This window comes from Brachionichthys hirsutus, chromosome 1, assembly GCF_040956055.1.
Source record: "Brachionichthys hirsutus isolate HB-005 chromosome 1, CSIRO-AGI_Bhir_v1, whole genome shotgun sequence".
Taxonomy (NCBI): Eukaryota; Metazoa; Chordata; class Actinopteri; order Lophiiformes; family Brachionichthyidae; genus Brachionichthys; species Brachionichthys hirsutus.
Window position 1 is genome coordinate 10,195,959 of NC_090897.1, and position 144,179 is coordinate 10,340,137.

The 144,179-nt window shown below is 42.1% G+C and overlaps 1 protein-coding gene across 1 annotated transcript; it reads right to left on the bottom strand.

The window, feature by feature from the left end:
• Nucleotides 1–37,545: 37,545 nt before the first annotated feature.
• zfhx3b (zinc finger homeobox 3b) lies at nucleotides 37,546–114,899 on the bottom strand. The gene is made up of 10 exons (XM_068760350.1): nucleotides 112,422–114,899; nucleotides 111,666–112,245; nucleotides 110,024–110,520; nucleotides 86,908–87,139; nucleotides 57,254–57,361; nucleotides 49,185–49,318; nucleotides 48,459–48,659; nucleotides 45,552–45,675; nucleotides 39,806–45,277; nucleotides 37,546–39,281 (listed from the first exon to the last, which is right to left on the bottom strand). The coding sequence occupies exons 1-10, from the start codon at nucleotides 114,897–114,899 to the stop codon at nucleotides 37,546–37,548; spliced, it is 11,562 nt and encodes a 3,853-aa protein (XP_068616451.1).
• Nucleotides 114,900–144,179: the final 29,280 nt, after the last annotated feature.

The window sequence follows — 144,179 nt, forward strand, 5'->3', positions numbered from 1 at the left end:
CCACCAACTCTTGCTTCTGAAGACGTCTGCCTTTCCTGGTTCTGGATCTTAAAATACTGGAGCGAGAAGAATCCTTCCTGGAATCTAATTTCTCTCAAATCGGATATTGTTTATGTTATTTAAATGACGAGTGCATTAAAATAATTAATCTTTATCAGACTGGCGTTGGCATCTGGCTGAAGCGGAATGCAGAGGAGACAACAGACACTATGGCGGGCATTGGCTAATGTCCTTTGTGCTTAATCATCCTACAGCAGAATGGTTTTATGCATATTTCATTTGCATATCATTAAATCGCTGTGGCATATGGGCAAATGGTTGCAGCGAGCAAGGGACTGGAAAAAGAAAAGCATAAAATATAGAGGAAAAAAGCGACTCATTATGCAATGACAATTTTCAAAGCTGTGTGCCTGGTTTCTGGCAATCTGTCAATTATTTTAATTCAACATTAATTAAAAACGTGGGTGCGCTCAACCATTCCGACTTGGATTAATTGAGCACCTTACTGTCTCGGCGAGGTGCCATCCCTGAGAGTAAATATCTGTACATGTTGGATTAATCAATGTTTGTGGAATTGTGAATGGAGTAGAAATTTGATTGTTATAGCAATTTCACACTTACTGTAATATCTGCATGTGACCAGCTGAATCATGACTTACCAAGAAAAGTGTGTTTAAATTAACATATCAGCTTTAATTTTGAAAGACAGATTTTAAAATGTGATGCAAATGTGGGCAGGACATTTTAGGCGACTGCTGGCAGCAGGTGTGAGCCAGGTACAGGTTTAGAAACTTAAACTTCACTTCATTAACTGAAGTACTTATGTTCTAACCCTCCTCCTGTGTTGGCCAATAAAAAGAGCATCAAATTATTCCCCACAAACAAACGGCAAACTGATGCTCGCTTTATAATTAGGCCGAGTATATTTGGATTGATAAATTAGTCCCTGGTAATCACACTATTGTGAGATGTAACAATGTTATGAAAAATATACATGCACAGAAAGTGATAATTATTGAAGAGGTACACTGTGACCTACCATAACACACAGAGCTCCAAAGGGTAGTTTCAGCCTCCTCTCTAATCTTCCAAAACGAATCAGTTTCTGATTTTATTTATTTATTCTTTCAAACAATAGGTTTTAAAATAAAGAATGAAGACAAATGTAAAATGTAATTCTTAATTGTGCAAAATTAGGTCTCACACAAAATAATACCCCAGTGATGTACAACACCAATGGCATGGAAAGCATTCCCCTGGCAGAAATCCTACTCCACTGAGACCCATGTATCTAATTTCGGATCCCTCTTCCAGACAGCCTTGCTTAATTCTTCCCCGATGCAAGGGAAAATCCCCCCCCCCCCCCCCAAGCCAGAATATTCTAATGAAGTGAGCTTCACGCCCCACACAATTAACTATGTTTAGCAATTTGAGAAATGATTGCTGCAGGTGCAAAGAGGAGGGGCAGTGCAGTCGGGAAGCAGGCTGGCAGGGAAAGCCCAGATAAGTGAGTGGGTACAAGCCTGACGCTTTGTAACCATGGCACATGAAGATGTCGCTGTCGTTCTTCAAAAAGCTTTGACCAACTGAGTGAGGGAGGTAACGAGCGACTCGTTTGGCATCACACACCTCCACCATGTGTTCCTAAGGAGGAGCGTTCGTGTACAAGGCTAGCGGAGTGTGGGAAAGAGGGTGGCAGCTATGGCTGGAGGAGTGAGATCGGTGTTAGGGAAGATCTGGCCATGCATGATGAAAAATACAGGTACAAAGATTTCCCATGACGATGCATGGAAAAGGTTCAGCAACACCACTAAGTTGCCTGTATATATCTGAGTGTGACGCAGACTTGAATATGATATTAATATGAACGCTCCTCTTTATAATGCGGCTATAGAGCTAATTTTGCAAAGCAGTTCTGCAATGCTTTGGTTACTGTTATCCTTGACAAAACAAATGGCCGATAATTTTCTCACCCCCCTAAGAAAATATTCAATTACCAACGTCATTTTAAAAAAGAAACAAAGAAGCTCATTTGGCAAGCTCCAACACTGGTAGTGAGAAAACTGATAACACAATACCTATCGCCTCTCATCTAAAGAGTCATCAATCATCAATTGTTTTGTATTAAATGGGAGATGGGGCAATATCTCAAATTTATTTTTATTTTTTATCTGCAAAACTTGGAACTATTACTGATTGTAAATTGTTTGATGAAATTCCCAACATAGTGATGTGTATAAAACTGATTACTCTATATAATAAATTGTTTTCTATTTTTGTACAGCAACCATGAAAAGTAAAAGTGAAGTTGTGCATTTTGTCTTTATCCACAAATGGGGTTTTGAATGTTAAAATTAAATATTTTATGCATTCAGGATAAGATCCAGATGAAATTCGGTGGTGAGAGGGGTTTATAAACATCGGTCAATAATCAAATACCTTCTTCTGTCCTTTGTCTAGCCTCGACTACTTTTTTGCATAACTTTATCTTATGACTCATTAGCTCTATCCCTCTATAGTTTCCACAACTCTGTATGTCTCCCTTCTTCCTGAATAATGGGCACCAACACATTTATCCTCCATTGCTCTGGCATCTTATTCACCTCTAGGATTGTATTAAATAAGCTACCTCTCATATACTTCCATACCTCCACAGGTATGTCATCCGGGACAACTGCCTTCATTCTTCTTCCATCATCCTAGCACACTACTGGCCTCTGTGATGATGATGATGAATATATTTATTAGATAAAATGTTAGAGTACAAGTACAGTCAAAAAGTAGCATGTATTACAGTACAAATACAGTCAAACATCCCTTGCGGTCTTGTTTCCGTTGAAAGTCCTTAGTACATAAATCATCGACATTTAACAATACCAATAAAACTAATATTAAATTACTCAATTGATGCAAAATAACAATAAAATAAAAATTAATTACACCACAGATGCAAAATAACAATAAATTATAAAGACACATAATATGTACAATGTAGGTGGACAAAAAAGGGGGTGGGGGATTGATCCGGAGAGAGTCGTGATGACCATCTCCGTTTCTGTCCCCCTGAAAGGTGAATTTTTAGGGCTGTTTTGAATGAGGCCAACACCTTGCCATCCCTATCCTTAATCACTTAAACATGCTGAACATCCTTTCCATTTCTGTCTCTCTGTCTCAGCCTGCACAGATAATTATCTCCCTCTTTACTATCCAACCTTGAATACAGGTCATCATATGATATCTGTATTGCCTTTGTTACCTCTACCTTTGTCTTGGGTCTCATCTCCCTGTACTCCTGTTTACTCTCTTCTGTCCTCTCAATGTCTCACTTCTTCTTGGCTAACCTCTTTCCCTGTACAAACTTCTACACTTCCTGGTTCCACCACCAGGTCTCCTCATCTCCTCTCCTTCCAGAAGACATATCCAGTACTCTCCGACCTGTCTCACTGAGAAACTATAGGGAACCCAAATAGTTTTCTTTCTATAGAAGTGAAACAGCAAGAGTTCATTGACTATTTAGGAGCATGCTGAGTATGAAGTTGACAATGAACTCTTGAGGATGTCAGAAATATAAAGATGTGCCATCAGAATGTGACAACTCTGTCTAGTCTATTTAGAAGCTTTGCTTCATTTCACTGAAGCTAGATTTCTGTGCCCATGTGAACCCATATCATATAGAATAGAGTAATGCCATCTTTAGGGGTGTAGTACCAGACTAACCCTCACAAGTCCTGCATTTTAAGCTATATTATGCATGTGTGTATGGGATTGTTGTCATATGTGCATTTACTCTATGCAATAGAAAGAGGTGAAAGTTACACAAGGCCAGCCATGCACCCTGTCCAGGTCAGAGCGTAACAAAGGAGAAAGGGAAGTGCAGTGAGAGGGAAGGTTGGCCAGGCAAAGAAGGGTGGCGGGTGAAAGAGAGTCCCTGAGATGAGACAGTGTGAAAGGAATGGTGAGTCTGTTCTGCGTCCCACAGGGCCTGAACAGGGCAGCACACAGGGGAGCCATGACATGTGTACCTCTGACAGCTCACTCTCTCATTATGCCGGCAGACAGTTAACACCACCACTCTCACACCGCAGCTTCATAACACAGACTATATCATCACCCACCATGCACACTTTAATAATTGTTCTATTTATATATTTTAGGTGAAAGGAGCAACGTATTTAGCTACTTTACCTTTTAGCGCTGGAGAAAATTCATACTTGGATCAAAGTTGATGCCTTCACTTTGTCCATTGATGGATGAAATAAAAACTGGTCCCCCTAGTTCCCATTAAAGACTTTAAATAAATGAATGGATGAATGATGTAAAGCACATTTTTTGTAAGCATTTGTGTGACGCACTAAAAATCATGCCAGCCACTTTTGAGCAGAACAGCTGTCTCCTAAATTCATGTTAAGCAGTGAAAAGGCAAAGAAAATGGAGCTGTTGACAGAAGCTGTTGGGAGATAATTCACACCGGCAATAATCTACAGGCAAGCTATTCACATTTACTTTCTCCATCGTCCAACAGACATAATTGCCCGATGTGTAATTGTCTGCTCATGAAGTCTGCCATTCATTATGGATATTTATGAAAGTTGTGATGTTATATATATATATATATATATAAACACACACATTTAGTCCTGTGACCAGTTTTTAAAAATATTTTCCCAAAGGTACAATAAATTACTCCCTATAATTACAATTAACACAAATACATTTTTGAATTGATTGACAGAACTATGTTTAGCCACACAAATGTTTTAGAAATTGAAAACGAGTACTGCTTAGTACTCAGATCTAGATGAAAAGATGTGTGTGGCAGAGCTCGAATGTCAATGGTCTCAGGCCAGATAGTCGAGCCCAGAGTTCAAACGAAATATGGTGAAGCAGCATTTAGCTTTTATGCTGCACACAAATGGAACAATCTTCACAGTGAAGTGAAGCGAGGAACAATGATTCAGACTTTTAAATCTAGGTTAAAAACTTACCTTTTTACACTGAAAATTGTAATATTTCACTGTTATTGTCATGTAAATTATTTGTATTGTATTTATATTTGAATCTGTGTGTAGTAAACCTCTGTTTTATTGTACAGCCCATTGAGCTACTGCCCTGTATGAAATCTGTGACATACATAAAATGCCTTTCCTTGCCATGTAAATTGTACACAGTGATTGAGGGTGAGAGTGAATCCGTCTTCTGTGTGGCCGTGCTATTAACTGGCATTTCATCTGTGGTGTACCCCACCTCTCGCCCGTGGCCAGCTGGATAGGATCCAGCAGACCTCTGGATCAGTACTTTGGATAAGTGGCTGGAAACAGGAGAGTTAATATCATCTGATCTTCAAGAAGATAAATAAATTAAAAATAAAGTGAAAATATTTATGTACTCATTGTGACAATGATCTGTATTGACTTCAGCACCTGAACTGAAATGTGTGATGCTTGAATGTCCTACTTAAATGTTTGAGTTTGTAGCAAATGCAGGGATCAAAAATGTATTCCTAACTCCCAGTATACAGTAAAACAGCATGCGCTACGACATCATAAGTGACCGCAATAAATGTAATATTTATGAATGATCGATTAATAGACAATAATATCAGTACTTACAGTAAATGATTTGAAAAGGGTGTTGTCTTTATACATAAATCTGCCTCTCTTCCACAGGTTATGTTTATTTGCCAAATAGAATGGCTTGCTTTCATTCAGTGGTGTCTATTTCAGACCTTGTTATTATTTGTGCTGGCTCACTAAAATGAGTTATTGGCACATATAAATGTAAATAGGTCATTTTTATGAATGAGATTTGTCCAAAACCAGCCTCATATAGTAATTTATATGCAATAATTATGCTGATGGTGACATCTCATGAACTAATGACCAAACATCCATCGTCTTAATTTGAGCAATGTAGGACAAATTTACAGGATCTAACTTTAAACTTTTATGAGTAACTTGACATTACTGAAGACATAAAAAATTAAAAGCAAATTCTCATTTATAAGAGCCTGCCATAGAAAACCTGTTCATCATTCAAATTGATGAAGAACAGGGACTAAATTGTTGTGTGGTGAGGAAATACCAACTAAAACTTCTTGCAAGATGCATTTATGAGTAGGAGCACAATGATCACGTCCCATTAGAAGATGGTACATCCCCCTCCTCTTGAGCCGGGATATGACGTACTCAAGACTTGAGCACTGCAGTCTGTGTCTTAGGGCATTTCATCCTTACAGCATTCAGAGAAGAACCAGCAGCTACATCTTTTATCATAAATGCACATGTTTAAGACCGCTCCAGTGGCTAATTCAACATGATTCATGTGCTGTTGGAAGGTTGGTCACTGAGAATATTAATACTTACCATTTGTTCACAGGAGTCCTATCAAAGGCCTGCATGGACCTATGCCAGTATGATGGATAGATGTGGCTTCATTACCATTAAAAAGTCATTTACAAGACAAATAAGGACAAGCTCTTTGAATTATGGTTACTGAATAACACAACAGACCTAGGGATAAAATTAAAATAAGCTGTTGGTTTGCAGTTGTGATAGCTACTGATTAGAAAATGTCCTCCAACAATGTGTTCTTTGCATCTTGAGCGGCACAAGTGAGCTGAGCGTGTCTAGTGGACACATAGTAAGAATACAGAAATCAATACAACCATTGCTCCACACCAAATACTGTGTGTGTGTGTCACGTGGCCAGAGGGCCTTTTAGTCTCACAGTCGTGGGGTCTCATTAATATAAAAACTCTCTCAATTCATCTCTTGATCAAAGTCGTTAGTAAAGTTCAGAGGCGAGATGGGGAGACAGCCAGGCAAAATCAGAAGGAAATAACTGCATGTGATCTTTTTTTCTGAGGGTCAAATAAATTAAATCAGACAAAAAAAATAGAGGGAGAATTTAAAAGAGATAAAAAAGAGCTGCGGGTGAGATGAGAGAGGGAGCATGTGCCTGAGATGGGGGTAGAGAGAGAGACAGGAAGGGAAACAGAAGTGCTGCAGGATGGTCTGTGCGCCTAGTTTAGATTGAAGTTTCAATCTCACGTAGTTTTGTTCCTTAAAAGGAAATCAGAGGGCTTAGCTGAGGCATTGCCTTGAAAGTCATGAATAAACATCACACTGCCTTTCTGTGCATACATCATACATCAGAAGATGACACTACCTAATGGAGGAGGATTCCTCACCCGCCAACACATGAAAAGGCAGTGAAATTACCCACCAAACCATGCAGCTCCGCAGCTCTAAAATGGACCACTGTGGGAGTCAAAGGGAGGGGCTATGGGGAGGAAGAGGAGCACGGGAAAAAAGGAATTTGTGTAAAATTGTGAAAACCACATTAAAAGATGTAATAATATTCACAAGAATAACAATTCACTCTGAGATTTTGGCTTTTCCTACTTGTCTCCAGAGACTATTTATCAGCTCCTTCACTCATTTTGCTATAAATAGCATGTTAAATACTGGTTGCCATTTCAGGCAAACTGAGTTTTCATTCAGTGTGTTAGCTCAAATAAGTTGGTTTATCATGAGGAGTGGTGAAGCGACTGCAGAAAGAAATGTCGCCTGACACAGCTAACAGTGTCCTTTGGATATGCAGCTACGATATTGCACCCGATGAAGAGGGTGGAAACACTAGGAGTCATTAACGAGAGAAAGGATATTTCAAAGGGTAAAAGGGAATGATGACACAAGGAGGAACACAAATAGAGCACAATGAAAACCTGAAGTAGAGCAGAGTTGGTATAATGGTATAATTATACTTCTGGATTGTGTTAAAGTTCTAAAAATGTGAATTATCGGACAAATACGAGCCACATTCAGAATGTTACAACGTGTCTGTCATCCGTCAATAAACAAGGAAAACACAGCAGATACTGTTCAGCTTCCAGACTGTTGTCGGGAAAGACAACAGTAGATTCCTCCCCAAGGGAGGACCATGTTTATTTTTCTATCAGTTAGGGAAATAACAAACATGACTTTTCCTGGTTTTGAGAGGCTGAAGCATTTAACTGACACAGTGCAGCCAACACTATACTTTTACTGCCAAATTAGCAATTTAATGATGACCTTTTCCTCTGCTCCGATCTCTGATTCACTCACATAAACATATTATGAGCTGCACTATCAGGGCTACCGGTGGAAGTCCTCCTAACAAACATTACAAGGACTTTTTACTTTCTTTCAAACGTCACTGGCTCATCACCGAAAACCTTACTGTAAAACACAGGACCATCATCTGAAGAATTTTCAGAAAGTAGCAACTTGGCCGTGCCTTTTTTTATTTTGGCACACTGCACAATTTATTTTTGTGATTTGAATATATCTATTTTATAAGGGAAAATGCTCTGATACCAGGGTAGAATGAACCTCAATTCATCAGTGAATGCATGTCAGAAAGCTTTGTAAGAGGACCCTGACTCAGCCACAACTCAACTGCAAATGCTCAACAATTGCGCTAATTAGTAAACTGTATTTTCAAGCAGTCTCCAAAACCTTCCAACATTTGTGTTCATAAAAAACGAGTTCCTCTTGTCATCAATGTGATAAACATGTTGAATAATATTTAAGGAATAAATACATACATATTACAAAAGACCCCTCAAGAAAAATTTGGAGAAAAAAATAATCTGTTGGAAAACATTTGTGTTAAAATGTGTGTGAATAATTTGTGGTTGGATTGTGGAGAACATTTTGAGCTCATGCATCTACTCCATTTCCTATCTGCAAGCGTGGGTGAATCATTTGCAGAGAGCCTAAGGCAACTATACGCAGGACATTTCCACAGAGGATCACTTGGAAAATATCCATCAGAGGCGATACTAATTAGAGTCCATGTATGCATGTGTGCGTGTGCGTGTAGACGCATGCGCTTGTGCGTGTCGAGGCAGAGATGTACACCTAGCCAGGCGTGAGAGCAGTGTTGTGCAGCCGACTGCAGTAATTTCTTTGATCATTTTTAATGGCCATTCTTTCATGTGAGGCTGCAGCTCGCACACAGCTCCCTTCAGGTGCCATCTCATTCCTTCAGTTGTGGGATTAGTATGCGGCAGGCAATAAAAAGCCAGACCATTACAGTGTGTAGCACACATACGTAATCTCAACACAGTGGGATCATTACCCTTTCAAAGGATGATATCTGCTCACTCTCTGCAGAGACACAAAGATGGCAATAGCAGCTGAGCAAGAGAGGGAAACGTACCAAAAGGAGACAGAAATAAAGAGAAAGCCAACTACAGTTGCAGCGTGGGATGGGGGGAGGTTAGAAAAAGCGCCATCAATCAGGACTACAAATAAAGGCAGATAGAAAAGAATGTAATAATGGTTCAGTTCCCTCCGAGGGCTGGTGGAATATGGACATAGTAATACCGTTTTTAGCCAGTTCAGCCTTTACTTCTTCTCTAAGTTGTTATATAGTTGGGGGGGGAAAAATTACATTTGAACAATCGGCATTAGGACAATAAAAGAGTAGAGAAAACCAGTCACTTCAGCGGGTGGGCTGCGAAAGGGGATGGATGGATCACGCAACCCTGACTTACAAAAATGTTGGGGACTGTAAAAAACAACAAAAGTGATTAAAAAATAATACATTCAATCATGCATGAAATTGGTTAAAACTCAAAGGCATAAAGAAATGGTAAACAAGCTTAAAGAATTTGAGCTATTTTTGTGTGACAACAACACACTTATTGGCAGGCATATTTTACTCCAACAGAGATTAATTCTTAGATATTACAATCCGTTTCCCATCTTTACTCCACAGCAAGACTTACCCCCACAGTAATTAGTTGACTCCAGGGAAATGCATGATATAAGTCTTGGGCTTTGCATTCAGACAACGTTGCTGAGCCCTCGTATTCTTAGTAAGCCCATTAATCACCAAGAACCTGATCAATTATTTCAATAAACAAGGAAGTCTAGATCAAGCCCTTCTCTCTCTCTCAATCCCTAAACACAGAAATAGATTTAGCAGCTAATTGGACTAAAATGGAGCTTTGTTAAGTATAATTGAGGATTTCAATATAGTGTGTAGTTCTGTCTGTAAGAGTGGGAGAGGAGTCTAGATCACTGTCCACTGCTATAAGGAAAATGTTTAAAAGTGAAATACTATTGCTTTGAAATATATATAAAACCACAAAACCACAAGGGAATTTTAGTATGTTCTCATTGGAACATATTACCAAATTTTACCACAGCATGGACAAAACCAGGGAGAAAGGACATGTAATGAGGGACAGATAATCACAAAGGAGGGAAACACACAGAGGCAGGAAGTAGAGTATTAAGTCAAGAGTGAGTCCCAAAATAAAAGAGTAACTTTTACAAGCATTCTCATTTCCTGCTGCAACATTAACCAATTTGACTCTAGTCAAGGCATCCCAGCTTCAAACTGTCATAAATAAAACGAGTGTTTGCTGTACATAACTTGCGCACCCATGCCATAACCCAACCGCCACGATGGGGCACTCATTGGGATGTCAGCAAACCCCTCTCCCACACATCGCCATACATTGTGTCTGCAATCTGCAGACACGGTAAACTGGGATTTATCCATGAAGAGAACATTTCTCCAAAAGTCAATCGTGTCAAATGCAACCGAAAGTTAGCCTTTTCCAACTCAAGGCAGTAACGTAGTGCAGCCAGGCCAAGACTGAGGTGACAGAGAAGAGCACACAGACGAGTTGCCCTGTGACAGTTGCTGAAAGTTTATGTAGAAATTCTGATGCAGAAAACATTCCTTCATGTCAAGTTCTACTTCAACAATTGTAGATTTGTTTTCAGTGAGAACAAATTTTCTCTTACATTCTGTAAAAAGTTGCACTGAAGTTTATAATTCAGCTGTAAAACACAACAGAACAAGTCTTAGTATTTTTTGTGAAACATAATTTAATTATTCATCCAATAAATTAATTTAAACCAGATGTTAACCCTATCCCAAGTAAGTTCTTGAGAAATCAATGAAGGTAGTTCTGAAATCTAGTAGTAAGTATTCAAAGTTCCTAAATAGCACTACATACTGGGTAATTCAATGAGAGTGCAGATGCAGTGTTGTCTGTAAGCTTTAAATGTATTTCAAGTAAAGTTCTTACTTCAGAATGGCTGTCAATCCTTGGTCACCCCCACTCTACAACCAGCCCCCCCCCCCCCACACACACACACAGATGCTCAGGCCTGGCCAGTGCTGAGTGATAGACTAATCGATGTGCAGCCTAATCAGCCAGCTTAGCTCTAATACCTTGGACAGGTCCACATCATTATCATATCAGCCTTCACACATTTCAGGGTGACATGGAAGAGGCAAAAGATTAAAGACAATCTTGTAAAGAGGCTGCACAATTTTTAATGTGTTGACCATCCAAACGAGGCCTCTTAAAGCTGGTGGCAGCCAGAGAGAGCTTAAGCCAAAAAAAAAAAGATGACCAAAGCCAAAGTCTTCATGGCTAAGGCCACCACTTCCTCCATTATAAGAGCACGGTGCAAAGGCTGCACATTAAAATTACTGGTGGATCCATTCTCAGGAGGGCTGGTCCCTGCAAGCAGGCCAATGTCACTTCATTAATCCAGGTGTCTATTAAAATGAGGCAGTAAACCTGAAGCACATATTTACGAAAGATCAGAGAACTTGTAGAAATTCAATGAGCCAGTTTACACAAAGTGTTTACAGGCAGTAAATGACGCATAAAAGAAGAAACATGATTCAGGTTGATGCTCGGGGCGAGTCGTAGAGTCTGAACATTTAACGCAATTATCTTAACACACATACGAGCATGAGCTGGTGTTGATTACACGAAACGAGAGCATGACGAGGCATTCGTGCTTCACAAATTCTCCAAATGATAATGCTGACAATTACTATATACACACACAAAGGCAGAGTTAATGTGATCTAAATAATTGTGTTGATACATTAAATATTTAATGCTAATTCTTGTCGCATTGTATGAATATGCCACCAAATTACACTGCGTGTGTATGTGTGTCCAGAAGTCCAGTCGATTCAGCCTTGACGATCAATCCCAGTCACTCCATGGAAGTAGTTGGTCAGTAGTCACACATATCACAATTACATCCACAGCCACCGCAGTATTTACATTTAATTTAGTTTACGACTAAGTTTAACATACGCATCTCTTACCAACTGTGGTAAAAAAGACCATTTTAACTAGTGATGCAAGGATTGGCTCTTAGTTCATGCATATCCACATGAATCAAATAAGTCAATACAGTAAATATTTTAGTGCATCCATCCATTTTCTTGTAAACGAGATGATTGCAATCGTCTTCTCATCGACAGCCACTTATCCGCCTTGCGGGTCACAGGTCTGCTGGAGCCTATCCCAGCTACGGGTATTTGATTTGAATGCATTCAAGTATTCATTCATCTTCTGAACCGCTTTGTCCGTTACCGGGTCGCGGGTCATGCTGGAGCCTATCCCAGCTGACTACGGGGTTTTATCAATGCATTCAAGCAGTAAAACTAAAATATGTTGCTACAAATAGATGGACCGCTTCTAAGAAAACAGAAATAAATGTACATTTTATTAAATAAGTTGTTTTTTGGACACTTGTGTGTGTGTGTGTGTGTTCTTCCATCAGCAGAGATATAATGAATGAGCAGACAAAAAAAGGTTTGGATTTCATTATAGAAAAGGTCAGACATACAATGTTTAAAAGCTCAGTTTGATGAAATATCTCGGTTTAAAATTTTTAACATAATTGACAGGCCAGACAGAGAAATGAGTCATATCAAGATGACCCCCATCCCCTCCCAAAATGACCTCTGCATATATATATGCAGATATGTGCAATTTGAAAGTTGATCATTCTTAACACTCACCATAAAATCATCTTCCCAACAAAAAAAAAACTGCAATGCAAATGAAGTTTTAAAAAGGCAGAGGTCACAAAAAAATGACACCTTTCCATGGACACCTCTCAAACTGAAAATGAAAGGCATTATATTTCACAGTCTGCATCTCTCAGTCTTAATCCCTGTACTTTCTCACCTGCTCTCTCTCCATCTCAGCCGGTTCCCAACTACTTCCTGTTCAGCCTGTCAACTCCTCTCACCTGTTGCCGCAGCTGCCTCTGATCATCATAAATCTTATCAATTCTCATCCCTGGCAACAAATGAGTTAAAAAGCACAAGGCCATGAAAACAAAAAAACAAGCAAACTATTAAGGTTTATTAATGTATGAAGATTGTTGGTATATGTATGTATAAAGTACAACACAAGGCCATACTGAAAGATATGTCGTTGTGTAGAGGTATTAAAATATACATGAAACAAAATGAAAAAAATAGCTTGTTAAATGTACTACAGTTAAAAAAGCAACACACAACTAAAATAATAATTTATGACTCTGTAGGCCATAATAAACTTTATAAATCATTACGTTCTTAGAGTCTACATTCTAATGTCAGGCCTTGGTGATCAAAGAAAGCAGACATTTCAACACAGTCAACATTCAAGCACTACCATCATGAATCAGGAAGGCTGGTAGTTTTTTTTCTGACATTTGCATGTGTTTAATTTCATTTGGAGTGGGACTGGTCTTAAAATTAACATCTGCCTTAGTCACAAGTGCAGCATCATCATTATTGCTCAAGATTGTTAACAACTGTGCTGTCGACAGCTTCCAAGATAATCGACATGTCAATCAATGGCAGGTGTGAGGCTGCTTTTAGCGGGTCCCTGAGGTGGCTGCTTAGCGCACACTCACTTTAGCACAGTTGCAATAGCAGAGTGAAAACAGAGAGGGAAGGCAGACCACATTGATCGGTTGATCAATGCCAATGATCATTTAGCCCACAGCGCCTCTGCATGTGTTGTTCATTTCCTCTTCTGTCATCCTGCTCACAGGCGTCAAGCTGTTGTTGACAGTCATTGACTCCAGTCACCAAAAAGTACAGCCTGCCCACCAGAGGGAGACAGAGAGGACGGCCCCCACCAGCAATAGCTTTGGTGTATCACCCTGGCTAAATTGGCATAGAATGGTACTCTCTCTCTCACACTCACACACACACAAATATATAAAAAAAAATCGCTTCCTTGTGTGACAGTGTTAATAGTTTTAAAGCTTTTATTTCCTTTTGTAGGGCAAAATTGAAATCAGGATAACACAAGTTAATGGCACTTATATTTTTACACAGAAAAAAAGGAAAACAAAATAGAGCAATAATGGATCATATCAATTTACCTTTGTCATCTTGTTCCACTGCCCCAAAGTGGCATGTCAGAAAGTGTGGAATGGAATTAAAATACAACTGGGATGCAATAATCTGGATTAATAGTCAAACTTGCTTCTGTTGCTTCAACATTTTGTCTCTCTGCTTAGATGGGATGTCCAGTCTCTTTTTTTCTAAACTACAGCAGGGCTACATTTGTCTTATCTGATCAGCGGAAGAGTGATGGCAGTCATGTGGATCAATTACATAAACTATAATTGGGGGGGGGGGGGGGGGGGGGCACACAAAGATAGACAACTTCTCACGCACAATTTGGTGTGACCTGTTCACCTATCTTAAATGTTTTTGGAGGAAGTCGGAGAACCTGCACAGAAAGGACTCTAAAGTGGGACCTTCTTGCTGTGAGGCAACAGCGCTACATCTGAATCTGATATGAATTAGATATGTGCATTCGCATCTGTCATCTCAGCACACACACTGGATATTCAATGTCAATGCCATCCAACGCTTTTATTTTGACTCTGCCTTGTGTCCACCACTCTAACCATTGTGCAGGCCGAGGTTCTGGCAGCATTCACTGTGAACGTTGGACCCTACATTAAAACCCAGGACCTTCAAACGTGTCACAATATCTCCAAGTATACAGACAGCGTAAAATCATAGAGCTACGGTCCCTACGGATGACATCATGAAGTAGCCTTGCCATCATCTGATCAAGTAGGTCTTAGTGATAACAAAAACAGGACAACAGCAGCATATTCTCTGTTAAAGCTTTTAAAATGCTCCAATCAAGCAATCGACAGTTTGACTTAACAGAATTCTATCCGAGGTCAAATACTAATCCAATATTACTAACCAATCAACTAGAACCAGGACGGTGTATATCTGTAGCTTCAAACAGTTCGATCAAATCTAAATTCATGATGAATTTTTATTCTGTTCATTTCTAAAGCATCCATTTCAGATGAGACGAAAAAGTAATATTCCAGCAATAAAGCTTGATTTACATCCCCTTCACCGCTCCTCCTCTTCCTTTTTTATTTGATCATTTAGCCAGGATCATATAACTGTATATCAGACACAAATGAAATCAGGTCCCATTCACATTAGGGCCATGTCTTTCTGCGGCTAACACCCCCCCACCCAACCACCCTGCTCCATAGTAAGCCAAGGGCAGAGTACCATTCATTTTCAGGCCCATTTCCTCCTATGATTAGGCAATCAATCAATCCCAGCATTCAATCTCATCAAGCGGACGGGATTATCTGCCCATCTTTTTCTCTGCCGTTTTCAACTCCCTCCCTCCCACACACACACACAGCAGCATATTAACATCAGATCAAGTATCACCCAACACAAGCAGGCAACCACATCCTCTGACAACAAACAGCTTCTCATTGGAGCCATCTCTCACTCATCCATCCCATCTCGTCCAGCTGGCTGTGCTCACAACACACACACACGGGTAACACGCAATTTTACTTACGTCACGCCATCTTGCCCCAAGATAAAAACGACTGAGGAGAGCATCGTTTCAAATTGATTTTGAGACAACACCTTAATTTTGAATGTATCGTTAAGATATGGTAGTATTGATCACCTCTTGGGGTCAGCTGGTAAAAGGTGGTAATTATTCACAATCTGATTAGATTACATTTAATTTCAAGTTTTCACTCTCTTTTGACATTTACTATGGTCAGACCACAGTAATTGGTGCCATGGTTTTCATGTGTATTTGAGGACTGACAATGTTGAATGCCTTTCTGTCCCAATAAAACACTTTTTAAAAATGTCATATTTGGGAAAATGGGAATCATGACAAGTTCACTGATGCTTTTCCAAGGAAGGACGGTGTAAGATGAGAAAAGAGGTCAACAAATACATCAAATCTTAAAGCTGAGAAATGTCATTAGCAGAATGACAGAGGGTAGGAATCTCCTCATCCTTATATTTTTTATCATCCTATACTAGAGGTGATTATGATAAAACATATTTTGAAAGGATTGAACAAAAAAAACTTTTTATTATAATTAATAATACATGTAGGGAGACTAAGTACACAGACGGAAAAGAAATACTTTATATGCCATTACTAGATTCAATATTTGCTGCTTTTTTTCCTAGTAAGCACTTGGTTATAGGGACATTTTCCCTACAGCTAAAATATTTAATGAATTGTCGTCAGTGGCAAAAAGCTTTTTGATGTAGACAGCCTAATTCTTGAAACAACGCTGATGAAACTGTCACGCTTTCAAGGCACTCTACCTTTTAGTAACCATGTAGGTTAATAAGGTTTCATGTCAGGAAGGCAGAATCTCCCTCAATGCTCACACACCCGTGAAGATGGCACAGCCACAATTTGAAAATAATAACTCTGCACCAAAGACAGTGTCGCTAAAAGTCTAAACAGTTTTTTTGTGTGTGTGCACTGTCCTAGACACAGCATCATCTAAATACATTTCTGGAGCTTCATGTGATTTATAAAACAAACATGTTATATTTCACGAGCAGAGGAGGGTCAACACCGTCTCCTTCTGTTGTGTTAGAATTTCCAAGGTACAGCTAAACACTGACGAATGCAAAGGTTACAAAATGTTATTGATCGCATGTAAAGCATTTGGATAGACATGTCAGATTTGGTTTGTGCTAGCGCTTTTATCTTAGAGGCTATAGAGAAGTTTTCATCCTATAAAAAGGGTGTAATTGATGGTTTAAAATTGGTTTGGAGGCTCTAGGCTTCGAGACACTTGTATTACACTGTGCAAATCGTATGGATTCATTTTATGCTTCTCTTTGGCGCTCAACATTAAAACTCACTTATTTTCTTTGAAACAAATCTATAATATGTTGCTTTGGAGCTCCAGAGCTGTTTTGTAGATTGAGAAATTTAACCCAACTTTCTGTCAGCTAGGGGGTATTAACATGAGCAAAAAGGACTCGATGGTGGGTATCCCCATCTGAAAATGTCTGATTTAGTGTGTTTTCTTTTCATCTTAATAAAATGATAACTCGCTGATGAAGCGGTGAGGTATGACGATCCGAGGCTATCCACTGCACTGAGTGTGAGGGAGTAACACGCATCTAATAACTTCATGCAAACAAATCTGAACACATACGCAAACGATGCGACTGAGAAGAAGAATCCTGTAAATAAAGGAAAACGCTATTGTCACACTGAGTTTGGTTATAGTTACAAATCTCTCTGCAGGACTTCCGACTGTCTGCAGAAGCTGATGCCACGACGACAAATGGATTTAACAACATACCTTAATTCTCCTGTGGCTCTGTTCTGCATCGCTCAGTCCAAATTTCTGTATAACCCCTTTTGCAGACAACAATGAATCACAAGTGTGAGGCTATTTCTCTTCAGAAAACATAAAGCAGTGCAGAAAAAAAAAGAAGAAAGAAATTAAAATGTGTTCATGCAGTTCTGGGTTTGGTCATTGATTGTCTACACATGATAAGCAGCAGTCTGATCCGCATGGGTTGATTGGTCAGAGTTCAGATAATGTAATGCATCTCTATAAGTTCACAGAAGGTGCCAAAACTGAGCCCGTTAAAACAAAACTAAATCAGATGCTAAAATATGAGTTTTATTGTTTCCAGAATGAGTGGCTTGTAAATCACAGGGTGGGGTAAAGGGGAGGGGGGGGTCTGTTTGGCGTCATCATATTCTCTTTCAGAACAGCCTTGACTTGGCGGATGATCTTGATAGAACAGCCATCCATTTAATTTATATGGATATACTAACATTCCCCAGCATGCCTTATCTCATTGACAACCAAGTACCATATCTGGGATTGGATTAGCGAGAGAGACACATGAATGTGTGTAGAGCAACAAAATTTAAGATACATGTCAGTTTTTAACCTTCAAATGTCTATAATCGTCACAAAAAAATTGTAAATTCAGCAAACAAACTTTATACAATTCCAATGAAAAAAAACTATATATATATATAAATAAAGCTGCAAAAGAGACTTCATTTCAATAATGATGACTGGATTTAATTTAGACGCTTTAGAAAATGCCTTATTCAGAGCAGAAAACTTGGCTTGTCGTTGCAGAAAAAGCACAAGAGGGTGCTGGAAAGCCCCATTATGTGTGCAAATAAAGCACGAGTCAGCAACACCGAAGCCATTGAGCTCGTAGAATACAAACTATTCATTTCCTCTACCAAGGATTAAATTGTTTTACTGGCCTCAATTTGTTTGTCCATCCATCTCGAAGAATTGCTCAAAGAAATATGATCAGATTCTGATAAATGTAATGAAGAGTGAGGGTATGGCCCAAGTAGCAGTTTTGATTTTGGTGATAATGTAGTTCATTATCCAGATACAGCTTTTTATGTACAGTATATGATAGTTCACAGGACTGAACCTACATATATCCCGACCTTATCTTGCTGTACAGTGATTGGACTAGCATAAGCTCATATGTTTGCTGTAGCAGTCGCTCTATTTTGTTCTTATGCCAATTAATTTGTATTAAGAATTGTAAGTAATTAAAGATTATTTTGACATCAGTGGACTTTGCAGCCTGGATGGGATGCTATTTAAGGTGGAAGAAGATGTGGCTAACTTAATTTTAAAGCACTTTAATGGAATATTTATCTTTAAAAGATGCTTTGAGTATCAAAAATAAATAAATACATTTGTTTGATCAAATATTTTCTTCAGTATAAATATTAATTTTTTTCTGGTTGTTGTTCAATGTGGATGTGTCTTTTTTGTGTTAAAGTATATTAAAAAAAAAAAAGTTTTTTCTGCTAATGTAGTTTCTAATGTATTTTCAAATAGAACTCAAATGGTTTCTGAAGCACAGTTTTGACAATAATTAATATATTTGTAGAAGAAGGCGCGGATAATTCTTATATAATTTAAAAGGGATAATAACAGTCTGATTTCAAATTCCTTCTACTCATGATATTAATTAATACTGATGGGTAAAATGAAATCATCTGTTTAGTCAGAATAGCTTGTGGAAAGGAGAACACTCCTTTAGGCCAGTTTGAATTATCTAGCTAGCAAAAGCAGTTATGCAAGGATCATAATGCAACTATGACCTGGCAACATCTTTATTACAAACTAAGATTATTAAAAAGATGTCTCTTGGCAACTCATTATACCATCAGCTAAGGCCATTTTCTCCTTAAGCCTTTAATTAAATTTGAATGATTACAAAAGGACACAACAGTCAAGCACTGTATGACTTCCAGCTAGAACTACGTAATGCCAGCAGGCAATGAGTTATTTTTGTAATTATGTGTTTTTTCCAACATGCTCTCATCATCTTGGTATGTTTTTTGATTTTCAACATTACTGTCTCTCCCATTTTTCTGATGATTGTCTTTATGTTCATATTGATGATTTAAAACAGGCTCTGTGGTCGAATTTATGTAGAAAAGTATTTTTCTAAAATATAATGGCTTTTGCTAATTTTGTAGATTAATAGAGCTGGGCCATCCTTGCGACACTGATTAACTGACTGGGCTTCTTTCCATCTGTTCATGCTCACTGTATATTATTATGGTGATTTATTAACATGTAAAACCTAACTGTTATTCTAATTTAAAGAGAAATAAGTGTGTCAACTTCAGTGTCCCATTAGGGGAAGGAATGTAGGGAAGGACACAGCTAGAGTTTATGCTATAAATGGATATTTAAAATGAAGGATTCAGTAAATGTGGTATAAATTAGGTGGGCAGCCAAGTACAACAAATCTCAAGGTAAAATACATTTTTGTATCCTTTGTGCCTGGGAGATCCAAACATTTGTAAGATGTACAAACAACATACTACAACAAACCTTACAAACAATCTTGAGAAGAGTTAATACCTTGATTTTTTCCACTTACACGTGTATCTTTATTTCCGTTAATAAAATGTCCATGTCATTCTAAATGCGTCTATATAGACTGTTGCCCTGGCAAGAAGTAGCATTTCACACGGTACGTGTTCTGCTTTGTTTGCACAGCTAACTTGCTGTCAATAGAACTTATAACTAATAACATGAAAAAAATTACAGAAAAAGGACCAATGCAGAATAAATTGGAGCATATTTATGTCATGGGGATCTAACTCTTATTGGGCAGACAATCCTATATTGTTTTTAAAACTAGTCAAATAATACATGACAATGTGTTAGATGTATTAACACTGCATTGAAACCGTTCTTTTTCAAAAAATCATATCTTATATGCATTCAATTCACTCACCAAAAGTCCCAGTCATAATGGGGTCCAATATGCATCTGGATCTGATCCAGAATGAGGTCATGGGGGTTTAATGCTAACATTAAAACCCCATTTGTGAGGGTTGCTGTGTTGACTTTTGCTGCAGGCTGATTTCTGCCCTGCTCAGCTGCAGCGGCATCGCTGAACTCAACGAGACGCACCTGTTACACATCTCACCTAATCAGATCCCGCCTCCTTCGACCCGACTCTCTGGACAGTTCTCTGCCAGAATATCCTCTGTTTCCTCAGTATTTTCAGGCTTTCTAGTTCTATCTTTCATACCTGAAGTTCTGTTTTTGCGGGTTTTTATCAAGATATTGTGTAATTAATAGTGGACAAACAGATTTGTTGTTTGATCTAGATCCAGAAGAAACTGCCGTTACTGAAAGTCTGCTTTTTGTGAATAACATCTAAACTAATAATGTGACTAATAAAAGTTTTTTTTTCATGGTTAAAGAATCTAAAAATATAGATAAAATAAACGTAGGGCCATTATTTTTGGTGTCAAGCACAAATATAGGGAGACTGAGGTGAGTGGCGGAGGTCTGCGCTCTCCGAGTAATTCTTATAGTTATTGTTGGTTTTAGTTTAAACTTGAATTCATAGTCTTCTAAATGGAACAAGAGATAAACACACACAATCAAGTTATAAAAGCATAACATGAATAATAATTATGTGCTGTTACTGCATACATACGTCATTTAGCAAGCGTAGCAAGGCTAAATTAAGGCAAAGCTTTCTGCTGACTATTGCCTCCATCTAACCCCACATTTACACACCATATGACTCCATGTGTGTGTGAAGGATGAGAGGATTATCAATCTGCTTTGTATTTGAGAGTAATTAGAATTCTTCATTTCTCCCCAAAACCCTCCAGGAGGACGTAGTGTGGTGGTGTTTGGGGTGACAGGTTAATTGAGGAATAATACCCTTCCGAATGATGGATTTTGGTGACTTGAGATGTCAGAATCCATTATAGGAAATTTAAATTTGCAATTAAAGTGGGAGGTTGGGTGCAGAATTATTTCATTTTAATTCCCCTTTGCCTCCTTCCCTGTTATTATTAATGTTCTGCATTAAATTGCCAGGCCCTGAGTTCTCTGATTTGGCACTTGCACCCCATCCTACACTTTTTGTTATGAAAATTAGGCTTAATTAATGAGCTGATACATACAATAGGGATGTTGCAAAAACAACAACAACAACAACATCCAACGCTTCCACTTCACACGACCCCACATTTATGATTACTGCTTCATTTATCATCATCATTTTTTATTTTTTATTCCCCAAGGGAAAACATTTTGAAATGTGATATTTAATCTGAGATAAATCATGTTTGGCTTGGGGCCTCTCAGAGTTCACTTCCATGTGAAACATTTGACTGGAAAAAGGTAAAAAATCTGAAATGTGATACAGATAAGAAGTTGACTATTATATCTATGCACAACTTCAAATATGAGGAATTTTGAACACTAATACTTGTGTCAATAAATATTTTGTGTCAAACATTTACCACGTGCCACAGAATAAATAGTGTGCACATGTCCTGTTGTGCATCCGATTGCTCTTCATGTCCAGTTCACATTGTTGGCTTTAGAGTTCCAGGTGTTATTCATTTAGCACAGAATTATTTTAGAGCATGCTAATGAATTAGAAATTGTTAACAGAAAGAGTATCGTGGATTATGAGTATCCACCATTCCACCATTAGTTGAACCAAAAAATCCCACTGTATGTAAATAATTATTTATAATATGCATCTTGAAATACAGATGCATTCCCCCCACACATTATGCATTAACTGAAACAAGAAGTAGTCACCTCATGTTTAAAAAAAACCTGAAAGTACATGGACTGATGCAAAATATTTGGAATCCTTTGTCAAAATCGAGGCGGTGGGTGAATATATTCAGCATCTCTGTTCCCTTATTGAGGACTATCAGCACCGGCCACACATTAATGCCACTATCAGCTACTATATCACCAGTCAAAGTGACAAATGGCAGACAAGCGCCTCTCAAATATTCAGGGAGTGTGGAGCAGTGCAGGGGTGGTAATGGGTGCGCTTGTTTTTCTCCATTTGGAAGGAGGTGTTGGTGTAAAATGTGGGCAGAGAGGGTGGGTGTGAAAAGGCAGCTTTTGAGTCCGTATGTTTGCATACAGACATGACATGCATCTCCACATTTTAGAGTGGAGAACGAATTATTGCCTTACTGTTCTTTCTCTTCACACACACACACACACAATCTCATCTCCACCATCATTCGGACAGCTGGAAACAGAATTCATCCGATTCGTTCTGCTGCTTTTCTCTCTCCCAACTACCCCCCCCCCCCCCCCACCCCCCCCATTCCACAGCCCCCCTCACTGTCGTAATAGGATCTGCAGGAATCATTCAAAGGCTAGATATAATTTACTGCTTGCCGTGCACAATATCCCCTCCCACTCTCACCCCCCCCTTTCTCAATCGCACAAGGTGCCCTGCGGATGAACTAATCATACTTGAAATATTATTTCTGCTTCTTATTCCTCTATTTTATGAACAGCTCCTTTTTATGGTGCAATGAATTTAACCCTTGCATGGTCACACTAACATCAGTCCGTATAGAAGGAAATTGAATGGGCGGTTGCTGTGGGAAGCGAGAAATACAGAAAAAACATGTTTTTATATTTTTTGATGTTTGTTTTTTGATTCATATTTCACCAAAACCTTGATTTCCCAGGTGATACCTGAAGATGAAACACACTGCGCACACACATACACACACCACAGGCTCTATGACTCAAAGTGCCCTTGTTCTCTTACACAATCCACATATTTGGACAAGTAATTCCTCTTCATTGAGAATATATGAGGACGTCACAGTAAATCCTCTCATGCATCAGCTAATATTAGGGTATGTGCTCCACTATAAAGCAAGAAAGGAAAGCATTTAAACTTCTACATGTTCTTTCTTGTGTAAACTACAGTACATACAAAAATGTATTTGTCACTTCGCTCTGAAAAATGTCAGTGACTGTACAATAGTTGATCTAGGTAGATTTCATTTGAGTCATTTATTAATATGATATTGTTGATTACTCAACAGAGGCCAGAAACATTTGATGTACACTGGACATGAAACGGTAGGGACTTGGTCCGTTGATCGCTTGTGTGACTGGCGGCCGAGATTAGGATTACTGACCGCTAAACCCATTGTTCCCCGACATGAAAAAAATGGGTCAGTTTGCATGAGAAAACATAAAACACTATTAAATTTCTTTTTTTTTACAAAAAACAGTGTGACTGGGGAAAAAAACAACAACATGAAAATGATGCTATTAGTTGGATGTTTACCTCCACAAAGGCCAAATGATCCCTTTCAATTAAATCACACCCTAATCCAGACATTGATGCAACCCAACATGTTTTATGAAAATATGTTGTACAGCTGACAAAAATGCTGAAAACAAGCCTCACAATCTCTCAGTGCAAGAATAATTAATGGTTCTGTCCTTTTAGATGGATCCACTCCAAAATCGATTTGTTCGTCCGTCCATCTTCCACCGCTTATCCGGGACTGCGTCACGGTGCTCTGTTCATGGATTTCCACACTTCTCTATCCCCAGCCACCTCCTCCAGCTCTTCCGGGAGGATCCTGGCGTTCCCAGGCCAGCCGAGAATCTCTCCATCGTGTCCTAGGTCTTCCCCGAGGCCTCCTCCCAGCGGGACATGACCGGAAAAACCTCCCCAGGGAGGCGTCCAGGAGGCATCAGAGCGAGATGCCCCAGCCACCTCAGCTGACTCCTCTCAATGTGGGGAAGCAGCTGCTCTCAGAGTTCCAGTCTGAAATAGATGCCCCGAAATAGATCTTTTTCTTTCTGTTATACAGGAAAACTTCTCTACAAAATTTAAAGTCAGCCCTCCATGCGTAACAGACAGAAATAAGGAAGGAAAACATATCTTGCAATGTTAATAAAAATGACAAATTTGACTTGACCATTGGTGTGGCAAAGTGGCTGGCACTGGCGTAATAATTAGTGCCGTCGCCTCACAGCAAGAAGGTACCAGGTTTGAACCCTAGCTGTGGGGAGTTTGTACATTCTCCCCGTGCCTGCGGGGGGGTTTTCTCCAGGTTCTCCGGTTTCCTCCTCTAAAAACATGCTTTTTGGGTGAATTGATCACATTAAATTGTCTTTAGGTAGAGTGAATGTGTGAATGATTGCCTGTCTGTGTGGCCACGCGATGCGCTGGCGACACATCCGAGGTGTACCCAGCCTCTCGCCCAAAGCAAACTGGGATAGGCTCCTGCGACTCCCGTGACCCGCAAAGTGGAAAAGCAGCTGCAGATGAGATGACCGTCTTATTTAAAGAAGATGGATGGACTTGACCTTTTATCTCGATTGACACCAAATGTTTCTATCAGGTTAAACAACAAGACAAACAGAAAACTAAAACCGATGCCAGTGAAAACATATCCTCCTTGAGGGATATGATAATAATAAATAGCCATTAGCGAAACAGATTCACGGGGTTATCAAAATACATAAATTCTCTTGCTCCATTATCTGTGTTTTAATCTGACCTGGATTCCAAGAACAGAGGAAAACACAAAGAAGCCTATATGTTCTTTCTCTCCTTCGTTTAGATGCACAAAGGGGGAAACATATCTCACATTACTTGTTGAATAGATAATGTATGTGTTTGATCAGTGGACAGACAGTGACAGAAGAGACAGAAGGTGAAAAGAAATAAAACTTGAACATCTGTGCTCCAGACCATATACTCCTAGAAAAACTCTGCTTTGATATGCACAGACCATAAATGAGTGTGAACAAACTGACATGAACGTCACAGAACCTCAAAACACACATTTGAAAAGCAAAACCATTTCATTCTGTCCGGCATTTCATGAATTGTGGACAGACCACGCCTCAATGTATATACAGAAAGCGTATCCACAAGAGCCACATTTGGGCATAAAAAGTGGAACTGAAGGGAAACAGAAAGGCAGAGAGGGAGGGAGAGAGAGAGAGAGAGAGGTGGACAGAAAGCAGCTATCAGCTGTTCACTTGTACTTAGGGACCGCATTTGCTTTCCATTGATTTCCAATGCTTTAGTCAATTTCCTGTCACTTTTCATTGGGCATACATGTGATCTCAGTTAAGCTGCTTGCAGGAAGAAAAACGAGAGCGTGAAAAATGGATATTTGAGAGTCTATAAAGACAACTGCTCCAGACGGTGCTTCTTTTCTCCACATTGTAATATTACTCATGGCAGGTGCATATCAAGAGAAATAGGTGTTTAGCGACAAGTCGATGTTGCAGTGGCTTTACTGAAAGACCAGCGTAATAAAAATGTTCACAGGGGAAAAACAGACAGTTCAAGTCGAAACTAATGAAAAAAGTATTTCAAATCATGAACTCGTTGATCTCAGTACTGACCAGTCAACAGACACTAACAGATATAGTGCAGCCATTCCCACGTAACCCTAAACAGACTCTAACTCTAATTTGATTTGACTACTTTTAGCTTTACTTTCATTCCTGTGTTCAAGGATCGATCTATATGGCATTCGTTTCCTTTTAATGCAAACACTAATTTATAGTTTATTACTTTATTTAGACTGAGCTTTTTTTTGTGTGTGTCTTTTTTCCAACATTAACATTGAGTGTGAAAGAGCACAGCTCCAAACAAAGCCCCCCCCCCCCCGGCACATCTGCTTGCGAAGGAGACAGGCCTTAACACCTGGAAGTAATAAAAAAAAATGCCAACACTGAGAGAGAAAATACGTTAGGATTATTGTTCTGTGTGAGGAAAACATTGTGTTCAGAGAAGAGACAGTGAGGCATGCAGCTACACTTTTACTTCAACAGAACGAAAAGTAATGTTGAAACTAAAATGTCGGGAAGAAAGACATCTGAAAATGAAGCACCCTTTCACGTTGAATTAAATGGAAATAAAATAGGTTGCAGTATGTGAGAGATTCCTCTGTACCATTGCTTCGTTACATCACGTTAGGTCAGTTATCTTTACCACAGCTTCAAATGATGGAGGAGAGAACAAATCTTGCCAACTTCCATGAGACTCCTTTATGCTTTGGGCTTTTTTTCCGTGCGTATGTTAACGTTTCTTTCCTCCAACCCAATTAAACTGTAGTTTTATTATAGCTGTACAGAAAGATGAGGAACTGTTGGACGCTGTCTCATTTTCCATCAAATTAGCTTCCATCAGCTGTATATTTACTATAAACACCTTACTAAAAAGGTGAAAAACATGTTTTAGGATGGCGCACCAGATGAGTTTCAACGCCAGAAAATTAATATGTAATTATTTTAGAGCCAAGTCCTGGGACAGGACAAAACAAGTAGGAGGGATGCTTCAGACAGGCAATTATTCTGTGACATCCAGACACCGTTTTGCATTTGCAGGCCAGCATCAAGGCACGAGGGTATGAGAAACATACAAAGACAACAGCAAATGTGCCTCTCTGCAGGTATATAACCTAACAACCCCCCACTGTACGGATTATTTTGACCCTAAACAGAGAGCACAATCTAAATGATCCACACGAAACCTCATTCAAACTGTGGGAAGGGGGAAGAAGTCACAACACAGTCTCTCTTTCTCATCAGTCTCCCTCATGTTGACTGAATGACATCAGATGCTACTGCTTGTTTGTGCTCTAATGACAAGTAAGAGGGGACTGCTATCTCCATGGCAACAGCCAAGGCCCAATTCATCATACCTCGTTACAGTAGTCAAGCGACAACGTTCGGTCAAAAATTAATATGTCAAGGGAGATGGCAAGGGAAGGAGTGCTTTGTGGCAAGATTGCAAAGCATTTTTATTTTATTTAAACTTGATATCAGTATCATTTAAATGGGGACTTTATTAATTTCAGCCCACAGCAGTATTCAAAAATTTGAAATGGATGCTTAGTGACCTTGGCTAATTTCATATCTGTATAAGGAAGACCATGAGAAAGATTGAAAATGCAGACCAGAGGATAGGGTGTGTGTGTGCGTGTGTGTGTGTATGTGTGTGCATTAGTGTGAATGTATGTCTGGGCTGGGACCCAGTTTGAGGCAGTATACTTACATTTTATTCACCAGACTGGGAACTCTGGCACAGTAAAGCTCAAGTCAGACTACTCCACTGTTTGCCACTACGATGGTTGTGATCATAACTGCACGCATCGGAGAATGATGAGAGAAACGACAGACTAAGTGTGTTTCTCATTTGGTTATAATTTTGGAGAATGAGGCTGGTAGGAAAGGTAGAGAATCAAACTAACAGAAGCAAAGATGCACAAATGAGGCCTGATGGATGACTCCCATCCAGAAAAACGTACATACAGTGTGTGTGTGTCCCCGTTTTGAATCTGAAGATATATTTGTAACCCTCTCCCTAAAATGATCTGATTACTTGATTGACTGTTTTGCACAATATGAAAAGCTATGATCCCAAATGTGCAGCCACATTTTTGCCGAAGATGTGTGACAAGCTTTTATTACAACAGAATAAATGAAGGAGTCTCCCTTCTTACGATCTTCATCACATGTTCTTGTGAATGGGCTGCCTTGCGCGTTTATACGAGAGGCTCTGTGATTGTCCCTCATTCATGTCGGAATAATTATGAATTCACTCACTTTCCCTCAATAAGACCCAATTAGATTTCATTATGTGATAATCTCAGGAAGACAATAGCAGATGATGATAAAAGAGTCGTTCCTATTTGTGTGTAATCAATGTTTAACATGTATCACTCAACAAGCTCTTACGGCGACGACTTTAATGAGGAATTATCTTCACTTGAGTCCTTCAAGACTTTCAGTTCCCTCTCCAATTGACATTTGCAGACCTGCTGCAGAAAACAGCCAGGCTTCTGCTTTTCTCCCAAAAGATCTCCTGGAATCTTTGAAATATGTCCTCAAAATGATCTTGCAAAGGGTTAAATTGTTGATACTGAATGGAATGTGGGATTCTTCTCGCTGCCTGCTAATTAGACTGTAATTACAGCAGGGCTTTGTGAGCCTGTCTGTTCCAATTAGAAACACTTTTGCGGGTAGTCTGCCTGACCTTTCTTTTAAATCCGCTCTGCTTCGAATTAATGACTTATACAATAGGTGATTGTTCTGGACGGTCAAATTACCATGTTTATCAATACAGAAAAGTACACATTATCGATTCAACATATTGATTTTCAACCCAAATTCTCATTTTATGGCACACATCCCAATACATTATCTTGTAGGAGAAAGAAAAAAAGGCTGACTATATGAATATATATCACTTTATCTATTTACACACATGTTATACACAAGTGCATTTAAAATGTGGGTGGGACTGTGGGCCAGTGTGCTTTTGGCGGCAGCAGTGTGCCCTTCCTCTCACTGAGAGGAGCTCTCAGACTGACTGAGGAGTGTCTCCGGCATCCACAGCACACCTGGTCTCCATTATCTCTCCATTTCACAGGCTTTCACCCCCCCCAATAAGGCAGCCTGGGAATGGGCCTGACTCTTTCATCTTCCCATCATTATAGCAGCCAGTCCAGGGTCAGGGCCCAGCCTGACAGTCATTCCAACAGCAATGCACGACAACTGATTTTGGTTAAAGTAAAAAAAAAATTAAAAAACTACAGCATAGCCAGTGAAACATTAATAAGAGCATGTCTCAATGCAATTATTGATTTAGGCTTGTTTTCAGAGTTGACATTCACCCCAAAGCTATGTGAAACATTATGCTGCACCTCAAAGCTGCTTCCTCAACAGCATCACCTTCCCCTCGCTCCTGCCTTAAAACCAAACCACTCGAAAAAAATGTACAATATGAAAATAGTGTTTACAAGTGTGTGGTGACATCAGGCTGAGTGTTAGGCTTATTCTGTTAGTTTACCTCTCTTAAATCTTGTCCACAGAGAGACAACTGAAGGCAGATCAAGGAGACGCCAAATTCTTTCCCTTCAACTTTTTAACTATTAAAGGACTCCGTCATGCGATCTGCAAAACATACATTTGGAGGAACGGACACACCGCCCGACATGAAATACCCATTGCCATTTTGCATATGGGAACAAAATGAGGTGCGATAATTGATCTCTCATGTACTTCAGCTCATGCTCTCACGGCACTGCCAGCGCAGCTTTGTTTAAGGGTGAAAGCCCTCTCAGGCAGAACTCACCCAAAGCCTAACTAATGCAGCATCACTTTGAGGTTACAGAAATTACACCATGAGAAGCACTTTGAAGGATCTCTTTTTTTTTGGGGGGGGGGGGGCAGTCAACACTGAGAAAAGGACAAACACACTCTTAAATTCTCTTCATTATAAGTGAGGGAGCAGAGCCGATCATTCAATTACTGACTTGCCATCGTGGGCTAATATTCCAGCCTGTCAGGGCCCATTCTGACTCATTTTTGTTCAGAGTCCTTCTGATGGACCTCGTTTCCTGCTAAACAGAACCAGAAAATGACGACACCTGATCCTGTGTTCAGGAGACGGGAAATGCTTCGGCACGGCCCAGGGCATCCAAGACACCCTCCTCACCTACTCTAACATGAATCCCATGTGGGAGGAAAGACGGCAAGGTGGAATTTGGGCAGCGTTTTACAGGCAGCTGACTGAACCAGTGCAGGTGGGGGGCTGGGGGGGGGTATAAATCCAATGATTCCCGGGTATTCCTTTACGTGTAGACCGGTCAGCCCATTCCGCATCAGGCAGACTTAGGCCATATTTCAAAAGTTCACCCTTTTAATTTTTTCATTCCATTCAATTTATCTTTAATCCTCACTCACCCATCCATCTGACAGATTAGATTGAATTAGTTTGACCTTTTCCTCCAGGCTGAAGTGTAATTTGCCTTTGACATTGATAGGAGAGGAAGACAATGTAGCAAGGTAAAGAGGTATGTGTGGGGGTGGAGGGGGAGAAATAAGCTACCTGATATGAAAAGAGCTGCATTGCTCATAGGCATGGTGGTGGAATCCTGATATTCATGGTCATCTATGTGCAGCCGGAGGGGGATCATGATTGTCAGTGGCTAGCAGGTCATGTACGAAGCAGGCCAGCTTCCTTTCTCCGTTGGATTAGTAATCAAATGTTACCTGCTTTCTTATAGTGGCACAAACCAATTAATCACTTTGAGACAGTACAGACGATTTTGCAGAAATATATAGTGCTAAGATTTCCCAATATCCTTCAACATGTTAAGTATCAGTAAATGTCCCTATTTTTAAACTCTACATACCGTTGTGATTTCTGATCAAAATATTTTGAATAGCAAAAGTTAGAAAAGGGTCCTTTGACAGGCGTGAACTCCATCTCTCACCGACTACGGAAAGAGGACGCTCTGACCATGGTGGAGTGGGAATGGCTGCTTGGATGTGCTAAGCCGTGGTTTTCCTGTCTGTTTTGTGTCTGTGCTGCGTTAAGTGGTGATACCAACCTCGAGTCAATCAGCCACTTCAGAGACAGGTTTTATTATATTTGTTAAACTCCAGACAAGGATCAGGATGACGCAGCACACCCATGGCTTTTGTTACTAAAGAATATAAATACTAAAGAACTCCAGCAAGCCATTATTCCAACAAAGCAAGAGGTTGGCCCTCAGCATGGTAACTCACCCAACTCAGGTCAGAGTGTACAAACAGCCTGTAATATTTTATCCAACAATGCAATGATGCAAGAGAACATCCTCTAGCATTCTATGGCATCAGAGGGCTATGAAGGATTATGTAAAATGTTGACTGGTCTAAGGAGACAAATCAATTTTAGAAGCTGTCACTGAAAATTCATGATTAATAACATGGGGCCAAAGATCTGCAAAGCGGGCCTTGTACCTGAAGATCAGGACAGAATGGGCTTGGGAGCTTACATTGCCCAGGGCCGATAGTAGAGGCAGGAACTAACCCAATTTCACAGTATGTGACTGGACCGGGTCTGCTGCAGCATCTGAGTGCGAGTGCCATCTGGTCCAGGCCTGTGAAGGAAATGGTCCTACATTTCACACTGATCGGATTAGACTGATTTTAATTCATTCGGGATGTACCCACGCGTGTTAATTGGCTCAACATGGCCAATGAATCTTGGCTGTCGTTTGACACGGGAGGCCTCTTCCTTAAACTCTCTTCAGAAATTGGGTGCTTTCTCAGATTTTGGGTTTGTCATATTCTTTAAAAGGGGATTAATGTTAAGAAACAGTACTAAATGTGTTTAACGTATTGCATATGACTTATTAAATAGTTAAAGTTTATGTTGAATTGCATTTTAAGAGTTGAGACACTCAAAGCAATCTGAAAGATAACTCCACATATTACTTAAAATATGCTAATACATTCTAATGTTAACAACACAGGAAATGTAAGACCATAATGAGTAATATTGTTTAGTACAGATTTATGGTGCTTAAAAATGTCGCTGATTAGTGTCAAGGCCTGTCAGTTACATCCCTTTAATGTCTGCTGAACATCATCTTCTGCTCCACACGCAGAGCTGGACTGGCTCTGTTGTTGTTGGGAATGGTCCAAACTCCAAGGCACCCTGAACTACACACAGTCCAGTGTGAACAGTGGATCAGTTTCCCAGAGAGAACAGCGGCACAGCATTCGTGAAGGAACGGAGATTCAGGCTTTGAATTGAAATTGGCATACAAGCAAGCCCCTCTGCAGAGAATGTAAAGCACCGAGGCTAAATGTGTTGGTTCAAAACTTAGTGCAAATGTCTCCACATTGGTTAGGCTGGTAAAAGTATCTTCACTACACAAAGCAATGTGTAGCAATGATACTTTGGAAGTATGTTCAGTACACAATATTATGTTGAACAACCTTGGTCTCAAGTTACAGGTATGGTATTACCTACCTAATGGGTGGCAAGATACAAAATACTGACGTGTTGTTTTTTCTTTAGCAAACTTGAGAATTGAGGAAAGCAGTTTCTTCTGCTGTAGTTAGGGTTAGGTCCTAACCCTGCTACTAATTATTACTACCGTAATTGAGCCTTAAAAAGTTTGTAAATAAAGTTGCAATGGATTAATTATATATGTCTCTTCTTTGGCAAGGTTCATTGGGATATAATTTTGTTCAATTATGTACACCAATAAAAAAAAGAAAACTTTACCGATCAATTCAAATACAAAATCCCCGGTAAAGATTTTAAAACTGGCATGCCTTTTACAATGTGTGTGTGAATTTAATGCACATTATGAAATAACACGTAAAATAATTAAACTAAATGAATTAGAACTCGTAAACACGGGACAGTGAGTAACTGGTGCTCTGCCACGTAACAGTGTGTTAATTGCAAGTACACGACACTCAAAGAGGAATCCCCATGGCGACTTCTGCTCATACTTTTTTTAATGTATCACAATGAGCAAGAAACATACTTGATGAAATATTTTCAAAGGAGTATATTCAATTACCATCTACAATCAACTTAACTAGGACAACAAGGTTTTGTGACAAAAAGTTCTTTAAAAGTCTGAAGTTCCATGTGGTTTTGTATGTCTGTTAGTTTCCAAGTCATTTGGTACAGTTTGGAAATCTTCATCATATAATTACAGTAACAAAAAAGCTAACAAGACTACAGTATAGAAAAGACATCAAGAACAACATTTTTGGTTTAACTTGCTCTTTTTTGTACATTGCAAGGCTGTTTTTTCTACCCTCAGACGGGCTGCCTGGAGCCACAGAGCCATGCTTATGAGGCTCGAAGGAGGAGTCATTCAAGGAAACCAAAACCAAAACTAAAAGCGTTAAAAAAAAAAACATTGTGGCACCAGAAGTCACAAAAGGAACAGAGAGCTCCAAATAACAGTTCATCTTTGAAGTCGGAGCAAAACGGTTGTTTGGTTGTTAGTTTGGTTGTTAATTTTGGTTAATACGCTTTTCTTGTGTAACTGCCTCTTTTTAAAATGGCAGCTTCCAAAGGCCCTCCTCTCTGTGAACCATTTATCTATTGAGATTATGTAATCAACAGAGAAAGAGCTTTACTTGTCAACCAGAGACAAGCACAAGGAAATGAAACGGTCACCAACATGATCTGGGAGAAATGAAGCAAGCATCTCTGTCCATCCTGTCCTGAAATTTGGAAAAATGTCCATCAAAGAGCAGAAGCAGAGGCAGAGCTGGAGGGGGGGTGGGGGGACAAAAGAGACAAAGGAGAAAGAGGCAGCTGGAGCCACTTAAGTTCAGTTTCATCTAAGGATTTTCCTCTCTGTGTCACACATGTCCATTGGTTCCAGAGTCAATTCCTATTACAGAGTTGTCAGTAATCAAATAAGGAGGTGGTTTTAAAGCTGTTTTGAGCCTGTCTTTGGCTCCCATGATCAGTTTCGGTGTGCCCACAGCCTCTCATAGCCTCCTAAGGAAACCGCCCAAACTTCCCACAGTCCTTTTTTTTCTTTTCATTCCTTCTTCATCTCAAAAACAAACACACAAAAAAAAATTGAAGTCTTGTTTTAAATATATCTATATCTGTGTACAGGATCATGTTTGTTTTCACAGTGGGGAAAAAAAAACGACCTCTACAGCAAAACCTTGTCTTTATCACTCTTTGTAAGTGTCCGTTAACATCAAGTATCCCAATGTATGTGGATTTCATTATCCACAATAGCAATTTGTGCCACAATAAAATATACAATTATCCGGGGCACAACTTGTAATTTTCTAAAAAGTTTTGTTTCAACTACATAAAGCTTTGGCCACATTCATTCCTTTTATTCAAACAAAACAAAAACTGCTCAGTGCTTTGATTTCATCATAATCTTTGCTAATCAATATTTTTTTTTGTTATTTTAATTATCAGTTACTCGTAATCCAGTTTTGTGGTTCAGTTGGTTTTGGTGTGAAACATAAAAAATCACAAGGAAAACAAGAAAAGAAATGGATTGATGCCAGCTCTTGTGAAAAACACACTCACATACACACAATCGCACACCCAGGCATATCAAATCAAACAGTTGATGCTGGCTGAGAACTCAATCTTGTCTTCCACAAAAGAGCCCAAAAGATTAAACTTTGGAAATAAGAGCTCAAAGAGTATCAATGGGACAATGAATATCATCACACCATAAAGTGGCCAGGTCATTTCTGTTTTTGTTACAGCAATTCAAATTAAAGCTAGTGTTAATTTATGATTAAAAAGTAATATACAGAAACGAAAATAAAATCAGAAAACAACAACACATTGCCCGAGTATTAAAGTAAAGGGAACATATTTGAGAAAAACTGTACAACTTAAATCATTTTGCTAAATAATAAAGTACATAAGTGTTTTAGAGAGCTGGACTTGGAGAAATAACAAGCTTGCAGACCAAATCAGAAGCACTTTACAAACACTTCCAAGATTGTGCCATGAATTTATTTGGGACTATACATATATAACAATAGTGGCCAAAAAGTTGTCCTAGTTTAAAAACTAAAAGTTTCCGAGCATTCAATCATAAGTGAGCGGGTGGGGGTACCTATACACATCCATTTCCTTTGCAATAAAATTAAGTGGATGACTTCTTTGGGAATGAAAGCATCTTAGCTATCTCAAGGGACATCTTCAAAAACTCCTACTTTTCCAGAAATAATGCTTTGGAATGAAGATGTCCCTTAAATACCTGCAATCTATTCATGGAAGTGGCAACCTGCAGACACAAGGGGCAAGTCACTGGTGGGTATCACAGGAAAGGGGCAACACCACCTCAGCAAAACAAAACAGCCATCATTTCCCTCTGAGACTAGTTGTATGTTGACTGGCATAATGTTACTAACCCTATGAGACACATCAGTACCAGATGTATTATCTACATTTTTGGTAACAACTATTACTTGCTTAACAAGTGAGCAACAACCTTGACTGGATGGAGGGATTTTCAGTAATTTTCCATGCCAGCAAAAAAAAAATATATATGGAGGTCACTTTTTGTTCACCAACCAATGATGCAAAAATTTACACGACAGTTTACAGTCACTTGAAAATAAGAGGAAAATGAAATAGGATCAGTCCTTGCTTAAGAAAAATCCATTGTGATATTTGGAATGCACTGTTCTTCACAAACGTTATAGATCATTGGCTTTAAACATTGGTCTGTTCAAAAAGAAAATTGGCAAAATGTCCTTTGGAACAAATATTCACAGTCTTCAAAGTTCCGTTTTTGCAACAAGAAAAGAAAAAAAAGGTGTTGCAGAGGCAAGAAATTGGTTTATTGTTGTTTTAGTTAAAGCTTTGCCAAAAGCAAAATGAGCATGCATCGAGGAACTTTTTTCTTTCTTTCAAAATTCTACATTAGCAGCAAAACGTATGTCCTTGAAGACCAGACCTTATACATTATCTTTAAAAAAAAATTGACATTTGAATGTGACAAAACAAAACAAAGAAAGTTTAATAACTTCTATCTTACAAACTGCAATGGCTCTGTAACGGTGCTACTCCACAATGCTAGGACAAGGGCCCTTTTTGGTTTTTGGTATTTACGTAAAAAAGCCACCTGTTTGCTTGCAAAGAAGCAAAAAAAAACGGTAACTCTGATGCGTACTCCTTTAACTTTTAAAACTTTGTTTTCTTTCCTCTAAAAACAGCAACAAATCCCCAAGTATAAAGAAGCCTCTTTTCTCATATTTATGCACCAATGGTGAAAGTGTTTAGTCTTTGGATTTTCTTTTTATCTTAAAGCGTGAGAATTATTATTAGTAATCTTTTTGTCATTTTCATACATGACAACATAAATGTTAAAATGAAATAAAGACTGCAGCCACACTACATGAAGACTAAAAGACCTTTCTGTAGCGTCTATATCTACAGAGACAGGAGAGCAGAGAAAAATAAGTGCGAAGGGAGGAACAAGATGAGTGAGAATAGAAGTCAGACAGTGATAAGTGCACAAAGGTAAAACAAAATTAAATAGAATAAAACTTTCAATATTTCACCGAGTTTCTTTTCTGTTTTGGATAGCGAAATGCTAACCAAACCTTAAAATTTAAATAATTCAAAAAGAGCATCCTGCCTTGTCAGGAGGGGCATTTGGGTGAGTGTTTCCCAAGGAGTTAAGAATAAGACAGAAATCAAGTTGACACAAATTATTTGTCCATGATCTAGTCTATCGGAATGACCAAGACAACATCCAATGAAGCGTCTTAAAGTTGGACATACAAAAGCGAAATGTACACAAAGTTTTTCCCAACCTACCATACTGTTTAAATTCATTTCCAATGCAACAATCTACTTAACACCAAAAATGTTCATATCTATCATAAATACAGAGGTTTTTTTTTTTCTTTTTCATCTCTAATACTTTTTACCATCCATTATTATGTCCGCAATGCAATCCTTTTCAGGGTAAAATGGGATTGTGACCCCCCTCCCCAAAAAAAAGAAAACAAAAAAAATTGGTTTCTTGTGTAAAATCAACAAATCATTTACCCTTTCTGAATACCCAGAAACAATGCCTTATTAAAATTTCAATTATGAAATTATTCGTTTTCTTTATTAAATCAAGTTTGAAAAGTTCAACTCCTGGTGGAAATAAAAGGGTTTAAAACATGGATTTCTGTAACAGAAGAACATCTGTGAGCTATTGACCTGAGAATAAAATAGACATTACATTATTCTTTTACTTTTGCAAGCCATTGGTATCTGAATGCTTAAATAGCATGAAAACCGATAGACTATTCTCCCATACATTTTTATGACTGTGCTATTAAGTGGAAATTATTTCAAACAAAGAGACCATTTGTTGACACAATTTTCTTCAAAAGGGTTCTTGGGCCATTTGTGAACGTTGAGACAGTCCATAGCATTCCTCTACCATTGACCAAAACATAACCGCAGCAATTGCCTCTTTTCTCATATATTAGTATGCATTTTTCAGTTGATTTGAACAAAGTATAAAAAACCTAAAACAAATAAAATAAAAATAAAATAAAACCAGCATGTTGATATGGGAAAACAATCCACTAACATTTAAATTTTTGGTTACAAGCTTTGGAATTGCAGTTAGTCTTTACACATCTTGGGTTTTTTTTGAAAATGGTTTGTATACTTTTGATGTATTTTTAACATTGCTGCTTTTTATTTGTTTTTTTGTATTTTTTGTGTGTTTTTTTCAGTTTTAGTCTTTTTTTTAAATATTGTCCATCACTGAAAGCTCTTTTACAATCTGATGGAGTCTGTCCCTACACTAGCAAGATTACTACTACAACTACTACTGTCTTTGACAAAGCCAGGCTGCTGTGACTCCTCTGCCGTCCTGCCCAGCCTGTCTGCTGACTTCTGACTGTTGTCAGAGTCAGACTCATCAGTAAAGACGTCTGTTGGTATCGAGGTCTGAACTCCTGAGGTGCTCAATGAACTTGAGGTAACCGTTGACGGTGATGACATTGTAGGAAAAGAGGAGGAAGAAGAGGAGGGATTGGCATTGGGCTTCCCAGCTAAAGCTCTGGAGAAAGGGGCCTGGGACCGTGGTTTGCCGGCAGCTGTGGTGTTGTGTGGGGTAGTAGAGGAGGAGCACAGGGAAGAGGAGACCGCAGAAGATGGCATGGCAGCTGATGTTGTTGGCGGGGGAGGAGGGCTGCTGATGGGATGAGTGGCAGACTGCGAGGTAGATGTGGTGTTAGGACTGGGGAAGCAGGCTGAAGAGTGAGGTAATAAACTAGTAGCGTGCTCTTTGGCATTTCTGGCTGATCGCTTGATTGTTCTGTGTTTGTGCAATGCCGATTCCAGGTGTTGACTGAGTGCTTTCTCCCCATCCAACGTAGTGTCACAAGCCAGGCAGTCGTAGAGACTTCCAGCCCCTGCACCTACACCACCGGGGACACGCAGCAACATCTCTTGCAGGTTTTCCACAGACTGACCAAAAAAACAGTTCGATTTAAGGTGGGTAATAGCCGCCTTTTCCTTGGAGAAAACCGCTTGACACTTGCGGCATGCCAGTTTATACTGCACCTTCGGGATGATATACTGGTCTTGATGGGGGTCCGCTGCTTTGCCATCCATCTCATTCTGCTCAGAGGATACTTTATTATGAGAGGAGGAGGGAGAGGAGGAGGAAATAGGGGGCTCACCGCGAGGGTTGCCCTTTTGCGCTTGTTTTTTCACTGGATCTTTGGCAGATTCTTTGCGATCCCCCAAGGTTTGTGGGGGAACTGGAGTTTGGCTCGCCTTGGGTTGCTGGATCTGTTGAAGCTGCCGCTGTTGCTGCTGTAGTGCCTCCTGCAAGCTCTGCTGATATTGCTGGTAATGCTGTAGCAAGGAACCTGGAGACAGGCCCATCAGCGCTTGGGACAATGCTGGGTTGTAAGGGAAAAGGCTTTCCATACCATACATTGGTTGCAGGTAGCCACCTTGGAGAGCCCCAGGGATCTGTGGTGTGTAATATGGGGAAAAGCCGGGCATGAAATAGGGCAAGAACTGATTTGTGAGGAGAGCCGTGGGATCTGATGCCAAAGCAGCTTGTAAGGCCTGAAGCTGTGCAGGGTCTACCACATATTCCATGCCAGGTGTCGGCATAGAGGTGGCAGGTACGGCCGTGTCTTGTTTCTCTTTCTTTGCACTGGCAGCAGAAGTGGAAGGGGCAAGGGTTTTTCCAGTTGATGGAGTCAGAGGCTTATCTGACTTGTCCTTCTGTTTCTCCTTCTCTCTCAACCTCTCGGCATCATTTTCTTTTGGGGGTTCAGCTCGGGAGCTGGACTGGGTAGTTGAAGAAGTGGAGGTGGATGTGGAAATGTTGCTTGAGTGAGGAGCAGATGTACTTGTCTGGGCTGGACTCGATGCAGCTACAGACGATGAGGAGGGAGGCTTGTTGGGCAATCCAGATGTGGGGAGGCTTGGTGAGGGAACACTGGCACCAGGCATGTTCAGGAGGTTTGAAGGTTTTGGAGGAGTTAAAGCTGGAAATATTTGAAAAACAGACATGTATTGAGAATTAATACGTGTACTTCTTTGATACACTTGATTTGCAGTTATTTGTTAAAACTTGCTTCAATTCAGTTCAATTCAATGCAGTTTTATTTATATAGCACCAGATCACAACATAAAGTTATCTCAAGGCACAATAACAAAAAAATTTATGTCACTTTAAAGTAGTTTAAAGTAAAGAAAAGCCTAATGAAAAGCTCTATGTAAATTGTAGGCAGTTAAGGCAGATCCTGTACTTACTAACATAAATTTATAAATGGCAAATTACAGTGTTCTACATTCTTTGGAATGTGTGCTAGTGAAAAATAACATATTGTATAAAGTGCACATCTGTAAAAGTGCTTCATTGGAAGAGAAATCATTTTACAAAGAGTTTAAATAATATATTCAAGTGCCATACTACTACTATACCTACATTACATGGACATACAAATATGCGATTACTATAGTTAGATCAGAAGAAACATCAGTGAAAGAATGTCAAACAATAATGTACCTGAATTAGATGAATTAAAGCTGGAAAGAGATGGGCTTCCAACCCCTGGTAAAAGGACAGGTGGGATGCCCTGCAGATTTGGATAGGCTGACTGGAGATTCAGAGCCTGCATTGCAGGATTATCAAACATCCCCTGTTGTTGCAAAGCCCGCTGCTGTGCTAGTCCTAATACTTCATTGGCCTTCTTTATGCGGTCCATCTCTTGCTGGGCCATAAGTTGGCGGACTGTGGCTGGGTCAAAGTATTCTTTTTCCTTATCAATCTGGCTGCCAATGGTATCCTTTACTTTAGCGATGTGTTGCTGGGAAAATATGTGATCACGAACAGAGAGACGAGCACTGTACTTGACACCACACATAGCGCATTCAGTCTTCGGCCCCTCATAGGATGTTTGATTTATTCCGAAGTGCTTGGCCATGTTAAGCTTTGCCTTTTTCTCCTTGGCACGAGCATTTTGAAACCATACCTGAACCACTCTCTTTGGAAGTCCAACATCATTACCAAGTACCTCACATTCCAACATTGTAGGAGTCCTATAATCATGAAAACAGGACTTCAACAATTTCAGTTGGAGGTTAGTCATTTGCGTTCGGAAGCGTTTTTGGCCAGGTCGATCGCCACCATCTATGCTCCTGTTACCCGAAGTTCCAGGGCTTGGTGAGCAAGGGTCAGCAAGGCTTGATGTCTCACTGTGGTCAACAATATGTTCATTTTCATAGTCCTTAGCATAATAGCTTGTTGCAGGGCTTACTAGCCCTGATGACATCTGGTCATCATTTTCGAGGATGGGCACTGAGCTTCCAGACTTCGACAGGTAATCACCACTGTTCTGGCTGTGCTTTGCATCAGCACTGTCATTATCAGCATTGGCCTCATCACCTGTGGTTGTGTCTGTAATGGCCGTATTTACAGAAGAACAATCGTCATTATCCAATTTGTTCTGATCAAAGCTGAGGTTCACTGCGGACATGCTTGTCATGGCGCTCTCAAAATCTTCAATGCCCTCAACCTTAATGGATGAAGGGCTCAATAGAGCCCTGGGAGAAAAATCCATAGCTTTATTCACTGGTGACATGGAGAAGCTTTGTCCGTCGCTATTTGATGGGGCCATTTGTGAGTAACTCGATGTTTCCAACGTGTCAATTTTTATTTGCATGCTGTCCTGTTCAGGTAACATACCAGTGAGAGCTAAACTATACCCAGCGCGTTTAGCTTCATGCCAGTGACGAGAGCGAATGTGTGCCTCAAGAGCAGTTTTTGCTTTAAATAAAGCACGGCAAAAAGGGCACCTACGATGAGCTTGAGCAGGCCCCACTGCTCGAAACTGGCCTTTCCTCTCTCGAGCTCTGGTATTTTGGAACCAGACTTGCACTACTCTCTTTTTTAATCCTACTTCATGAGCAATGTGGTCAAGCATTTTTCGTGTGGGATTTGAATCTAATAAATACTTCTGATAAAGAATTTCGAGCTGCTCAGGTGTGATGGTGGTTCTGAGCCGCTTATCTCTGTGTGGCTCTTCACTATTTGTGCTGTCGTTCTCTCCTGGGCTTGTTCCAGCTTTCTCCTCCAACTTCCTCTTCAGGGAGTTCATGGTGGACGTGGGGGTGGAAGGAGAGGTGGCAGAGCTGCTCGGAATCTGCGGCATTGCCCCAGAAAGTAGCTGACTTGCCAGAAGGGGATTGCTGGGATCAAACAGCATAAAAGACATGTCTAATGGACGATCGAGGAACTGAGGGTGAATGAATTGATTTTGGACAGAGAGGAAGTGCAATTGCTGGTGTTCCTGCCAATGCTCAAAGGAGGGGAAGCCAATCTTACACTGCTCACACTGGTATGGGATCATCTGTTGGGCCAGTGTGGCAGTCGTCAGGTGTGTATTGAGGCTCATGAGAGAGCTTTGTGATGAGGCCTGACTTGTCTGGGAGGCTGAGGGACCACATTGCTGTTGTTGAGTGAAAGAAGGAGACGAATGCTTGGTTGACTTGGAAATAGTTTGAATCTTCTCTTCTGTTTGATTTCTCAGGTGTTCTGTCTCAGATTGATGGACAATTTCCTGCTTAATAGAGGTCTGGTTTTCTCGTGGATCAGCAGATGTCTCTGGTAGCTGCTTGGGCTTCTCGTCATAGAGGTTGGAAGAGGATGCTGGTGATGCCTCCTCTTTTTCAGTAGTTGGAAGATGCGAGAATGCTGAAGTCGATGGTGGAAGTGGGCAGAGACTTGAAGAGGAGGGCATTGGTGTGTGACAAGCAGATCCAGACGGTGTATAACAATCGTTCGAAAGATCCAGATAATCCTCGTTTTGGCTGTCATACTGTCCTTCCTCATCTTCATCTTTGTAACACAGCTTCTTTTGGTGTTTAATTAAATCAAATATACGCTGGAAAACCAGGCTGCATTTCTTGCACTGGTAGTTTAAATTGGACGTGCGTATATAGCGGTCATTAGAAAATTCACGCCTTTCACCCTCTTTCACTCCATCACCCTGGTTTTCATAATTTTTCCTGGCCTTCTGGCGAGCATTTTGGAACCACACAACAATTACACGTGTGGAGAGGCCCAAAAGGTTGGATAGTTGCTCAAATTCGTCATCTTTAGGGTAGGCATTTGCATCAAAAAAGTCTTGCAGTACTCTTAGCTGGTAGTCAGTAAACCTAGTCCTGGAGGATCTCTTACTTCCATAGTATTCCTGTTTTACAGGTTCAGGAGAAGGTGGTTTAGAGTCAACTTTTATTTCTTCTAGCGTCGTTGTTGGCGGATTATTGAAGTTGTAAGGTGAATCTTTGTTGCGCTGCCTCTCTTTAAAAAGCGTGTTCCTGAACCAGTGTTTTATGACTTTTTGTGGCAGACCTGACTTGTCTGCCATCTCTTTAATCTGCTCCTCATTTGGTGAATTGTTGATGTCAAAATATTGTCGCAGAACCCTAAGCTGGTCATCTGTGATGCGCGTCCGTGGCCTCTTGTTCTGTTGCTGTTGTAGCATGGCTGGTGTAAGCTGTTGTTGATACAGCTGGGCCAAATCGGCAGCCAGGCTTGGGTCAACAGAAGTTAAGTGGGGAGGCAATTGCGTGGGCAATGACTGGAGAGACATAGGCTGCATCATGAGTGGCGAGAAGAGGTTCAAATCCATTGGCATAGAAATTTGTGCCATTGAAACTTGTGGCTGTGGGGTAAGTACAGTTGGAGGGGTGAGTGAGGCAGCAGACACAGGAATATTTGGCGTGGAAGCTCTTTGGGGCGGAGGAGGTGGTGGTGGAGGTGGTGGAGGAGGAGGTGGAGCAGATTCTGGTGTAGGGGGTCTTAGTGGATAAAGTTTATCATAATGTTCTCTGTATTCTTTGGCAAATCTCTCAAGGGATCGAAATGGAAAGAAAGCCTGGTGGATATGCTCCTGGTGACTTTTTAGAATGAGTATGTTGGAAAACAACTTGCCACAGGCTTCACATTCCAGTTTCTCCAATCCCTCAATGGGGTCCACCACTCTTGTTATCCCACCTGGACCATTTGATCCTGTAGGTCCAGCTGTCTTTTTCTGAGCTTTCTGTTTATTTTCATTGTACTGAATTACTAACTCAAACCCAAAGTTTTCCAGCAGGGCTTTAGTTGCATTTCCTCGAGCATCTGAAGCAATCCTTGGTGGAAGCAAGCTGGGATCGTGGCTTATGTTTACTGAAATATGCTGAATGTCCTTCTTGTCCTTTGATTTGGTGTCTGCAGAATCCTTAACATATTCTTCACCTATTTCAGTTGTGTCCTTTTCTCTTTGCATTTCTCTGTCTTTATCGTTTTGAGAGGACGGATTTCTCTGCTTTTTTTCAGCATGCTGGAGAAGAGATGCACTTTGCTGCAGCAAAGCCATCTGACCATGAGTTTGTGAGTGAGACTGTTGCTGCTGCTGTTGTTGATGTTGCTGCTGAAGGTGGTGGTGCATTAGCTGCTGCTGTAGGCAACTCTGCTGGGATGAGTTTTTTAGATCTTCCAGCAGTGATGAGGTGGAACATCCTGCTAGGCCAAGTGTGTTGTTGATGTTGATCTCTGGGTTCAGTTGAAATTCTGCTCCAGGGATATAGAAAGGGAATAGCAACTGCTGCTGTTGTAGGGGGAGCAGTGCATCGGCTGTTATTGGGAAGTGCTGTAGAAGAGCTGGGTTGAACAGCTGGGATTGTAGAAGAGCAGCCTGCTGCTGGAGCTCTTGTTGAAGATGGGCTTGAGCTTGGGCTTGAACCTGGGCCAATTGCTGTTGTTGCTGAAGCTGCTGACCCCTTGAAGACAGCATGTCTGCAAATTTTGACTTTTTTACTTCATGGTTCTCAGATGGAGAAGAATGGCAGCTCATTGAAGAACTTCCTAGAATTTCAACACACTGAGCCTGGCTCATATGGTTTCCTCCAAGAATACCCTGAGCTGCTTGAGACCCAGGCGAACTGTGGCTAGTAGAGCTAGTAGCCGGGTTGCTGGCTGGGCTTGGACCAGATGTGGAAATGCTGATCGTGGCATTCCCACTACCTAAACTAGTAGCACTTGCAGAGCTCGTGATCCCTCCTGCTGCTTCAAGTTTGGCTGCCCTTGCTTTGGTCTGGTGTAGAACAGAGCGCATGTGGATCTCCAGAGTAGAACTCTGGCTATATGCCACATTGCAAGTGCTGCACTTGAATGGCTTATTGTCAGGGCTGCTGGTGGGCTCAGGCTGGCCAGTAGTGGACTCCTGAAGAGCCCTCTTCACCTTGTGCAGGTGGGAGACAGAGTTATAGTGAACCAGAAGAATATTCTTCTGTGTAAAAGACTCTTTGCATACAGTGCACTTAAAAGGACGAGACGGATCCAAGAACTTCTCCATTGTAAAGTTGGGGCCCTTCCTGAATGGCAAAGCACGCTTGGGTTCAGATCCAGAATCTTCCTGCAATGAGCCAGAGTCACTGTCCGTTGGGCTTTGCTTTTCTTCCGGGTCACTATCATCTCCTTCTTTTTCATCTTCTCCAAGACTTCCAGGCTCCTCACCGAGGGATGGGTCAGCCATTACCATAATGTCACCATTCATCAATAAGCCTCCATAAAGTTGCTGGATATCAGCTTCACTCAGCTCCAGGTGGCTGGTTTCTAAATGCTTTTTCAAGGCCTGCAGTGTTCTGAAGCTTCTCTGGCAGAGACAGCACATGGTGGCCGCCCTGATCACATGGTATTGTGAGTGGAGCTGTAATTTCTCTACAGTCTTGAATGCCAGGCTGCATTGGTTACAGCGGTACTTGTAGACATGTCTATCTGAAACAGGCAACTGGTGCCTTTTGTTGTGAACTTCGTTGAAGTGCATCTGGAGGGAGTTGGATGACTTGAACACTTGATTACAGCCTTTCTTCCAGCACAGGAATCCAGTGGCATCTTCCCTCTCTGACGGTTGATCCTCTAGTGGTGACTTGTGGGATTCAGGTATTTCTGTAGGGAGTGTTAACCCCTTCTCATGATCAGCATCAGACGCATCTATAAATAAATAGGTCAAAATAAGATACATTTAATTTCCCCACGGTTATGTTGGTGGCAAATAAAGCATTAATTGTGTTCAATGCCTGGGAAAAATGGGCAGTGAGGTTTACAGCTCACTGCCCATGGGCAACCATTGAGATGCTTCCATGCTTTGTACAGCATGCCAATGTCAGTTAGATTTTTAGAAAAATAATCAGCAGGATTTATATGTGAAATAAAGTGACATCCTCCACATTGAATTCCAAATGATTGAACAGATCTGAATACTAACCAGCTTGCTTCTTTGTATCGTCAGAGTTAGAGTTGACTGTAGCGTGATGGGTGCTCTTGGATTCTCTTTCCGGACTTGGTACAGGTATGAACATGCTTGCTGGCAGCACTTCACTTGCTGTTACCTGGAAATTCAAACAATATTGACATATTGTGGGAATAATTTCACTTTTGTATAAAGAATTGAAGAAAAACTGGATATACGAACTGAGTGAGAACTTTAAATTGTACACTGTAACTATTACATTTTTACAGTCAGAATTCTTTAATAAATGTATACATTCTCTGTGATGAATGATGATGAATATATGTATTAGATAGAATGTTAGAGTACAAGTACAGTCACACAGTAGCATGTATTACAGTACAAATACAGTCAAACATCCTGTCTAAGAGGAGCATTTCAAAAAAGCCCTTGCGGTCTTGTTTCTGTTGAAAGTCCTTGGTACATAAATCATCGACATTTAACAATACAAATTTAACAATACAAATAAAAATAAAACCAATATTAAATTGCTCAATTGATGCAAAATAACAATAGAAAAATAAAAATAATTTTACACCACAGATGCAAACTAAAAATGGTAAACGGACTGCACTTTTCCACCGCTTTGCGGTGCTCAAAGCACTTTACATGAGGCCTCACATTCACCCATTCACACACACATTCACACTCCAGTTGGCGACTGCTGCCATGCAAGGTGCTGCCAGACCCACTGGGAGCAATTCGGGGTTCAGTGTCTTGCCCAAGGACACTTCGACATGCAGACAGTCAGAGCTGGGATTCGAACCATTGACTCTCTGATCACTGGACGACCCACTCTATCAACTGAGCCACAGCCGCTATCAAATTAGCTTTAATTAGTTTAGAATAAATTACCCCACAGATGCAAAATGGCAATGAATGACAATAAATTATAATACTAATAAATTACAAAGACACTTAATATGTGCAACGTAGGTGGACAAAAAAGGGGGTGGGGGGGTTATCCGGAGAGTCGTGCTGACTATCTCCATTTCTGTCCCCCTAAAAGGTGTATTTTTAGGGCTGTTTTGAAGGAGGCCAAAGAGGTGCATGTTTTGAGGGCAGGAGTCAAACAGTTCCACCCTTGGGTGGCAGTATTATAAAAAGATGATTTACCCATGTTAGTCCTATAGGAGGGTGTAACCAGGTTGTTGTTTGAGCTCCCTCTAGTGTTGTGGCTGTGGGTGTCACTGTGCAACTGAGATCAATCATAGATCCAATTGTATAAAAGCTATTCCTATAGATGCTACTTAATAAAGTTGTTTATAAAAGCATAAAAAGAATAAACAAGAAAAGAATCATTTTTTCCCTTTTTCTTTTCTAATTGGAACAGTTCAAGGATTTATTCACTGATAAAATACAGAGAAGAACCAAAGTTCTCCTTGCTCTTTAAAGGTTGGTGTCAATCATGTGTAAATGACAGCAACCTCTCTTTACTCCTTCCTCGATGAGATTTCTTCCTATTTCTCCTCTTTTGAACCCTGAAAGGCGATTACTCGTCAGAGCCGCCCATTAACAGTCTCCTACTAAACAATCTCTATTGCAGTAAAGTTGCTTAAATTAAAACACTGTCATATCCACCTTATTTCAATCAAGTTCTACCTGTGGATTTTCAGTTCACATGACCAGACCGTGTCTATGCCGGTTTGTTTTTGTTCTGAAATTTAATCTGAGCTGTATGATACTTCTCACCTTTCACTCTAAACCTTATGATTTAAGAATTTCCACTTTACATACTGCCTAATCGGAAGTTCAAAATGGCTATCATCCAGCCGGACTCATAATTGATGGCAAAAATATTTTTCCTTTTATAGGAGAAGAGAAGAGAAGATAAGAGAAGAGAGTCTTCTCTTCTCTTAGATACAGGAAAGGAGTTCAAAGAAAAAAGAAGTGGATATAGAGAGATGAAAGGTGGGAGACTGAATGCACCATTATGGATGCTTGGCAAGAAATAAAAGTCACCTATCTCAGAATTAATTAGTATCCTCTCTTTTGACATGTAAAAAGGATAATGAATCTTTCCATTTACATTCAGTAGTTATAAAAAGGTGCTGGCTTTAACGCATGCTATATTTCCTCTATTCTATCACAGGTTTCTCGTAGTGGTTTAATACAATACTTCCTCTATGAAGAAATACATTTTGCCATTGACCATACTAATGTACCTGTCATCTACTTTCAGGGGAAGAAGATGGAAAGGTAGCAGAGAGAGAGAGAGAGAGAGAGAGAGAGAGAGATGTTCTATGAATGTCAAACAAGCTATTTAGTGTCTGGACCGAATAAAATAAAGATATGCTCAGTTATTTACAAGAAAACCAGGCAAATAAAATGCTATCCTTTCTCAATGAGCATTTAATAAAGCAAAGCAAGTATTCTCTATGTGGAAAAGGCTAAACCAGCGTAATGAGGCTATCAATCCAACTTCAAGGTAAAGATTACATGATTTAAACTATAAATGCATCTCCAGAAATGGATGTGAAGGAAAATTTAAAGGGTGTAGGCAACAATGTGTGTGTGAATAAAACCAAATCGAAATGACTGTGGCCATAATGAGCCAATAAGCGATACAATGGACTTGGATTGGTGTCATGTATTTGATAAATACTTTTCTATTTTTATTTAATCCATATTGATTTTCCACTACTGCACTCCCTGACATATAGAAACTTTGGATAATGCATTACATAAAGTTATTTATGCATTCCATTTACTATAGTGTTGGATGACCAGAATAAAGAATGTGTATTTGGTAGGACAAGCAAGTCCTTATCAACGTAGAAAACACAGAATGAAAAATGGATGCTTCTAAATAAAAGGGCTCAAAAACATTGATGGCTGCGAAATCTAAAAAAATGAAAAACAGTCAACAAACACAGGACTTACTGTGGCGATAAGCTTCTCAACACAGTCTGGTGCCACGCTGTGGAGGTGTGTGAGGTGGAACTGCAGGTGGACCTTGTTGTTGAGCATGTCCTGGCATAATGGGCATCGCAACATGGGCTGGACAGAATGTTGCGTCATCACGTGCATTCTGAGACGATTCAGATCAGTGTTGGTGAACTTGCAGTAGGGGCACTGGTACATCTGGGATTGGGCAGAGATGGGGAGGGTGAAATTGATCCACAGAGGGTTAATAGGGTGAAATGGGTGCGGGGAGCAGAATGGGCTTTCTTGAAGAGGAACTGTAGATCAGGCAGAGGATTGGGGCCCCTTCCCTCTAGCAGGCAGATCCCTCTGATCATAGACAACAGTGTAATACTGAGCAGCACTGAGTCTTGGCTCCCACTTCAAAGCGCTCACATCTGTCAAATACTATATTGATTTTCCACCTTATACACAATTAGCTGCGTAACCGCTGCAGAAAGGTTGAAATCATTTTCAGTAGATTTGAAAAAGATGCTTGCATGATGAAAAAAAGTCTCCATGAAATAACTACCAAAATAAATTATCTGAGGCATATTTTAAATGTTTTGTTTTTAATTTATGTGTACATTTCAAGTTTAGGATGAGGGCACCGTCATGGAAATTGAGATAACCGCTAGCGTGAGTTCCTTAATTCATTTCTATGAACATCTGAAGTGGTTTAAACTGTGTGGCTTGAACTCTCACCTGCTCTGTCGCACTATTCTCCGCTGTCCTGGGACGCTTCGAGGAGAGCGGGCTCTCAGAAGACTCTGACCGTGAAGACGGCCTTTTGGAGGGGTTCGGGGAATCAGATTGGTGCCGCTCCACCTTCCCGGACACTGCAGAACATGCACACGTTCACACAGACAAATACAAACACAGAGGGGTAAATAGAGGAGACAAGTTGAGGTTATTGGGAGAGGGCCCGTCATTAACACTGCATGAAAAGTGTCTTTCTTAAATGTGATATAAATGCGTCAAATGAGTGTTAGACGTAGAAAGTGTTCTCCTAGTGAAAAATACCACACACTTGTTCCTCGTTTCATGCTGGTCCAAGGAACCAGTCAGAATATTATACAGCACCACATACAGGTAATGAAAATATTCATTTGCCACAGGGTGCAAACGCTGGGTTTCATACGACCCGTTTTCAGTCCACATGAATTTCTTAACTTGAGATAACACAAACAAACACAGTGAGAAAGGTAAAGAGATGTACGTCAACCTGACACGTTAAACTATTTGGTTTTGGAATTAAGATTATGTTTCACACATGTGTGATGCTGAAAATGTCAAGGAATATTCTGTATTGTACAGCTATATTCTTAAGCACATTTTTTTCCTGATGTGATCTCGATACCATCAAATGCCTCTTTGTGCTTTTGTCCTTGTTAGTACGTAAATAATTCACAAGTAGAAGCTGAAAAAGATGAAATCATTTTGATATTTTCCATTTCAGCCAGCAGTGACGGTACACATTTTGAAAATGTGATCGTGGTATCTGTAACGGACCCAGACAGATTCTTTTAATGAAAAATTTAAAACCCTGCTTGCAAAAATAAAAAGAGGTTGAGGTCTTTGTTTCCAAAAGCAGGGGAATAACAACAGCATGTTCTGTTTCACTGGCATTGCTGTAACCAGTTCAGCCTTCTCCAGTGTGTTCTGTGTAAGTGGACTGTGACAAAGAGAAAATGGGAAAGGAAGATTAGAAGACCCCTGTTCACCCCCCGCCCCCCCTGAACAAATATAGGTTCCACCCAATAACAAGCTTTGAGTTAACAGAGATTTTCCAGACATAAAAAAGATGCCACGAGGCTGAACGATGGCATCAGACTGATGAATATCCATAGCCAGGCTTATTTGCAGGACGTAGGCATGCTTTGGTGCTTAGTCTGTGAAAATGAAATAAAAGCTAATCGTTGTCTGGTGGCTTCCATTCTTTGGAAAGACTTCAATTTTAGCCATCTGTACAGAGTCTATAGTTACCCAAAGTTATTAAATAACTCACCAACCGAATAACCATCAGGTCCTCCTTTCAATGCATCAGCATCAACAACCCTTTATATATTTTCATGTCTCGAGAGCAGAACCTCACAACTACTACACTTCATAAAAGACAAATATAAACGAGAGGTGGGACACAGCAATGGCGTCTCACTTAAGCACCAAGTTATGCACAGGCTGATCAGGGTGCTAAAGACGCACGAGGACAGCGTGATGCTTCATCGCAGACAGAAATAGATGACCGTGAAACTTAAGGTATCGTCTTGCTAAAGCCCATCAAACCCATAAAGAGTTACATTTGGTCTGATTTGTACAGTCCGAGAAGGGCAAATTGAGAAAAGGGGCCATTGGTAGGGGAGGGGTGGGGCGGCGGGGGGGTCAGGTTAAGCAGGGCTGACCATGCTTCTGTTCCAGACATTAAAATGTCAGCTCCAATCAGGACGAGGGCAGATGAGCTGATTACCCAGTGGGGGACCTGGCTTTGGACAGAACGGCCTGCAAGATCTCCCAGAGACACCGGGATCAGCCAGGGAGGCCCTATTAGGGTTCAGTCACAGTCAATCCTGTTAAACACATCCGCCAATAAACAAAGGGAATGTTAAACAAAAGGAACCTCCCATTCCCCGACATTAACCTCTCAGTCATGGTACTGTCGTCACCGTTTGCGCCTCCCTCACGACTCCACTTCACTGCACTGCTACTTCACCTGGACTCATTGCTAAAGTAAATTAAGCATGGTAGCCATTTTAACAACCTGTCTGCTCATATTTAACAGAACAATTCCAGGTCCTAAAGGTGACCCATTTCCATTCAATCATCAATCAATTATATATTTTCAGAATTATATTATATATATATTTAAGAAAAACATTGCATCTTTTACTATAAACCTTTTAGATAGAAAGGTCAAAACGGAAAGAAACCAAGAGAACCCTGCAGTATTGAGAGTATCTATTAAGCACTATATTGTGTCTGACAATTTACAGTAACTGCTCTATTGTAATAATTAAAATAAAAGGGATGTACATCTCAGCTGCATTGCATTTATGGATGGGAATAAAATAAAGAATTATTCCAGACAATACATCTTAAATATGCATCACTGTCCTTCGCTGGAATTGTGAGACTCAGTTTTCATGTGCGCAATTCAGCACTTGCACTGCCGCTATAAAATGTACAGACACAGCACAGACCGTAGGTATGGATTAAGCAGACACGAGTAGATAAAAAGATGAAGATAGTCTTGAGTAAGATGAACTGTGTGTCAAAAACAACTAAAAGGAATATATATATAAATAACTTACTTACTGTTGCAGTAACAAATCTAAAACAACAGTGCATGTCTTAATTTGTTCCTCGGTGCCAGGTTCGGGTCCTACAGAGTCCTCTGCAGACTTGCCCTTGCCCTGCCAATGACCTTCATCTCCGTTAGGAGCCTGTCTGTTACTCCGACCTCTCATACGCAGAACCCGGTCCACACCTCGCCTCCTCTGACAGATACACGAGGTGGGCTTTTATTTGAAAGCACAAAAGGCAAAGCAGAAATAGAAAGAAAGAAAAAACCCTAATAGTCAATTAGGTGATTACTAATTCATTCATTCTTCTTTCCCATAAACCAGAGGCTTTTGTGCCGTCAAGTCCTCTAAGCGAATTGGACTTTGGCACCTTGTCTCGCACCTCATACCTGGACTGTATTATTCAAGCGGCACAGCGGCTGTCAGCACACTGCAAGGATCTTGGAGCAATCGCTGCCTTGTTGAGCTTTGAAAGAAAAAAGAAGAAGATGGCTCCTAGACAGAGAACTGACACAGCACGGACTGAATTAGCCATCAGAGGTCACCTTCCATCGAAACCTTCCAGGACTGTGGTCGCAGCTGGAATTCGTCTGCTTTGTCCTTGGGCGAGGTCATCCATATTCTAAAATTCATGCTTCAGTAAACAACATGTTAGGAAGTGGAGGATGGGGAAATATTCCCATCTTTGGGAAGGGAATTCCCCTCCTGGAGCCTCTGCCCCCTCATTACCACAGTTCCTGTCTCATCGTGGAAGCTTCGGGCCTCCGGTCGTAAAAAAACAAAACCCATCATCCAGTCCATGCCAGCGAGGCTGCAGAACTTTATCTCCATTCATTCTACAAGTGAGTCATTAATATGGAGATGCTTCACCTTTCCCAGGGCTATATTCAACTTGTTTAATGCTAAGCTAACAATACCCAAATAGTGTTTATTTATTTACAGGTATTATAGCCTGTAAAATCCATCCATCCGCTTTGCGGGTCATTGGAGTTGTGGGAGTCTATCCCAGCTTGCTATAGGTGAGAGGAGGGGTACACCTCGGACATGTCGCCAGTGCATCACGGGGCTACAGGGAGACAGAACCATTCACACACATACTCACAGACTATGGACAATTTGGAGCAAATTTATCTAAATTGCATGTTTTTGGAGGTGGGAGGAAACCGGAGAAGCCGGAGAAAACCCAAGCGGACCCGGGGACAACATAAAAACTCCTCACAGATGGGATCCGAACCTGGTACCTGTAAAATTCTATATTTCTCAAGTAAGACTACATTAATAATATATTTTTTTAAAGGTGAAATCGCATTAAAAAGCTAACACTGAGGCCATACAAAAAATAACTTCCTTTTATGTATGAAGGCCAAATACGAGTTTAAGCAATTGAGGGGATACAGTAATTAACAGAGGCATTATTTATCATCGGGTCACTGAACAATCGGATGACTCGGTTTCACCTTTACAGGACGCTCAGAAACACAGCAGTGGCCATTAGACGCCCTTTGCTAAAACTCATAAACACGGTGCTTTCAGGGGGCTGGCTCGCAAACAAGGACAATTTATGGCCTATTATCTTCAAAGACAAAAGGAATTACAATTTGAGGGATGACAAGCATTCAAAGGACGTGATACGACTACGTAAACATTTTCACTGCTCCTGCACCTGATTTCTCACATTACTTAGGCTTTAAAAGCAATAACAAATCTCCTCTGCACTGAATGTCACCCAGTTTAGAGTCACAATAAAATAAACTTGAATAATTTGAGCGTAAATAACAATAAGAGCACAATTTCAAGTTAGATCACAGCTAATATCAAATCTGCATATCTGCAGGGTTACTTGGAGAACAATCCATAACATTTGCTGCGTCTGTTCCGAAATCAGTGACACCAGAACAACACAACACAGGGCACAATAAAAGAAACAAGAAGAGCGTTACGCCTGCAATGGTTCTGGTCTGGACGATGCTAATAATCCTTCTTAATCTCCGGACAACCTGCGGCATTTGCAGTGAATAAAATAATATACACAACACACCTGAATGTGCACATACGTGTGCTGAAACACATTTATGAAACCACACTAGTGGGTGTGGATTCAAACCGGCACACAGGCAAGACACGCTTGATTGTAAAGCAAAGCCAGCTTCTCTGTTACATATTTTAGAGTCAAAACAACATCGCACAGTAGCAAAGCGTGTACTATTTGTACACACTTGTGTCCATTTATATACAGCTTAAAAATGCTCTGCTCTGTATATCACATTTAATTGATTCCCCCGCAAACTACATCCCACACACTCGTAACTTAACAACAATAACATGGGCTCAGCAAAGAAAAGTGTTTGAATGAAACAAATAAAGACAACCATGACTTAGAGTAATTTTTCCACCTGCCATAAATTGAGTTTAAGGATAAGGGTATTGGAATAATTATTTATCAAGCTATATTTCCTGGCCCTAAAGATAATATTTATCTTTCCCTCTTCCCCCATACAGCAGCTACCCTCCAATGCTCCATACAACCTTCCCCATACATTTATGTTAAATATGTCATATATAAATGGTAAGTCCGAGTTTGCAGGTGAATTAGCAATTCTCCTCCTTCCACCTCATCCTGCTCTATTCACCTTCCCGCCTCCTGTACATTCGCCCCCCCTGACTTTCTCCTTGCTGCATCCTCAAATATTCAGCTGCTGCATAAATGCACCACCTATTTTAATGAAGGTACGGATCCTGTTCCTGAGCAGCCTGCGCCCCTTTCTGGGCTGTGCTGCCTCAGCTTAGTGAAGAAGGTGTACGGAGTTGTGTGTGTGTGTGTGTGTGTCATACAAAGCAATAAGATAGATAGATGCATAGACATTTGGACAGATATATATATGTATAGTCTTTGAGATAAATAATAAACAACAATATAATGAAGGCATCATTCCAGCAATGACATGCTGAATACATATGCTTTTAACAAAGTCTTCTGATGTACCTTAAAATGGTTTTAATGAATACTCAGGAGCTGTGGAACAAGAAAGAGAAAATCAGATTGACAGCAGCTTTAAAAAAGGAGGAAACCTTTCTTCTGCGTTCGATAATACCGACTGCCTGACAGTGACTGTCATTTGTAAAGCAACAATGTCGTACGCTGCTCCAACAGCTACATGACAACGGTGTGAAGAAATACTTCAGTAGTTCTAATGATGGATCGTAGCGGCAGCTCAGCTTCAGTCAGTTGGAGACTGAGCACCTTTCAGATAAACAACAGGCCGGCCAAGACACCATATTCTATCACACAGTCGGTGAGCGTACTGTACAAACGTCTTCAGAGAATCTCCAGCCAAACAACTGCTCCTCTGTTTACCTAATGCACTACAAGGTCCTTCTTGCTTTGTCCCCCTACACTACTTCTGCACTTGCTTTGCATGCACATGTGATCATCAATCATAGAAAGTCTGAAGCACAACAAAAAAGGACCTTTCTTTAAACTACAGCTGTCTAGCTTTTGCTGACAACACAGCACTGAACCCGCCACCCTAACCTAACCACCTAGCTTTTCACTGACATCAAACAGAACCTCAGACCCGGTTCCCTAATGCGCATGCTATTTTTAACTAAGCGTTTCTAATAAGGTGCTGGGAAGCTGTAAATTTTTCATATGCAAGCATATATTTCCTTTGTGGAAACAGAGAAACACACTTATTTGGTGATTAGCGACTGGCAGAGGGGAGGAAAGGAACTGAATATGCTTGTATCAAATTGCATGCCTTTCAAAAAGGAGGAATCCTAATGCGAGGAGTCATCTTCCTGTGCACCATAGGTATGAGTGAATTATTAATCGGTCGGCTCATTTTAATGCTTTTTTAAGTGCTTTATTTTGATGTGCTAAAACATACTTTTAGCCATATTCAGTCAGGCATGCATATCATTATATCTTGCATCAAAGAAGAGTGTCACCCTTTCAAAGAACACAAACAACTCAGCCTCATTTAAAATAGAAGTTCGAATATAAAATACTTTTACAAAGGCTGGGCTTCAAACACTGTGATGAAGTTTTTTTTTTTGCTACACTTTATAAAAAACCGAGGTATGCAAAAGGTCTGAATTGTTTTCCAGCTTTTAACCTTACTAGTGTAAATCAAAACATCCAGCAGTAACACAAGAAGTTAGACAAGTGAGAAGCATCTATCCAGGCCTGTAACTGTTCAGCGTCATCATTATGAGAAAACTGGAAATGTCTTAACTGCCAGCATTGTTTTTCTAACACAGATGCACAAAGAAAGGTGTGCATAAAAGGCAAAATGGAAACTATATTATATTTACACTGACAATTGAGAAGTCGGAATAATATATATATACAGTGAAGAAGGTGTGCGGAGTTGTGTGTATATATATATATATATATATATATATATAGAGAGAGAGAGAGAGAGAGAGAGAGAGAGAGAAAGATAGGCTGTACAAACTGTATACATAATTACATGCAGTCATAAATAAAATTTAAACCTGCAGTACATGGAGGAAGTGGCCGGTGGTGTGATAATCCAGTGTTTGTACTTTCACACTATAAAGCTCAACATGTTTAATGCATTTGACTATAAAAAATATTTTTCTTTTCACCACACAGAGTATTAGCATAAGCATTATTAAATTATATATAAATGATAACTACTAACAAAGGAAGTGCTATTTCGTACTCGTAGATAGAGTAGAGAATGGTAATTTCTACGATTCACTTCTGCTATCATCTTTAATTTTAAATAATACTTCCCGTCTCCTCCCAGACTGAACCTGTGGGCTGTCATGAAGTTATCGCCATAAATGGCCCGACAAGCAGAAAGGAAATACACACAAGAATCACAACATTCAGTTCAGGTTGAGAACACTGAACTGAACTGAAAAGTTGTAAAATACAAATGTCAAATGCTTCCAAAACAAAGCTCCATATTTTTTTAGGAAATGTAGCTTCCCTTGACCAATGATCATTCAGGCCTAAAGCTCCTCCCCTCAGACTAAGACCAGCCCCCTACCTAAGATTCAACCTGCTCCTCTGTCTATAAGGAGACGCACAGATAAGACCAGGTTGATCTGATAACATTAAACACAGGTAAGCATTGTGTGAGTTCCTGTTTGTGCAGCAAAGTTGGGAGGGGGCAGTGTTATCAAATGTGTGTAGAATAATGCATACAGGCCCCTCTCCTCATGTCCTCTACTGAGCGAAGACAAAACACAGGTCACATGTCTCATCAGCATATTAACTGAATTAGCAGTTTCTCTTGACTGTATCTGGTGGAATTTAATTCCAAGAAATCAGCAGCATAAAAGTTCAGACTAGAAGCAGATTTCTGGATTTGTTTTGTTTATTGCTAAAAAAAAAAGAGTCATGTGTTAAGTTGAATGAAACCAAAAGCTCTTGTCTAGCACCATTCAGATGCAGAGCCAAGTGTATTCCCTAAATGTGTGTGCTGCAAATATTTGCCTTACCTGTCCCTTTGGTGAGCTCCTTCTCCCCCCCACTTTCTCTGTCTTTGGTTTGGTCCTCCTGGTCTGTGGTGGTCTCACTAGCAGCCTCCACATCCTCACTCAGCTCTCCTGAAGGGGGAGGGAGGATGAGATATGTAAATTACCACACCATCAGAATCGGTGGAAGCACTTAAAGGGACGGCAGCATCTTTTTATTTATCTTTTTAATAGGAGCTTGCAACACTTTGTGCTGTGCCGAGACACAGTTGCAAGTCTGGCAGATAAAAACACTTCACCTGGTTTCTGGCCTGCTGCTAGACCACCCTGGTAATTATTTTGACAAGCATTTTAAAATGAGAGTTAATTAGGAATAAAAAATAATACAAATTAATTATTAGTTTTGTTATTTGTTATTATTAAATAATTTTTAATGTTTGAAGTTGACACATAATTGCAGAAAATAAGTATAAATGTGCTCTGAAATTGGCAGATACTAGATCCTATTATTGAAAAGAAATATTCAAAATTATCATAAATGTTTAAAACTTTCAGAGCCACAATTCATTTGTATTTTTATGCCAAGTAGGCAGAAATCCCTTGTAACCACCTTAAAAGCCTCAGCTCAATATATCAGGCCATTTAGGAGCATCGAAGTCCAAACAATGGATATCCGATAACGCTATTTGTAAGTAACACACAGAGGAAAAGATAGCAAAAACAGATAATAAAAAGGACATCAATCTTGTTTATTTCCCTCTAGTGCCCTCTGAACATCCCCGTTGCCTGTTAAGTTTGTTTAAAAGTGAGACTTGCATGCAGCAGCATTGATTTGACAACAGTAAACTAGGCCGCAGTCAATAGTTCCTATCAGTTATTACACAAGTCAGCTAATTCTCAGCAAATGTACTTAAATGCTCTTTTGAAAATGCTTTCATGCTCGGGTCTCTACTGTATGAGCTATTGATATATCGACAATGCTGCAACAGCTACTAAAACATACTGTTCAAGTATTCAGCCCTGCAGTCATCGCGCATCCAATCTGAGCTCACCACATAACGACCCACAGCCGAAACCACTTCTATGATGTTGCATTAGCCCCAACACCAACTGTTTATCATGTCTGTTGTCAAAGAGTGGCCACACTTTACATAGACTCATGTTCTCAAACTTTCAAATGGGCATTATCCCAGATACATTTTCAACAAATTTGATTTTGATATTTCATTGTCAAATCTTTCTGCTGAAAGGGTTAAAAAGAAGAAGAGACATATTCCGTCTGTCCATCTTCGGTAAATGCTTATCTTGTGCAGGGTTATAGGTCAGGTTTATTTCACCTGACATGATGTAAATGTTTAAAGTTTTGAAGACAATTATTCTTGTCTCATTCTCTAGTTTGTCTGGAGGAATATATTATTATTCTCCCTCGGCTGAAAAGGTCAGACATTTATTGTTGCTATTTTTATGAGCATTTACACTAAATATTAAATGAATGCACTACAGCTACAAAATAAATAATTGTATAGCACAAAATAGGGAGACCTTTTCCCACATGCTATAGCAGTATATATTCCACTTCCCCCTTGATTATGTTGAAAACTGTTGTCGGAAAAAGCAGTTACAACGACTGATGTAGGGTCTGTGTTATTCAAAAAGGACAGCTGACTCATCCCTGGATTGTACGACCAAATAAAACGTATTTCATGTTATTTTTAAACATGTTTCTATTATGTTTCCAAGCAACCCTATGAATTCCATCCAGTGCGGCCCACCCGTTGCTGGTGAGGTGGGTGTTTAACATTCCCAGAAAACCAATGAACTCCTGCAGAGTCCCAAAATCCCTTCTGCCGCCTACTTGCATAAATCTCCACAACTCCGTGAGAATTAGGATACTGTACCGCTGCACAGGTGCTCAGATTACAAAATAATCCCCAGGTAAATTTTTTCACCTTTAAAAACGGGGCTAAGGTGTCATTTCTTAGCTATGCGACACTTGTAGTGAGACTAATTCCCTACCTACGCATCAACACGCGGTTCCAGTGATAGGCACCAGCAGACATTCTAATGCTATGCCTGATCTCCTCTTCACACTGTGCATGCTCCCATCTACACCGGTATATCTTTCTCCTCCTGTTTCCAATATTTACTTTATTTAAATTTTAATTAACGTACACATGACACAGAGCCTTGTCCATAATTCATGCAGAAATGCAGACATTTAATTCCAGGAGCAGCGTTACATCTTAAAGTGGCAAATCACTTTGCCTATTCCTCTTCTCATCTCTAACAGTATTACAGAATGACCAAGGCCAGCCAACCATAATTAATGAAAGGTCACGAGTGGCCTAAGTGTAGGATGCAAACGGCCAGACTGAAACTGTAGTCACAGATTAACTGAGAGCAGATGAGAGAAAACACTCAAAGCTATGGCAGCAGGCCATTTTTAACCCAAATCTGAGAGCTGTAAAGGACAATAGCCTGAAGGTTGTCTTCTAATTAATTGTCTTCATTAACCATCCTAATACAACGATATGAAGCAGTTCCATTAATTTAATCATGCAAGCTGAATAAACCCACTGCCAACACAGAGATTATACTCATTTGGTCTTATATAAATATCATCTTTGCGCTGCCAGTCACTCAATGGAGACAGTCCACGGGCTCTCTGTTCCAGCATCCTGCAGAGAAACACACACACACACACACCTGCACCCAGCAGCCTTCCAGTCCTGTTCTGCCAGTAAGTGCAGTAGCGTACTCACGCCCATAGGTGTCACTCTTTACAAGCTCCGGGGAGAGAGCAGTTTGCTCAGGCACATTAATGAGGTGCGGAAGGGCAGCACACAGAAACACACAGGGAAGGGGATGAGGGAAGAAATATGTGGAGATGACAAAAGCAGATGCTACGCAAGAGACGTCCGGTGAAGATGAGACACTGAAAATGGCAAGATTACCTTCGATGAGAGAGAGCAGCCTTCCTTTCCCCCGAAGAGCAGTGATTACAGTAATGCTAATCAGACTGACAAGCACAAACGGCCTGATAAATAATTGATGGTAACCACTGCACTTTCCAGTATTCCTTCCCAGACTGTAGAGAAGAGCAGTAGCAAGTAATAATAGTCACTCTTGATATATTTCACTAGGTCAGGCTCCTCCTCCTTCCTCTGCTTCAACAGTATACACCACTATGATGAAGAGCCATATACACTATGATGAAGAGCCTTTCTTTAAGTGCAGGATTTCAGTCCTATCTAAGAATGACTCCAGTGTTCACAAAACAGTTCTGACAATTACATTTAAATCAAAGTTATGTTTTTGTGGCATATAACTTATCCAAGCATCGTTTGCCTATCTCTAGCTTTTTAAAGTGCCCTAATTATTCTCATTATGATTATTGAGGCTGTTATCAATTTAACCAGGTGTCACAGGACCACACTGTAAATGAGAGGTGTGCCCCCCCCCCACCAGCGTTATCCAGAGCTGGACAGCTTCCTTTTCTTGAATGTTGCACTGTCGGATAAAAAGCAATCTTATTTCACACTTCACAGACTCTATCGTTCTTCTCTTTTCCTTAACCCCCCCACATCGTCTCTCACACCCCTTACTTATATCAAAGTTTGCCTGACTCTGGACTGGAGGGTGCAAAATGAAAGTGACAGGAAGGTACCACGGGACAATGAGACACAGGACCCATGCTGAGGGCTCTCATGCATTGTACGCTCCTCATATCAGCACCTCTGCACAGCCCCCCCCCCCCCCCCCCCCATGGCAGGACCTCCTAAAAAACACACCAAGGGAAAACATTCTCACCCCTTATAACCCGTCCTTCAGCTCCCTCCTCACGAGCTACCTCTCAAAACCACAACAGAGCAGGACGTGCCCGCAACCCAACCAAAGACGTGAGGGATTGTTGCTTATGAACGGCCAATAAGCCGCAACGCGCTGTTATCAACAACCATACAGACTATTAAACAGAACACAAGCCACGCTAAAATGCTAACACATGTTATGCCTCCAAGAAATATCGTTAAATCATTCATAATGATATATATGCCATTAATGTCATCCAGAAGTATTCACTTACACGGGCCACAGTGCACATGGTTACTTTTGAAATGAGCAAAAAGACACAAATGTGCATCAGAATTAATTAACTACCAATCAGAAAATGCACTCAAAGAAAATAAGAGTCCATCTGTCTCTCCGCTCTCCGTATCCCGCACACTTGAGGGTCTTTGACAGGAAAGCCGGGTGAGCTCCCTGCGTGCTGCTGGTCGGGGTTGCATGCTAGATTCCTGACCTGTCGATGGAGGGATTCTCTAGCCTCGCCCTGCTGGCCCTGCTGTGACCTCAGGATCTAAATGTGAATGAAGACGTTGTGTCTCCGTGGGGCTGATGGGAAGGAGGGTGGAAAAGAGGTGGTGTAGGAGTTGGAGGGCAGCTAATAACAAAAAAAAAAAAAAAAAAACTTGAAACAGCAAGTTAATCACAAACTGCAGTGTAAGCTGCCCTGGAACAATCCTCCATCACTCCGCCTATGGTGCCAGCTCATCAAAACAGTCCTATATGTTTTCCACCCAAAAACTTAATTTGATCCCTCCTGCTTTTCAAAGTCGCTTGCCTTTTGAAAGGATGCTTGGTGCATTCAGGTCACACACACACTTCCTTTCTATGTTCTCTAACAGAATAAAACACATTAAAACATACTAATTGCGGCTAATTTTCTTCCATTGGTCTTAGTAAATCAGAAGCTGTTATTGAGCACCGTGTGATGTATTAAATATTCCCTAAAGTGTTATCTCAGGGGAAATCATACTAATTGGAAATACTTCTCATACTAATGGCATGTTTAGATACATTACAAATAAAATGGATAAAGTGAGTGCAGCTCCAGTTCTTTTTTGCCTTGTGTTTTTCTTGAGTGATGGAGGAGGAGAGGATCTAGGTTAATGTGGCTGCATAGGGAGTGAGCATTCAGGGACTGCTCACTCTTCTGCCCCAGCTGACACACACACACACACACACATACACCACCCTGTGACATCTTTGAATGTCCAAGATGATAGCCACTCGCTAACACATATTATGCACATAATGGAGGATGCAGGCTGTCCTTTTCCCCGCTAGGATGATGAGCTAAAAGCCTGCATAGAGGGCAAAAGCATCACCGGGCAGTGCTCTTCCATCTACTCTGCCTGAGGGACATTGTCCTGCACAAAGAGCCGGTCTGTATCTCCGCCACCCCCCACCATGCATTTATGCTCGTCGTCTTCCACCGCCGCCTCCTCTTAAATCAACCTCCTTTTATTAATGCATCATTTTTCTTTTTCCTCTAGCTCTAGATCACAATGTGTCCACCTATTTGCAGCTATTCAAAAGGGAGCAAACAGATTTGCGGAGGGCTGACCGAGTGTGGGGGTGGTTGAAAATGTGTGTGTGTGTGTGTGTGTGTGTGTGGGAGGGGGGGTGAATTGTCAATGCTGTCATGAAGGACAATCACATCAACTGAAATATTCACCAGTGGGTTGGAAAATACGATGGTACAGTTATGACAGATGAACAGGCGACTCCCTTCACTTAAAGCCCACGCCCCCCCACCCCTCGCTCCATCAGGGCGGAAACAGTGGTCACTCTGAATATGTATAACCCGGAAAATGTATTGATTTTTCATTTGGCAAAAAGGGACACACACACACAAAAAAAAAATCACATAACCTGAAACTGTCATAGCTCTTTTGTTCATAGCTCATCTCTCCTGATGTTTGTCTTTGGCCACAAACTCTCTTTAATTACCAGGTAGAGCGAGCTTCTGAGCCGTTCCCTACAGAGACACAGCCACATACAGCCTGCTGGGCTTAACAAGACAGCCCACATCCATTATATATGACATACACCCAGCAGCAGTTTTTTTTCATATCTGACTAATAAGCAGAGTGACTGTGACTATACCCACAGTTTGTTTTGCCATTAAACACAAGATATAAAGCCAAACGTTTTCCCGAAGAAAACTTTGAAAATTGAAAGTATCATATGCCACATTACAAATACCCCTTACATAGTAAATGCTCATGTTGAAAGTGTTTTTCTCAAGCGGTTCTTTTTAGCATGGGATGCTCTTATTGATCGCAGCCTCCCCAGGTCACCGACAGGCGCTTTTACGTTGGACTGAGTTTGTGCACTCATGTGTGCGTGTCCATTAACAGGTACTTATCTGTTTCTCTCTCCTTTTAGGCACTGCATGCCAGTACAGTGGACCGTCTGAAAAAGATCTCAGCCCGTCGATTTATCGAATGCACCATTTGCATATCTTTGTAGTGCATCCATCTGCCTGTGGACTGCTCTGTGGAGGTATTAGCGCGGAAAATCAATGTTGCCATGGCTGGACGTATGTAGCACCTACTTCGGCGCGTGTTAGGAGTCCGGCTCACAGCTCCCACATGGGCCCTATTTACATGAGTCCTGCCAGCAGAGGCTTTCCCTCAATCTTTGTAAACTTTAAGTACACAACTGCATTTATCAGCAGGCCCCTCCAGTGTGGGCTGCTCCGCAATCCTCCTCAACGGTCATTCAGTCCCGTCTCCATCTGCAGCCCAGGGCTGAACCAGATGTTTGTTTATAAAAGCGTGCACGCAGATAAAACAGAATCTGACAGGGTTATGAATACCAATTTTGCTAATCGATTTGATTTAAAATATAAAATATAGAGCATCATTGATGTGTTTGGTTACAAATCTTGACTGGATGGCAGAAGACAGATGTTTCAGAGGAGCAGAGGAGGATGGTGGGATGATGCTTTATCTTCTGAATTCATTACACTTATGTTTATTTATTGCATCACACAGCTGCACAGATATACTGTATATGGAGAGTTTGTGTGGTTGGCCAGTAAATGTTTCTCGTAGTGCCTGCAGTGGATATATTGGGTAACCGTTCTTCTCTCAACCTCCATGGCTGGTTGCTCATAGCTAATTACTAAAGAAATCCAATGATTACACTGCACAGGCACTTTAAAACATCCATGAGCGCGCTACCACTTATTGGAAAAAAATAAAAATCTCTTGCCACCTCACTCCATTCCGTTTCTAATACAAATCAAACAGGGAGCTTTCGCTCACCATTTGTCTTTTTTTGTTTCCCTTTGCATAGCCCATCCATTACTTTCACATGAAATATGAAAAGGCAATATCCTTTCTGTGTTTGTACTGAAGCGTAATGCAATTGTGTTGTCACTTATAGGAAATAATCACAAACCTCCCTTTCATTTTCCAGTTCAAATAACCATGAAAAATTAGCCTTCAATGTCAGGGAGGACAACAAAGGGATGCACACACACTATTGCTTCACCACCGCGCTTGACATTTCTCCTTAATAGGAAAACGGGTAGTTCTTTCTATCTTTCTTTTTCAATCTTTTGCTTTTTCCAACCTCATTTTTTCCCCCTAATTAAAAAAGTTCTGCACTCAGGCCTTTGCAAATCTTTTGTGCGTCTCTATTGAGTTTGGAGAATCTATATGTGAGGATGTGTTAGACGATTACAACGCCAACTGGCAACCCCAACCCCTGTTTGCCGATGGCTACTGCTGGAGGGTAGATGTCGTCAGACGACCACTGTGGGGCTTAAGTGGCCTTTTCCAGCGTCCAGTCGCCTGATAAATAAATAATCCAGAGCTATCAGACTCCCTGGCAGACGAACAGTCCCAAAAACACACACTTAGGGCACAGCTTGTAAAGGCCATCCTAAGTGATCAGCATTTAGCCTTCACAAATGATGTACAACCAGATGCCTGTAAAAGACCCCACACAATTAGCCTTAGCAGTAGTCAGAGGGTCCTTTTAATTCAGGGAGAAATCTTTATTTTCAATGTGAGCAGCAAAGTAATGATAATTGCTTTCTGTATTACTGCCAATAAGGCCTCAATAGGCAGATTGTTTTCCACAATAATTATGTACAAAATAATCAACCAACTTTGCACAGCAATTAGTGGAGATGCATTTAGGTTTCATTTTCAACATACAAAGAGAAAAGTAGCGGCATGCCAGTCCTGCAGGTTATATTCTAGATAAGATAAAACAGATTATTTATGTTTGAACCTGTGATCTGAAGCAGATCCCCTTCCTTGTTAGTTTAGAAGTCTTTCATGCGTCCACATGTCATTACTGAGGATGATATTTTAATGTTATGAATTCCAAATACACAAAAAACATTAACCCAGAGAGACATTTTTATTCCCCAAAATCATTCATTTACTTGACAGCTTTTTCCAAAATCCGGGTCGTGGGTGTTGCTGGAGCCTATCCCAGCTGTCTCTAGGCAAGAGGTGGGGTACACCCTGGACATGCCGGCAGTTCATCGCACACATATACAAACAATCACCTACGGACAATTTAGCAACCAATTCACCCAAGTAAACCAGAGAACCCAGAGAGAGCATGCAAACTCCTCACAGAAAGGCCCCAAGTTGAATTTGAGCCTGTGACCTTCTTGCTGTGAGGCAACAGCACTCCTCACTGCACCACAGTGCTGCCCGGTCACAAAACATGCCACTGAAAAGCTACAAACCATCAAGCACAGACATTCCAGCTCAGGCCAATTGGGTTCTTTGAGTGAACCCCATTGGTTCAATGTTTCTCTGCCTCCATCAGAGTGAATGAATAAATGAAAACAGGGCTGTAGAAGAATGTCTCTATTAGAATGCATTGATATGAATCATATGGTTTTACTGACACAATGCTTTGCTCTTATTTGCATAGTTATACAACATGATTGTGTGTGGTACTATGGCTTGTGATGCATATAATGAATTTTCCTCTCAAAAGGCTAATGAAGAAATCTCATCTCATGCACTTAGCTGCTCCTTTATTCACTTCTTGTAATGTATTAATTTATTAGCACATCATGCTGGTAACATTATTAATTTATTTGATTATGCACACACCTTTACAGCCTTAATTACAAAATATACTCAGACGGCAGATGATGGGACGCAACGGATCAAATCAAACATCACTTTAACTTGTTATCCTTTTAATCTCAGTGTTAGATCCAGTTATCTGAGCTTACGGTAATCAGTAAATCAAATTGCTTACGTCTTTAAGTTTTACCGAAGATTCTGAAATGTCTCAGAATGATGCTCAGAAAAGACCTAAACAGCTCAACACTGTATTATAATTCCTCTTTTTGCCTTAGAGTTCATTCAAATGACTTGTTCGGTTGAGCCGATGTTCTCAAAGTATTGCTGATTAACAGAACTGTCCAAATCATGAAGTCACATCAGTTTAAGGTGTGTGTGTGTGTGTGTGCATTAGATGTATAAGGGCTTTTATCCTTATACTTCATGGATATGTAATTATTCTCTGAAAGTAGACCAAAATCTCATAGAAGGGTGGAACTGCGCTTCCCCCTGCGCCACTCTCCAGAGAACCAGGCTTGGAGTCATTACAGTCAAACACAAAAGTCAGTTACCTTTGGCTCAGCCACAGGAGGAGCAGAGGAAGAGACAGACAGAAGACAGAAGAAGAAAAAAAAAATGGATCTGATGATGTGGCTCAAGCATTGCGCCAGTTGCTCTAAAAATCCAAAATGGTAATACGTTGACTAATATGTCAGACTGTTCATGTAGCAATTACCCCCCAAAAAGAAGCTAAATAAAAACAAATAAATAAATGAAAACCCACAACACCCCAATAGCAATGACTGAGTGCTAGGAGATATTTGGGATGAGGACCAAGACAAGCGTTCACTACATAAGTACATTGTTCTCAAATACTGTCAGGAACCGCTCTATAGGAGAGAGAGATGCTTTCTTAAAGAGAAACGCCAAATGTCCTCGGATTCTGAAACCAATTAAATGGCTTTGCAGCATCTATTTTCTTCCAGGAGAAAAGGTATGAGGAAGAGGAGGCAAGGAAGGAGAGGGGTGAGCATGTTAGCCGGTGGGTGTGGTACCTAATCGGCCCATCAGCAAACCAAAAAAAAGAAGAATAAATTGTGTTACTACATTTAACTTGAACAGGTAGGTATGTTAATGGTCTGAGGATATCATTTGCTTTTCCCTCCTCCCCGATGGTTTGAGCTGACTATACATACAGATGCAGTATATGCATATAGTTGGTGCATGATATTGGCCTTTGCCTCTCCAGTGCATGGTCAAAGGGATTAACAACCCCTGCCCAGTGGGGCCAGAGCTTGATGCTACGTTGGTGCTGTGCTGCTATGCCATCTTGCATTTCAATTGCATCTACATGGTTGTTAGTGCTGCTGGTGTTTTCATAATGGCTGCCGTTATTGTCCTTGCTGGAGAAGATTCTCTTCACTCATTAGTCAGAGGTTGCCAAGTTATGGGTGAGAGAGCCCAATAAGGTACAACATTAATTATTCATCCCGGCGGTTAGTGTTCGGATGCTGCTGTGAGACCTAAAGCAGGGATGCTAACTAGAAGAGGTCTGCCTCTCGGGGTTGTCGAGAATAAACAATTGAAAAATAGTTTATTCTGTAGGTGTCAGTTACCAGGAGAATGGAAGCACTAATCACCAAACTAATCATTAAAACAAGCTGCTTGCTTGTAAGGCTCTCTGTGGGTTTAACGTCCCTCCACGGCACACTGATCCAACATCCTAAAGTTCTATCCTGCCCTCTGCTTCGATCCTGCTTCTGACTCACAAATAGGGCCAGATCCGGCGCCCTGCTTCTCCTTCATTGCTTCTGTTGGCTCTAGCGAGGACCAGCGGCCTCCTGAGAAGGCTGTGATAAGAATTCATTTCTTCCCATTAGGTGCTCTTGTCTACTGCCTCAGTTCATCAGTTCAGTGCAGCCAAGTCAATGAAATGGCCTGAAATGAAGCAATCAGATGCAGCCTGGTTCCCCGGGCCCAGCACTCCATTCTCAGCTCCCAGATCCGAGTTCCCGGTGCAGGGTGCATGCCGGGGTGGCGGCGGCGGCGGTGGTGGTGTAGGAAAAGTGGACACACAGGCATTAATTCAAGACCTTGCCTTTCATAGACTGGAGGATAAACTGCTCTCACATGTGCTTCGCTCCAAGTCCACTGTCTCCAGTGGGTTCAGGCAATCATCCAGTTTTGAAGGGTCCCATTACTTTAACCACTGTTCCACACTGCCAACCATGCAACGTTGTCTGTGGTATGCTGTCAACGTTGCCAGGTTAGCAGAAACAGTAGTCTTCTGGACTCTTCTTTCATCAACTCCCCCCCATCATGATCTAATCTCTCAGACCATTGTCTCCACTGCCATGCCTCCTCCACAACTCACAGCATGTGGAAACTATTATGGTCTTATATGGCACCCTTGTAAGTTTGGAAAAGAAATGTGTGTGTGTGTGTCCAATCTTAAATGGTGCTTTAAATATTGTCAAAACCATTGTCTTGCAATAATGTGAAGGTTTAATTCCAAACTAAAAGGTTTATTTTTAAGTATACAATATTGTCTTGAATCCTTTCGGCGGCTGGAAATAGTGGATTTTATCTGTCTAAGTATCCCCTCTTTATTAGCTTTTATTCAGTACAAACACATGATCACAGTTTTTATGGTCTGTGTTATGGAGAGTTCAGGGATCAATGTTTGGGTGTCTGGGGCCTCAAACTTATAAAAAAGCATAATAAAAAAGAGGCTCCTGTTTATAAGACACAACAAAGATGCAAACAAGTTGTGAACACATCTCATGCAGAGATAATCCTCAATATTTAAAACAACAAGGGGTTGGCGAAAGCCAATTTCCTCTTCTCCTGCACATATTGTCCAACCTCCTACAGTTCACCTGGTGCCAACTTTGGCAGAAAGACCCCGTGGCTGGATTCCACCTTACGAGAGCTCCTTAACAAGCACCAGTCATTAACCCCAGGAGCAGGCAGCTGCCATGTGATGTAGTGCACTCAGCCTACTGCAGAAGGGCCCTATTGATCCACAACATACTTGGTGCCTTCCTGGATGTTTATAATCAATATGCAAATGGCCTGCAGCATTGATTCAATATTAATTTTCAATTAGGGAATTCTCAGGGGGCCCTGAGGGGTCAATACAGAGCTATTCAGAGCAAAGGCTTGAGCAAGTTGCAGGCATTGACGTTCCTCCACCCAAGACAACTTACTTACTGTTTATTTAGCGTGCCCTGCTGTAGGTCCCGATTAAGGGTTAGGATAATAGGCAGGGAGACCGATGGGCCTTTCTGCACTTCAGCAATAACCATTACCTAAACTGGATTTTGCTCTACAGGGCATGTCCCAACTAATAAGTCATTATCTCACACTTAGTTCAGTTTCTTGTTATGTTAAGTCTGTTTAGGTAGGAGTGCCTGAAGTATGGAAATTAATTTGGCTATTATTTTATACATGTTTTTAAAAGTCCTCCTCCCACAAGGTCATTCAAGTGATAAACAAGTGAATGCACACAAAGCATAAGTGCTCATAGAAAGTGATGGATAGTATAAACAGCACATACAGGCGCAATATGCATCCCACCCGAGACTTTTCAGACAAGCTTTTCACAATACAAAAATAAAAAATAAAAATAAATATGGCAACTGCTGTGCAATGTGAAATGGTCAAGCATTCACCAGAAATAGATAGGATAAAACATGCCTGGTAGAGCCAGACAAGCCGCTTGACTTTCGTTTACTTATCCCTTCATAGTTCTTCAAGGTAGGCATCCGGGATCAAGTTTCACACGACTGTTTCTTCACAGTAACCAAGCCCTAAAGTGTGGGACAACTTGTTTTACATAAATCATATAAAAATGTGATGAATGATATGTTGGGCAATGAATGAATGATTGCATTCCAGGTAAGGTAGGGATTGCTTCATAAAAATAACCGCATTGATTTACAGCCTACTACCTACCATCCATTGACAGACATCGTTGCTATCAGAGAGAGCTGTGGTGTCTTTGGCTCTTCAATACAGCGATCAAGACAAACCGGCTTTCATAGCTATATGATCGGAAATATTTGTCACCGCAAAATCTTCTAAGCACATGGGTACAATTAGAGGTTTAACAACAATTACTTTGTTCCGGTGTTGTTAGCCAACAATCTTGTTTTATTACTGTCATCTGTAATATTGGTTTATTTCAGGAGACAGGAGATTGAGGACACAGACAAAAAGATCCTTACAAAACAAATAAGAATGAGCTCCAACAGTTTGAATCCCCGTATAAAGAACAAAACGAACTGGATTATGTTAGAAAATGAAGCTAAACTGGTTAAGTAACATAAATGCTGTCAAAATAAATGTGCGGTTGTGTCAACTTAAGTACATGTTCAGGTATAACTCTGGTTGGACAGCCTGTGTAATCCCTTGCTACATTCATATGGGTTGTGAACACAACACAGGCTGGTGGCCAAACTAACTCAGAGCAGGAGATAGACAGCTTGAGAAAATTGCTAAGAGTATAAAAGAGATAACCTGGTTGGACTATTTGCTGCTCTCTCTTGTAGATGCACTGCCTGAGGGTAATTGGTTTAGGGATAACATTAATTACCACATTGCTCATTAATGGATGAATCCTTTATTGGTTCCATTGATCAGCAGGACCTGTTCAGCCATCATCCTTAGCAATGGTGGATGTAACAAGCTTACATATTGGCATATCAATTAATGCAATCAATTCCTGCCTAGCAGTTGCCATTCCCCCTGTCTCGCCTGCCCATTCCTATCGCCTCTTCTCTGCGCTCTATCATGTATCTGGATGGTCGGGATAAAAGGCCTATCTCAAACCAACGTTTATGGAGGCATCCCCCTAATTGTACCTTAATTTGAGTGTGTTGCACAGTAGACTGATTAAGCTGATAGTCACAGACAAGCAGTCCTAAGAGTGGCCCAATGAATTATAGAGGCTGAAGCTGAACCTGGCATTGGCGCCAGTCGATCCATTCATCAGTTGCAGAACCAAACGTTTGACTGATGTGACACACAAACTGCAGCCGGAACGTGATCTATTATACTTCGGGGCCTTTTCTTTAAAAGTTCCATGATTTTAGCAGTACGGAAATAATGAGTTGCTTTTCTGGAAACTATGATGTAAAATAAATAATTATATAAAATAATTATAGATGTAGATTTTGTTGCTTTGCCCTGAAGATCATCTCATTAAAAGATAAATTTAAAGTAATCAGATAAATTTAACATTTAGTAAATGTTTGTGTATGTCAGTGTATTCTACTCTGGAGAAAATAAGAAAATTATATTCCTAGATTACAGCCTGGAATTTTATTTGTGTTCCATATCTTTCATAGTCGACTGACTTCCACGCAAAGCTAGTGCTTTCTGGTCTTACATGGTTAGATGGGTAGAAATTGGGAACAAATGAGCGAGCTGGGTGAGATAACTTAGCACACCATGACAAAGTGAAAGGATTTAGCATCGGGCCTGCAGCACTTCATTTGCTTAATAACAGATCATTCTGTAAGCGAGTGGCTGCTCCGAGGAGGATAGCAACCAACAAGGATGTTGCACTTGCAGAAATCCTATTTGAAGACAACACCTTTTGAGCACTCATCCTTCTCCACGCCTAAGACGATCAAGGCGCATGACAGGCCCCATTATTATGACACCGCGTGTAACCCTGCTCGTTCTCCCTCCCATCCAAAAACAGCTAAACTGAGCGGGGGGGTGGGGGGGGACATTATGTTCAGACGGAGCATGCAACGGGAGGGGTGGTGTTCATTTTGAAAAGATGTCTTACATATACTCCTCTAAGCCTCCCGGGGACACATCTTAAGAGACAAAGTTAAAATAGGGACAAGAATGGGAGGTGTATTTTTGCTTGCGTGGAATCATGTTGGAGGCAACGCTGCCCTCTGTGATGAACATCCACAACAAAGAAGTGGGCTTTTGAGTCCATGAGGAAAAGTGACTAAAAATGTGATATTTTTTGGGTCAGCCTGCTTTCCGTCTCACAATATACGTTACACGTGTCTGACCATCATACATCGGCGTGTCAGGAAACGAACAACTGACTGAAAATACACATAGCTGTATAGTCGGGCTTAAGGGACTTTGTTTTCCTTTGTTGTAACCTTTGGAAACTGATCCACTTTCAGACAGACAGAAAAGATCATGACTGCAGGACCTTTGGTAAACATATTAAATCCTATAAAATCTCGTTTTACCTTTATCAAACATTAGCTGTGAGCTGCAATGGCGAGACGAGCCCACAGTCTGCCATCTTCTTGCGAGGGGAATTTGATTAACACGTGTAAAATTCATCGCAGCTTAGTGCATTTCTAGATGGAACACACCTCTGTTGAATCCCACTACAATACTGTGTGCAGGTCACCGAGGGTGTGAGGAGACGACACGTCTGCAGTGACGTGTGAGAGACCGGTCATGCAGGCAATCAGTCGGACACCCCTTACTCACTGGATGCAGGACCTCCTGAAGACCTCTATCCTCTGAGCAGTGTACAAGTGGGCTGAGCCATTAACAATTTCATGCTGATTGCCTGAAGCATGTTTTGCTATGCCATAAAGATAATAGCATGAAGGGTGCAGCGGCGCCCCCCCCCCTCCTCCGGTGTTCCTCTATTGCTTCCATCTCTCAATTCTCTCCTGTGCAATTCACATGTTGGAACGGCGCTCCGCCTGCTTGCTTTATTAAAGACCCTCTCCCTGCTTAGAGGGTGCATTTAAGAAAAAAAAACATATAAAGACGACTCCCTGAAGAGTAAACAGGGATGATTATTAAAGGGAAGGAGAAAACCAGAGTCTTGGACTCCCACTGGCTTCTTGATTTGAAAGTCTAATATGGCAACCGCACACAACAGGCATGCAGGTAGACAAAACAAACAGGTTCCATTTCCCTAGACAAAGGGAGCATGCTCAGTCGCGTAAGGCGACCGCCCTCATCATTCTGGCTATGACATGGCAGCAATCCAGTCTGACCATGGAGCCACCAAACCTGCCGCCCCTCCACGGAGCAGAGCGCGTCCAGACCAGACTGTGAAGCACTTTGAGAGCACATGATTTGAGACAGAACTCAGCTTTGTTTGCCCTTCTGTGTGCACGTATGTGAAGCTAAAACGGTGACGTCTGTGAGCGGGAAATGCGATCGGAATTAGCTATAGAAAATAAAAGGAGAACGTTATAAGGCCTGGAAGAAAAGGCATAACAATCACTGACTGCAGCTCACTGTTCTCCGCCTGGTGAGCTCGCATTGCACAAAAGAGCTGCAAAGGGCTACATTTCTGTGCTGCCTCGATACCAGTAATGATGTTTGAGGTTAATGAATGCAGGTTTTATTAATACAAAGTCTTCCTGGATCATATAAGCAGGGTGAAAATTCATCATGTTTGACTTCGGAATGGCGTTAACAAAAACAGGAGAACGAATGTTCTCTACACTCACTACTACTACAATGAAAAATGCCCCCTGGAAAAATAATATGCATTTTGCTAAAGACAAGTTAAGACGAATAATATTTGTGATTCAAATCCACTGACTGACTGCACTCGTTCTTGCTTTTCGGACATTGTTCATAATCGCGCCCCCCCCCCCCCATTATTATTGTTTTTACTATTTGAAAAAAAACCCTGATGACATAAAGGGGAGCCGTGGACAAAGGGTTCCGGCACCAGCCCCCTCTGCCCCTCAAGCCCACCCCCTCTGACCCCCGCCCGAGCTTCTGGTTGCCCTTCCAACCCCGGCTGTGTGTGAAAGTCCAGCTGGCACACTGACAGCATCAACACCTCAAGTGAGCATGGCTGTCTTACAGGCCCATATCATTCATGATGTAGGGCCAGTCATTAATTTGCATGGTCGTGTGTGTGTGTGTTACACACACGCTTACCATGAGATGAGGACAAACATGTTGTCGCGTAAAATTTTATGACACAATGTTACAGCCCCCAACCTGAGACATAACAACCTACACACACAGACACACACACACACTTATAAATTGCAGTCACATCCCCCTGCTAGAAGGGGATGATAATTGCGGACGACCAATAAATTACTGCTGCCTCCACATCAATTATAAGCATCACGTCTGGCAATGAGGAAAATGAGATCTTGTGACAAATTTCATGGGGCTTGGCTGCCCAGCAGCCTTTCTTAACATGCTACAGATAGCTATCCCTTATCTAGCCTCTGTAATGGGGAGCTACGGATAGAGAGATGGAGCTGCAGCCATTTAATTAAAAAGCTGGGGGTAGGGGGTGGAGAGGTGTAATTCATTGAAAAGGCACAGGAAGGAGACAAAGGCTTTGTCGCCAATACATATTTTGCTCAATATTGTCACTCATCAGAGACCAAGCTTGTATCTCCTCTGACAGCAGTTCTAGAGATTTCTCTTTGTGCTCATCCCTCCCTCCCTGATTCTTTCCTTGTTTTTTTTTTATATATACATATTTCCCAAGAGCCTACCGTATACTCCACCGGGAAAGTGCCAGTGTTTTTTTTTTTTTTTTACGAATGACTGCAGTGGACAGACAGTGACACTGAATGAAATGCTCCCTGCACCTAATTGTATTGCCACCTGGGGAAGGCAGGCAAGGGCGGTGGCTTCAAGAGCAGAGCAATGAGGATTTATGGCAGATGGGGAGACAGCAAAATAAAACACCAAAAGGGATGGCTCTTAAATCTCATTCGCAGTGCAATATTCATCGTAGTTGCAATCGCGAGTGCTGATAGACCCTTTGAAAAAGAAAAAAATGACTGCTGTGTTCAAATTATGGCTGCACTCTCTACTAATATTTAACATCATTAGAAAATCATTAGAAAACCATCATAAAACCTGGGATTATGACCAGAGCATTAAACACAATGATTATTCAGTGTGTTCCTACTCCGCTTTGCCTTGGAAATGAGATTTGCTCTGCTGCGGGTATGTAGGGGAAAACTACGAATATTTTTCATAATTACTGTAACATTTGAAACACATTGGCTTGCATGAATTACGACACCATTATGCAGTTGTGTTTGTCTGCCCGAAAGCAACGTTTTCTAAGAGGCTTTTTTTCATGGGTTAGCGTTAATGCATTTTCATGGGGGCATCAGCAGGAAGAATGCCAATATTTGACTAAACCTTAATCTTACCATAGTTAACCAGTTATGGAGGTGGTGTATATGAGGGGGATAGCTACAGCTACGGTGGAAGGACACTGCCATGCTGTATGCATCGTCTACTGGAGGGCCAAGTGTGTTAAAGTTGAGTCTTTACTTTTTGGGATTTCTCGGCAGCCCCATTATCAAGAGCAGCCATCAGCACAAAGATAAAATATCCTAATGGAATTGTCCATGGTGGAGATGGCACATGGTTATGAATCACTAATGCAGCCCATGTTTTGAAGGTAATGTCTGATTCTCGGGCCCCTTTTTACAGGCCTCCCCTGCTTAGGGCCCAGGCAATAAAGGGCCCCTATTCCTTGCAGTAAGTAGTGAAACAGATCCTGTCCTCAATGACTCTGAAAACCATCCAGAGAAAATGCACAAATTCTGGAAAACAAGTATAATCTGCCCAAAATATTAGTTCAAAACAGTAGCAAGGTTGAAAACAACACACCGACACATCATCATTGTGTTAACATGCTGCGGCTCCTCAAAGGAATGGATAGCAACTGCGATGGCATCGTTTTACTGAACGCCATCCTTTCTTCTGTTTAGACAACACTTGTGGTGCATACTTGTTTTACAACAGGTGAAGCACGAACAGCTGGGCTCAGAGGAAGCGGAAGATGAACGTCAGAGATTTCTTCTCAAGCTTTTCGGAGTAAATGAACTGACACTCATGAGGAACTACGTTCTTTTGAATGCAGTTCTTGGCAGATATTCAAGGTTTAGTCCCTTAAAATTTGATACCCAATTATGATGTCCCTTTAACAACAGGGAGATATGAAAATACAAAGTGAGAGAAAGAGCAAGTCTCCTTTCCAGTCCCTTTCACAGAACCTAATGGATTGGGAGCACTTAACGCATTAATCAATCAATATCTCTCGCTGTATATCAACAATGCGTCCAAGTTATAGACGACCTTTTAAACAAAAATGGGACAATTTAATACACACAAAATTGCACCTAGGTTTGGAGCTTCAGCCTGTATATTTTCCTCTTTTAACTGTGTTGAATCTTCAAGCTCTATTAACAAAGGCAGTTTTAAATTCTAACATTATTGAAAGATCTGAAAAGATCCAACCTACAAGGCATTCGGCACCTTAATAGTGTAAACCCATAAAACTACTACATTGCATTAATAACTTATTTAATCTTGGCTAGTTACACCCAGGTCTGATCACAACCAGTAATCAATCCAATCATCACCCAAATAGGCCACTTTTCATGTGAAGCATGAATTTGGACAGCAGGTCTCGCCAGCAACACATGAGATACGATCAATAGAAATTTTAGAAGAAATAGGGAAGCCCATGATTGAAATGCATCACTATGGGAAGGGTTACAAATATATTTTAAGCTCTGGTGCTCCAAAGATTTGGTGAGACACATTATACGCCACGAGATAAGACTTGCAACGACAGTGAACCTTTCCAGAAGTGTCCGACCTTCCAAAATGTCTCAAAGAGCATAGTGGAGGCTGGCTGAAGTGAGGGTCAGTTTTCAGGCCTGTTTCAAAGACATCAGGCAAAAATGTCATACATGGGAGAGAGGTGCAGCGAAGCCACTGCTAGCCAGAGCGGCATGAAGGTTGATTTGCCTCAACACACCTCAATCCCAGGCGGCTCGGTGGCGCAGTGGTAAGCACTGTTGCCTCACAGCGAGGTGGTCGCAGGTTCGTCTCCGGCTTGTGGCCATTCTGTGAGGAGTTTGCATGTTCTCCCCGTGTCTGCGTGGGTTCTCTCCGGGTTCTCCGGCTTCCTCCCACCACCAAAGACATGCTGCCTAGGCTGATTGGTGACACTGAATTGCCCGTAGGTGTGAGTGTGTGTGTGGCTGGTTGTCTGTCTCTGTGTTGCCCTGCGATGAACTGGCGGCTTGTCCAGGGTGTCCCCTGCCTCTCGCCCATTGACTGCTGGGATTGGCTCCAGCTTGGCCCGCGACCCGATAGCGGAATAAGCGGTTAGAAAATGAAATGAAAATGAACACCTTAATCCCCATAGGGGCTTCTGATAGCAGATTCTACGACCTCATTTGAGTTTAAAGGCCTCTTTCCTTATAAGTTAAATGATCATTTCAAGCGTTGAGTGAGTGACTTGTGTTTACTCAGTGCACCTTTGTTAGCGCTTCAAACAAATTTAAGATCTTTACACAGTTTAGCATTTCACACAAAAATAAAAGGCAAGATGAGCAGACCCAAAACCTTTTCACAGCACCTTCTAGGCAGTTTCACCATCAGTTCATGGATATGTTTGATATGATGAGCTAAAACCTGGGTCCAACTACAGACCTGCTTCATTTCTTCTGCTGTTTGCATTTGATCACAGGATATTCAGCAACACACATTAATTTAGAAATACTCATACATTTTCTGGAACACATAAATGCCACAAATGTGTTTTTACTTCCTGCATATCATAATCTACTTTAATAATCTAATTAATCTATTGCTGGGTAAGTAAATTGCTTTTTTTTTTGTGCTCTGAGAATACATGAAAGGTGAGCATATTCTCTATAGTATGGCTCAAAAGTTCATTTATATATAATCATTTGAAAATGATGAATCATTCTAAGGACAGGACATAACGGTTCCCTAGTGAAGGCTGTTTTCAATGTTAAACCACTTTCACGTCTATTCAATAATCATCGGCAGTCACATGTGTAGCTGCTCTGTATCAAAGCAAACACAATTACTCCATCATCATCATTATTTTTAAGACTGAAAATCATTCATGGCATATTTGCAAGACCTCGCTGAACTTGTGGCCTTATCAGTTATAACAAGTTCTTATTAAATGATTGGATTCTTTGAAATTGGTAACAGAATTTAGGACCGTCTTCTACGAAAGTGGACCAAAAACAAGGCAGGGAAATGGTTTCCTTCGTTCTCAATCGTTATCTTTTTAATAGCGTGGATAAGAAAGCAAGAAAAAAAGGATTGAGGAGGGTGATGGGAGCGGGGATAACACAGGCGAGGAAAAGTAGTGGTGGTGGGGGCATGCTTGTGAGTCCCTGACTGAACACTGGTGAAGCGTGTAGACGGAGTGGAACGGACAAGTGTTGACTGTAGAAAGAAAAGAAGAATCCAGAACAACAGCACAAACTAATGCTATTGTGGTCAATGCACAATGAGCACGAAGTGACTGCAGAGGGCCCTTAAACAAAGAAGGCATTGCCTTTTGCCCTCCCCCCACCAATTAGATTCTTTTGCCCCGTTTAACATGACAAAAACGGACCCAGTTTCACAATCCTGGTTGCCAAACTGGCCCTTGTGCCATCTTAAATAGAGCAAAACCCTCAGAGTGCTCGTCTGTCTCTTCGACTGGCAACAACGTGTGACATGGCTTTAAACAGATCCACTGTGTTCTCCATTCGACATTTCACACACAAATATGTGACCCTTCTCAGCTTTCCCAAGTGGTTGAAATATTCACCATATGCATGAGAGGAACTCGTTTTCAGAGAGCCTCTCCGTCATCAGACACTTCTCAGGGGAATCGTTTTCTTTTTCTCAGATTCCACAGATATTCAAACAATGTTTTGTTTTTTTAAACCCATATACAAGAATGGTTGATGCGTTTCCTCCTGCAAAAAGACAGTGATCCCTTCAGATAACAGCAAAGAAGGGCCACTGTAGAAAAACATGTAATTCACTACTCTATGTTTCACTGTGAAATAGGTAGCGTTTTAACAGTCCATAGTCCGAACTGCCTCAAACTCCACATTTGGATAGGAGTTCCACACCAGTCAGAGCGCCTCCTAGTGGTAAAAGGAAATGCTTAGCTTTATACTTAAATGGAGGCTTTCTTTTCCTACTTGGCAGATTTTAGCAAACTTGGTGAAAGTGAAATAAAATGTAATAAAAATATATTATAGGGGTCCACAATTTAACATGAATGTTGGAAGTATACATTTTTTCGTGAACTGAAACATGAACACGACATTATAAAAAGACAAAACATTTATTTCTAAGGCAAAGTGGACAGAAACAACGTGATGTTGCTGCGGGGCGTGGGTGCTTTGCTTTTGTTTTGTTAGTAAAATAAGCCCTGCGAAGTCTGTCAAGCTTCACAGGGATCTCATGTGCAAACTTTGGTTTCTAAACTACCCATTTCTCTAAGGAAGCCATGCCTCATCAAATGCACACAAGCAATTAAATTATATTATTGCTAAATAAAATTACCATGTTATTATTTAAAAGAGACAAATTACTCCCCCTCAAATGTTTTTTGGCAACTGATCCAACTCATATTTCCTTTTCTTCAATGGGCATTTACATTGCAACCGCCCAGCTCCTCATTTATTTATCCTTGCTTAAATAACACTGATCACTATTCCCACTAAGGATGCATCAGTTGGGCCAGGATAGACACCATCGATCAGTCAAGAAATAGAAGCATACAAGATTATGACAAACTAAATGCGAGATTCTTCTCTCAGGTCGCCACTAGAACGGCAATCTCATCTGCTGAGCTCCGGGCTTGACTTCCTTTAACAAAAGGCAGCGTCGCTGCTGTTCACTCAGAATCCACAGGAGACACTGTACAACATTTATCCTGGTATAACCAGTCTTCATGAGTGTCAGGTTTACTGGATAATCCTCACATATAGACAGACACAGACCTGAAGGTGACGCACAATCAATGGCGGCCTACTGTGGCGCACGCTAACAACAGCACACTTAAAACAGTGTGCGGTGGGTACCCAGCTCCCAGGGGGGGGGGGGGGGGGGGGAGCTGGGTACAATGTTTGCTGAAATTAGACACATCCTGATTAACTGCAAAATCCATTTGTGTAAACCATCCTCAACGTGCAGTACAACCGAGCCTCCCTCCCACTCATGCAAACTCATCCATTCCTCTTCATTCACCCTCCTCTCACCCTCCTCGGGTGGTGTGTAGTGCACCGTCGAGCACAGCGTGAATCAGTGACTGGTGCTCACGCCCACAGGTAAAGGTTGCAAAGGTCGGCTATTGAATTATTTCTGCACTTTTATCATTTCTGCTATCTGCCTGGCCGCTTTTAGCTGATGTACCGGAGGGGGCACTGGAGGGCACTCTTTTTTGCTAATGCACTCAAAACACAGACACATTGCGTGTCTTTTGTGTGCATCCTGACTGTACATGTCTGTTTTTCATGTGCAGAGACATGAAACAAAAGAAACATAACATGAATTTGCATATTAAACAACATGCACGCATTTCTATCAGAGAATGGGTAACAACTCAAAACATCTGTGCTTTGTTTCATCTGCCTTTATTCTAATGGGGCCTTTGGAGCGTGAGGGCAACATGCTGCTGGACAGGGCATCCTTCACTCTCTGGTTTTGTTGTGCTGTCAGTGATGCCGATCTTCTCTGCTGGGCCAGGGGTGAGCTCAGCCATAGCACAGATCATGCCCTTTGATCCGCCAGCTCTCTCTGGGGGGCACAAACCGCCTTATTAAAAATGACTAACTAAAACTTTCCTAGCCTTGGCTCGATAGTTTCAAAACTTTACCCCCTGCTCCTTTTCTGACGCTGCCTATGGTCAAACTGAGCTGGTTCATTTGGACAGCGAACACCACTGTTGACGCAGCACCAAAGCACGGTAACAAATGAAGCAATGTAAGCGCTTAACAATTTATTGGTTCTAGTTCTACCTCGAATACACTTGTGCTAAAATCAATATCATAGATGAGACCATGCTAGATGCAAAATGACAATATGCCCAAGGAGAAAGTTCACTTACAGAGCATATAGGAAACTTAAGAAAAAATAAAATATTACACCTGTTACCAATATATAGAGAGGCCAGTGGAGAGAATGTATGTGCATTGTAGTGCAAACATATATTAGCAATGTATGCATTAAAGAAAATGTGCTGGTCACGCATTCTTTGACTCAGAAAATCAACTGGGTTTTGATAATGAAGAGCAAACACAATGGCTGCATTTAATCAGATGCAGTGGATAACACGTCTTGGAAGTCTTTATCCACTATTGATAATAATAATGCCCTCTAATTCACGCACACACACACATACATGAAGTGCTTCTGTCCAAATCTGTCCTTAAAGTATAACCTGCGCTTCTGTTTGGAATACAGTACTCGTATTTCTCCTTCATCTCATGTACCTAAATGGTAATAACATGACTGCCGCTATAAGGAAACTCAATCACAAGTATTATATCGTCGTGACCCAATCTCCTCTATGGTCTGTATCTGTCTGTAACCACAGACATCCCACCCTCAGCCTTGACTGACACCCCCCCCCGTGACCATGTGGTCATTCCATGGGAGCCACACCAAGCCCCCCCCACACCAGGCTCCACCTAATCCAGCACCTCACACCACCGATCGGCACCTCTGCTCCAATATCCAGCAGCTAAGCTTCAAGGTCTGAAAATAGAACTCATTAACACATTTAGTAAAAGTACAAATGAGATGACTGTCTCCTGATGGACTGTCTATCTTTTGGATCAGCTTTCAAGGAGAGTGTCTCGTAATGACAAGAGAGAGGGAAACCAATATTATAATGTGATGTCAGTCTCCTCTGAAAATGGGCTAGATGACAGAAAACCTCTTGCGCCCACATTCTGATTCTCCATGCGGATACTTCTTGGTGTGTCCATTTAGAGTTATGCGAGTTTGCAAAGTAAAATCTGCAGTATATTTACACCTCCGTGACATGATTGATGGGGAAATCACAGAGGTAGTAAAACAAACAGAGCACACAGCATGAGCAAAAGTGCTTAAATAAATGCACTTGAAAGGCAAATGTCCTCATTTTCATAGAAAATAGCTGTTTTTTTTTTTGCATTACTCAGCACTGCCTCATTGGATTAATCAACATTCGTATTGTCTCTTATTGTGTATGGACACTCATATTTGGTTTTCATCCTGCCTCTGTTTAGCTGTGGCAGATTCATTGGACAGGCTGCTCCAGAACTCAGACGACACACACCTTCCAAGCTGGGGACAAAGCTAACCAGTATTTATAGAACGACGCTTCAGTCAGGAGCGGCAGTAAAAAAAAATCTGGACACCAGACATTTTGATTCACAGCCCATCCCAGAATAGTGTGGTGGCTTTCTGGTCAATTTACTATAATAAGAGGAGCCAGGAGAGGAATTCATAGCGAGCTGGTCCATAAACCAGGGGGCACTGGGAAAGAAAAGACGAGCTTGTATTCGAGATGCAGGGTCATATGAATAGTGGTGCCCAAATTAAACAAAATATATAAAGCCATAATAAATGTCTCGTCATTTGTAATATGTTCAAAATGAAAAGTAATGCATTTATGAATTTCCTGGCACGTTCTATGTACAGCACAATTTCCTACGCTTCCTCGATGCCCTTCGGAATGGGATTAGATGGCAGGCGACTGACGGAGGCTCGGCTGAGCTCTAGGCCCTCTGGGGCCCTACTCATCCAGGTCTGCACAGCCTTCATCCTCATATCCACTCTGCATCACCCGTGCAATAACAACCTTTATTAAAAGAGCATTGCAGCAGTGCCTGTCTGTACAACTTACTTTAAGATTGGCCAAAACATGGCGTGTAGAAAACGTCTGATGGTTCGGGGCGACAATATCCTGTATCTGGCGAGATTTACTTTGCACTCTAACAAGCATGAATAAAGGACATTCCAGAAATGGCTATCATCTGTTTTCTTCTTGCCCACAGGGGGAAAAAAAGGCTCCGACTTTGGCTGCTGCATGTCATCAGAGTGCGGCCTGACTCACCTCTGATTTTACCTGGCTTTAACAGATTCAGCTTAGCCACTGGAGATGCTAGAGAATGATAGCAAAGCTCTTAATATGCCACAAGAATCTGGTTAGAAGCCAGAACATGAGGGTCTAGTTACATAAAATACACATTTGATATTTGGTTTCGTAATTTTGTCCCTGAATCATGGAACCAAAATGTGCAAACCCTAAAATATGAGTGACATTTCAATACGTTTCAGTTTGTCCAGCATTCTCTTGAGAGCATCTCAAGAATGATGCATGAGGCCGAGAGGGACGGGAAGGCATGCAGGGGCGCCTCTGTTGTCAAGACAGACCTTACTATTAGGTGTGTGGCGCTGAAAGTACACCCCTTTTAGTGAAACAAGCAATGGATCACATTTTGGATAGCACTATTAGGCAGTCATTTGTATGCAACCTTTGATCTAATTTCCATCTGGTGACACACACTGCTTCCTTGCCCAGTCTCTCCAACCAGTCATTAAAAGTACTGCTGATCCTAACTGGAGACTGAAGTTTCACTTTAAAGCGCTCACAGTATGGCGGATGAAACAACTGGAAGATACCTCCTCCCCTCACCAGTCTTCTCCCTTGAATACTCGGGCGTCTGTGTCTGCACAGACGGGAGACAATGACTTGCGGCTGCCCAGGCAGCCCCAGCCTTCCCCTTCCCAGCCTCCGAGACTCACAGACAGGGATTTCCTCCTGCGATGAGAGCCAAGCCGTCACAGCCAAGCGATCAAGGGCCTGCCATCTGTGACTGAGGCAGATTTACAGCAGGAGCTAATCCACACTGTCATCCCCGTTTGTTCTCCATTTTCTGGCTCCTCCATACACACACGCATAAAATTTACTAATATCAGCTTTCGCTGTCACACAACAAAGCAAACATTTCCTATAGAGGCTACCAGTCTTAAGGGGAAACAAATATTTGCCATAATGATGTGTTTATTTCTGATGGATCCTACACAATTGGGTGTTTGAGCTTCGCAGTATAGAAAAAGACGTGGAGAGACCGGCACTATGAATGCTAATCACAGTATTTGACATTTCAACACAACCCTGGTCAGATAGCATGCAAAAGTATGATGTGGAATCTGTTAGCTGCTAATGCACACTGAAAATAGACAAAATGTAATCATGCTTGTATTTTCATACAGTATATTATGTAGGGATTGACGAGAAACAGGGGACAGATGGCCTTTTAAGTATTTCAAGATGCATTTTAAATTTGCCCCATGATCTCATTCTGTTTCTGTGCTGCAGAAATTACTTAAGTCAATTAAATTTTAAGAAATTAGACACCTCAATGTGTCATCGCATTATATGCCCTGGTGAACATAATTCATACAAAACAGGGTCATCATACGCTCAATATCACATTAGTTCTGACACAAAAACTCCCCAAAACTCATTGCTGCATCGATTCATCACTATTTTCCCCTCATGCTGCATTTATTGGAGCCTCTTAAACGCAGAAACCTCGATGATCTGTTGTGACAGCAGTCACCATTAACATGACAATTTTCATCAACATAACCATCAGGCCTCACCTTTTCTTTGCAACCACTAAATGTAAAATATATTTAGTCCTCATGCTGTCAAAGCAGCTGTCCTCACAAGTGACTTCTTTCTGGAGGTTTTAACACCCTCTACCCGTCTCTACCCATCACCCACTAATGAGCTTCAATCCTTAAAAGTAGACGCCAACATGCGTACAGATGGAACATCCGTGGAAGTTCGTGCTGATCTTTGCACACAGGACAGCTGAGAGGGGTTGGGGTCCCTCTGAGTCCCCTTTTGTTTCCCCCATAGATACAGGGTTAAATAAGACAAATGGAGACGGGACCCCTAAGGAATATGCCTAAACCGCACTTTTCAGTATGAGTATAAGAATTAAAACAATGGAGGCCTTTTGTTCTTTTGCTTCAATCTGTGTTTGCTTAATTTTCATATGAAGCATGTGCAAAGTTGTAGAGGGTAAAACACAACAGAGAAATCTTAAAGTCTAATTTAATTAATCTGCAGCGGTAAAAAGGCAAAAAGCCAGGGCCCTTGAAGAAAAATCCCATGCAGATTACAAACCAAGAACCAAATGCAGGCAGAAAATCATTCACGAGATCACACAACAACAGCTGGTGGGGGAGTTACTGTCTAGGTGACCCAGAAATCCAGGGGCAACTTTGTTTTAACAAGCCACAGTTCAGTTCCTCCACTTTAGCAAATATGCCTTAACCACAAAGAAAAAAAAAAAGAGTCCTGTGCCACAGAGGAGCTAGTGAAGAGGAAATTAAATATTACACTAGGAGGGAATGGTTCAGCCCTCGTGAAAGGCTGGGGCTGTGAGGTGGACCGGTAGAACTGAGGATGTTGGAACAAGGTGTTCGGAGTGCAAAATGGTCGATGCGGGGTCGTTAGAGAGCTGGCGAATACCGGGAAGTGAAGTATCCTTGTTTTTCCTACATTTCATTTATTACGATGCTTCAGTTTGATCTTTTCATGGAGTGTATGGGCAGAATGGACTTCCTCTTTTGATTATTAAATTGCAAAAACACATGCTCATAATACAAAGACATCAACTATCGAGTGAGCTCGCAGCCCGAGTGAAAATTAAATTCTACTGCATTCTAGTTGTAGTTAAAGTAAGAGAGGATTATTGTAATTTGATGAACCTCTGCAGGGGAGTAACCACACAAATGGCACGACAACTCCTCCCGTCTGAACACAGAAACCATCAATTCCCCACCCCCCACCCTTTTAACCTAGATGGTCTTCCCTCTTGGCTTTGCGTGTTCGCTTGTCCACTGTACTGTAGTCATTAACATATTTGGAGTGCAGCGAGCAGAAAGCTTAATTGTCCCTAATTGCGCAGCTAAATATGTTCTCTAATGATTTGCTTCAGATCTGTGACTGCCTTTTTGCGCAATTTCCCGGCCGCTGGCTTCATTATCCCTGCCTCCTTGGAACAAAGCGTCTTCACAGGCTGCCCCCCCCCCCCCGCACAACACAGACAGCGAGTATGTGTGTGAGGGAAGTAATGGCTCCCTCTTGGAGGGACACACAATAGAGCCCCTTTGTCAGGGCACAGGAGTTAAAGTGATTGGAAAACCAAATCTCTGCTGAGAAAGAGTGTTAATTGACCGCAGCTCACTCTTCCTAATCAGTCCATAATAAATGAGCAGCAGAAGCACTTTGTTCCAGTCACGCTACTGTTGTTGTAGCTGGCCTTGTTTTTGCTGCAGCTGCTGCTGTTGTTTGGCTCCTCCTTCGCTGGCTTTATGCTCCGTCTCAATATGTCTTTAATGACTGACAGGGACGGCTCCAATTACCGGGGACCTCTGGATTTACTGGAGACGGAAAGCTCGGGCGGACTGATTTTATGAACGCAATCTGAATATTAGCCATATATCCGATAAAGGTTACTATTCATTTCAGCAGGCAGCACATTAAAGGCTTCTTATTTACAATGATGGCCGAGCTGGAAAGTGAGAACAAGGCTAGTGGAGCAGCCAGTAGAAGAGTTAGAGGGGGAAGGTTAGAATGAATCACATCAAGCAGACGTTAGAATTTCACTCAGCTCTGTCAACATAAAATAAAGTTTTTCTTTATAAGTGTTCCAATTATGGCTGTTCCGCCTAAATCACCTTTTTTTTTAAAACACACCATCAGAACCAATCAGTTTTTTATCCATTCATGATAATGCTTGTTCTACGGGTTGCAGACAGTGACAATTTACGAGCAGCAAGTTGCGAATGCGAATGTTTTGAACTTGAAAACGTCTGATCGGGACAGACAGATTGTGTGTATTTGTGTGTACCAGCGGCAGAGCAGCATAGGAACAAAGACAGACACGCGTCAAGAGACGCCAAAACCTAGCCGAAGGGGCGGGTCCTGACCTGTCTCAGAAGAAGGGCATTTGCGGATAGTGAAGATTGAGTTGAGGTCCTCGTCTTCCTCTGGCAGGCCCTTCTGCAAGCGCTGAAGCTTCCTGAGGCTTTCACTGCGCTGGTGCTTCATGGAGCGCACATGCTGGATCAGGTTGAGCTTGGCCTTGGTCGAGTAGCTGCACAGCACGCAGTGGTAGTAGCAGGCCTCACCCTCCACCGCGTGTTCGTGCTGCTGGAGGTGCTGTGGGAGGGATGGAAGGAGAGAGAGAGAGAGAGAGAGGAAGAGCTTATTGTAGATGGCAGATCGCTGGGTAGGCACCACCGATTGCTCAAACTGTTGGCAAATGAACAAATCAATTACCAATCACAGCTCTGTTGTTTAACATCCAGAGCCCTCGCACTCCTGGACAACTGTTTGGACTGCACATTTTGCCTGAGTGTGTGTCTGTGTCAGTGGGTTAACAGGACAGAAGATGCTTGGGAGGAACGCAAATCTCAAGAGCCCAAAGGCTGGCAGGAATCACATCAGCCACCCTTCAGAAGCCCCGATTCTATGGCCTCACACACACGAAAGGCAGCATTGATCCCCTTCACTCAACAGAAGCCTCCCGTCTCCAAAAAGGAAACTCCAAACATCTGCTTGTTTCACGCATGGGATACTAAATATTGATCGCGGCGAGTTAAATCTTTGAGCTCTCGCAGAGAAAGAGAGGCAAAATCAGTCCAGTGGTGTGGCAGTGGGGGAATTTAGCACATTCTGAGAGAGCCTGGAGAATTCCACAACAGGATGGCAATCTTCAGAAGACAGGAAATCAGCACCGGTACCGGCCTGTCAACCCAAAAGAGGCGATTGCTTCAAGACTGCAAGGGAGGCTCAGGTTCCCCCGAAAATAGTAAATGGTCTCATAGGTGCTGATGTGTTTGCATTTCACTAAGTGCATTAGAACGTTCATCTCAAAGACGAGTTCATTCAGAATCAGTTACTGATCACAAGCCGACTGGCCCGATTTTGTTCACTTCTCCGATATTTGTCTGTAGAAGCCGAGCGTCCATTCACTTCAATGGGGCTGCATGGAACAGCTTTGTTTTTTTGCACTGCCTCGACCTTGACGGTGACGGTCATTGGATAAATGGCACAGTTTTCCCCCGCCTCCTGCCACTCAGCATCTCTGGAGGTGGATGAAGGAGTGGCGGGCTGGACTCGACTGGCCTGGACGCTGGGCTTCCGCATGATGATTGGAGGATCATTCGAAAGGCTGAATCCCTTCTGATTGACTGTTACTTTGAGAAGAGCACGGCCATTTGAACATTGGGGGCTCAGTCCCATCGCAGATTTTGAAAGTGAAATCAAAAGACAAACTGCAACCCATCCCTTCGTATTTTACTTGGTGAAATTGTTTGACCGTTTCATTGTTCATTACTTCCACCGTAAATAAAATGCACTTACAGCATGTCCTTGTTCCAGTTTAACATCTTTAGTGCTAGTTTGTTCAATCCTTCATACTGTTGGCTAGGTCAGCGCGAACTAGCCGGGTAGCAAGGTGCACATGCCAGACGATGCTAATGTTCCTTTGAAGGAGAATTTTAGGATTAAAAAATAGAAGAGCTTTTTTAATCCTAAACTGCAAACCAAGAACTTCCTCCAAGCCTCACCAGCCTGCATGCCACACAGAGCGACACCATTGGCTCTTGTCACACGCACATTGCAGAACCCCACTCTAAATACTCCTGCATTGCACAATCTATGAAATGCAATACAAAGCCAACAATATGGTTCAGCATGGTGTGAGCAACACGTTTTTATTTCCACAGTCCTGAAATATCTTGTTGGCTGCTTCTTCACCTCTTTAACAAAACCTGCAGAATCTGAATGGCACCTTGTGTCAGAAGAAGATGCCATGGTCGGCTCCCACTATCAAAGTAGGCTCTCACTATTGATGACTGTTGCTACAGCCAATGTCAATTAAAACAAAACACTATTTTTCAATTCAGAAGAAATGTACTGCTTGTTGTATATTTTCTGTACAAATATCCATTTGATTTTTTAGATAGTTGAATTTCTTTTATCAAAGCTGTTAGATGTACGAGTGAAAGTTGCTCGAATCTTCTGAAAGCAGGAATGCATGATATACATTTTTTTACGATATCAAATATGCTGATATTTTCCAACTCATTGCAGCCAAATGCAAATTCACTTTCACTGCAAAATATAAAAGCCACACAGTCAACAGTTTGCTTCATGTATAGGCATAATCAAAGCGTCATCTTATGGGTCTGGCATAATAGCAGAAACTTTCATTTTGTGCTGATTCAATCTTATATTTTAAAGCACTTAATGGCTGCTAATGTGAAGATTACCGTAGATGATGTCTCCTAAGATTAAAGTTTATACTTCCGCTCATATTTGGGTAAATTCAGTATTTTTAGTTCTATTACCAATTCTGCATTGGAAATATATGACTATCTCTCTGCTTCTTTACATTATACACCAGACTTGCACTTAATTAATGACAAAAATTCACAAAACTGAGCAATTCATCAAAAAGAAACTAAGCTATATTATATATATCTCCATAATTGCTCTTGTCCTTTTCTCCTAATGTTTAATTTTTTTGAAATATTGCATATTGCTTTGGGGTTTTTTCTTAGCCATTCTATTTCATTCTCTTCGGTATCATATTTTTCACTTCCACACCTAAATTGTGCATTAAGACACCACTTCCAGGAAGAGGAATAGTTTTTCTTCTTCTTCTCCTTTTTGTGAGCCCCACAGCTCAGTATAATAGAGTTATTAGGTGATTGTGAAAGGCTCTGTGTCTCTGCGTGCTTTCATTCTCAGGTTCGTTTTAAACCATCCATGATGTCATGGATAAGTGTTGCCTGATTCTGCGAGGGCCTTCCTCCTTCACCTTTTTGTTCTCTTCCGTGCACAAATAGTGCATCCGAACAGAGGTGCAGAGAAACCTGAGAGACAGATTCAGTTATAGATAACACCGTATCCGTCATGCTAACTGCTTTTAGGCCGAGCAGATGCCTTGAATTAAAATAAAGAAATAAATATTTCGCTGGCAAATGACTCAAGGCTCCAAAAATCTACAAGAGGAAACGTTTGGAAAAAAAGACAGCACCTGCCTGAAACTTCAAAGCTAGTCTCAGGCAGTAAAAAAGAATCCTGAGTTTTACAGTTCTCCATAAGAAGCCAAGGGTTTACATCGGACTGATCCAAGACCGCCTGCTTCAGAATTGGTCGTAATTCACTATAGAACTGACTGCCATGGGAGACGGCATTAATAGAGCCAAACCTGGATTGTCCCAGTACACAGAGCTCCATCTGCACGTCCGATGGCTACACCAGCACTTTCACCATCACTGGCCTCGACCAAAAGCAGTCTGGGGCGATTTAGTCAGTGCATTAGGTAAAAGAACAAACCAAATACCAAACGCTTCATCATCGAGGTCGACTCAGCTAATTCAGTATTTCAGGGAACACTGAGACACAAAAACATCATGTGTGCTTCTAGGAGGTTAAACTGGGTTGTCTCAACCTGACTCAACTCTGATAATTTTAATTAGAGGATAGCACGTCACCTCAGCGCAGCTAGTCGTCTGATCACTGCCACGCTCAACCGCTGTGGTGGCATCACCAATGGCACGGTGATGATGACACACTTCTCAGTAATCAGCATTTTTTTAGAACCTTGAAACCCAAAAAGGGAAGTTGAGTCCAGTCAACATTATATTGGAGGCAACATTCCGTTGTTTGGCCTGTTGAGCAAGAACGAAAGCCTCCGATCATCCTCACAAACAGTTTGACCGTCATGGATTTTCTCGACCATCACCCATGTGAGAGACTCCTAGGATCACATTTGAGAGCGCAGCACGAACACAGTACAGTCAGTCCATCATGGTTCACCCACTCACACTCACACTCACACACACGCATACGTACACACTGTTAATGTGAAACATAATAAAGCTTTAGACAAGACCTATATGTCTGGTTCCTATGAACCTGCAACGAAGCCCCTGGTTGATAAATCATCTCCAACTAGAGAGCAGGAATTTGGCGGCTTAATGAAAAAGTCATGTTGTGCTGGGAAGATTTGGTCGGCACAGCTCCGGACTTTCTAAACACCCCGATTAGGGCCCCAAAAAGAGGGGCGCTCTGGGGGATAATGGGGGGGGGGGGGGGGGGGGGGGGGGGGGGGGGACGGGGGGGGGGGGGGGGGACTGGCTGGGTCAATGGCATGAATTCAATACAGTCATATTGATAGTGCAAATGTGTAGAATGAAGTGATGCACTCAAATGGGGACTGGGACATGCTGTGTTGACGTGACTGTATGTAACGTCACAAAGACACGTTTATTGTAGGTGAGGATGAACTGAGGCAAAATGACACTTAACTAAACCATTGAGGTTTGGGTGATATTGCCATGTTTAAAATGACAGACCACATTCTATTTTACTTGTCGACAGAAGTGATCAGCTATAAGCATGTTCATGCTGCAGTGGTTGTTAAAGTAAAAAAAAAAATCAAACAGCTCTCTTCCCTGGAGCACCTCATCACTTTCTGCACTGTGCCTTTTTCAGGTGGAGAGGGACAGGGGCGGTGTGGGCAATACCCCATCCTCTCTATTTCTCTCATAACTCTACAGTGCACCTTGCCCTCTGAGTGGGCAACACAGGCCCGTATCAGTTTCACCACCCACCCAGAGCACTGCATGCATTTGAATTTCCATCCACTTAAATGCAAAGTAAAAGTGCACCTTTAACACAAAATAGTGTGGTTGCTGAGAGAGCCCAACTAACACAAGATAGAGGTGGGTATTACTGGAAGGGTGGAAGAGAGACAGAGAGCCGGTAATTCCAAAGAATGGCTCCCAGTGGAGTCTTATAAAACAGCATGTACTCACAACAAACACGTACGAAAGTATAGACATAAAGAACATCAGAAATGTACAGGCAGACACGCACGCACACACACAGTGCCAGTCAGCAAGCCAGACGGACAGACACACGCAGGTACACCATTATGATCATACCCTAATTTCCACCATTAAATTTGCCAGTGCTGTTAATACAAAATTAATGCATTAAAACAGATGACGATCTGAGAGCTAAATAGCTATCAATTCAGAGAGGGCTGCCAAAATCCCTGTGTGAGGCAGTCAGTGAGCATCTGTCCGGGTAGCGCAACCGCCCTGATTTGCAGGACAGAGTCGGTACACGCGAGTGCAGGAGCGTACGTGGATTTCAATGGAGACTCATAAACATTTGGCAGCTAGAAATCACACCAGTCATGCAACGCACTGCAATCGAGTGTCCATATTTGAGGGGACAGAATTATTTATTTTTACACAAGGTCTAGAACTAAAATAATTCTACATAATGACACGTTCCTTCCCAGCACCTGAGCACGTTGCATCTGCAGACATTTGTAGGGTCCTGGATTGCCATAAAACCTGCTCTTTGGGATCCCCTTAGAATGTAAGGAGGCTATTCAAGAAAACAAGTCAGAGTGACTGGAGACATCGTGTGCTTGCAGTTTGGCCTGTGATTCCCTCCCTGCCAGTGCCATGAACTACAGCTCCAATCACAGGGGCCTTACTGGGTGCCAAATGGATGCTTCTGAATCAACGACTACAAGTTCCAACATGCCTAAATTTTAGGCTGGGGCTTAAAGGCACTTTGTCTTCCCAGCACACAATGGCCTACCTACCTCTCCTTCACCCCATTTGTCAACCTTTGGCTTTATTCTCTTTCACTTTTCCCAATGATTGGCACCCATCAACCACATCCCATGTCTGTGTCTCACAGCTTCCTCCTCTGCCGTCTTACTGTAGAGATGATACATCTCTACTGGTGAATAAAAAACGGCTGCATATTTGTCTCTGGGCTGGAGGGGGGGAAGCAAAACTGAACTCCGCATCGTAAGGGAAGGCAGTGTGGTAAAGATGGATTGCCGTAGGTGTCCTTGGAGAGGATGACTTAACATGGGCCTAGAAACAAGGTATCCTGGGAGGGGTCCCAGATACACTCCCACCACTCTTACTCACTTTAACATTAAATAAAGCAATAATTATTGAATTCCGTTTGAATGAGTAAGATGCTTGAAAGTAAACAATGGGAACATAATTGCAGAAGGAAGGCAATCAATGTAGCCAGTCATTTGGGCAATGTTCATTGTGCATCCTGCTCTACATGCTGCGTGTGTATATATACACGTGTGTTTTTGTAAGTGTATTTATGCACCCATTGCAAATAGGTTGTGCTTATGGCAGTATGTGCTGTGACAAGGAGCTGAGTAATACACTCTCTCATAGACACGCACAAAATAAGAGTTGGTTAATCCCTCCTTCAATAATGACCCGGGGCTATAGCTCTCAATCAGCTGATCAATGTGTCCATATAATTCATGTGAGAGTCACTGTCTCTGAAAGGGGAGGAGGAGGAGAAGCAAGGAGGCGGTGGAGAGATCAATGCTCGGTGTGGTGATAACGAGCCTGGGTCTATGCCCACAGGAGCCCCACACTGTCGTCCAGGGTCTCTCTCATTAAGGACATTTGGATCGGCATGGCTATACATACATAATGTGCACTTCTAATCATAGCAAAATAAACACACCCCCCTCCACCCTTCAACATGAGCTCCACTCTGCTTTTGTGACACGCAGTGATGACTCCAAAAAAAAAAGACAGGAAATGATGTCAGACCAGATCGAGAGAAAAGAAGAAGCAAAAAAAACAGCAAAGCAAATTAACATTAAGCTGATGGCCTCCTCTTTCAGTAGCTAATTAACAGCTTAACCTCCTGGTGCTTTTATGAAAGCCATGCTGGAAGGAGCTTGTCAAAATTGCAGTACAATAAGTCTGCCTGCAGGAGGCAAGACAAGGGTGGAGCCATGGGGGGGGTGCCCAAACAACTGTTAGCAGCCACTTGATGACATGCATGCTGGTGAGATGCCATCTGGAAGCTGGGAAAAGGCGAATCAGGACCTGCCCTGGTCCGTCTCTCTGTACTACTGCGCCAACATTACAGCCTTCCATTTTGGACAACTGTGACAATAATTACTTGTACTAGAATCAGGGGGACACACGACTGGCTACGGACCAGTTTGATACCCGTTGGCTTGGATCAGACAGTGATTTAGCACATTTGATTTTTGTCACTATTTTTTTGCTCAGTCATACATTTGCATTGACTTTGCGTGTAAACTGGTTGTTGACAACAACAACAACAACAAAAAACAAAACCAACATGCAAATGCAGCTTAACATTCTGCTGTGTCTCTCCTGCTTTAATGTGTCTCTAAATGAAAGAAGAGATTTATGTGGACTTTCTCCTCCACATCAGCATCTTAAACAAAACAAACGTTTCAATTCATATAAACATTTTAACAAAAATAAATGAAAAATCAGGGGCAGAATGGTGGCACAGCGGGTAGTGCTGTTGCCTCACAGCAAGAAGGTCCTGGGATTGATTCCGCAGGTCTACCACAGGTCACCAGAGCAATGCTTGAAAATGGAATGAAACACAACGCTAAAAGAAAAATCTCAGGAATGTAGAGAAGGCACTTCTCCCGTTGTCTAATGAGAGCCGTTAATGAAAGTCTGTGCATATTAGCTGAAAGCCAGTCGACTAACTACCTAGAACTTGGACTTGGCTGTGCTACAGGTCACTGATGTGTTAGTAGAGGAACGGCAGAGACGACTCTGCACCCACACGGCTGAGAAAAGCCTCCAACACCTCACCGCCTCTCATGTGTCACTTGCCAGCCTGCACAGGCTTGCAGAGACGACCGCAGTGAATTTAACAAAACAAAGCGCTGCTTGAATGTAGAACGAAACACAAAGCACAAAGTTCCGAAAGAGCAGCAGTCAACCAGCCCTACAGGAGTGATCAGAAATATTGAGGTGGGGGGTGGGGGGGTAAGAGGGTGTTAGATGAAGATATAGGCAAACACTACTTGTAATGATTAATGCAGTCAGTCAGAATTACATTCAGAGCAGGAACATTGCCCAAACACAATTAGTCCTCAAGAACAAACATCACACTGTGCAATGAATGTTGATTCACTGCCATGTCAAAGTGGGGGGGCGCAGCAATCAGAATCAAAATAACACTTCGAGAGTCACACTACAATCGGGAGTCTTCTTTCCACCACGGTGGCTACTATGACAAAGTGAAAGCTCCTAAATGTGCTCACAGCAGTAGGGCTGACACAAAGCCATGCTTCCCGACCTGCAGGCATGCCCACGCTGCTGCTTTTACGCCCATCGTCAGCTGCGCTGGCGCTCTGCCTTGTCCGCTGATGTAACGGCATAGAGGAGAGACAGAACACAGGCTCCTCGGGATTATATTATCTAGCTCTCGACTCTGCCACTCTCAGTTTGGTAGTGTAAATATTTCATTACCACATAATTGGTTGCAGCTTCAGGCTACGCAGTACGGCCACGATAGCTGTATTTGTTCTGACAATCCTGTATCTTTTTATGTAAAATGTATAGAAATGTGTTTTGGGGTGAAGGTGTATGAGAGCCCATGAGGGGAAATATTTAGCTGTTCGTGACTGCCCTTGCTCTGACTCACTAGAGATGCAAGCTAGTTAAAAACAGTGATGATGTGCTCCGTCGGTGGCAATATTTAACCCCGTCTTACGCAGCTACCTTTATTAGCAGCACTGTGCTGAAAAGGCAGCGGCTTGGCCTTGGAGAGGTCCTCTTCTTAAAAAATACATGTAATGGGGTGGAGTGGGGTTGAGAGGAGGTGAGTATCCAGAGTGGCTCTATACTGTATGTGGGCTTATTTCCATGCAACATAAAGTACCTTGTTGGTGTGAAACTGCTGATGAGGGTTCTTCAAGTAGTTCATGCACGAAACACCCACCAGTTTCACCTGCCAACTTAAAAGCTGCAACTTTGAAGAGCAAAACCTGACATTGCACTTTTGGCCTTGACTATTAACGAGGATGTGACGAAGCTCAACATTTAAGTCAAACAAAAAATACTGTTTCCTTCTTCAGTTTGGCTATTTTGGAGTTGAATGTCTTCTCAGCATTTGTGCAAAGGAAACCACCACACTCTTCTGAACTTAGTAGTTAGTGTTATCTCTATGAAATACAAACCTGCAATTAAAATGCAGAATAGACACAGCTGCTTTCTCCTTCACAGGGGCCAGAGTTAGATGTTTCTGTCTTCATAAGACCAATTGTAACCTTTGACCTATGCCTGCAGGGATGGGGTGCACTTGTGTTGAAAAATGGTGCACTGTGCAGCTTCCCAAACGTATAACAGACTCTATCGCTAATACATAAGGGATTTGCTAACGTTTCTTCACAGGGTCATTCTGTTGCACTTTCCATAAAAATGAAACAAAAGTAACCATTGATCAGGTAGATCAATTGAAGATCAATACTCTAAACCCTCATCATTCCCAGTGTACCATAATTGCAGCTGAGATATAGCTGTCATTACTAAAAATCAATTGGACCAGACTAATTGGAAGGGGCTTACTACGCTGGCAAAACCCTTTACAGTGCGTCAGGAGGTCTTGTGATAGCTACTCATTGAAGCTCATCTAAAGAACTATTCATGACATCAGCAAGTGTCTTCACGGAGGCCATTGTGCTGGCTGCCTAAAAGCATTTGGGGACATTGAATAAAGGATATGATAAGCCAACACAAAAGAGTGCTTTGTGTAACTTGTATGGAAGTGTATGCTAGTTTAAGATCACATAAAAGCCCAACCTATAGGATTTGAATCTGTTTTCATCAGACAGCTTGCTGACCTCTGTGTTCAGGGACATCAGAGAAAAAGATGTGGTTGTAATTCCAGTGGTTGACTACTGAATTAAAGAGCTGGTAAAACAAAGATCTGCTATAACAGATATCTCACACCAAGCTGCCATTACTGGCTGCGCCGTACATGCGGCTAAATCGTCCAACAAAATCCCAAACTATTCTTCAAAGGCTAACTCTTTCCCCCCTTCCTCTTTATTGACTACATTGCGCTCTTGTTCAGTAATCGTTCAGCAAATGAAGCATGGTGAGCGCTAATCTCAACCCTGGGAGGAAAGAGTTAAAAGGTAAAAGCTGCATCATTATGGAGCTGGGCTCAGTGCAGAGAGGATATACTCCTTCCTCTCGGACTCCTCACACACTGCCTGCCTGTGCAACCAGAGGCAGCGGGGAGAGGGATTGGCAGAGGAGCAACGGGAAGTGTATACAGTTTCTCCCTCCCTCCCTCCCTCCCTGCCGCACTCTTTCAATCCTTCTGCCTCTCACTGCATTCCCAACCAAAGCGCCGGGGGCGCCATGCTTGTAGAAACCACAGCCTTTTGAGTGCCTCTTGTATTTACAAATGGAGGCATGTTGGAATCAAAGGCATTACCACATGACATAACACATTAAACAGCTGGCAGTTGGAGGATTTATAGACTGAACAGATAGTGAGTGGCGTGAGCAGGAATGCTGGCATTGCCGGATCACTCTAAGCTATACTTGGCGTGAGCGTCAAAACTTACCTGGAGCAGAGCACAGGAGAGGAGTCAGCTGCTGCACCGCCCTCCTTTCCCTTGCTTTTCTTTCCCTCCGAGCACACAGCTCGGGCTGTACTCCAGGTGGAGGCAGCTATCACTTTCCCATCAACTTCCTGTTCCCTCCTGTCTCTCCACCCCCTTTTCTCTCTGCTCTCTCACTCCCAGTTGCACAACTTGGTTTTCTCTGTCGTGTTCGAAGAGCTACAACGCTACGTCTTCCTTCCTCATCCTCTGAAGTACTAACATTTAGAGGAAAGACATCCCCCCCTTAACACTTTCCCCATGTTGCTGGTCTGCCTAATCTCACCTCAGTTTTTATTTCACCCCCATCAGCAGGGAACTAAAAATAAATGATAAATGTAATATGATATTTTAAAGCCTAATCTCTTATCTGCTCTTACAGGGGAATAATAGGGTAGTTAATCCTGCAGCTCCTACTCAAATTGATTAATCAGCACATGCAGACAATCAAATAAATGATTAATATTCCCCAGTCCTGTGGTCAGACAGTTACTCCTGAAACCATCAGGAATAATTCAGTAACCCTTTCCAGAGCACAGGCTTCAGCTCGTCAGCCTCATTCAGCATAAGCCCCCTGATGTTCAGCAGGGACTTTGAACTCCCTGCAAAGACGCAGCATGTGTAAGACAATCTGCAGTCGCTCTCAAGCCCTTCATCAAGACGCGCCCAGCTGATCGGACACACACAACATGTGCAATAGTAGAAGTTAGATGTGCCGCCTGTCGCTGAGGAATGCTTCGGAAATAGATCGCCATGGATATACTCTATATTCTATAACATGTATCATTGAGAAGTTTACCATGCAAAAAAAGGTTAACGAAAAGTGAATTGACTACGACAAAAAAATAAAAAGCCACTGTGTTTCCGATGCGAGAGAAGCCAGATGTCTCCAGGTATTCAGACAGACCGACAGCAGAGAGGCAGCTGTTTAACCTCAACGCTCACAGGCCTCGCCACATGGAGAACACCCTGTCCTGCTGACGGACAAGGAGGGAATCTCCTCTGAAGAAGGGTTTCTTCGCTGGGGCTATTTTTCCTCCCAAACAGCTTTAGCTGATTTAAACCAGGGTGAGGGCCGGAGACAGAGGAATGCATTTTTCTGCCCTACATTTTAGAACTGAGTATGTGTGTGTGGAACGCCAGTCTCGTAGTGCTATAGCTGTGCATGTTTGTGTGTTCCTCTCTGGCAGCGCTTAGACACATGAACTGGTGTGAAGCCAACGCTCTGCTGCAATGAACACGCATATTTATAAAATACATTCACGCCGACCTCACCCGGCCCCGATCCATCCTCGCTGTCACACGGGAGGCTTGGCCGCCGTGTTGCGCCGGACCATCTGGTTGCCTGAATCAGCATGTGCAGCTGTCTACTGTGACAAACAGTACTCTACAACTACCAGGACACAGTGATTCCTCAGTGCGTCGCCACGGTTTAGCATTACGGCAGCCATTTAAAACACATCCACGGAGCAGCTGACCTCAGGGGAGTTTACACAGGATGCGCATTTGAGCTCATTTCAAGTTTTAGAAAATGAGACGCTTGTGCTTTGGGGACGAGACTCGCAGCTGAAGGAATACGGAGTTCTTCAGCGTGACTGGACATTCAGTTTTCATGCCAATGTCTCCTGATCTGTGGCTTTGTACTTAATACAAGCACGGTGTGCAGAGCAGTGTCCTGAAAAAGTCCAGGTTTTACACAAGTGTTAGAGTTCACTTTGATCTCTTCTCTCGCTGCACTGTTTATAAATCAGCCACACAAATATTTATGAGCGGAACGAGGAAAATGTCTGGTCTGGTTTGTATCTCTGCCCTCCTTCCCTTCCTCCCTACTGTGCTCCCTCCCTCTCCCCGTGTCTGATGTGCGGATGAGGCCACCACAGATGCAGAGCGAGTGCATAGGCCCGAGGCCACATCCATCATATCTGTTCTTTCTCTGGCTATTGTGCGGCCCGGCGAAGGCTGACCTAACGCAACCGAGTAACAAAGAAGACGGCACAAATAAAAGAGAGGACCATAAAGAGAAAAAAAAATGTCAATGCTACAGACGACCACGTATGACTGATCGTGGGTATAACTTGTTTCACATGATTTGTAATGGCTGAAATAGAGCGGTGCGAGTGCATTGCGTGTCTACAATTAAGAACAAAACCATCCACGTCACTACAAGTATACGCCTGCAGGTGGTGCATGCATTTGGGTCCCTGACTAATGCATCACTAGTTCATCAGTAGCAAAGATCAATTAATTAATACAGCCATGTTGGATAGATATTGCCTCTGCAAGCCTTTTAGTTCACCTATCTGTTTCTGTCTACAACATACACACACACAATGGGACAGGACCAGAGCTTCTGGATCCATAACCTTTAATTGCTCCCCCCAGCCGTGACCTCTGATCTAGATCACTCTGATATACACATCTCTATTAAATTGGGAAGTCGGTAAATATTCTTGCAATGGCCTTCAGTTTTTGCAATATCAATGCAAGTGGAAGAAAAATATATATGTTTTCTTTTTTTTTTCCTTCCCCAACTCTATTATTTCTTTTCTTATCTGAGTGTTGACTCCAAAAATGTGGAGGCAGAACAAGTGAAATGAGAGCGCCCAGTCTCATTTTGATGGTAATGGAGAGATTACAAGACTGCGATCAAGCGGAAATATCTTCTGACCAGCATCTCGACTGTCCTTTAAGTAACATATTGGGTTTGGTGAACCAATATAAAAAAAAAATTCGGACAAGCCTAATCTGAACAGAATGTTGATCCTGAAACCGAGACTCAATATTACTGAAAAGATAGCATGATTCAGGCAGGAAGAAGACAAACTCCACCAAAGGTTAGTCATCACGTAGATCTGGTGCACGAAAAGATAAGAATGCATTCATGGCTATGTGCATGCATCGGATTGTGTGTGTGTGTGCATCGCATAGTGAACGCTGATGGACTATATGTGTGTCTGTGGGCAGGGGTGGGTGGGGGTAGAGAGCGGGGTCTAGTGGTAGACTGGCTTGTCGATCGATGAAGTGATTGGCAGTTAATGGCTTTTCCTGTACTGCCTTGGTAACCCTGGCCTGATGTCTGTTGCTTCTGATCACAGATGGCAGATAGTGTTTGATTTTCATATATAAACCCCTGGATTCGTGGTGATGGCTTCGTCATGTTTATTGATTTGAATGTTAACAGAAATACTGGGTATTTAAATGTTGGATATCCGGATGCAAGGACTGATCTCTCTTAATTACACAAATGTAACATGCCCAGTATCCATGCAAGACACTTAGTCCTTCCATGACAATGTATTCAGAGTAAAATTGCAATGCATAATGTGGACCTGCATTTTATTATCTCCTATTGTGTCAGAAACTATTTTCTGACCTAATTTGACCTCTAAAAGCCTCAAACAGAGTGTCAACAATTCCATTATTTTCAATCATTCGGTAATGAAAGTTCAACCTTAAAACATCAACCAAAAATGGGAAGAAAATGTGTTAGCTTGATTTGTTGTGTAAGAGAAGATCTTTTTTAATTTAGTTCCTCAAATTTCCTGATCAGAAACGGTTTCCTTCCTCACACAAAATCTTCCAACTACATAAGACTTAAGTCTGTTTTGAAGTCTATCTCACACTAAAAAGAACTCTAGCCATTTGTCCAGATGGTGCGATTTAACTACACGGTTCAACTACCTGCATTAGGACAAATAAAACTGAACATACCAAGATTCTAGATCTCATAATTTCTTGTTCAAACTCTAGAAAGTCCCAGAATTCTCATTCAAACGGTTACCACGGATATTCCTAACGGGTTAAATGCTTTCAACAAAACTATTCCAACCTAACGGCAATAAAATTAAGACATTCCTACCTAGTGACAGATCTGCAGGACAGATCCAAATGTGAATGACTCACCAGTCTTTGATTTTAGGACTAGTCTTGATTGAATGTGCTGACATTAAAACAAAGAGCTTGAGGAGCTGGAAAAGAAATCAGCGAGTGAAGATGCTAAATGGATGACAGCAATACTAGGAGTTCAATGGCTATGGAGACTTCCTCTACTTGTGCCTGTATGTATCTCAGCCTCTGTAAATTAGCATGAGAATAAAACATCTTGCTAATACTGACCTAAAGCATGTCAGTCCTTTGCTTTCACTAACTCTGGCTACTAAAAAGGAACCATTCAGGAACCTGATGTTCACCACAAGACTAGTGCAGGGTGAGGTGAAGGTGAGCGAGGAGCAGAGATGATCTGTCGGGTTAGTTTAACTTCTCTCTAATACCGCTCTGTCTATTTTGGGCATCTGCTTGTCATGATGGAATGTCAAGGCCATAAAGTATCAGTGCCCTTGAGAAGCTGAAGAGCATTCTTGTCCCCAACTCTTAAAGCTGTCTCTTTTTTTTTTCACTCATTTTAACTTTTTCCCCCCGAACTCTCTCCCCCTCCCCCTCTTCCTTATTCCAGCAGTAAATTTAAAGTGGAACACAGGTGTAGGAGATGACACCCATGGGAGAGATAACATTTGGGAACATTCCTGAAGTTAAAAAAAGATTATTTTTTTTCCTGATACTCTTGATCTGGGGAACTGTGTAATTGCTTGGTTTCATGGCTTTGCGTTTGTCTCCTGAACCATACACTCTCTTCAATATCTCTTACATCACTTCTAGCTAATCTTCATCTTATAATTTAAAACAAGAGATTATATTCCCTGCTACTTTTTATTTATTTATATCCTTCCATTCTACCCATCTTCAAGAAGAATGTAGAAGAATGAAAGGCATGATGAGAAAAAAAGGTGCAACATTATATTTTCCAGGGCCCCAAATAAAAACCACATGACACCCCAGGCTGTAGGACCTGATTACAAAAGGATGAAATCTTCTCTTCTACATCTGGGAAAAACATTTACTGCATGGTACTGATAGATTTACAAGTCCCAGGATCAAACCCGATCTCAAGCACATAGCAATTAGGAGAAAAATGAATAGACAAGCAGTAACAGAAGAGAGGCCTATGCTCTCGTGGCACTCAAAAAGGCCACTGTTTCAAGCAAATTCAACCAAGACAATGGTCCTCAGGAAATTGGCAAATCGTACATATTTACTCAAGTTTTTGGTGGTTACACAGGGCCGATGCAGAATACGTCACTTCAGAGTTTGTGCTACATAAGCCATCCAAAACAGACGCCTGAGGAAGAAAATGCTTGGAAGCGTCAGCATCACTCGGATCCACCACTAAATACAAGCAGCCAATGAGAACAAGGAAGGATTACCAATGTTACAATTAAACAGTAATCAATTCATCACAACAAAATTGGAGGACCTTGGGGGGATTGAATAACTTCATTCATCAGTAGCAAAAATCAATGAATTAATCAATGAATTAATAAAGCCATGTTCAATAGATATAGCCTCTGCAAGCCTAATTCTACTGTAAATCATTCATTGTTTTGAATAAGCCTTCATTCAACAAACAGGAAACCCAGCTGGTTATGTTAATACATAAAGAGCTGTCAAACATACAGTACTGTATGTAGTATTTGTGATATATGTAGTACCTCCAAACGAGTAATTCATTCATCTTCTTGACCGCTTAGTCCATTACCGGGGCGTGGGTCAGCAGTCAACGGGCAAGGGGCAGGGTACATCCTGGACAAGCCACCAGCTGCGTTCATTGCAGGGCCACACAGACAGACAATCATTCACACACACACCTACGGACAATTTAGTGTAACCATTTCACCTCATTCGCATGTTTTTGTTGGTGGGAGGAAGCCGGAGAACCCAGAGAGAACCCACTCAGACACGGGGAGAACATGCAAACTCCTCACAGAAAGGCCGCCAAGTCAGATTTGAACCCGTGACCTTCTTGCTGTGAGGCAGCAGCGCTAGCCACTGCGCCACCATGCTGCCCAGCTTCCAAACTAAAGTATGTATGTATGTAAAATAAGACTACTGCTTCTAAAATGGTGTTTAACTACTAAAGCATCCTTTTGGGCCTACAATGGAGGATTTACAAAGCAAGAGGAATATAACAACAACTACAACCACATAATGTATCTGCCCCATGTCAAACCAGAACAGAATAGGGGTCCCTCTGTGCTCATCCTGGTACCTAGACCTGCTTGCCTTCTTGTATCTCAACACCCTACCTTGCATTCATGCACAGCCACAGTGTACACAGACATCACAGCTGAGCAGTTCTGTGGCCCTGACTACTTGGAGGCCATTAATCTGGCAGCTTAGCCACTGATGTATTGATGGCACAGAGCCGGTAAAACTGGCCGCCTCACGTTCATTCACCCTTCAGCCCAGCAGCTACACAGATTCACAGAGCCAGAGATCTGGTCTCATTAAAGCACTGTTCACCTGTCAACTGCCCGAGCCAGTGTTTCAGGTGCCGTGGATAAAGGTCACTACAGGTAATGAACAGTTGGGCAAAAACAACTCAATCCTGTCTGTGTTGGTGTTCATGAAATAGAATTGTTTACTTTCAAATGCTGTGATATTCAGGCTCCATGGCAACTGATTTTACTACAGTTTAACTACCAAATAAATAATGCATTCAAGGGAAATTGCGGAAGCCACTGATAATTACAGGCTGGACAGAAGACAAGACAGAAGCAGGAAGATCCTTAGTATAATTTAGAGTAGATACAGACTCACTGCAGGACAGAAATGTCCTCTAAATAATAAACTATGTGCAAAAAAAGCAAAAAAAACTTCAAAACAGAATATCTCTGTTTCGCCTTTTGTTAGAATTACAAAACAAAGATGAATTCAATGATGTATTGGGAATCACTCCAGACTTCCCTCCTGTATGGTTTTATGTGATGGAACATACAATAATTTATCGCCGTCATGATAGCACATCTAGCACAGGAACTATTCTCTGTATTACACTATCCATTCCGACTCTGGCACAACCACTGAAGAACAGCTGAGAAAAGACCAGGTTCCTCCATCCAAGCGGAATTCACCCTTTTTAGTTTGTTTGTTTTCCTCTACTTCTTTAAGGTAGCATGTGCTTACAGTCAGCAGCAGCAGCTGTGTTTCGGGTCAACGCCTGATCCTTTCCCCCAGCCTTCTCAAGGGGTGGGAGCAAGACAAGTTGTGAAATTCCTGCACAATGCCAGACATTCAAGTCTTCTAGCCCGCCTAACTTCCCTGACGAGGCTCACACGCCATCAACCCCTATTTTTGGGGTGTGCCACTCCTTCCATGTTCTGCTCACCTGTCAGGGTGACAGTGGGAAGACACCGAAGTTTGACACCCTGCCGGCAACTACTGACACTCAGGGTATAACCAGCCTCCAGGATAAAGACTGCTGACTGGAGCGGTGTTACAGGCACCCATACACAATTTTAATTACTCCTTAGTGGGAAGTTAAGGCTTTGATAACATGCACATCACTTGTACTGAATCTTATTATGAAAACTTCTCTGTGAGCGATTAAAATGATACATTTCATGAGTGTGTATGTTGTCATTTGCTGGCACTTTAGATTAGTAGTGTGTGTGTGCGTGTGTGTGTGTGCGTTCACACGCTTGTGCATGTGAAAGGAGAAAATGGGCTGTCTCCCAGGATGTGCAGCGAGCGCTTTATTAGAGCGATAGTACCAGTAAATCAGAGCTCAGCTCTTCCTGGAACTGCTGCAACCTTTCCCACTGAGCACTATTACTGAACAATCATAGGCTAGCCATGATAATTAGCAGAGTATCTATCCTTCCAACCCTCCTGTCGCCCTCCCAACCCCTGTGCTTGTTTCCCCATCTCCGTCCTACCCCTCCTCTTCTCAGAACTATCCGATAGGTAAGTGGGCAAGGCCAGGCAGCCGTTAGATGTCAATTCACAAGACATCTCTCAATACCTTCTGCAATTCCCATCTTGATGATAGTCAGTGTGACAATTTGGGTATATTAATCTGACCACAGGATGAGACCACCATTGCATATCAAGCACAACTGGGAAATCCTGGACGGGAATTCATCAACCGGCCAACTGTGCATCAACAGTTTCAGCAACAAGAATTTGTAACTATTCTTGACTTAAAATTAGCCACAGTCTCATTTAGCCTGACTGAATCCTGTGCAAACTAAAATCTAATTCAGAATTTCATTTGACTGCAATGCCACTATATTTTTCATGAGCTGCAAAACAGATGGATTATATTTGCGGTTGTGCACCAACTGCAAACTGCTGTCAGAGAACTGGACAGTCCTCGGCTCTGCTGAAACGGAGAATCAGTGATGTACCTTAATGCATTTTACAATCTCAAATCTAATCCCTTACACGACTACTTCTTCTCTTATTTTACATTGTGATTATTTGGCATCTGCAGAAGGTAGACATTTTATTTCCTCGCTATTCGCTGATTCATAGGAATAAATAGAGCAAAATAAAAGCAGTAACTACATCCACTATGCAGATGTATGCGGTTTGGTTAATAGGCCAGCTACTCGACTCCACCTAACTCTGTTAGTTCGTTAAAAATGCATATCTTAAAATCTAAAGTCCTTTTTTTCTCATTGGCAAAGAAACACATAGTGCCCCTGTGTCAGGCAGAAAGAGAAATAGTTGAAAAGTTTGTACAGTTATGTGTAGAGGGGGTCAAGGACAGATGATGGGGGGGTGTCAGGACTTTGATGGTTAAAGATTTCCTGTCTGATAGTGACGGCACTTTCTCCCTTTCTTTCTATGGTAAAGCGGCATCTGGAGTGGATTTTGCGCGAGCAGACACCGAAGAACATGATTACACTCAGCTAACTGCGCTCTAAACTGATTATGCATGTGCCAAGCTAATGGACTACATTTGCAAGAGGAAAAATAACATCCAATCAATCTCAATTACCGCCTATTGCACCAACCCTTGAGACAAGGAAGGTAGTCAGCCAACCCCCGCTCCCCCATGCTCCTCCCCTTTCCAACAACCCTTGACTGGAACCTGAGGCCCATCGCCAGGCCTGGTTAGGCCCCACCCCTTTGTGCCCAGCCAGTGAAGCCGGGGCCTAAGAGCAGGATTAGTTCCACTCATCTCACCTCTGCACCAACACATAGCCAAGCCCGGAGGCACACTGCTGCAATACAACAGCGATCATATTCACATATCATGCGCAGGGCTAACTGTAAACCGAGAATGCAAGATGAGGGTGTTTTTCAAGAGGAAGTGAGTCTCAGGGCAGAGCTACATAATCTGAAAACACACGGTATGCAAACTAACATTTGGATATATGGATATTGCGATGGAACCCATCTGTTTGCGCTTAGGAGTGACCATTCTTGGAACAGATTGGTGACCATCATGGTATCATCACATCCACTAAAAACCCTATCATCCATGGAAAAAAAAGGTGAAAGTCAGCTTCAGAGCAGCAGAGGAGTGTGTTGGCAGAACACACAGCGATCATAATGGGTATCTTTCAACTGAGGACAAAGTACACAGGAAAAGGCCGCATCACCCCCTGCTGTGTGGTGGTTCATGTGGTCAGGATGACTTGCTGGATCTTTCTGTGGTCTTTTGGAACATTCCAATACATGGGGTGGTGGGGGTGATATTTTTAGAAAGCCCTAATATGGGCCGCATACCACAGACTCTCAAATTATCCCATCGAGCTTAGCCCTCAGTTTAAACCTTCCTTTTTAATTCCAGTAATTACAGGCTGAAATTTATATGGAGCTGTGCACACAAAGGGCCTGTTTAATGCAAACCAGTTTGATTTGGGTGAAGTGTCCCAAGCATCTCCCACATCATACGGTCTGTTTATGCTGACTTGATGATTTATTTTCTCTCCAAAAAAGGTTAAAAATGGTGCTATTTGCATCAGATTTCCTTGGGAGGGAATAAATGAATACTGATTTTCCTTTTTCCATCTTTGCATAGTATAACCAAGCATTAGTTGAGCCAGCGCTGCCAAAGGCTCACAAACACGTTCTTGTTGTCTGTTAAACACATTTATGGGTCATAAAACATTGTAATGATATGTAGCAAATGATGGACACCCTTTTTTCTTTTGACTGACATCTGAGATGACATGAACTGCAGTGGTATAAGGCTGGGATGGCAGGTCATTTCTGGACAAATGCACACAATCTTTCTTGGAAGATCAATTGGTTATATATATATATATATATATATATATATATATATATAAAAAGGCAGCCATCTTAAGAAGCTTAAGTCATAAAAATGATCATGCCTGGATGTGTTGTACATATTTAATCCCCCGGCGCCTCAGTAGCGACATGACACATGTCCAAGAGACAGATAGGAAAAGCGCATATTTGCTTTGGCCTTTAGAGCTCAATAAGCAAACAGGATAGAAGAGCAAAAAGACGACGCGTTCTAAGTTGTAACAATCCTGTGAGACAAACCTTTCTCTAAATGTACAAGGAAGTGCCTGAGCAGCAGAACCTCTATTTGATCTAATGTGGGTCAGTGAGTCCTGCATGCCATCAGGAGAGGATGACCAGAGTCTGGGAAAGAATAACGGGACCTTGCTATGCTGTCTAATACCTGACTCATACATATGCTGATGTTGTGTATTTGTCTGCATCTATAAATATACTGAACATCTGAAAAACATCTGAAAACTGAGCATCATATTGCTTGTACTTCAAGAAGTCAAAGAGTTAACATGTCAAACTGTACATTATCCTCTCAATACCTCCTTTGTCCCTTAACAGATGATCTAGATACCCTGCATCGCGCCTTCCTTTTTCACAAACACACTGAACATTGATTTCTGCATTTTGCTGATATTTAGGCACAAAGGCTTCATGTAAAGGAAACACAGTGTATCCTTGAGGATTTTTTACACCGTCAGCCTTTTTGAGGACTCTTAAACTGACCTCTTTTACTTAGTTTTCATGTGAACAAATACAACACGTTTCAAGTACCACATTTTTCACATACTTTTACTAGAACTGTTTGAATCGTCTTTTTCCTTTTTTTAAAGTCAAACACTTAAAAATGACATTACAAATAAAGGCACATTGAAGTGTTGCATTCTGCTCGTGTGTATTGAACGGAGACTTTCAGGGAGCACTACAGTGTGAGTCGGTGATTATATATGTCTTGTGATCTATTTGATGTGCGTGTCCTTGTGCAGTTATGCCAGTTTGGGTTAAGAGCAGAGTGGCCGAGGCTGCAGACACAGTGGATAGGTACCCAAGTTGTATCAGGCCTGTTAGATTTATGGCCATTTGTTCAGAGAGTGTTCATCCATTGGCTATTATGGAATGATTAGAGGAGAAGGTGAAGCTCCAAGTCCAGCAAAAATCAATACGGCTGTCGAGAACGATTCAGCATTTCCCGCTCTGAGGAGTATTAGCACCAAACCTCTGTCTCCCTGCACTTCTTCATTCGTCTCCAAGTGATTCACCCCTATGCCTCCAAACCAGATTCCACCTGCCATGCTGTTCTCGTGGCAGCTGCGTGGCCCTGCTTCCATATGACTACTGGAAGGCAGGCCGGATATTTCTATGAGAACTAAGGCTCCAGAGCAGGAGAAAACTCAATACCAATCGCGTATAACCCATATCATTTTGAACCAAACATCAGATTCAAAGTAATTAAATACATCTGGAATTCACCAGACTAACATAAGTGAGAGTGAGTTTTTTTATTTCTTCAGCTATCAATTTTCCTCATTGCCCCTAGTTCCAGCGGAAACGCTGATTATTGGAGCCTGTACGGGCCAAGTTCTGCAGATACCGATTGTAAATGTCTTGTCAACGCTGATTAATCGGCCAAATTGATTAATCGTTACACCTCTACTGTGGGCAACCTTCGAAAATTTACTGTGACCAGGATGTGCATGAAGTATCTTCAGAAAGTACAGTGAGAATTAACATATTTTATACTTTCTCACAAATGTAGAAATAACTTTTTGTAGATGCAAATATACTCCATGCAGCATACTCACTTACACACTACTATACTCATTAACAAAGATTACCACAGTCTCCAACACAATTCCCCTCGTGAAAATAATCATTCTCTCCCATACACATACTTAAACACAAGTATAAATGTATGTTATATACCTATTATGCTGTAAATGTATGAGCACAAGCATTTCTGAGTGCATGCCACTGCGTACTAATGAGAATGACAGTCACTTTTTTTAAATGTGTCTGTGTGTTACAGTAATTGCGATGTGTGTGACAGTCAAGGACTGTGCATGTACGTGGGTTTTTGATGCATGTGTGGGAATAGTTGCGTTCGTATGTATTTATTGTAATGTGTGAGTGAGAAAGTATAAAACATGGCCTCTCATAATTAACAATCCATTTCGCTATTTGTGTAAAAGTTCAGTGAGGAGATAAATCCTCCCAAATATGACAGATCTTATTTTAGCACCAAATTAGGGAGAAAGTACAGACAATAAAAAAAAACAGGAGACGTTGGCTTTGTGTGTGATAAAGTGTGACTTTGTTGTCATGAATATCTCTGCTGCTGTATACAGTATTTACACAGGTTGTGTATATATATACACAGTAATGATGTGTATATAGTAAATACACAACCATGACAGTTAAGTGAAAGGCGTGATCAAAAAAGCTTGAGGAACACTAACCTTGTAGAGTTTGAGGCTAGCCTCGTGGCGGGAATTGACAGTGTGCATCCTCAGCTTCTCCAGGCTGTTCGTGTAATAGTCGCAGGCATTGCACTTCAGGTGCACTGGATTGCCTATAGCCACACATTTCAGGCGCCATTCATTGCCTTTACCCCCATCTTTAATGTGGGCCACAAGCTGGTACTTTTGCACATGCTTGTCTGTCTTGCAGTGCAGCTGGAAGTTGGCCTTGAGCTGAGTGGTGTAGTGGCACAACTTGCACTGGTGAGAGTCTCCCACCACAGCACGCCACTCCTCCTCGGGTAGGCTGCGTTCAGCTCCCATATGCATGCCCAGCACATCCAGGTTGTCAGTGGTGAAGCGGTTGCACACAGCACACTGGAAGAGCTTGAGGGAGGGATCGCTGGTTTGTGACAGACTTTCTCCAAGGGTCATCAGTTCTTCAGACACCAACTGTCCACCGCCCAGCCGCACATCCATGGGAATCTCACCACCCACTAAAATGCACAGGGCAACACAAAGAGTGGCAAAAAGGAGGAAGGAAATTATAAAAGAAAGTGTGTAGATTGTTGCATGCATTCATAAAATTATAACACTTGTGTTATGTTCAAAGTTTACATACAGTCTCAATTATAGTTCAGTGTTCAGAAATATCTTCTTTTCTTTTAAATTTACTCCAGTACATGCACAATGTCATTATTATTATTATTACTGTTATTATTGTATTTGATAGAGAGAAAATACTTTTTCAGAGTAAGTCATATCCATCCTCATCATAGATAAAATATCAGGTAAAGTAAAGCTGCTTAACTAAACATGGTGAACTAATAAACTTCAGAGGCCATGAGCTCTGCAGAAAAAGTTAATTTATCATTGCTGAAGAACTAAGGCGTCAAAGATTACTGTAAATCAAACCCAATGGCCTTAAGTAATAGTATTAAACATTAACTTCTCTGCAAGGATTCTTCTGGTTCTTTTAGTCCAGATTGCCTCTAAATCAATATGGACAAAAAACAGATTAACTCTGCCTGGTACCGAGTCTAAATGGTAGAATGGGGGGGGGGGGGGGGTACAGCAAGCATATGTCACATGATGCCAACCAGAGAACCAACGTCTGTACAGTGTGGGAAGGGAAACTTTAAATTACATTGCAAAAGATTATGAGGTATGGGTAGATTTTTGCCTTTGCTTGCTGATCTTTAATCTTTTACTGCCCGGGCTGAGCATGTAGGCTTGACCCTACCTGGCTCTATAATAAATTAGACCCAGCAGCTCCTTTTTATTTATTACTGCTGTATGCAGCCGGCTCTTGTACTTTTCTCCATTACCCAAGTTTTTATAGCCAGGAGGGGGAGACCTGAGAGAAGCCCTCTGAAATCATTCACAGACACAGCTCCCCAATCATGACTCTCTCGCACCGAGATGCACATTCAAACCAAGTCGCTATTCTGGCCCTGTATTTTAGCAAACCCTGCCTGTCCCATATTATTATGTTTATGTGTTAATAGATGTATTAGAATTCAAGATACAATTAAACTAATAATGATTCCACATAAAATAAATGGCTATGATGATTATTAGATTTTTTTGTGTGAACAAGAAGAATTTCTATTGCTATTACGAGAGACAAAATGGAACTCACCCAGACTAGGGGCCAGGGCCGCCATGTTGGGATCCAGGTGAAAGCTCCCCATCAGGAACTGGGCCTCAGCCCCCGCTGGATCGATCTTGAGGCTTGGTGGAAGGCTCATGTTTTGTGTCAGGTAATATTGGTAGAGCTCTGCCTCAGAGGGAGAGGGCATTGCTCCTAAGCCAAGTCGGCCATGTTGCATCTGAGTCACATTCTGCTGGAGAAGCATCATGTTGTGCATATGCTTCTCACTGGTCATGTGGATACGCAGGTTCCGTGCCACATTGGTCTCGTAATCACATACTTCACACCGCCAAGTTGGTTTGCTCTTCGGCTTGGTTGGAGAGGGGGCCCCACACGGCCCGGCCATATGGCTGGAGGACTGTGTAGGATGGTGGTGGGGAGGATGGTGGCTACTGGCCTGGGTCACAGACGGGACAGATACCACTCCTCCTGGGGTATGGCCAAACACCTGATCCTGCGCAGAGGCAATGGAGCCACCATTCTGCAGTGTCTGCATGTTGTTCAGGTGCTTGTCCGACTGCATGTGGATGCTTAGGTTGCCCTTTGTGGTGGTAGAGTAGTTACACACCTACAAAATATTGGACATTTTCTTTTGAATTGCAATAAATTGCCCACACATTGTTATTAAATAAATATTTACATTGTACGTAAGACTAAACGGTTCAACAATGCAACAACACAATCAACAACATTAATTAAACCATTTCAAATATTGCCACAATGCCACCCTTCCTCGTTACATACCTCACACCGGAAGGGCTTGTATCCACAGGTGTAACTTTCTCCACGAGCCAGACGAGGGTGGCTCTGACCGCTGTTGCAGTACAGACAGGTGTCTCCAGATTCTGGGTGTTTTTCTTTCATGTGGGCCTCCAACGTCTGCTGGTACTTGTAATGCCAGTTGCATTTTGGACACTTCAGTGTCTTGCATGAGTTCCGCGAATGCATCATGGTCATGTGACCACCCAAGGAGCGAGAGGAACCCAGAACAGTGTCACATTTAGGGCATTCTACCCCACTTCCTCCACTGCCACCAGGCCCATGGTTCTGTGAACACTCGCCTGTTCCCGTTATGTCACAGGAACTTCCTGGGAGAGAGTGGAGGTGGCCATGAGATGGAGGGTGGAGGTGATGATGCAGGTGATGCATGTGGTGATGGGACAGAAGGGATCCATTTTCCTCTTCTACCTCTGCCTGGCAATCATTTGGTTCTGAAGCTGTGGCACTATCTCGATTTGCACTTTCATCAGCAGCAGCATTGGAGGACAGAGGTGAGGAGGAAGTGCGACCAGAATCTTCCTCGCTCCTTCTGACGGCAGCTGCCGTCATTGCCATGGGAACAGGGGGGCCTTGGCAATTAAAGCTCAGAGCGAGCTCTGAGGTCTTCCCTCCATTATCTGAAGTGGAACTCTCTTTATTGACAGAGGAGGAAGTGGAAGCAGAGACTTTGATGTTAAGAGTGGAATTGACTGCAGAGGTGCAGGCAGAAGGCTGGAGAGCGCTACTAGGCATTGATAAAGAAGATTTGGAAATGCTTTGGTTTGAGACAGCTGGTTCCCCCGCTTCACACCTGCTGCTGCTACTGTTACCACCACAGGCCATTGCAGTGCTTTTTGTATCCATTCCATCTTCTTCCTCCCTTAATAACACTTCCTCTTCTTCTTCTGAGCCCCTCTTTCTCAATAGGTTCAACTTGCTTTCATGTGTAGCAGAGTCCCCATCTTTTCCAGTGCATTCCATCTCTTTCCCAGCAGGCTCCTCTGTTCTCCTTCCCTGTTTGTGTAGGGCACTGGAGTCTTTGGCAGAGCCTGAGGATGAGGTAAGAGTGGATGCATTTAGGATGCTCAGCCCTCCAAGAGAGAGGACTGAACTTAGTGGGGAGTGTTGCTGCTGTTGCTGGAGGCCAGAGTCAGAGTCTTTGTTAAGGAGAGTCTCATTGCCCCTGCTGCTGTTTCCAGGCTCCAGATGTACGCCACTAAATGTGCCATAAAAGCTCTGGCCAGAATTAAGGGGGAGCAGGGTAGATGGCAGAGGAGTGCTCTTAGTTTTTGGTTCCAGAAAACTGATGAGAGGCTCTTTATCCTTCCCAATGCCCTGGATGATGGCAGATGCATGTTTGTCCCCTAGCAGCTGCCGCTCATCCTCACACAATGTCATGCGGTGATCATGGACAGCATGAGTGGCAAAGGAACGTGCATAGCCAAAGGACAGCTTGCAGAGAAAACACATGAGAATGGGCTTACCCTTGCCATATAGGGCTAGCCCATCAAATTTGGAGAAATCCACATTGTTGGGAACATCTTTGGATACACTGGACTTCTTGGCAGACCCATCACTGTTTAGGTAATCCTTGTTAGTTTTGTGCCGCACATCGAAGACACGGAAACTGTGCAGGACAGGGCTGAAGCCTGTCATGGTTGAGGTATTGGGAAATCCTTGGTCTGAATTGCCAAACCACTTCCCGAAGGAGGAGGCTATGTGGAAAGTGTTGATGATCTGTGGGTAGACAGAGGATGAAGTCCCAGCAGGTTCCCCTGGTTTTCCCCCACCAGTAAGAGAGTTTGTGGGAAGCAGGCCAGGTACCATGCCCCCACCACTTTGGATCAACTGACTGAGGCTCTCTACAATGTAGGCTGAGCCATCTGGTTGGTAGACTATCTCTCCAGCAAGGTTCTCCACATCACTAATGTCCTCTTCCTCTTCCTCTTCTCCTTCCTCACTCCCACTCTCTGGCACTCCCTGCTGTTGTGTTGGCTGATGTCGCAAAAGAGTGGGCATGCCCCCTCCGCCTGAAGCCATTGCCACCCCAGAAAAGGGTTGAAGACTTGGGAAACAGCTGTCAATCTCCATTTCATCTAAATCTTCAGATTCTTCCTCTTCTTCACAGCTCACTCCCTCTCGTTCCTCTTCTTCAAGACCCTCTCTTCTATGAAGCAGCTGGACTGGAGCAGTCTTTTCACGGTGGGCCTGGGGCGATATCTGTTTTGGCTGCTGCTGCTGCTTGGCCAGTAGTTCTCTCACTCCGCCGTGAGCTGCACTGGCGTTCTCGAGTTGAGAAGAGTAGGGAGCAGATAGAGACAGGGGGTCGAGGGAAGGGGCCTGATTGGCGCAAGGGACCTGTGAGCTTGAGTGATCTTTCCAGGGCTGTGATGGTTGCTGCTGCTGGGAGGAGCTGAGCCCATCATCTGTCCCAGAAACCACAGGAGACTCACAGCTGTCCATGCTGATGCCTACATGAGGCGTTCATCGCATCCAGGCCTGCAGAGAAACAATTAGAGTATAATTGGTTATTTTTGTATTTACATATTTCCAACACACACACACACGCACACACAACTTATGTTCAAGTACTTGCTTAAATGGCAATGTCAATGCCCAGAAGTAAAAGGGACAAACATGTGTGTGTTCAGCCAGTTGTTATGTTTTCATATTTCTGCTAAATGGCCAAGATTAGATAACTTGATCCAGGAATAAATGCCACTTTTACCATTTCACAATGACAAAAGGTAGATGTAGAGTGAGTGTATGTACAGGAACCATAGGAAAGAAGAGAAAACGATCAAATCTCTAGCACATTTTTGGGTTAGATAGAAAACTCTGAATTATGATTGGAAAAGTGACAACATGCTCATTATGCTATATGTACTAGCTACTTAAACACAATACCTGAGACAGGCACTAATAAGCCGTCTATGATTCATCTTCCTGACATGTCAGGAAGGTACCATCTTTTATCTTCACCTTCCAAACAACACCCCAAATCTTATATTCCACAAATCCTACATCCGTTTTTAATTAATGTGCAGTCAGAAAAAAAAGGAGGAACAGGGAAACTTTGTGGATCAAATGGATTCCTTGTGAGATAATTAGACAGCGAGAAGCAGCCTACGAGCACATTGTACATTTGCATAACTGGAGAGAGACAGGGGGATAATATCAAAAGGAAATTCTTAACAGTGTCACCATTTTTACTCCAATTACAAGTTGTGTACATATAATAATATAATACATAATAATTATTGTTATAGATGTATAAACTCTAATAAGAACCATACAAGGGAATATTTTACAAGTACCTAAAATATATATGCTGGGTTGAGACTTTACTGCAGCTGTGTTTAGATTTTGCAACCAATAACCTCTAAACTCCTGTTTCTAACACTCCAGCCATGCTCAGCCACTAAAATAATAAATGGGAGCTGAGCAATTGAGAGCTGGCCATGCCCCGAGCATCCGAGAAGCCCAACACAAGCTGCAATTTAGTGCACAGAAGAGATAAAATGATAGAAGATACTGCTGAGCTAATATTTTTATTAAAGGGATGCAGCCAACATTGATTAAAGGGGGCAATCGGGCTGAAACCAATAACTCTGTGCTGCCCTTTAACCTACCAGCATTGAATATTACATGAGCAAAGTTTCCCGGCACCAAGCTCAATCCCTTGTCTTGCCTGATTAGCACATTCACTGCTTGCGCTTGATTTATTTACTTATTTACTTACGGATGCAAATTTCAGCTGTGATCAGAATGGAGTCTACCCCCACTTCGTACCGTGTTAACCACTGAGGGAGAGGAGAGATTGATAAGGTCTGTCTGCTCCTTCATGAATGTCTGATGAAGCTCGCCTCTCACACAAAATACCCGAGACCTCTCCATCGCTCTACATTCAAACCTTGAAAAAAAATGCACTTTCGTGCCCTTCAGAAAAAACAACAGTCAAAGGAGAATATTGTGGGCAAAGTAATAATAAAGAAAGAACGCCTGCAATGACATTGATACTGTGGTATTTATTGTCATAAATATAAAAAGCAATTTTTTCCATTAGGGTATACCTGTATACTACAGATGCTAACCGTCATGCTCTACTTGCTTTGCATATAAAATGAAAAATATCGGACTGGCCGCCTTATTAACAAGATTGCCTTATATGTCCAGACATGATTTAGAGATAGCTGACAAATTGAGTGAGGGGATACCAGCCGTGCTGGTCAGTATTTATTAACCGCTCCATTAATAAAAATCCATGAGCTCAACAGTGATTTCACACAAATGGACTGAGAGCAGCAAGAGTAATGCAAGAAGGGAATATTCCGTATGTCTATAGACAAATAAGTGCTTTTTCATGCTGAAACCACATTGATAAACTACACAAAATGAAACAAGGAAAAGCAAAAGCCAAAAATGCAAATTGTCGAGAAGATTGGCAACATATCCAGGAAAACATCTCCACATATCTGTGTGAAAATAGAGGGCTTCACGCTTTGTTCTATTCCATCGGCCCCGCCTCCAGATTCCAATGCCTGTCCCAACCAGGCCAGGGAAGAGTGGACCCACATGAGCAACTAGTAATTAAAGCTGTTAGTTAAAATAACCTCTAAAGTTCTGTCCTCTAGTCTTTGCATAGCCTGTACTGTACTGGATATCAGTACAGTACTCACAGATATGTATCCATTCCTATTACTGCTCTAATATACCTGAAGTAATTCACGGTGGACAGGATAACACCATAACTCTTGATCAGTGCTGGAGCTCCAAGTTCACAAGATGTGTCCACTGCATGCAGAAAACAGGATTGTCATTTAAAATTAAGATGGTGTAATTCAATAACCTGCAGTGGTTACTGATGAGCAATGGGACTGTCTGGAGTCGGCAAGTCAAAGATGGGCCAACTGATAGAACACTGCTTTTCTCTCGGAGGTCTGCCTGGCTCAGTGACACCTGTTTAAAGCAGGAAAAGCTTTAATCTCTGGGAGGCACTAAACAAGTCCGGGAAACAGACAAAGAGACGCGGTCGAAGAAGAGGGGAAGTGGAGGAGGCTTGTGTCTCGATGTGCTGACTGTGTTAATAACCACAAATCAAAATGATTGAGCAGCCCACTGAAGGTGACTGCTGCTGAGTGGTATCCCATTAAAATGGAAAATGAATATGTAGGCAACTTATTCTGGTTTTTATACTTTCACTAGTACTGATGGTACAAAACAGCCATGTCTGCCATGGCCTCTGGCCTTGTGTTATTTTTCAATTTGAGCCCACGAGGTTGACAATAAGTAAGCTGTATGCAGCCAAAACAAGCCCCTCTTTGACAATGTGAGATAATCAGAGGAAAGAAAGGGCTGGATTCCTGAGCTGATCTGATCATGTCAATGTGCAGATCCTGATTTCAGAACTCTCACTCCTGTTGTCACCTGCCTTCAAAGGCGCCATGCCAGTGGCCAAGTGCTCTTGCATCCCCCTCCCCAATATGTACCGAAAAATGTAAAAGTATTATACACTCTTATTGACAATTATGGGTTATGGGTTAGTTATGGGTCCATTCGTTTGGTTGGATTTACTTGCCATCTGAAGAAGGAATTAAAGGCTAAGGAACCATCTGATTATAAGCATGCCTGATCACCAATCTAACATAGAGGGGCATAGAGGGTTTCCTGAAGGAATTAGTTTTGACTCAGTCCTAACAATAAATACTGATGGGCTGTTGGCCTGATGGAGGTGGAGCCTTAGCCCTTTCTCTTAATTTAATATAATATAATAATAATATGCATTACCAGTGAGGGAACACCTTCTTAAGATGAACAAAAAAAAAAAAACACTATTTCTTATAGACAACCTCAACTCCAGCCCTGATTTCAGTTGTCCCTCAGCCATGTTGCCTGTGTGTGTCTGGTCTCTGAGCCCTCACAGAGCCTGGCCAGCCACCGCAGGGTAAGGGGTGCTGATTGGAAAATCAATGGCAAAATGCTAAGCAAGTTACAGGAATATATCGGAAGGAAGGGTTCTTATTGATAAAGCCTTTGATTTTGCACCAGGGACATACTCATTGAAAAGGGGAACCATTGTAGTCCTCAGGCACAAGGAGGGAAGCATTTATCTAGATTTGCTCCAATTAAGCAACAATAAAGGCATGCATGCATTGGACTCACACCAAGTCCATTTTAGTGCCTGACATGACTTAGTAAATTCCAGTTTAAATATTGTGCCGTTGCACTCCGCTGTAATTAGCCTCTTTCTCTATTGCCTACTCTGTCAAATGTAGCCTGTACCTAATATAGTAGCCTAAACATGTATTGTACAAATATGGTCGGGTCTATGGAATCAAACATAGACACATTACATAATGTACTTACAGTCAAAATAAAGTATCAAAAATCAACAAATGATCATCAGCTAATAATTTAATGAAGCTTTATCTATACTTTTTTTTATTAAATAAGTTACTTTGATTGTCTGAAAGGGAAAAATAAAAATGTATCTTATGATGTCCAAAGTTGTTGTGACTTTATCATGGGATTTGTCACCCAAAACTATGGACAAGATATTATTAATAATGTTCTCTTTGATAGAAAACACTGCAATGTATTGTGTGCTACAAATATTCTATTTACTATCCTGCTAATGCAGACATAAGGGTGCTACAGTATTGCTCCAACTGCAGGAGGCAAAAAGTCACCTCAGGTCGATGGCACTCAGCCTGCAAACAGGGCTTCCCGTAAAATCAATGATCTTCAGTAGGAGCTATCATTCTGTGGAACAGAAATAACTGTGGCTGTGTTGAGTCTGAGGCGTGGAGGAGCAGTGCCGTGTGTTTACATGAGCGTGTGAGAGCGGTGGGGGCTGCATGGTCGCTGGCATGTCTGGGAGTATTTCTCAGAGATAGCAGAACAGAGGCATGCAGCCTCTGTTATGTTACAGCCCAAACCCAGAAGCATCAGGTGCTATAAAGACCAGGCTACGAATCATGGACTTCATTCATTGTGTTTTGTGTGACTACTTTATGCATGAAACTTGTACTGTAACAGTCTTGCAGCATTCAATTTTAATAAAGCGCTGGCCATAAAAAAAAAACTAAACTTATCAACTCATCTTATCAATTGCCTCCTTTTTTAATAGATTTGAAACAGATCCATTTAAAACGATTTTATGCTTGACACAACGCCATGTAAAATCTGTCAATCCACTCCATGTTGCTGCAGCGCAGAACTGCATGCGACTCAAAAAACAGGGCAGTCTGATTAACCGATCTGGTTGGAGCTAAGCTAACTTCCAAAACGCTCCATAGGGGATTTATACATGGCACTAGAGTGTTCCCCCAGTTTTGAAGGGTGTGATTGGAACAGCATGCTTGTGTAATAAGATGTGGTTAATTAGCTGTGTGTTAATTACTGGGTTCGGCAGGGTGTTGGTAAAAGACATGGTGGGGTGGCAAGGCAAAGGGAGGCACAGCAGGAATATCCCAGTCTCCTGCCAATTAGCAACCAGCATGGGGGGGGGGGGGCTTCGGCAATACAGTAGGAGTACAAATGTGAGGAGGCTCATATAATTTCACTGTAATCTCAGCACAGAAGAAGGGATAAAATAAACCCTATTTAAATATGCATCCTGTACATGGACTAGGACTATTCAAATAGATCTACAGGATAGTGGAAAAAACTAACATTCAAATATTAGCATTTTCTTTGATAATGCAATTAGAAAACTAAAAACAGGTGGCTTGAAGAGTATCTCCATTTGTAAATGACTGATTATTCTAGAAACGTTTTGCAGCACGTTTCATATTTATAATGAAGAGTGATGCCAATCATAATCACGTCTGACAAATAATGATAATAAAATAAACATAACTCAGTAAAAACATGGGAAATAGCAAGCAGCAACAAAATGTACACATTTACAAATACCAGTGCTAAAAGAAATAAACCAAGACTTAATTGACTTCAATAAGTACATTAAGTCAAGCAAGCAAATAAATACTGTGTCAGTGCAAACACCTTGCCCTGAAATCCCAAAATTCACTCCACTTGGTAAAGAACCCCCCCCCCTCCCCTCCCAACAAAAACAGTAAACAAAGTTCAGTTCCAATCTAGTCCACAAGAGGAAAAGAGAAGCGCCACAAAGCTGCTCCATCAAGAGTGGCAACCCCTGAGCAAGGCACACATCCACTGGATTATTCCTCCTCCTGACACACACGAGGTTTATGTTCTACTGTGAGCTGACGACAGCGACTCAGACTTTACATTGTGATGTGATGCACAGGACATTCAATGGCCTCTCTCTTCTCCACCAACCAAACAACATAAGCAGCTCGAGGACACAATCGCTGTGAATGCAGAGCCTTCATGTCACTCGCTAGCAACAAACTCTTGAATCGCACTAAATGATGTTCTCTTACAAAGATCTTTCCTCTAGATTCGTCATGAAGAATGAAAATCACAAGATCGAAATACCAAGTGTTTGAGTTAATTTGCCTTACTGCTATGTTAACTACTGCGACGTGACTGTTGCATATATAAGCATATTGCAATGTTCATCCTGAAATGACGCATAATAAGGACAAATAAAGCACATTTGAGATATGGGAGTGACAAAATAAAATGAGAACACAAATTATTTTTCTCCATTTATAAAAAATACTGAAAGATTGCACTGTTGTCCTGTTGGAGTCCATGTTTTTTTACTTTGTAATTTATGAGAGCATTAATTATCCTTGGAAATAAGGTATTTGATGTATAATTAATCAACAGGGAAAGAAGGAGCGAGAAAGAGAGAACTTCAAGCTGTGTTTTCAAATACTTATTGGTTGGACATGCATCCCTCATTTCTACTCAATTTTATGTCAGCAGAAATGGTTATTAAATGATTTGCCACAGTTTTACATGAAACTCTCACATCATTTAGCATGCAGGGCTGACTTTCAGCATGGAATGCAGAAAGGCTGAGAGAATGAGATATGCCGTGCCCTGATCTGTCTGGCACTAATCAATCAAAAACACACTGATCGAGGTCTTCTGGAAGAGTTCAAAATGTAAAATACTTATTTTACAACTGTGTTTCTGTCATGTTTGTAAATTAGCAAGAAAAGAGAGAGAAGATTGGAAGCCTTCATTACAAAACATGGACAATACCAACAAAGATCCTTGTCGCTCAGCCCTTTTCTTATTTACACTGAACCGGCCAGTGGCAGCATGAGGCTATCCTCATGGGATTTTAGAGAATACCAGCATTCCTCTAGTAAGAGCCATGATAATGTGTTTAACAGCAATGGAGTGTTGGCCTCCATTGTGGCACTCGTATGATATGTATCAACACGGCTTTGTAAAAAACAAAGTAACATTTCAAAGTAAATCAGTATTTTCTTCTTGCACATTCATCTTGTCTGGTCGATATACATCTCCCTGACCTTGGGCTGTTCCCTCAATTTCAAGACATTTTGGCTTGCTTTTCTTTGACACAGAGAGAGAAGGTGAGTGCACTAAAGACATGGCCAATGAAAGGTCAGGGGTAAGGGGGGAAATAGGCTGGTCAAACTCACTAAGCCCCAGGACCTTCATTTCTACTATTTATTAAACCTTTGGGGAGTACATGTTCTCTCGAGAGGAAGGAAGTGAAATTTGCTAACTACAGCACTTCAGAGCTTTTTTGTTTGCACCTCATTTTATTGAATTAAACCACATTAATGACGAAACGCAAAATATAAAATCTCTAAATTGTTCAGGTCGTAAACTCATTTTTGTATTCTGGAAAATTAAAGACAAGATTACAAGGCAAACATACACGTGAACACATGCGCACCTTCCTCATATGTTTTCCACTCTGTTGTTAAAACACGGCAACCACAAACATGGCTGTTAAAATGATCAATGGCATTGAAATATTAAACTTTAAGAAACCGCATTATTGATTGTGACTCTGATGATAAAAAAAATAATTATTATCATGGTTGTGGGGCTTTCTGTAAATGATTTAGAGAGACCAGAAGCTTTCTGGCAAACATGGACCATAGTGAAAATCCCCCCCCCGTACTACACACAGACACACGACCTCCAACACAAACACCGCTTAACAGTGCCGCTTTGCACTGCCATCCATAACCTGAGGAGTTGCAGGCACTGAGGCAAACGGGGACATGTCATTGCCTCTGCTCCTGCCATCTCTCTGGATAAAAGGGGCTTGGAATGCTGAACAGTGTCAGTTATGCAGAAGCAGAAGAACAGTAGAGTAGCTATGGAACGTGGTCTACAGGGTCTCCAGCAGGCATGACCGCAAACAAGAGCATGCTGTGTATATGACACCACTGCTACACGGATCACGCCCTGACAGACAGACAGACAGACATTGGACATGAATAACATGTATATAATCCTAGGCCTTTAGTGTGCGAGCTGGAAAACAAATACCTTAGTAATGACCCAGTGCTGCACCTGGTAAAACACAGGGTTCACTGGCACCTGGAATTAGTAAGGATCCAGTGAAGAGCGAATTCTTGAAGGGACACACTCCTTGAAGGAGTGTTTTAGATGCTACAGGCATATGAATCAATAATCCTGCTTGTAAGAAAAACAAAGTGTGCTTTTGCTGGACTGTAGTGTAAGCAGAAAACAGCAAATCTATAATGTTGTTTAGTGCTTAAACTGAGACACCCTTGAAGGTGCATGTGGTGGATGATCAGCAGCGTGTCAGAGAGGCAGCGCCAAAGCCTGAGGGATAGGCCCAGTGTTCGGTTAAGTGTCTAAACCTGAGTAGGGTGATAAGATCCCTTTTAGAAGGTATGCAGAGGCCAAATGACCAGGAAACCTGAGATCCGAGGATGAAAGCCATCTGAGGGTGAGAGCAGAGATGTGGAAAGTCATGCAGTGTTATGTGTGAAAAATGGGAACCTACTATCTCTGCTACGCACCCCAAGCTGAGGAAAGGTTCAGCCCCCCCACACACGTATGCATGTATGTGTGTGCACATACCCAAGCACACATCCACAGAAAGCAGGGATTAAAGGGTCTCCCAGTGAAACCATTCTGTGGAAATTATTTCTTTACAGAAAAGAGCATGAAAGCCAATGGCAACCAGGCCTCTAATTCTAGAGAAGGATATCCAGGATAAATAATTAGAGGCTTCCTTAGAAGACTCTGCACAGCCAGACCATTCACTCCATACTTCACATTTGCTAAAGTCATTAATGAAAAAGATTTAAAAAGGAAAAGTGAACATCTTTATGGTACACAAATACTTTTATTTTGTTTTTTTTATTAGGCCTGGCCCAAATCCCTCTCTGCTTAGCTGAAGCCCTCACACTGGGAAAAAACTGCACTCCTTTTAAACAGTAAAGCTCAGGGGGGGAAGTGTTTACTATTTCCCCCTTCGCTCATTGGATTATGAGAGTTAATAAAGTTAAAAGAATAATATGGCTTGTGTTTAAAAGAAGTGAAGAAGAAGCACTGAGATACTGAATGTCAAAGACAAAGGAAACACAAAGCAAAGAAACAATAGTCTTAAACTCTAAAAATAAATATTGCTTTACAGTATATTTGAGCAAGACAAAGGAGTGTGATAACAACCCTGCTATGAATATAAAAAAGCATTTCCACCTTAATGGACATTACTGTGTTGTTTTATACACATCTGTCCTTGTGCCACAGCGGCATACATTACCAGTTAGTGCTTACTCTGAGTCACTTAATCTGCCACTTCCACAATGAACTGCTTTGGTGATAAGATCACACATTTGGAATAACCATGAAGGAATTAGACAGGTGGAATTATCACTCAGATTGCTTATTTGTGTTTTAGATACTGCTGGAAAAGTTGGATTTTATTGAGACAGAAAATACATGTTCATTTGTCTTCAGGAAAGCAAGCCCACCGATTGGATGCCTGATCTTTACACAGGCAGTTTATAAACAGAGCTCTCATAAATCAGATTCTGATGCAATCGTCTTCTTAAAAGGAGAGCACAGCTTGCCCTACAGTTTACAAGGACAGAATCCAAGGCAAACCGTGGAGGGTGGCGCGCATTTGTTCAGAGTGAAGGCATGATGAGGAGCTGTCAGTGGAAGAAAAGCAAAAAAGAAAACAACTTGTTAAGTGTATAACAAGGCAGCCTGGAGGGCAATGCTGAACGAGACATCAGCGATCGTCTCCAAAGTAAGGAAGGAACATCAAACAGCATTTCTGCAGCTACACTGAGCACCGACAACAACAAGAGTGTTGAGACCATTGTGTGCGGAAAAGCAAAACAGGAAGTAAAAAGTCAAAGTGGGATTGAAAACCAAAGGTTCCTCCTGCAGTGGTAATAATATTGGTTCATACGCATTAAATCTGAGTTGTGAACACGAGACCGGTCGAACCAAACGGAGAGGATTAATCCCTTTTTAAAGTGCAGCTGGAAACAATGAATCAGTTCCTATTAGACAACGTCTGGTCCCGTGTTTCACGGTTAGAAGGTGCACATATGTGGTAGAGAGGCACAAATAGAGGCTCCAGACCAGAGCTAAAATGCTATTTCTAATATTAGTTATGGGGGGGGGGACAGAAAACAGACAAACGAGACGAAGAGAAGCCAAAAACAACTGGCGATATTTTAAGAAACGCGGAAGGTGTTAATAAGTTCCTCTTCTTCCTCTCTTCTCCGGCCTGACCTGAGCGCTGTGACAGCTACAGTGCTGTGAAGCCGCATTTGAGAAAGACCAGCCTCCTGCCCCTCATCTCCATACATACACTGGAGCCCTTGTTCATCTGCCCTAATGAAACGGCCACATGCCTCCTCTCATCCCGAAGCCGCTAGCACACACTGTAGCACCTGGTAGATATAAATCAGCCTGAGCGAGCTGCATTTGGGAAGTGAGGCATTAAGCATGACATGAGCTGTCAAAGTTCAGATCGCACCGACCGCAACATCTCGCTGAACCGCTGCAGAACAGACCGTAGACCAAGGCCCACCATCACCCTATCTTCGGTCTCCCAGCTCCATATGTCATGGCTGCCACATCTGGGCCCCAGCTGGGCAGCCTGCCAAGCACAGCCTTGGCACTGAGGCTTAGTAGGGGAGCGCTGGAGTACCAAATTAATTCATGGCAAGACTCTGTTTCAAAGGGAACAACCCCCAAAACAGCCAAGTTTTAAATGGGTGTTGTTTGCTGCCATTTATCTTAGGGCTTTCTTATCTGTGTGCAGCGTGGGCCTGTGGGCATTATTATAGTGTGTAAGTGGTGGTGGTGGCAGTGGGGGGGGGGTTCTATTTCTGAGCAGGCAGATAAAAGTAGCTGAGCCCATGTGTGTTGTGTGACCATACAGTATGCATGTGTGTGTATTTGTGAGTGGAATTTCAGTCACGTGAGGCCGAGGTCCGAAGGTCAAACACTGCAAGAGAGCCCACACATTCCTTAAAGGACATCTTTGTGAATGAGCATGTGCGCCGACTTGGATGCATGTGATGTGTGTGTGTGTGAGCACATTAAAGCAGACAGAGCAATGGCAGAATCCTCCTGATCTTTATACCTCAGTGCTGAACACATCGTATCTAAGCATTACATGCATGACACAAGAATAAAGAGGAGAAGAGACAAGAGGGAGCGAGGCAAAGAGAAGAGAATGAAGGAACGAGAGATGGGGAGACTGTCATTTACATTGCTGGGTAATTAGCTTGAGGATCAGGGGCTCAAGCCAATGACAGATACCTCTTGCAGGGGAAAAGACAAGTGAAGTGGATTACAGTTCTACTTTTATGACCCATAACATTAATTGGTTTGTCTGAAAGAGCATGTGTCAAGGGCATACAAATGGATATGTGTAAGACACAGTACAAAAAATAATAATAATCTGAAGCAATTTCTGGATTTAAGATTATCTATGGCAGATGCGAGTTAAGTATGAGAAGACTTGATTCTAAATGTGGTGACGAAAACGAGATTCTGAAACTGACCTGTCGGGCACAACAACTCAGAATACTGTTTAGCTTCCCGTGTACATATATGCATACACACTATTACCATTATCATGATCCAGGTGTTAAGGAGCAGATGACAGCAGTGAGAACAGACTACAGACTGCGACTACACAAGAATATTGATGAAACATTTTCATAATAAAAGAAGACACTAACATTTAGCATCATCAGCGCATGCAAACTGCACATTGCACTTGGTTTCTGGTGTTGTTTGCTTGCAGCGCCTCCAAACTACTTCGCACTCAACACCGACATCACTGGGTAATAAAAATATTAAATAAACTCATTCCATTCCAAGCTTCATTCCATATAAACCACAACGTGTGGAGATAAATGCAACCTTCTCTTCCCATGGCTCTGGGCAAAATTTAGCACAGCTGAATCGAATTGTTAATATATTTCATTGACTTATTTTTAACATTTGTGGATTAATCTAATGCATTTTAATCCATTATTCAAATTGTATATATATACACACACAGTACACACACATACAATTATTTTATGGGGACTTGTTGCATATTTGTTTAGTTGTGCTTCTTTTACGGGGCAACCAACATTTATTGCTTACCTTTCAACACCAGTGCTGCTGCTTGTAAACTCGGGGGGTGACCACTCATTACTGTAAGGTTCATTCATGCAGCCATTTATTTTCCCCCCATTCAGAGTAAGCCATGTGAAATTACTTTTGTCTGACTCACTAATTTCTCTGATTAGTCTCAGGTCTCGTCTCAGTTTGAAACACACTCACTGAGTCTAGTAGATGCTGTGTCCCCGTTGCTGTCCACTTGGTTATTCATAGCTTATTAATGCTAAACATGTCTTGGACTGAAATTGCACCAAATCTTCACATCTTTGGGACCCCAGCATTACAAACATCAGGTGATAAGTGGGCCATAAATGGTTGTCAAGAGTCTTGGAGATCATGCAGACAGACAGGCACAGACACAAAGACATGCTTTGCTTTTTCACGATAGGTGATGTCATTGTTTTGACATTGAAAGGGAATGTAGGGAAACACGATAAACAACATCTCGATCAACTAAAGAAAACAGAAATCTGTGAGATCATAGCCAAATAACTTTAATCTTAACCCGGGGCCCTTGAACAGCTCTTTGCAATCTGCCAAAAGATGAATGACTATTTTACACACAGCCTTGCACCCTGCTGTGTGCGGTCAAATGGCATTGTGCGTGCATGTGAGACTGTACAGCCATTTTGGATCATTTATTGTTGCTATGTCAGTGTAACTAACATGCTAAACCTCTTAACAAATGGCAGTTAGAAGCAGGATTAATGCTGCAAAGCAAACAAATGCATTCACAAAAGAAAACCGGACGAGAGTAAAACACACTCATTCACTTGTGCATGTACAAACTTGCCTATCCACATTCATGGTCACCCCTTTGCACATGCATACACAAAAAATACAATGCTAGGAATGAAGTGAGAAATCAAGCAGGGCCGACTGGCACACCCTGAAAGCTAAAGCTAAGTGATATTACAAATTGTAATATGATAGCCTTACATGAGACCCACTGTGAGTTTCTTACATTGTGCTTTCGTGTTGAACTGACTCGATTTATTTGTTCAAGTCATGGTAGCTATGTATACCTCAAACATTATGTCTTCCAAAAAAAAAAAGAACGCCAGTTTTAATAGTATATTTAATGTCTGCCAGCGATCACCTGGTCCGGTCAGTATGAACACCCTCTACCCCAGGCATGGGCAAACCCAGGCCCGGGGGCCATATGCGGCCCGTTGGTCTTTTTAATCCGGCCCGCCAAACTTGTCCAAATTATATCATTAAATAAAATGTTATTATAATTAAACCTCATTCATTTGACCTTTTCCCTGTAATGCTACCTGTAAAAGGCCAAATCTTTTAATGCAATAGCTTTCATGTGTCATTTATATTAGCTCACACAAATACTCCATCCATCTGTTCTTGGTCCGGCCCCTCTGTCAAATTTTAGAACCTATTGTGGCCCGCGAGTCAAAAAGTTTGCCCAGCCCTGCTCTACCCCGTCACTGACATCTCCAAATTTGATCTGTGAGGATAGGGACAAATGAGAGGTTGACTAATTGGTTCATAACCTGCAATTTATGAGCTGTAATTGGAGTGGACTCACAGATGCTAGGTGGGGCTGGGGTAGTGGTTTGCCCTTTGACTGGCAATGAGGGAGTGTCTATGTGTGCGAGTGTGTGTGTACATAGGTGTGTATCAGCAAGTGTTCAAGGAACTACACAGGATTAGATGTGAGAGGAAAAACAACACATAGTAGGATTAGCTACGTTATATTTCTAGCCTGGTATTAAAACGAAATGACAGCCCAAGAAAGCCACAAACAACAGAGCACAACCTCACCTGAATAAAGAAGGATCGTGGAACATTAAGTATAAAAACAGGCACTCAACAATATGCTTACGTGGTATAGAATAGCCACCAGAATTGTTTTCCTCAATCCACTTTCAGGAGTAAGAAATTTGCAGCTCAACATTTTCACATGGTTCACATGGTGGGTCAATGTGATCAATGTGCTCATGGACCACCTAGCCGATACTACACGTCTCCAAAATCAATGTAATGGGGGCTGAGTGTTAATTGGGATAGAGTAAGGGGAGAGAGAGAGGTTGATGGACTGCGATACCTTTTTTGCAGAAGCGTCAGAAATGTTGTCCAGGGTCTTAATAGAAGCTGCTTCATGTTCAAAGCATGCTTGTTTAATAGCTTGGTTAAGAAATGTTTTTGTACAACACAAATGTTAGGGCGGTAACGTTCTAATGGCTGAGGAGGGGTATTTACAGGAACATCTGTTTGTCCTAACATTGAACATATGATTATCAGTGGTGAGTCACAATGTCTGCACTTGCAAGGGTGTGGCCATGCATTCCCCTCTCCGGGTAAGTATGTTGGAAGCAACCATCAAACAGACTTCCTACCTGTCGTCATCTGCACCTTCCTGGTGACTCGTACACTAACCTGTAGGCAAGTCTCTCAAACATGTGCAAACCCGGAAATCAATGCACCTCCCTCAGGCTGCACTTTAAGTAACATGATTTTGAAGTAGTAACCAGTAGTAAAGTGACCTTCACATTCGGCTTCGAATGGGTATACACTTTCAAATGTAGAAAAACAGAACACAAATAAACTTTTCTTCGCTCAGCACTCAAGGCTCCTTTGGCTGGAGGGGAAAAAAATGCTATAAAAAAGGTGATGAAAAGTACATCACTTTAAAGAGGGGAGAAGCCATTGCATTTATCATATACTGGTGGAAAAAAACATCACATTGTGTATCTTGATGGAAATCTTGGGAAACGTCCATTGAGGAAATGAAAAAGTAAAAAAAAGGCATTGAATGAAGTGTGACATCCCAAAGGGTGGAAGGAAAACTATTTATGTTGAGTCCATGGTTGTTGTTTTTTGTGTGATGAGAAGCTACAGCTGACAAATGGGAAAAAATAATAATATGTAGAACACAGGAAAAACCTGCCTGAGAGATATGCTGCCTGTCAGCTAAGTGGAAGTAGGAAGTAATGGTAGGGGAAACAGCCTCGAACAGCGTATAGGCGGTTTCCCTTGTGTTGCCTGTTGTCTAGCCCGGAGCACAAGGTTATTCATGGCATACAGCCCAGAACTTTGTAGTAACACATATGACACCGTTAGGTTCCACTTTCTCCATGAATGTCCAATGTGCAGCATTTAAAATGTAATGTACTACTTACACCATTTTTAAATTGCCAGTAATGAAAACACATTTATAGCATTGAACTGTTTTTTTCATCATCCCCCCCTTAGCATGAGCTTTTTTATCTGAACCATTAGCTGGATGTGGGTACATCTCAGAGATGAATTGATTTATCCTATTCTTAAGTCATTTGGTGATGATTAATTAATTTTCGCCTGGATATGGCAATCATGCTGACACAATGAACACCAATGGGTCAGAGGAAGGTCTTGAGTCAGGACAAAGTCAGGCCAAAAACATGGTGGCCCCCCGCAAGACCCTGGTCTACCCCCCACCCCTAAATGACCTATGCTGACACAAGAGAGGGAGAAGCATAGGCCTCCTTTAGCTCTGCACACAGGCCAGTGGCTGAGCAGGTCAAGACCTTCCTATTAGAGAGCAGGTCAAAGCCACATAACTCTTTAGCTGAGGTGAGGGTCACTGCGATGCGCTGTCCAGCCGGGGTCAACCAGATGTCTCTGACTACCGAGGTTCATGGCAGTACAATCAAGTAATCAATCTGGCTGCTGGACCCTGGTCAATAATATACTCCCAGGCTGCATAGGGTCACCACCTGTTCCATGGCCTCTCCTTGGACTCTCCTGTCCTGTCTTCCTGAAATGCTTCGGTCTTACATTTCACTATCCTTAAGGAAAACTGGGAGACAAATCAGGGAATGTAATGAAACCCTTGATTTTGTCAGTCACTGCCACAAAGAAGGGCGATAGACATTGTGTATGATTTATCATTAGACATTAACGGGATAGAGCTGGATATCCACGACTATAAGGCCTAATGCAGTTGGAGCCATTCGAGGTAACTTTCTGCATTGTTATGATTAGAATATTTGATGATGAGACCTTTGTTTCAGATTTTGCTTAGTTATGTGCTGAGTTGCTGACATTATCTCAATGCCTTTAACAAAGTCCAAACCCAGGGAAATGCAGATGGTAATGGTGCATTTATTTTGGTTGTTACTCGAATTTCAAAGACAGAGTGAAACATGAGGTCAAGAACACCACTAAACATTAATGAGAGTAAAGGAGTGAACATTTCACTCTGTCTCATCAGATGGCTTTTCAACAAAAATATATTCAAACTGAGAAACTCCCACAATTTGGGAGCTCCTTATCTAACAAATAAAATGGGGAGGAGGGGATCAATATGCCACACATTGCACCCTCTCATTCCCCTACAATTTCTGTTCTTCCTTCCTTCCCCTCTCAGGCTTGCCATGAAGGGAGGCAGAGAGCATCCTTGGCAACTGCCAGGATGAGGCAGCAGTTAATTCTTGGCTGGCCTCCCTCTTTGCTTAAAGGCAGGTATAGAGTTTCCAAGAGCTCCAGTTGGCTGGATACAGTGGAGTTCAAGCAGGTGAACTCACCTTTCCTCTTTCCCCTTAAAGCTCTTATCAACCGTGCCACTGACACTGCAACAGCCCAGAATCCAACAGATCTGACTCAAATTCCAAAAGACCTAACCTTTCAGGTTCACACGGTTTCCTGGCTGACAGTCAACACACCCTGTCTTGCAGAGATACATCAAACTACAAAGAAACCAGGTCTGGGTATAATAAAACAAGCTAATGAACCAATGCAGCGTTATTATCCAAACTGCCACAAAGATGTAGTAGTGTTCAATTTTCAGTCTTCATGTCAACGTGCGTGCTTTCATTAAAAAGCAAGAGTGCTATGTTTTTAACCCATTTCATCTCTCTCTCTCTTTCCTTTATTCTGCTCAGCTCTCTCAACATGGCATGTCATTAGCCAGTACAATCAGCATGCTATTTGCATTCATCTGCTTTATTTTATTGATTGCTGCTCATTCGTTAACATTCAGGGTATATAATTAATGACCAACCCCCCCTGGTGCCACACCCCGGGGGACAACTAATTCCGCTGCATACTAAGGGGATTTCAGCAGAGGGCACAAGTGGGTTTGTCAGAATGGGCACTCCGCCAGTGCCAGTCCAAGTCCCCTCCATGCCTCCGGCTGTCCTTGCTCCTCTAGCAAGGAGAGCCCTTCCTCGACCGCGTTAACTCAAAGGACAATTAGCTCGAGAACAATGATGCTGTTCAGAATGCCCGCGTTGTCATTAATGCACTGGATCTGGTTACAGCAGCCAGCTAAAGCTAATTAAAGAATGCTATCTGTGAACTCTCATTGCTTCTTAATTAAGTGGATGGGGTTTTTTTCACTTTTTTTGAAGGGTGGTGAGTCTTTTTATTACCTTTGAACCGAGCCTGCATTGGCTAATTTCGTGAGGGTTGTTTTCACAAGACCAATACAAAAAAAAGCAGAATTCGGCTGTGCTGCAATACCATTTTGCTTAAAGTCAAATTTAACAAACCTATACTTTATGTCTATCTCTGAAACAGATCCTTCTGCTAAGTCCAGACATTACCAGCCTTCAGTGTCTCCTGTCACAAATACTCGACCCACGGTGTGCCACCATTAACAGCATATTGAGATTAGGAATGGCTGACTTACTGACAGACAAATTGAATGTTCTGAGAACATTTACTTTGCAGCTGACTCTCTCACAAAGGAGTCTCCTGACGTTATACACAGGAGAGAGATCTTAGTCACCATTCACTCAGCACTGACTGACAACATGGGGAAAACTGAATGAGAGAGGGTGTGTGTGTGTGTGTGTTGAGAGGGCAGGGGAAAAGACAGACATATGCTCAGAGGAAAGAGAGAGGAAGCGAGAGAGTAATAACTGTAAGATACTGCAGGGTTCTTCACATTAATGGCTGCTATCTTACAAAACATAAATACACACAATCCAATGGCATATTAATAAAGATCTCTCTATCTACATATTCATGCCTCACAGCCAGCTGATTAACCAATCACATGAAACCTAGCATTAAAAACGCCAACATGCAGCGTGTATTTTTGTTGCATACTAAGTTTGACTTGTTTTTCACACAGGAGAGAGCGTTCTGTGGAAACACAGACACACATAAGGTACACGGATCTGGTTTGGCAAGTATAAGTCCTTACTTGCTGGGTATTGTGAAGGAAGCTACAGCTGTTGATTGCGATTAAAATGCAAACAAAAGCCAAGTTCAGAGAGAGGGCGAGTGTGTGAGTTTAAGTGCCGATCACAGTCCTCCACAGTCCACACCCACTGAAAAACTCTGGTACGTGACACAGCCTACATGGCTGGGCAGTGTTTGAAACGTACGCACACACACGCACACACACACTGGAGAATGGTCATCTACCAGTCAACAAAGTAAACCTGCAGTATAATTCATTCAAAATCAAACTGTTTATCGCTGCTGTCTGAATTCATCAAATAATGGTGTCCATGTTACCCGATCTTGACTGCTATTTGAATCAACAGACATGGCACTTCTTCAATCTACGCAGCTTTTAGCCTCCTGACAAGAAAAATGTACTGTTTTAAGTAATCCTTGTTTGCACTGACCGTAATTGATTGGGTAATCCTGGTTTAACATGCACTAAAACCACTGCTTAAGAATCTATTAAGAGGGCTAGCGGCTTAAAGAGGCAGGATCTATTCTGATGTTGACTTCCAGATCTGAGGTTGGAGGCATTTGATGACCCCTTAAAGGCTGGCTCCATTTTAATGCCTCATCACTGACTCTCGTGGCCATTTCTGCTTAATTCCACCCCTCCCTGAGTTTATATTTCCCTTTCACGATAATTCATTCACGCTCGAAGGCCGGCCTTCTGAGCCCCACCCGAAAATCTCTTGGCATTCGCCCCATCAACCTCTTGACACACTTTTGGTGATATTTTGGCCAGCTTCGCGTATGAGGCACAGTCTCTACAGACACCACGCCAACAGTCCTTGCCAACTCGCCATGACACACGCCGTGCCGCACGCTCATCACTGTGACAACCTGTCATAATCAGCATGAATCACTCAGCATCAGCACAAGGAGCAAAGGTATTATGGTGCTGCAGAGAGGGCGGGGGAGGCAAGGCAGACACCTTAAATACTGGTGGCAGTATGGTCATCTCTGGCTTCGAGATAAGGCAGAAAGTGTGACTGTACACACAGGACAGTCAGAACAGGAAGGCCGATTCCTGCTCCTCCTTTTGCTCAATGTGAAGCAGATGGAGGTGGGGAGGCCTCAATCACACATACAGACGAAAGAAGAGAAAGAGAATAATCCCCACCAAGACCTCTGCCCTAATGGGGCCCACTACTGTAATTACAAGGAACAAATTTCAGATCAGGCAAATAAGCAGGCAGCTAAAAGTGGCCAGAAAACAAAAAGCTCTGTAATTATCATCTGCCTCCTCTTTCGCCAGTGCAACTTCAGTTACCTGTCACGCTGCGGTTTTGTCAGGAGTCTGTTGTTTCCTGGATTCTTCCTAATCCATGGCTTGAAGCAGCCCTGGCAGCGTGCTTGCCTGTGCAAGATGCACATTTCAGCTCACGGGGGCGAGTGACGACACGGCACACAAAGATAGCAGAAACCTGAGTCCTCACAGCCCCACCAGCACATGAATGCATTTTTTTTTTTATAAGAGAAGGGAGAAAAAGAAGGAGGGGGGAGCATTCTGTTTGCTCTAGACAAAAGCTCCATTGTGCGGTGAAACTTTATATACATATTAGAAACTAGAAACCCATAGCCTGTGCACGCTGGATTCTTGTAACTGTGGACAAGATAACATTACCTGCCATTCTTCCAAAGAAAAACAGAAAAGCTTTCCTACTTTTCTTCATGGCGGATTCCTGTTTTTTTGCAGGGTCATCTAATATCAGTGATAAGGGAGCTGTGGTCTCCAGGCAGTTTTGTGGCCCATTAGGTAACACATTCTCCAGGTGGAGCAGAGCTGGAGGGGCAGCTTGTCGACAGAGATTTGCACTCAGCATTCTCTTAGCCTGCAGTCACCGTCCGCTTAACTTCTCAGGTGCTCCAGAAGGAATGTTACCTCCATTCCATGACTTGCTCTTCCACCTACTGCAACCTGGAACACTTTCTTATGCACACTTTTGCTTCAATTTGATGCTTCCAAACAAGAGCTGGTTTTATCTTAATACTTCCTCGTACTTTTAAAACTGTCTTTTGATACATATAGCTAATGCAGATTAGTCAGATATTTTGAGAATGATAAGTCAAAAATTTGAACAGCAAAAGCACAGTTCTAATTGATCACATATGAGACACACGCTAGACAGGAGGAAAAACGCTACAAGCAGAAATGGTTCCTCCGGCGAAGATGGCCATGGAACATATGAAACAAGGATTTCTTCTTCTTCTTTTTTTATACGATTTACACTCACAAAAATGGGTTAAATCAACTTTGAGCTTGTCAAAACCTAGTCCTAAATCTTTATCTTAAAAAACTTTGTCCGTAATGAGGGGAGAAGCTGCCAACGTCATGACATCATTTACAGTAGACATATAATTAACCTATTGAAGTCAACGGGAAGGCCAGACAGCCAGGTTCGTAATAACAATGCATACAACTTGCAATTATTTATCTCAAGGGAAAAGCAAATACAGACATTGGCCCAAAAACACACACACAAAATGAGGGCCTTAAGACAACAATGACTGTAAGCACAGATACCAATAACCAGAAAATTGGGCAATAACTAGTATGCAGCAAGGATGACAGGCGAATGCCATAATAACTAGTTTATAACTATTTCTTGAGTGTGGTTTTACTACTCAGACACATCAAAGCATAATTAAATCCAGCGCTGGACAATATTTTGTTATGAATGTAGAACAATGTTTCCCACAAAAAGTACTGCAGTCATTTCATGGCTGAATTACATGTCAAGCAAGCAGGCTGTTAAATAATTTTGTGATTGTGATTGTGATTGTGATGTGATTGTATTATATTGTTTGTTTGTTTTTTGCCTTAAGTGAGCATTGCATTGGAAACAATTTAGACCAGCACAAGGGCAGCCAGGCCTGTTGGGCAACTGACTCTCAGAAGAAACAATACAAATTTAAACGGTTCTTAGGATAGTGTGATACATTAATGTATGAAAATCATCTGTGCAGATAATAAATCACAAAAAGATTCTCCTTATATCAGGTCAACAAACATGTGGATTGTGTGACCAAGTCTGATTTCCCTGATGATTCAGACCTGGACTTTGTTAGCCGAACCCTTTATACAGAGGTTAAGGTTTTCCACTCATCAAAATCTTATAAATCCCATTGATTTGTTCAAAAGGATTGCTGTGCCCAGGTGCATCCACTGTTCTTTATTTTTGTCTATGCCAAGGAAAGGATTTACACCAAGAACAAACCACAAATAATACCTTTGGGGGGGGGGGGGGGGGGGTTTGTCAGTTTTGCATGAGGAAGCATTAGGTGACATCTATTAAGATAATTTAACTGATGCCTGATATCAGAACGTGTGGGTCATCCTATGCTGGTGCTGTCCACGCTGGAGATCATGGAGTTACTGTGGAGCCATAAAGAACAGTGTCTTTGTCTTCGCCTGTTCTTGATTTCACACCGGGCAAGGCTAAGGCTTGCTGCACTGTGATCGTTACGGCTGAGCTGAGGTAGTATCAAGGCTTGTTTGGTGTGGTCAACTTAGACCCAGGGAGCCTTCAGAGTAAAGAGGGGTTTAAGTTAGTTTTAATAGGCACATTATTTCTACCCCCAACACTTGCACAGGCTCCACTCTGAGCCATTGGCTGTTTGAAGTTGGTAACAGCTGCAGAGTTCCAGCCTTTATTTAGAGGTCAGCACACCGACTTCACTTAAAAGGAGAGTGGGACTAAAGGAGAGGCAGATAGAGAATGAAAGAATACAAGGTAGTGGGTGGAGAAGTGAAGAACAGAGAGTGTGAGGTGAAAGAATGAGTGTAAAAAAAAGTGTTACTATGTGGCAAGGGATTAGCTGAGGAAAAGGTTAAAAGTTTGTGGAGTTGCATCTGGCCTCCTGCCTGCTCATGTTTATTGCTGTGGGCCTGAAAATCTGGTGCCAACATTAACCGCACCTGAACCACTCCGCTGCATGGATACACACAAACATGCACACCATGCATGAAGAGAAACCTGCACAGCTTGCATTTGGCTGCAATGCAGCGGCAAGATGCGGTAGTGTAGACCGCCTTCCTCCTAGTGATACCAAAGTGTGTGTGCATGTGTCAACTACACTCACAGATGCCAAGTCATGACTTCCCATTTTGCTAAGACCCCTTTACTCCCATTACACACAGCTTTCCTTCTTCGTGCTCCGTCCACATCTTCCCACACTTCCTGAAGTAAGTTCAGTGCACTGCATAAAGTGTTCCCATACGCCGTATAATGTGCCTGTCTTTTATATTACCAATATGGTCTAATCTGCCATTAGGCAGCAATGCAACACTGAGGGGACCCGAAACACACAGGGTCACTGTGGGTAGAAATCACAGACAAAGAAGAATGCTAGGATGCCACCCACTGCAGATTCACGGGACAGATCCTCTTCTGTTTAACGTCTCTCTTCCACTGGAATTCCCCTTAATAATGTACCATCCTACAGCCGAGCACACACACACATGCACATCTGCAGAGACACACAAGCAAAACCTAAGGGACATATCACGGCAAGGAAAGAGGAAAGGGGGGTTGGAAGACAATTAGAAGGCATTTAGAATGGTGGGTTAAGGGCAGGGTTTACATTTTTTCTCAGGCAGTGTAGGCAAGCCTGGCAGCCAATTAGTGCAAGCTACCCCCACCTCCCCAACCTCCTCCCCCCTACTCAGTCTTGCCCTGGTCTTCTGAACTTGGTGTGGTCAGGGTTGGAATGTCGAAGCACGTCATCAAAAGCGATTAACAACAAGCCTCCTGAATTAAGATGAGTGTGTATTACCTTCACATCTTGGACTAACCTTTTGAAAGCGCTTGGCTTTCTTGTGCCACAACAGAATCCGAGCTCACTGGGCCCGACCCAGACACCTCCTTTGCTTATGGAAGTAAAACCAGATTACAGAACGATTGCTGTTAAATGTTGATATAATCTGTTTTTCTTGTTCTTCCCCCCCCCCCCGCTTTGTTTGTACAGCTGTTCTTTAACAGTGGGGTAACTCGCAGCACTGCTCTCATGTGGTTGACTTTGTGCAAAATTGACATATCATTTCAGTTTAATATAATTCAAATACATCAAGACGGGAATTTTCTAGTCAATAAAGCCTATTGGACTGAATTGATAAGGATGTGTGGCAAAACTGGAGGGACCACCTTCTTCTCCTGGTTTTTAATTCCGCCTCTCTCACTTCTTTGTTTTAGTCCAGCTGTGCATGCATTTTCCAGCCTCTTCCTCCACAGTACCGAGAGGGTTAACTTTTTGTGACTAAGGTATAGAGGACATGTCCTGACAGGTGACACAACTCCAACACAGAGTGCCGAGATCTGCATAACTGACAGAAAGGAGGATTTTCACGAGAGCAGCAAAGCCTAAGAAAACAAAAAGAAAAGAGGAAAGATGAACACCTCTCTGACAGCATTCTTTTCTTTGTCGAATCAAAGTAGGTTAGGTTAAAAGAAATGCCCATCAAAACCTCCATTTATAAAACATAACATCTTCAGATCGCTTGTGGGGGAACAAAGAAGGAGAACAGACTAGGAGATAGGTCAAAAAAAGCAGGTCAGCCTGGAGAGGACAGATAGAAAGGATTACAGAGATAGTATGCATCGCTTTAACAAAGAGCTTCACCCTGCTTCTTACTCTACCCGTCTGTCCCTCCCTCCTTGTGTGTGTACATGTAAGGGCCCGGCAGGCTGGAAGCTCTCCCAGGGCCCAGATGCTCTCTGTCAACACTGAGATTCCAGAGAGGAAGCAGGGCTTTACTGCAGCAAGCTGCACACACAGCCAGTTACAGCAAAGACCAGGAGCCAGGAGAGGACAACCTGCTCCACATAAATACAGACCTGCCTGTCTCCTGTCTGAGCCACTGGTTCTGCTCCCTGGCTCAGGATGGGCTTGGTCCAGAGCAAGCATGGAGTAGTCAAGTCCTGGGAGTCAGAAGTGAACCCGTTCCTTAAGTCGGACGGGGGGCCCCCTCTCTGCCCGCCACCATCAGGAGGTAAATAGCTATTGGCTGCTCAATAAGTGGCTTCAGTGCGTTCGAGTGAGGGGCCTCCCCCCCCCACTCTCCCCGATCTTTGACAAGCATGTATTGACAGAGCACTTACACACTAACCCATTGGGGGAAATCCTCCACATTGTGCCCCAGGCAGCTGATAAATGGAACTCATACACTACCTGTAAGCATGATCTTCTACACATGGGCACACAAACGTGTATTCGTGCCTACATACAGCTCAATACTACTATAATAATGCAGATATAAGTGAGGGGAGTATGGGAGGGATGATATATATTAGACTGATAAAGAGGCCTAAAAGGGAAGAGTTCAAGATGTACACCATGTCTTTCAATCCTATCAAACAACAAATACAATCTATTGGCTGATGGAGCTTCATGGAGCTGCAGACCACAGGATGAAGCGGACAGCATGAGCGAGAAAAGTGTTGTTATAACCCATTGCTGAAATATCAGAGAAAGTTATCACTGTCGATGTCTCTGACGCCTAGGGGGAGGAGCCGTTGATAGGATACAGCAGGAGGAGGAGGAGGAGGGTCTTGGTCCATGAAAAAGTGCTGTCCTGTCTTGTCCTCTTTCCCCTCTACCCCTTTCATGTCCAATCTACCGCTGATAAATAGCTCGGGGTGCAGCACTCGCTTTCACTTTGTGATATGATGTCAGTAACCTTCATTGATCTGCGGGCAGGCAGGCCGGCCTTATCACTGCCTCTTCCTTTTGATATACTGTGATCCAGGGCCCTGACTGCTTTTTAATACGCTGCACTTTAGGCAACGGAGTCGCAGACTAACCACCCTGCCTGCTAACACCTGAGGCTCTATTCTACAGCAGTGCTGTGATGGTCAAAGAGATGACACAAAAACTAATTCTGGGAGAGCCATGCCAATGAAATGATAAGAGTGGCTAAAGTGGGACAGAGGAGTTTGAGAGAGAGAATTTGTATTCTTCACTATTTCTGATTAACTCCTCCTCTTGGACATGAAAAGTATTAAACTATTTTGGACTAAAGCCCTCCATCAAGGTCATCACATCTGTGAGAAATCTCTCGTCTCACCTGAACATTTTAATCTCATTGCTGCGTCAGAAGCGCTACCTGTGCACCTGTATCAGAACAAGGAGCTTGTGTTGACAGCACAGGGCTTCTTAGCAGCGCTGAATTAGTGCTGACAGCCACTTCCTCCCACCAGATTTATATATGCACTCACTCCAGGACAACACCTGAACTGATTGCCGGGAGTTCACATCATAAGCGCCATTAACGTACAGAAAGCATCGGAGGCTTAAGACATGCACTCGGCCGAAGTGGTCCAAGCGTGTCTGCATTGGTACCGAGTCAAGCTAATAGAAGATGCAAGTTACACAAGTGTAACTACATAGCCTCTGCTATACACCGGGGCGTACTCTCCAGCTAACCACCAGCTCTGTGTGCAGGAGTAGAGGAGGCTGGACGACTAGCAGGAGAATTATCCCAACTATTGATTTTAGCTGTTGGGTATTACAGACGGAAACAGCGGGTTTATCAGACCAGGATCCCTCTGCACTTTCACTAACTAAACGAGTATTTTCCGGGCTTATCAGGCAAAAAGCCTATTACTGATGGATTCAGCCTCCCCCACAACGAGACAAAGAGAAAGGTTGGCCGCCGTTATGTAGCCACCGGATGGGTTAGGCTGCATGGCTGATTTGGGGACCTCTAACACTCATGCAGCACACTTCAAGAACCGAAAATAAAGTCCATATATTCACCATCAATATAACAGTCTCAGGGGTGTTGCACATTTTATTATACTTATATACATTTAAAGTTATCTGCGATGGGACTGACCTCAACTGTCTGCTCTCCATCATCCTATCGCTGTGTCTCTAGATAAAGACAATCTCTGCTGCTTCTGAGAAATAATAGGAAGCGCTACAATCCCGCAGAGGAGCCTAATACAGGCCTTAATCACAAAGAAGAAGAAGAATGTATGTTTTAATTACTGACTAAAAGATCCAGACGGCTACCTGCAAGGTGCCAGTCCCAGGATCTTTGGTGATTGTGTGTTTCTTATCTGTGGCACCCGATGAAAGCCCAGTTCACAGTATGGACCTCACAATGCATTAGCCGACTTGTATTAAAAGTGTTCTCATTACTTCAATATGAAATTACACTCAGAGACATTTTCAATGTATACATAATTCCCAATATTAATAATGAAGAAGAGTAGAGACAGGGAAAATCTCCTTCAGCAATTATTGTGGAAATCCATACACTGATCAATGCGCAATCCCAAGGATTGTCTTAATGCATATAAAATATAGACAACTCCCTGTGTGTGTGTGTGTGTGTGTGTGTGTGTGTATATGAATGTGCCTAAATGTAGTGTGGTGTGAAATGACTTCAACAAGATAAGAATATTATTGAACAAATAAAAGCTGCGCGTAATGATTTACATATTTCATCGCAAGCAGCGATGAAAGCCAGTGATTAAACTCGGAGTGAGAAAGAGTGGGAGAGAGGGAATATTGACTATGAGACGGAGCAAGACAAACTGCTAAACAGAACAAAATGATAAAGAAATAAAACTACTTCCCACTTGGGTCAGCCGCACTAAAAGTGCATTATGGAACAATAAAGCATATTGGATAAATATGTCGACCAGAGGCTGTTGAGCTCGTCTCAGCCAGATTTGCTCTTCTGTCTGAAGACAAGAGGAAAAGCCTTCATTATAACCATGTTGAGACCAGTTGTCACACACTATTAAAGAAGCTAGGGAAAGTGGCGGAGAGTGGCCCCACCTGGAACAGGACACAACGTTGTGGCCAGACTTGGCATCCACGAAGGGGGGCTGGAGGGGGGGGGGGGGGTGCTCATCTGCCCACTGGCCTTCTCCAAGTCAGCCCTGTAATTTGCTTGGGGTAGAGATAAATCTTATCTCAGGGACCTGATTAAGTTTTTAATTTACACACCAATCAATACCCCAGGTCTATTGGCAATGTGTCTAAAACTCTATTTACCAAAGGAATACCTGCTATCAAGTGATCAAGGACCCGGCAGCCATAAATTATAAGAACATGTGTGTGTGTGTGTGTGTGTGAGGGGGGGGGGGCAAGAGAATGGGTGGCAAAGTAGAGGGTGAATGATCGGGTCATATGTGACAGATTTTAGGATAGGACAGTCCTCTCACTGGCAGCCATTTGAGACTTGTGTTGATGATCTGAGAGGGAGACAAACACTCTTTGTTTGTCAACAGCTGATCAGACAACTGTTGCTAAACTGTTTCATCAATACAGCAAAAGTCTGCCTGGCCGAACCCAGCACTAGGGATAAATGAGCACACACTATAAATGTCTGGATAAGCTGGACTTCCCCACTTCCGGCCCGTTCTGCATGAGAGACATTATCTGTTTACAGTGCCGATTTTCCCACTGGAACTGTTAAGATTTTTGCGCCATGATCCATGGAATCCTGCCTGGGAAACTTATTGTGGGATTGCTGGCTCACACCACTGTGACATCCAGGAAACGGATACTTTCATTCAGGTCAGATGTTTGTTTAGGATCGAAGCGATGGAATGATGAGCCATACAGAGCTTGACCATCAGAACTGTTGAGATCCAATTAATTGCAACTAAAAACATCTTGACGCAATTCCTGAATTTGCCTCTGTGAGAAAGAGAAAGAGAAAAAGGCAATGCCATCTTGCTCCAGCGTAAAAGGGCAAAGGCACAGTTCAGATCCCCCTCCGCTGTTCCCATGACGAGGAAGTGAAGGGGAGGGGAACGAGGGCAGCATTATCACCATGGAGAGTGTCGTCATGGTGGTTCTGCTCTGACCCTGCTGACTCGCCAATTCCTTAACATGAAATCATTTTGGACAGCTGACCTCAATACCACTGTGCTCTGATGATGAAACTGATCCAGTGGAGCTTCTTATTCCCAGATCTTTCCTATTAAACATAAGCAGGGCACACGGTTTAGCCTGTAAGCCCAATAACTACAACAAGAGAAACTAAAAGCCAGAGAACAAACAAGCGAGTTTCCTTCCTTATCGCCATTTCCAGAGCGATATAGACAAATAAGAGGAAAGACGAACCGGGCTCTGGCATCAGGACTTTTTTACACTGACGGTTAGACTTCCTCATCAAAGGGAGCGAAATCATTCTTTCAGCCTCTCCACAGGTCAGCCAAGCAGCTGCTGCAGTTTTTCCACCTATACTTAAAATTACAACATGCAATAATAAAAAGGTAGAAAAATATTGCTGCAACAAATGTTTCAAAGGATGTTTTACACTGCTTTGTCATTAGTGGAGAAGCTGGCTGGCAAATCCAGGCGTAAACATGTGTCAGAATTACGTGTAATTATAGTGTGAAAAACTTCCACGTGAGGGGATGAATCACCTCCGCAGCTGGTTGGCGTGGCAGAAGAGACTACAGGGCCCTGCCATCCTCACCTTCATCACTGAAAAGAGGGAAGCGAGTCGATCACGGGAAGTAAGGAGACTGAAACAGAAAGATGGGCTGAGGTCGAGTCAGAGTCCAACTTGCTGCTCCTCTGCTAGACTATCTGAATAGCCACCAACGGATATATGCAATCAGCCCCATGTTTCTCTCTCTCTCTCACTCCGCCTCTCTGGCTAATGTCTCCGCCTGATTCGATTGAGGCAATTAGGCAGTAATCTATAGAGCTAGGGAGTGATGGAAACATTTCCCACTGTCCTCCTCATGTTTCTCAGAGCTGCTATAATTAGCTAACTTTGCTTCTCATTAAACATCAGAGCAGTATTTACATACCCAGATCCAATTTGGATCTGTGGAGCCTATTCTTTTAAAACTATCCTGAAACATGTCTATAAACAAAGGAATGGGATGGGGTGCGATGTAATCTGCTGTTATTCCAATCAAACATTCATATCTCATATTGGTAAGGCACAGTTTATCTGGAATGCACAGATTAAAAGCATCAGAGCATGAGTACATGCTGCGGTAGATCATCCCAGTGCTGGGCTGCGCTGGGCTGCGCTGGGCTGCGGAC

What these genes read in the sequence shown, in the direction of transcription:
- zfhx3b (XM_068760350.1), bottom strand. Translation starts at nt 114,899, where the DNA reads ATGGACAGCTGTGAGTCTCCTGTGGTTTCTGGGACAGATGATGGGCTC. An exon ending in ACAAGCCCTTCCGGTGTGAG is followed by an intron (nt 112,246 to 112,421) that starts GTATGTAACGAG and finishes AATATTTTGTAG; the next exon opens with GTGTGTAACTACTCTACCAC. An exon ending in GGAGCTCACCAAAGGGACAG is followed by an intron (nt 49,319 to 57,253) that starts GTAAGGCAAATA and finishes CATGTTCTGCAG; the next exon opens with TGTCCGGGAAGGTGGAGCGG.